Source organism: Lepidochelys olivacea (assembly GCF_965140295.1).
Source record: "Lepidochelys olivacea isolate rLepOli2 genome assembly, chromosome: 1".
Taxonomy (NCBI): domain Eukaryota; kingdom Metazoa; phylum Chordata; order Testudines; family Cheloniidae; genus Lepidochelys; species Lepidochelys olivacea.
In genome coordinates, this window is record NC_140411.1 from 263,982,912 (window position 1) to 264,085,780 (window position 102,869).

Here is a 102,869-nt window from a genome sequence, read left to right on the forward strand (position 1 = left end):
TGACTTTGTCCTCACCCATAACTGTTTCACATTTGGGGACAATGTATACCTTGAAGTCAACGGCACTGCTATGGGTACCCGCATGGCCCCACAGTATGCCAACATTTTTATGGCTGACTTAGAACAACGCTTCCTCAGCTCTCGTCCCCTAATGCGCCTACTCTGCTTGTGCTACATTGATGACATCTTCATCATCTGGACCCATGGAAAAGAAGCCCTTGTGGAATTCCACCATGATTTCAACAATTTCCATCCCACCATCAACCTCAGCCTGGACCAGTCCACACAAGAGATCCACTTCCTGGACACTACAGTGCTAATAAGCGATGGTCACATAAACACCACCCTATACTGGAAACCTGCTGACCGCTATACTGCTGAAATGAATCTGGGGGTCATAGTGGATCATAAGCTAAATATGAGTCAACAGTGTAACGCTGTTGCCAAAAAAGCAAACATCATTCAAGGATGTATTAGCAGGAGTGTTGTAAGCAAGACATGAGAAGTAATTCTTCCACTCTACTCCTCGCTCATAAGGCCTCAGCTGGAGTATTGCATCCAGTTCTAGGTGCTACATTGCAGGACAAATGTGGACAAACTGGAGAAAGTCCAGAGGAGAGCAACAAAAATGATTAAAGGGCTAGAAAACTTGATCTATGTGGAAAGATTGAAAAAATTGGGTTTGTTTAGTCTGGAGAAGAGAAGACTGAGGGGAGACATGATATAGTTTTCAAGTACATAAAAGGTTGTTACAAGGAAGAGGGAGAAAAATTGTTCTTGTTAACCTCTGAGGATAGGACAAGAAGCAATGGAGTTAAATTGCAGCACGGGAGGTTTAGGTTGGACGTTAGGAAAAACTTCCTGTCAGGATAGTTAAGCACTGGAATAAATTGCTGAGGAGGTTGTGGCATCTCCATCATTGAAGATTTAGACAAACACCTGTCAGGGATGGTCTAGATAATACTTAGTCCTGACTTGAATGTAGGGTGTAGACTAGAAGACCTCTCAAGGTCTCTTTCAGTCCTACGATTTTATGATTGTTGTCTACCAGCCTGCAGTGCCTTAAAATTTATTGCTGGGGAAGATTCCCCCACCCTGTTACATGATTTGCAATGGATCTAGAGGCTATCAGGGTTTCCTGCTGGTTAAGCATCAGTGAATAGAATAATTAGCTGCATTTAACATCTGTCACAAAGCCACCACATTGATTTTTCTGTAGCTTTAACCAAGGCTCACAGCAGCCATTCCAATCTGTTTCCAAGTTAATTAAACTGGAAAGGAAAATAAAAATGCCTCTTACAAATGGAATGTTTTATGTAACTGCCTTTAATGACAGCATTTATGACCCATTATGTGGTCTGTTTTTGCAACATGGTGACCCTACCCTTATTCCTGTCACGGTTTGAGGACCTTATTCCCATCACTATCATGGTGGGCTCCTTAAAATGGAATCTTTCCTTTTTTTCATATAAAACAAGTGGCCTACAGCCTATCAAATCATGCCAGACATTACATTGGTGGAAGTGGAAGTGATACAGGTGGAAGTTCTTGTTTGAAGACTTGGCCATGCTGGAGGAACACCTTTGTCTCTGCTGCAGTGAGATGATAAAAGGTAACTGAAGTTCCTGAGCTCCAGCAGAGAGGCCTAGTGATTTCCCCAGAGTTAGGCGCCTACTCCTTAGAAGCTGGGGAGAATTCAGAATCTCTTCTGGAGTAAGAAAAACCAAACCAAACCACTTACAAATATAAGGGTTATCCAGCCACCTTCATTTCAGGATCTAACATCAAAGGTCAGTACATAGGCCATTGGGCCAGTCTGCTTTAACATGGTTCATCTTCATCTGACCATGAAATGCTGATTTGGCAGTCAGTCAATCACACATCCACCCACCGCTGCAGTGAAATAAATTTGCCATCTCAATTGCCAGCCTCATCATAATGAGGCAACAAAGCCAAGCAAGAAATTAGACTGAAAATCCAAATATAAGCTTTAATCAAGGTACAGACATCATAGTGTTCAATGAAATATCTTGTCACAAGGTACAAAAATACTTTGTAAGTTAAGTAATTTTTCCTTCACAAATAATGTACAGATATTATGTACTGTAAGCCCTACAATTAATTTCTATATCATATCCATTGTGCATTTTCTTAGAATTTCATCTCCTTTAGGATTAAGTGGTCTATTCTGAAAAGGATTCTCCCCAGTTCCCTTTCCAGACCACCTTGAAACACAGCAGAGTATTTGCTGGGCAAAACTGTCAAGCAAACACATGATACATTGCTGTCTAAGGTAGTGACTGGCGAAGGGTCTGATCCTGTAAAAATACATGAATAACTTTATTGATGCGAGAGGTAAACTGGTGGGACAACGCACATGAGCAAATTTACTAACATGCACAAATATTTGCAGGATCAGGTTCTATAGCAAGAAAGAGCTCAGCCAATGAGAACCTCATGCTTTGAAAAGCAATCCCCCATATCTTGTAACTATCTTCCTTGAAAATAAGTAAGCAATTCTGGGGCCCTGCATTCGTGGTTGATTAGCTTCATGTTCAGAATTAATCTGACTTTGGCCAAGGGACAGCAAATCCTTTTGGACAAAAAGGAAAGAGATAAAGAGGTTATAAATTGATCAGCAGGATCCATCTCAAAATGGATGTTGCTCAGGATGTGGTGTGTTCCACCCTGAAGTAGGCCAGGAATATTAAAAACATGTTAACTGTTAATGGTAAGTTAATCACTAAGATAACACAATCCTTCTTCCATTTGCCATCACCACTCTTGTGCTGAAGCAGATTTGCTGAGTTACTTTAAAGATGATTCTTCTTTGGAGGCCAGAAGAACTATTTTAAAATATAAACCTCTCAAATTGCCACAGTACATCTTATGCAGTACTGTGGGAGCTGGTGCAAAGGAGTCTGGAGTGCCTGTGAGGGGCAGTTTGAGTTGCTGAACATTGGAATCAAAGTATGAAAAAGGTTGAGAACCCTTGAACTAGACACTGGGATTGATGTAGAACAGAAAAAATGCCACTCGGATCTGGGTGGGAAGAGCATGGAATTCAAATCCCTTCTGTCCAAAAGAAATCCTTCATATCAAAGTCATGGAAATTTTGTGCAGTCCAACTGCAGTACTCTTTTTGCTCCATTTGAGAGTTTGGCAGTCACTTTAATGTTTGATGATAGGCCAGCTACAAACGAAGACTACAAGGAAGGGGGGGGAGGGAGGGAGGGTGAATGAAGGGGAGGGGCTAGGTTCCATGCCCTCCAGCTATGCACAAAAAGATGGCATCTGACCTGGTTTTCTTGGTGGTACTGTCTTAGACAGCCACTCTGTTTTCTTTGGCCCACTTCTTCATGATGCGGATGATATACTCTACCTGAGGGTTACCAGTGCTCCTTAGGAGATGTAACACTTCCCGCAGTGTCTCTCTGAGAAGACAGAAGACAAAGGTTTAAAGCAGGGTGACGATCACTTGGCTAGAAACAGCTGAAATTTTGGTGCATCTTTACATTTGAAGGATTGCAAAGCACAGACTCTAGGTATGCAATCTACTTCACCTACAACTGAGGAGGAAGGTGACAGCTAATAAACACCACAGTAAACCTACACAATTGTATGAGTCAAGAAATAAAGAATACTGTATCTAGTTGCAACTAGAAGGGAAATTCCAAATCAGCAAAAAATTATTATTCATATTGTAGCTTGCCAGGATATAAAAATTAACATTCCTACTCTTGCAAAAAATGCCACAAGACATTTAACGGCAAATTGTTAGAGCTTCAGTTTTTCAGGCCATCTGACAGACAACTTCAACAGCACAGCAACCCCTATTTCAACACTGGCGCACCACTCAGCACTAATTAGTCAATGCGTTTTGACCACATGAAGCATTATGTATTTTTGATTACTAAGAAAGAAGAGTGCTTCCTTCAGAACATCACTCCCTGAAATACCCTATGTTTTCCTTGGAGGGTTCCCATTCAACTACTAACCAGATCAAATCTTGTTTAGCTAGAGATATCTGATGAATTAATTCATAGATTGAGGTGGTTTGCATTTAGGGGGAACAAGACCTGACATAATAAGTATATCAGTTTGTTTCTCAGATGTCTGCCATCTCCATGCAGAATTCAGATTTTGTGGAAGGATTAACTCAATTCCAGTTCAGAGATTGAGATGGACTAGTGTATCTGCACTACCTTAGTAAGGGGCACTGTTAGAAAATGGAAGGCATACAAGGGAGACAGTAACAGATGTGAGGGCTATGGGTGCTCCTGTTTTCTTGAAAGGTATGCATTTAAGAAAGCAACTGCAACTCCTCTTCTGTGTGGCCCCAAATGGGGGGAAAAATAAGAATTCTAGAGATTATATGAATCTTAACCGAAACGTAGAGGAACTCTGCCAGAGGGAAAATTGGACGGTGCATTAGTTAATGCCACTGCTTGCAGAGCTTGGTCACCCAGCAGCACAGTAGACTTTTTACTGCAGAACAGGAACAGAAGGCATCCCCTCTATCCTCCCCCATTCCCCTATCCAGTGAGGTAGACCAAAAGCAAAACAATCTATCAAATCAATGGGAAGGACCATTTCCTATTTTCTCTTGGAGGTTTAATCAAACCAATATCCAAGCTAAGCTTGGACTGAACAAAATTTGCAGAAATAGAGATTGGGCCTTCACTAAAAACATTCATTTATCATTCAGAAATATGTTCTTCGTCCTTTCTGGAGTTGTGAGTAACCATCCACCTATTTTAATTCTGCCATCCTTGAAATTCCAAGACCAAGGAGGAGTGGATAGACTTCCATCCACAAGCCATCAGTACCTCTCCCATATCAGTGAAATGAGGTCCTCCCTCCCTGCCTTTAGGGAATAAGCATGCTGCGTCTGTAGTTTAGCTACTACAAGAACAATGACCAGCAACCTATTTGGGATCCCTGCATTGCAGAGCACTAGCTGATGGACTATCCTCCATAACATATCCTGTCCCTGCTGGGCTGGAGGATAGAGACCAAAAATGGTTATTGAGTGTGCAACTAGTGGGGCAGCACAGGTCTCTTTCAAAAGACAAAAAAAAAAAAATGGAGGGTTAGGGGACGTCTGTTCCTGATGTCATGCATCTCTTCACAAAAGCAGCTGTCACTGTGGTTCTAGCTACAGCTAGCTGGGAACAGAAGACTAACGAGAGAAGTTCATACACAGCAACGGTACGTACTTGGGTTCTCGGCCAGCTAAGATCATTTGGAAGATGCCCACACAGGCACCCCTCTTGCCTTCCCAGTATTCAGGATTAGGGTCCAGTCTCTCCAGAACATCAAAGGCTTTGGCTGAATAGTAAAACTGGCCCATCTGTGTAGGAAGAAAAAAAAAAACATTACACATTTCAGGTCACAAGACTGCCCATACAGAATGAGATCCAAAGTTACGGGCTGGTTCTGATGCTGTTTGTCTGGTGTGAACAAGTCATAGGAATAGCATGCATTTTCCTGTTCTTCCCAGGTAGTCTGTAACTAGAACAGGTACATTCCAATTCCACATAGGCTATGTACAGACTAGGAAAATAGATGATGTTTTATCTAGCGTGATTTTAAACAGGACTTTGAATCTAGTATAGACAGGCCAAGTTGTGGCCTTTATTAACTGGTCATGATCAACTCTAGACTCCCCACTAGGTAAACCACATTCAACTAACATGAGTTAATAGAGCTAGTCAAAAATGGCATCCCTTTATTTTTGTATGTAATGTTGTAGCCATGTTGATTCCAGGATATTAGAGAGATAAGGGGGATGAAGTAATATATTTTATTGGACCAACTTCTGTTGGTGAGAGAGAAACTTTAAGGCTTACACAGTGTCGTCGACCTGAAGAAGAGTTCTGTGTAAATTCAAAAGTTTGTCTCTCTCACCAACAGAAGTTGGTCCAATGAAAGACATTACCTCACCCACCTTGTCTCTAATCCCCTTATTTTTGTCAATTTCAATTTTTTTTTCCAATTAGCCCTAGTCTTTATGCATGACCTTCCCTGTATACCCTAGGTGCAAACTCCTGTTTAAAAGCATGTTAGTTAAAATAAGTTTATCCAAGTTTTAAAACATGATGGATTTTCCTAGTCTAGATATGGTCATAAAGACAGATCTGAAGGCTGCTGGGATATTAATTCAGAACTAATTTTTACCCCTCTCTATAAAAGTAGAAGAAAAATCAAATGCAGTAGAGTTGCAATTCTGAGCTTTCCTGAACCTACGGGAATATCATGTGTACACCCAACTAGTCCACCTTAGTTATCTACTTGCAGGATAGGTCATGGGGCACCTGGATAAGTACAGATGGGGAACACTCATTTCTTCTCTTGGGCCTTTTCTTAGGTGGGGTTTAAAAGGTGTAATGTGCTAACATGTTTTAAAAGTCTACGGTACATAAGGCAGTGTATATTTTAATATATGCTAGTTGGTCAAGTTAAAGCCTAGGGCAGTTTAGCACACATTCAAGTATATGCTCCCTTGTCTACACTAGACTTCTAAAACATATTAGTTAGCCTGTGTTAGCAAACACATGCTAACAACCTACCTTTAAATCCTGGTCTAGACACGGCCTTGATTTTAGTGGGGAGGACCCGTGGGAAATTAATCAGGAAACATAGCCTCAATTCCCTCAAAGGGTATCTAATCACAGAAGCATTTAGCTTCATATTTGTTCTCATAAGAGTGAAAAAAGTTTAAACACATGTGCACACAGTCCTGGGAGAAAGACAATTTCCAGCAATGCATTGCTACATTATCACAGGACAATTATCAATGTGCTTTTGAAATCTTTCATGGCCTGTTTCTCAATCTAAAGGAGTGGGCAAGAATCCCAGTGCTAGAGGCTGAAGACATTGATCTCATCTCTTAGTTTATTGTACCTACTTTTGAAGGTGGAAAAATAAACACCAGAGCATCTGTGCTAAGACTGACAAGGTAGGTAAGGTAAAACCTTTTACTGAACCAACTTCTGTTGATGGAAGGGACAAGCTTTTGAACTTCACAGAGCTCTTCTTTGTCTGTGGAAAGTAAGTGAACCATATGAACTCAATACAAGTTGGGACAGACTGTTAAGCATTAAGGGGTTTACACATGCTGTAGGAGACCTCTTAGAAGGAAGTGGACAATTAAGGGTTAGCAGGCAGTAGGGTGCATAGGAAATCATAATGAGCCATAAAACCACTGTCTCAGTTTAGCCCATGATTTGTAGTGTCTAGCAGAGTTATTTAATTTAAATTCCCAAGCTCCTCTTTTGAAGCTGTTGTGAAGGTTTCCTTTGAGGATGAGGATTGTGACATCAGATATGGAGTGATCATTGCGTGAAAAGTGTTTGCCAGGGGTGATGATGTTTTTGTCTTATATCATTTTCCTGTGAGAGCTCACTTAAAAGTGCAGTGATTGTCTGGTTTCACCCACATAGTTGTTAGTGCGGCATATGATGCCCTAGATGAGGTACACATGTGCTAGGCATCTGTAGGACCCATGGATCTTGAAAGGTTTGTTGTGTGGGGGTACTGATCAATGTAGCAAGGGAGGTATGTCTGCAGGTTTTGCATCTGTTGTTCTGGCAGAACCTGGTGCCACTTTAAATTGGTGGGGTCCTGGTCTTTGGGAAGCTTCCTTCTGATGATGAGCTTAGTGAGGCTGGGGGGTTATTTGAAAGCCAGAATAGGGGGTTCAGGAAAGATTTCTTTCAGAATGTGGTCCCCATCATGTATGGGTTATAATTGTTTTATGACACCCCGTATGTGGGTTTTCCCACCCTCTGTTGAAGCAGGTTCTCCTGGGATATCTAAATGGCCCATTCCACACTGTGATCTATTTCTCTGGTGGAGGGTCCTTGTTTAGTGAATGCAGTTTTGAGTGTGATTAAATGCCTGGCTGTTGATAACAAATTTCTTCGTGTGTCTGGGGTGGTTGCAAGAGCTGAGGAGGTAAGTGTAGTGATCTGTGGATTTCTTGCGTACAGTCATTTGTAGGATCTCATTGCTGAAGCTGACTGTGGTATCCAGGAAGTTGATACTGGTGTGACTGTTTTCTAGGGAGTATGATGGATGGGCAGTTGTAGTTGAAGTTGTGGTGGAAATCTGAAGGAACTGAGGTCATCTGTCCAGAGGAAGAAAACATCACTGATGTACCTCATGTATGTCATTGGTTTTGTGGTGCATTTTTCCAAAAATTTTCCTCGAGGTGGCCCATGAAGAGGTTGGCATACTGGGGGGGCCATCTCAATACTCATGGCTGTTCCCAATATTTGGAGAAAGTGTTTGTTAAATGTGAAGTTGCTATGTGTGAGGATGAATTTGATGAGTTTGGTGATGCGTTCAGGTGGATTTTTGAGTGTTATATATTATCTTGTAAGTATTTGAGACAGGCAGCAATGCTGCCATGGTGAGAAATGTTGGTGTATAGGGAACGTGACATCCATGGTGGCAAGGATGGTGTTCTCAGGGAGGATGTTGATGATGGAGTTTCTGGAGGAAGTCAGTAACATCTTGGAGGAAGGTGGGCCTTTGTGCGGTGAGTGGTTTGAGGATGGTTTCTGAGAGACCTAATATTCCTTCAGTAAAAGTCTTGTGATCAGATATGATGGATCTGCTTGAGTTCCTTTGTTTGTGTATCTTGGGAAGCTTGTAGCAGGTCTCTGCAGTGGGTTTGTGGGGGATGAGGTTGTAAGATTCACAGTCTGGGCTGGAAGGGCAGAATCTGCTGTCCCAGAAAGAACTCCAATGTATAGCCTCTTGTTGTGTCTATATTAGATTTTTCTCTTAAAATTTCCCATTGCTCCCACCATTGAAACCCTACTAGAGATAAAAATTGTGATTAGCCCTACTGTAGCCCAGTCACCAGTCTAACTAGAAGACATGCTGGTTTAAACGTTGACAGATCTCTATCAGCCTCTATACATTATGGAGCTTCACTAAAAGTAGCAATGGTGAGGAATTTTAAGAAGAGGAGCCTGCTGTAGACAAGGCATCTGAGTGTAGGCAAGGCCACAGAATTAACAAACTAGATACCAGGCCTCAAAGTGAAGACTCACCTTGTAGCAGTCATTTGCAATGAGTTGCAAGAGACTGAAGGACTCCCCTGAGGTTTCCATCTTCAAGTAGAGCTCCCAGGCCAGTCGAGGCTTCTTATTCATGATATCTACAATGAGAATAGAAAGTTGGAGAAGGTGAAGAAATGCCATAGTGACAACAGGACTAAAATGTTCGTAATCTTATCACCCCCTTCATCAAAGTGCCTGCTCCCTACTGAAAGACATGGGGTTTGAATGAAAGCTAACCATCCCCTCAGCCACATCAATGATGGTGGTAAAGTGCTACAGTTTGTAAACATAAGAAAGAAGAGTTATGAAATCTACACCACGTCAGATTTATATTTCACAGATACAGCACTTACTATGCTGGAACTCAATGGTCTATCTAGTGGCATCCTGCCTGGTGACACATTAGATCAGTCCATTGCTCTAGCTAGTCTGGTATTCTGCCCCTGACTACAGACAATACCAAATGCTTAACAGGATGAGGGAAAGGGGGATGGAAATAAAACCCAAGAGAAATCCCATAACATGTAGCTAGTTATACAATGCTATACATGAAAGAAACAATTCCTGATCCCCATTTTATGCTTTAAAGCTGAAGTTTATATTGCTCTCATTATCTTAGTTTGCACACACTAACTACAAAAGTAAAGAAGTCCTAGCCACCTAAGTCAGCAGAGTTTTAGACCCAAAAGGTTATCTACAGCTCAACACATGAACCTCTTTAGTTTCAGATACTACCAATAGCTCTAAGTTCCATTTCATTGCTCCAAAGAAAGATAAAAATATCCACAAGATCCTTGCCATTGTGCACCCTATGAGGTGCACATATTCCATAGATCCATAGATTCCATATTCCATAGATCTTGTGGTCATTTTAACAGTGCATATGTGAGCAAGAACTGCCACCAGCCATTAACCTGAAACATCTCTGGTATAACACAACTAGTCACAAGTGCCAGAATAGACTTTTTCATGAATCCCCATAACAGAGTTTCATCCAATACTTTTAGAGACAGAAAATTCCACAAACAGACCCTCTGAAGATAAGAAAGTATTTAACCTAAAGTTTGGCTTGTTAATTCCAGGCATATCCCAATGTTTTCTTATTATGAAGAGAAAAAAATCCCCTTGGATCAGGTGTCTATGTCCTCTCAGAGTTCCACCAGACATTCATTCTGTGCACTGGTCATTAATATGGGGAAAAATTCTTGTGCTCTTCAAGGTGAGGGAATGCTTGGCATTATGTATACAGAAGTCAAGTGGAATAACAATCATTTCTGACATTTATCAGAGATACCAATATAAATCCCTCACACTGCACTAGAAACGTACTCTGCACAACCAACCTCTCTCTATCTGATTCTAAGAAAAACTATAATCTAGGGATAACTACATTAAAAATTACAATAACTTCTCATATGTCCGGGCACAAACTGTCCACCGACTGGAGTCAGGAAGAAATCCACCCTTCCTTCGCAACCTACATGGTATAGTATTGTACAAGTAGGTGCATTATGGGGAAGTTACATCCTGTTCTGAAATATCCTGAAATGGCCACCATTGGAGATAGTACATAAGAACAGGTAATTATTGGACTCTCCTGGTATGGCAGAAACTGAGACACCAGACTAGATTTTTCTTTCTTCAGCTTCGGTAGTAGCACACTCAGCAGAGAGGACACAGGTCTTAGTCGCACATATGATGACCAGATGTCTGAGCACTGAAAACCTCACAAACCATGATTCCTTATGGGGAAAAAATGTCGTTATAATTTAGTAACAACTAGCAATTTGTGCATTGTGACAAAGCTCTGTCCTTGCCTCCGTGGGTCCCACATTTCCTAGCAGATTTCGCTAGCCTCAGAGGCTCACTGTGACCCTCCACATAACCCTTCTCTCTCTAGAGACAAGGGTCATAGTCTACTGAGCCATTTTCATCAGAAGCCAGCGAGGGAGGTGAGGAGAAGTTATCCTTCCTTGTACAGTCTCTGTTGCCTCCCAGTCTCAGTGATTAATCGGGGGCAAAGGGCGGGGGGAGAGGAGCCCGGGCCCACCCTCTACTCCGGGCTCCAGCCCAGGGACCCTAATAGTATCAGCTATGGTAGCTGACCTTTTAGAAACATGACATGTACAATTCCCTGGGCTACTTCCCCCACAGCAGCCCTCACTTCCTCAAGCTCAACTTCACCCTTACCTCAGGGCCTCCTTCCTTGTGCCTGATATGGTGTGTACTACTCAGTCTCTCCAACAGTGCAACTTCCTCCCACAGCTCCTGACATGCACACCCACCTGACTAACTGGGAGGCTTTTAACTAGTTTCAGCCAGCCCCTGATTGGCTTCAGGTGTCCCAATCAACCTAGCGTTCTCCCTGCCTTCTGGAAAGTTCTTAATTGGCCCCCGGTGTCTTAATTGACCTGGAGCAGCTGCCATTTCACTTATCCTGGTACCAGGGATTTGTTTAGCCTGGAGCTAATATATCTATCTCCCACTACTTTTCTATAGCCATCTGGCCTTGCCCCGTCACAGCATATAGAGAAACAGTGTGCCATGCTGGGAAGCGAAACAGTAATGGCTTTTCATCTCCTCTTTGAGATAAGGTCTAAATAATTGGTACAATAGCTTGAGACCACACATATTACATACAGTCCTGAATTAGTTGCATTTCCAGCATCTCTAGCCTCCTGCAAATATTTGAGGACAGAAATATCCAAGGGGTGATCTGAAGGCCAAAAATATAACTTGGTTAAAAAAATAATTAGATAAATTCATGGAGGACAGGTCCATCAGTGGCTATTGGCCAAGATGGCTAAGCCTCTGACTGCCAGATTCTGGGACTGGAGGACAGGGATGGATTACTCGATAATTGCCCCATTCTGTTCATCCCCACAGAAGCATCTGGCATTGGCAGAAGACAGGATATTGGGCTAGATGGATCACTGATCTGAGCCAGTGTGGCCATTCTTATGTTCCTACAATATCTGCTCATACTCAGAAATTAATATGCCAGAATATTTTATATTTCTATAGCATCTTTCATCCAGCAGGATCCCAAAGTAATATATATACTTTACACATGAAGGGATAATTTCATCCACCACTGAAAGCAGCTGCCCATGTAATAAGTTGTGGTAACTGTTTAGAAGCACACCTCAACATTTTAAGAGATATGGAAGAATACAGCAACTCTAATGAAACTTCAGTGGAAACTTAGCATGAAGAAAATGATTTCTAATGCTACAATTACCTAATGTACCCAAGAATAATTAACTTTTCTTATGAAAGTTCCATGGGATCTTTTAATGACCACAAGGATCTTATAGCATCCCTAGCACTGTAGTAGGGAATTGCTTTAGTACAGAATTAAATGGAAGCGCATCACCTACTGAATCAGCACCACCATTTAATTCTGCATCTTGGGTTCTCCCATCAGGTAAAACTTTATTCATGGGTGTGACACATGGCCAGAAAGGGTTAAGCATCCTGCAGGATAAATGACCCTAATTCAATCTTTAGGGACATACTGGTAGATAATGTTTGTGGTTTTGTGTGTTTACATATATACTTTAGAGGTTAACAATGTAACCAAATAGTTCTTGTCTTTGCTGTATTCTATTAATTGAGATCAAAAGGAGATCTTAACATTTAAATGAACTGTAAATATAGTGATATCACTGTTTTGATCTCTCTTTGAAATGTATAGCAAATCACCTGCGAATAGTGGAAAACAGGTAATTGCCTTATGTTAATCCCTGTAGCTAATTACCAATGATTCTTAGGAAATAAGTCTACTTCAAAGTCTCGATGATTGCCTATTGTTCGCCTAAGAACTCCGAGCTGTCAAGAGAAGACATAGAACTGCATAAAAAACCCTTGGGTCCTGATCCTTTTTATCTCAGATCTGCTTGATGCTTTACACAGGGGAAGCTTCAATTTTAAGACTGAGATCTCCAGTCCCACCTGGATCACCCTGAATATGAATGTTGGACTATAACCTATGGACTAATTCTGAAAGAACTCTTTGCAACTACAAAGCTTACCATCTCTACTATAAAACTGATCTCAGAACTGTACTCAAGACTGTATGTATTCTGATCTTTTAACTAATACTCTCTCTCTTTTCTTTTTAAATAAATTTTAATTTAGTCAATCAGAATTGGCTGTAAGTGTGTATTTTGGTAAGATCTGAGATATTCCTTAACCTGGGAGGTAATGTGTCCGATCCTTTGGGATTGGTAGAACTTTCTTCTATGATGAATAAGATTTTCAGTAATTCTCATATCTGACTTGGGTGTCTGGCTGGAAGCCCAAGGCTGGGTTGCTTTAAGGGAACTGTGTTTTGGCTTCTTGGTAACCAGTAAGGTATTTTAGAAGCTGTTTTGTGTTGGCTTGGTATTGGAATATCCACCAGCTTTGGGGACTGTCTGCCCCATTCTTTACAGTTTGCCCTAATTGAGTAACTTCAGTGTGGCTCCCCTGGGACCCTGGTCACAATGGGTAAATGTCAAAACATAAAATTCACAATAAACCAAATATTCTAGAGTTATGGATTCATGAAGTAAGAAACTGTGAGGTCCCCAAGCAGAATCAGGGATGTTTGGTCAATGTTTGTGGTGTAGAAGTCTACAGTTACCTGTCTAGGAAAGGCATAGCATAGATGGTGACCCTATCTCCAACACAGTATAATGAAGCTACTGTTGCTGCTCTGAAAGTCATTGGGGTGGGAAAAGGGCAGTCTAATGAACACTCTTACTGTTGTGCTGAGGCTACAAGGAAAGAGTTGCCTCAGGAAAAGTCTCCATATTTGAGCTGCACAGGCCTGTAGCAAAGGCCACCTCTGTGGTACTCTGCTCTGAAACAGTGGTACTGCCCATGTGCTCTCAAATTGACAAAATGCCACCTAAAGTAAGTGACATTGGCGAGCAATAATCATAGTAACAGCCACCATGTTCTTTATTTATCTAGATATTCTATGGTCTTCTTCACCAAAGTAGTTGAGCATTGCATAATCACTAATGGCTTTCATCTTCACAGCATCCCTTTGAGTTAGGGAACTACTGTCCCCATTTTATAGATGGGGAACTGAGGCACAAGTGTAAGTGACTTATGCAAGATCACAGAGTAAGTCTGTAGAATTGAACCCAGGGCCCTGACTGCTAGCTTGGTACCCTATCCACTAGACTATCTTTCCCTTCCACTCACCTCTTCCTATTCCTCTAAGGTTTTATATTGTACATCATTTGTATATTAGCACCTTTTCATGAGAGGGATTTTGTAAAAACTGGAGCGAACCAATATTAATGTAATAGCAATTAATGTAATCTATTATAATTGGCAGTCTCTGCTCAGACAATGTCCTGGACTTGGAAGAATGAGGTCCTGCAGGTCAGGAAGGAGGTGCATTGGCAGAGCTTTGTTGGGCCAGAACTGAAATAGGAGTGGTTATGCAGCCAAAGATATACTGCTTGCACAATACTTGCTCGCACTACAGCTGGCTAGAGCCAGTGCTATTTGCACTTCACTTTCATAAGTACTAAATCCACACACAACAATAAAAACTATTATGGAAGGTGGATTGGCAACACTAATGCAAAACAGGAGGATCCACATCCTGCAATCTTGCAAGTAAAGTGACTCACAGCAACGAGCCAGCCAGCTAAGGTAAACATAATCATTCTTTATCTTCTCACTCTGGATCAAGAGAAACACCTGCAGGAAAGAAGGAAAAGAAAATTATGTGCATCTGCTCTCCCATATACATAGTAGACATGTCCTTGTTGCAATATGTAGCCAAGTCCCAGGCCAGAGAATACTCAACAACAGCTTGATGAGAAGAATTAGGGTGTGAAATTGTAATCCACAGGGGCATCTCTGTATATCTGGTAAAGTGGGGAATTCAAACAATACAACATTTATCATGGGATTAGCTGGAGCTCTAAAATGCCAAACTATGGCGTGGCCTCACTTGAACAGCTGCCAGCGGGTGTTGGTACATAGCAAGCCAGCCATAAAGGAAGACAGGGGCTGAGAGAAGAGACTAGTTTGCATAGGCAGCAATTGAGAATGCATTAATTTAGAATGCAGTGCAAAGAATGAAATCAGTGTCTTTCTGAAATACCAGAAGTCTCACTGTAATGATGATCCCTTCCCACCCCTCTGCCTCATATTGTATGTAACAGAGCATTCCTGGACTAGCAATAACAGTCCTTAACCATTAGTTTTATCAAGGCTGTCAAAATACTAGATTTTTACAACATATAGTGGAGTTACAGTCATTCCACATCTAAGGAGGGCTGGGGGTGATCTTGTTGAGTTCCTGAGGTCTACGCTAGAACGTTAGGTTGACCTAAGTTGACTTGTTTTGCATCTATCCACACCACACCTGACGCAGGTACCCACGAACACCATTGCAATAACAACCCCCCAACAACCCAAAGCTAAAGTCTATGTTCCTCCATCAACATAGTGCTAGAATAGACAGTGCATTACCTGCGTCAACTCTAGCAGTCTTTCAGGAAAAAGCTGTCACCATATTGCTCCTGGGACTCAAATTTAAAACTCAAAATAAAACCATTTCGGTTTTTTTTGGTCTTCAAAAATCACACAATTTGCTTAAAATAAAATCACATGGGTTTTGGGGGGTTTTTTGGTCTGTCCTCTGGTTTTTTTTAACCCTTGTGGGAAATCTCTCTTCCTTCTTCCCAGCAGCCAATTGCTTTTGTGCATTTCAGAGATAATTCAACATCAGATGCACACACAAAAAAAAGCTATGTGTGGGGAGAAATGAACCTCCTTAAGCACTACTGGATGATATTGAATAGGATGGGGAGCATTTCCTCTTTCTTTCCTCGTCCCAGGGGAAGAAAGTTTGTTTCTCACGCACCTCCAAGGGGGACACCTAAAGCTCTCATCTATCTGGTCTCTGTTGCTCAGTGATCCATACTCCACCTGAACAAGCCCTAAGTATGCCTGTGATCTCAGGCAGAGTACACAGAACACTGATCAAGAGAGCATTCCTTGATCAGTTAGAGATAGATTGGAGTTCTGCACTCAAAGCATGATCCCCACATACCCAACCATATGAGGTTAGCAGGACTCTGACTCCTCTGAATAAGCAAGATATATATCTTCACTGAAAGCAAGATATATATCTCAATTCCTGCAGGAAGCAGCAGATCCATTTCCACACAATATGCAGAATCAGAAAGGTGTGGGGATGAAAGTGTGTGTGTGTGTGTGTGTGTGTGTGCTGGGGGTGGGGGACGGGACGTAGGAAAGAATTCCATTGTTGTTGTTTTTTAAGAAAGCATGTACATACCTCCTCACCCTCGCTGGTATTGCCAGTGGCAGCTTTGGCTTGGGCGTAGTTAAAGTTAAAAGTGTCATCATTGTAGAAATAACTCTGGAAAATAAGCCAGACCGACAGAAAATCATGGTGTACAACATTAAAAATAAAGACCAAAAATCTAAGTCAGCCTATTGCAGACAATTTGAAAAAACCTAAATGATACACTGTAAACATTAGGCATTTACAAACAGTGGCTAAAGAATTATGGAGGGGCTTTCCATCCTGAGTCTGTGATTACAATAAAAACTGAAACATTCCTGGGTATTAATCATGGTTGGTTTGGAGAATGTTCCAAGCCAAAAATTACAGTGCGGCAGCTTTTGTTGGGTTTGGCTTTCATTCTGCACATGCTAAGACCCGCTATGAGGCTGTGGCCACTTCCTCCATGACCCCTCATATATCCGCTACACGTTAAAATCCGGGCTGGTGAACAGGTAGCCCCGACTCTCCAGTGGTTTAAAAGAGTGAGCAGTGGGGCTCTCTTGCTTTGTGAGGCTATTTAGGTGACATTCAGAATCATAATACTGTGCTGAATATTCTCCCTCAACAATGGTTTTGTCAGGGTTAGAAAAAAGTACCAGGGTTAGCGAAACTTGGTAAGCAAGAAGCTAGCTTCTCTGCATCACCACTTCCTTTTGTACAGATACAGCCAGCCTTCTCGCTCAAAGTTCACTTCTAAGTCCTTCAGCACTGGATGCCAGAGAATTTCAATGCTACCCTTCCTGTGACTTTACACCTCAGAATTCTTTATGCTGTGGGAATCAGCACAAATAAGGCCACGTCCATTCTACAACTTTTAAGAGAGTCTGTTATCAGCTATTGACTTGGTCAGCTATAAACATGATTAAAAACTCTGACAGCAACTACGGTCAGCTAACACCATTTCACCCCAGTTAGGGTGTATCTGCACTACAGAAGTGAACATAAGTTGGGGGGAAACAGACCTTGTGTAAGTACTAATGCTTCTGTGAATTCACAGTAGCCATGCCCTTCTGGTTGCAGAACAGGCACATTTTCTACCCTGCACTAGACTCACTATTGTTATCTTGGGTCTTGTAGAACTGGATCTTAAGTCCCTTGATCTTTTCATAACACTGCTTGCTGTTCTGAGTAATGTATATCTCAGCTAGCTTCTCAGACACTCAGTTGTACATTAACGTGTTCCTTATGCCCAGGACTCATTTTGGCCTGGATTATCTCATCTCCCCAGATGGTCATCAGTGCCAGTATGTTGCCCTCAGACCAGCTGGCACACTCATAGCAAGGCGTCCTTTGAGACATGCAGTTTTAACTCAATCACCGATAAAGGGGATTACTGAGGAAATATAATGCAAATGAGTTCCATAGTGTGCTCAGCTCTACTTGTAAAGCTAAGTGGCTTCCAGCAAAATTGGCCCTGTGCTACAAAGCACAAACCATACTGGGCAGGCCATCTAAGACCTGACTGGTAGGAACTATTTGTAGTGGGAGAATTATTTGTACCATTAGGGCTATAGGAATATAGGAGTTGCCAGCCTGGCTTAGACCTGTGGTCCATCTAGCCTACATCCTGGTTCAGAGAGTGGCCAGTACCAGCTGCTTCAGAGGAAGGTGCAAAAAAACATGAAGTAGGCAGTATGGGATAGCCTACTCCCAGAGAACAGTTCATTTCAATCCCTACTCTTTAGAAGTCACCATATGATCTCAAATATAAGGATGTGTATCCCTTCAAAAAGATTTTTTAAATACTTATTGTTATAACTCTGGATAGTCTAGTTGGATATATAAAATGTCCAATCTTTTTGAATCCTGCTAAGATGTTGGCCTCAATATAATCTTGTGGCAATAAATTCCACAGGTTAACTGTGGCTTATCTGAAAAATATATTTCCTTCAAATGATCCATTTTGAATTTGCCACAATTCCACTGACTCTCCTTGTTCTTTGTCCTAGGAAAGAGCGAATAGAAGTTTGCGATCTATCTTCTTTGTATCATTATTTTGTACACTTTTCTCCTGTCTCCTTTTATTCTTTTCTTCTCTAAAGCCTACAGTCTCAAACTTTTTCAATCTCTCTTCATATGAGAATTTTTTCATGTCCCTAATCATTTTAATTACTTTTCTCTGAACCCTCTCTAATTCTGATGTCCCCCTGGAGTGACTAGAACTGAACAGTATTTCAACTGAGGGCGCACCACCAATGTATATATTGGCACCATCTTTTCTGTATTAATCTGTATCCCATTTCTTATGCATCCTAATTTTATTTGCTCTTGATGAGCACATTGGCACTGCACTAGAGGAAACTGACAGAGGTGGACCACATGTTGGTTAATTTTGCTTGAAGCATGTCTAATCAAAACAGCATTATGATCACTTGCATGCCACTGGAAACGTACATTTGCAGACATGTGATGTGTTCCATGCATTCTTGGGGGACAGTGAGAAGGTGAGAGGGGCAAGTGGTTATTAGCATACCACATTTTTCTGGAGTCGACCAAGTCTCAGAGTTCTAGGCTGGCAAATGGTTGGCCTCCTTTATCCAGTTCAGCACTTCTTTGTACAGAGTGAAGTGGATGCTCTAGTTATATTCATATAACCAGTTTAACCTGCCCTCCTCCCTCCAGGCTCTCTGATAGGACATCCCAGAGTGCATTGTTCCACATGCTGCTGAAGCTGCTTTGTTTGCATGCCCTCAGCCCAGTCTATTACCTGCGTAGGCACTACAGGGTAGTTGCCCAGATTTTCCCGGAATGCACTGATAACCATGGTTAGACAGCATAGTAAGTGCAGATGTACAAACAAGGCTCTTTGGGCAAAAAAACTGCCCTGTTATATGTATCCAGTTAAACTGCTCTGGCCTCTAAGTGTTTACAAAATCATGGATAAAAGCTGTAGGGCTGAGATGGCCTAAAAGATCATTGGCTGCTTTGTTTGGGAGCATCAAAGTACTATTCCCTTACCCACCCTTGTTAATGTTTAGCCATGTGTAGGGACCCATCTTTCATCTGTAGGTATGGACATATTAGACTCTTTTGTGAGCTCTTTATGATTGAAAGCACTGGCAATGCTTTCCCTGGTATACAAGGGGTTAACATAAACACCCCTGATCTGGAAAGTATGGAGGGGCCTGGTGCCAACTGGCACCAGGCCTTAGTCAGCAGGGAATGTTCAAGCACTCATAGGCTGGGTTATCAGACTTCTGGAACTGCCTTTGTACAGCACCCTATTTCTCTGGCACTCCTTAGCTGCCCTTTAATCCAACAGTCATTGTTTATCAGCTTCATGTCCTAGTGCTTTATTTTAGTCATCTCATCTGCATGTTTAATTTCTAATCTGCTTTCCTTCTCATCTACTACCCATTTCCACAGTTACTTCGAACTCTGCTATATTATACTGAGATAATATAAATAATATCAAATAAACTACAGGAACTGTTTGTACATATTCCAAGTGAATTGAACAAAGGAACAAGGGAGGGTGTGTGTGCACGCCTGCATACACTAGTGTCCTCTAGTGGGTGGCTCAGGAAAGATCTGCTCTAGTGCAAATCAGAATCTCTTCACCAGCTGAGCTCAGGAAGCTGCTCCTTCAGGCATGCAAATGACAAACAAGTGTATATTGCACTGTGCTGGATGGGATAAACTGATATTCACCCTTGACCCCTGATTTGCTCTTGGAAGGTTTACGTTTAAAATCAAATTATAGCCTATACGTTAGGGAAAGTTAAAATGTGTAAAGATGTTGATGATAAAAATAATTAAAGCTGTAATGCAATTAGGGAAAACAAATGTAAAAATATGTGTTATAAGCTCTGCAAAAGTAGGAGGCCTAGATAGTTAGCCTGAAGTGCTTGACCTACGGTTATAAGATTTAGTAATATGCATCTTGTGTAAACAAATAAACCACAAAAGAGGAGTTTAATCTTGAAACAACAGATATTTAGGGGATTTTTGGTACATGTAACCATCAGGTTAATCACGTTAATGTGTTGGAAATATTGGGAAATGTATTGACACAAATAGCTTATGTCAGCAATCAGAACCCCAATTATGGTTTCCCCGAAAGCCACACATGGACAGGAGCTGATAGGCAATCTAAATATGGTTACATCAGTGGGCACATCATCATGACAGGATGTGGAAGTTTCGATTGACACACCTCACTTCTGATGTTCTCCACTTACTTTTCCTTCCATCCTCTGATACTTCTGATTGTCCCCATATGGTTGTGAGAATGCATAATGCAGGGGATTGTTCTGCTATACTTATTTTGCTTTTCTATTATTGCTATTATATCTGTATGTATTTAAATACTAAATAAAGTCCTCGTGTCTCTGTGTGTGACTCACCAATCTCATCTCCTATAATAAATTTGTGTAGCCACTTGAGCAAAATAACCTGTTATTAGTGACTTGTGCAATTTGCATGCTAAATTAATCAAAGGCTACAAGGTCAGGCTTTCCCATGAATATATTAGTTCCCTCTGTTGGTTGAGTTTGGAAGGCAGGCAGCTCCTGTCACTCAGCAAGTAGAGAACGCTGGTTTGCAGCTGAAGATAAACCTCTTGATGTTATGTATATCAATATTATATACAAGAATGCGTCATTGTTTTCACTTCTCCAACAAGAAAAAGATAGAAAAGATAGAAAAAAAGATCAGGCACCCAATGAAAGTTTCCCATCCCACATAAGTAAGATCTCTTCTTCTCTCAATGGGAATTATGCACACACAGGCCTGAGAGAAAAAGCTCTTACCAGAAAAAGCTGGTAAACACAACAGTAGTTAAGGTGCTCTACTGACCTTGACTGAGTTGAGGTAAATCAGGACATCATCAAATTGTCTGAGCAGAAAGAAGCAGGAGGCCATGCACTGTCTCCCTGGGATTGTATCTAAGGCAAGAGAGGAAAAGGCAGATATTTAAAATTGGGTGGTGGTGGTGGAAAATTAACTTGGATATCTTCCTCCCAAATTGCCAACGAAGTCCTAGAAAATAGTATAACCTGCCTCTTTCAGACAAGGGGCTACACTACAGATGGAGAAGAGCTATTAGTTCATCTGGTCATCCTTCCCTATCCTGCTCCACAGATAATGCAAGATTGTCTCCTAAAATAACTTTTCTAAACCTAAAAAATTCACATATATTAAGTCCTTTATATTGGACTCCATACCAGGCCTTGCCATGTCCCACTGGAAAACTGTTAATCTCTCTTTGCAATGGTCTAACAATACAATACTCTTATATGGCACTTTTCATCAGTAGATCTCAAAGCACTTTACAAAGGAAGGTCAGTATCATTATTCCCATTTTACAGATGGGGAATAATTAGGCAAAGAGAGGTGAGGTGATTTGCTCAAGGTCACTAAGACAGTCAGTGGCAGAGCCACAAATAGAACCCATATCTCTTGAGTCCCGGTCCAGTACTCTATCCACCATGCAACACTACTTAGTATATGGGTATACAGCTTCCATTTCTTGTCCTGCAGGGTCAAGCAATAACAGGATTGGAAACTGTGGCATTTTTGTGACAGATGTGAGACCCTGGAAGTGTGGAAACCTCAAAATCTCAAGTATTGAGATGAGCCAAAGGTTATGGACCGAGGGGATATTCATTGACTATTGTATCAATAAGCGTTATGTGTATCTCTGTGTTCCTGGCTCACTGGATGGGATTCCTGTGTAATCTGGAATCACTTAGAGGAGGGATGTTAATAATTAATGCAAGTTCTCAATGCTGGTTATGCAGATATTCACACCGGTGAAGCTACACCCCCCAGGAGAAGTAGCATTGACTTAATTTATCTGATTCAGGAGGTCTGAAAGACAAAGGTCCCAAACTGTACAGAGTCAGTCTGATTTTACTCAGGACAGACCCATTCTGCAACAAAGAACTGACAAATTTGTATATGGACCTACCAGGATTTCATGCGGATGATGGAAATAGCTGGTAAGTTTAGCATGTATGTAGGCTGTTTATTGTTTTATGATGTGTTTTCTCTGTAATGCTTTTGTCATAAATAATTGTACTATGTTTTGTGAAAGCTGACTGGTCCCTGATTAACTGTTATTGTCCCTGAGAAACAGCAGAACTGCCGGTGCTGAAATAAAGTCAGACTGGCTGGGATAATAATCATAGTGAATTGTAAGGAGACTGCAGCTCTAAAATTCGGATCTGGAGAGAGAGGAACACCGGTTCCTGCTCTGAAAAAAGGTACAGCTAGAGCAGAGGTGGACAAACTATGGCCCGCGGGCCACATCCGGCCAGCAGGACCCTCTTGCCCGGCCCCTGAGCTCCTGCCCTGGCAGGCTAGTCCCTGGCACCTCCCCTGCTGTTCCCCCTCCCCTGCAGCCTCAGCGTGCCGCACCATCGGAGCAACGCTCTGGGCGGCCGAGCAGCGCAGTTGCAGAGCCCCAGCCTGACCCGGTGCACCACCAGCCACCGGTGTTCCAGGCAGCACAGTAAGGGGACGGGGGGTTGCATAGAGGGCAGCAGAGCTGGGGGGCTGTGGTCAGGGGTGTGGATAGAGGTCGGGGCAGTCAGAGGGCGGGGAACAGGGGGGTTGGATGGGACAGTCAGGAATTGGGGGGGGGTGGATGGGGCGGCAGGGGGCAGTCAGGAGTGGGGGTGCAGGGGTGGTCAGGGGAGAGGGAGCAGGGGGTGGTGGATGGGGCAGGAGTTCCGGGGGGCCCTCAGGGGACAGGGTTTGGATGGGGCAGGAGTGCCAGGGGAGACATCAGGGGGCGAGAAGCGGGGGGTGGGGGGGTCGGTCGGATATGAGGCAGGGGCCTGGCCATGCCTGGCTGTTTGTGGAGACACAGCCTCCCCTAACCAGCCCTCCATACAATTTTGGAAACCTGATGTGGCCCTCAGGCCAAAAAATTTGTCCGCCCCTGAGCTAGAGGCTTGAGACCTAAGGGTATGCCCTTGAGGAAGTCATGAAGGGGGCAGATGTATAGTTAACCCCAATATTATGACAGTTTTCAAACACAGAAAATCCATCCCTATCTGAAGGTTTTATCTGGGCCTTAGGCAGGAGTTATGGAACGGAAAATTCCCCATTTAAGAGAAAAAAGTTTTGTTTTTGCTTTTTTAATGAAGCAGCAGTTTGAAGTTGTTCGGGGGCCCTGAAAAATTAGAATAAATCCCCCTGGGATGTGGATTAGTGGACAGAGGATTAGGAGGCAATCAAAAGTGTTATCACATGACTCTGCAATTTAACACCTTAATATCACCTCTAGGTGTGATGTCTTTGTATAAAACACACACACACTTTGGTTGAATGTAAAAACAAAACGAAACAACAACTTGAGTGTTTACATAGAGTCCATTTATGGGGAATGTAAGAAACCAATTGAAAATAGGTATGGCTTTGCTCCCTTCTCTATCCACAGCCAGACTCCAATCTTCTTATCCTGCCTTGTAGGATTGCTCTAGTGTGGTTTTGCTACATCAGTGGTGCCCAAACTTTTCCTGTCGCACCCCCTCTCACCAGTAATGGAATCTGTCCCTGCTACCCACTCCCTCCCCCCAGTTACTGCACAGCCATGGCTTCCGTAGCAGAGGAACTTGGGCTGAAGGCAGAGCTGGGGACAGAACTGGGGTTGGGGGAGGAGCTAGGGCTAGAGACGGGGCTAGCCTGGGGGCAGAGAGGGAAAGAGGGCAGAACTGGGCAGGAAGTGGAGTTGCAGCTGGGGCCAGAACTGGGATGGGAGCAGAGGAGGGACCGGAACCAGAGCTGGAGTGGCAGGTAGAGTGGAGCTGTGGTTGGGGCTGGAGCTAGGCTGGGGACAGAGCAGGGGGCAGAGTGCAGCTGCCACTGGAGGCAGAGCTGGTCTGGGGGCGGAGTGGAGCTGTGGGACTGAGCTCAGAGCTAGGTGGTGCTCCCTCCCCACCCCTTGTGGGGGCTGGCCAGCCCCTCCCCCCGCATGTTCCTCTGGGTCCCCCTGGGGGAGATTACACCCCACAGTCTGGGGACCACTGCTCTATACTCTGGCTTCCCAGGTCACTTCACTATGCATTATAGTCTAGTACCTACTTGAGAACTGAAACTGGCTTATGTGTTTAATTTTCCCCTTGCTTACGTGTATGCCCATCACGATGTGCATCTTCATGTGTCAGGGCAATAAGTTATATATACCTCAGTGTTCTTTCATGCCTCCTCAAGGCAATGGAGGGCTCAAAGAGACCCCAAAAGAGACCCCCACACACATCTACCAAGATATTTAAGTTCATAAATCCATAGCAATTTATATTATACAAGATCCAAACAAAATATAAATAAATATTTAAGGAGAGTAAAAGTTAAGAATATATTTTCTTTATAAATTAATCAAGGTAATGGAAAATTAATTTATAAAAATCAGAATGTTCAAAGGTCAAGAAATTCTTGAGATTTATTTTTTCCCCCCACATTCCCACTCATCTTCTACTTTCTAGTTGGAGATCACCTTATCCCAGCACATTCCCCTCCACATAGTTATTTTTAAAAAATTGCATTTTATTAAAGTAATATCCATACATCTCATACAACTCAGGCTAATACTACACATTTCCAAGACACAGTCAACTGGGGCATTAATCTTAGAGTTCTAGTTTTTCCTCTTCATAATACCTGTATTCCCATATTTGTAAAATACAGCCTCCCAATGAACTTTCAGAATATAGCCACAGACACCCCTTTTTCCCTTCCTGCAAACTATCCCCTAGAAAATTCTATACACTGTTTTATGAACTCCAAACACACAACACAAAATGGCTGGAGACCTGGACTATTTTCCCATTAATGGCTAGAAACCATAACATCCTATATGTTATTTCCATATGTATGTGCCAGAGATACCATCATGTCCCCATCCATCATTATGTGATGGGCTGAATACTCCACTAGACTTAGTTCACTTTCCCCATAAAGATTACAGACCTGACTAACTCATATTATTTTAGGCAATTAATACTTCACCCATCACTATAGGATCTGAGCGCCTTACAAATTCTAAAGAAGAATCTGTTTCTCTCCCTCACACAGTTTTTGTTATTGTGGAAAAGCTAAGTGGAAGAAGTAAGTTTTGCATTCCGCACTGATGATGGCAAGGTTTACAGTCATTCTGATCTCCTGCAGCAAGTTCCACAGTCATGGCCAGCTGCCAAGAAAGTTTTGTCATTCCTGTTCATTATCCTCATTGTTCTTTGGTAGCAGTTGAAGTAGGAAAAAGAGTCCAAAACTGAACTGAGATTTTCATCATTATTAAGAGGCACAAATTCCATAACAAGTAGGAAGACTTCAGGTTATGGTCTGATCACATCTAAGAAAAGTAATTGGTCCTGATCAGTACTTGGGGAAACACCCAGAGGAAAACCTACAGGAAGCAGTGTCTATAATTCAGTATAACATACTCTTTTCTGGAGTCAGTAATAAACTAAAGCCCCAGCACTGTTTTGAGGATATTGTGCTGCTAGATAAACGCTATCTTGGGAAAAAGACAAGCTGGGTCCCTGACTACGTGTGGTCATACAAAAATTCAATGGCACACTTTGAAAGTCTGTTTGCTCCAGTGTTCTGCCCAAATTCCCCGTCAGAGGATAATTTTATGTAGGCAAAATGCAATTATCCATGATTTCACTTTAACAAAATATTATTCTTCACTCCTTGTTCTTAGGTATAAATAGCATTATTGTGCTTTGTTAAATATCTGACCAGTATTGTGCTGGTACAGTACCAGTGCTGGATGAAATATTTTCTGAATAACTATTGTTCATAGAATGCTTTGGGATGATGACTATATAAAATATGATATTAAAAAGATAATAAAAAGAACACAAAACAGTCATGGATTGGTGCCACTATCACCAACCCTGGTTTACCATGGATACTACTTGTTATGGCAGGAGGTGAATAGGTGACTTTGCCTTAGCTCTGTTCCATTCTGAACAATGAAATGGAAGTAAAATAGGAAAGTTGGGATTTTATAGACCTAATCCATCTCATGTGAGTCACACAGAAAGAGGAAAAAAAGCTCATTTTGAAAAGCTCTATACTTTGTGTAACTTAAAGTGACTCAAAAGGAAGGTAATATGAAGTCCAGAAAAGAGTTTTCCCTCCCAGTGATCTGATGTTTTTCCTTCACCAAATGCCAGATTTGGTCTTAAAACTACTAAAGATGAAGAGGGGGTGCTTACTTCCCATTATTTTGGCATAGTGTGCAATCCTTGTGTTCTAGGCGGTAGAGCTACCAGCTATAGGTGTGCCAGCAGCAGCCACCTGAGTAAGCTACAGGGTCCATTCATATTGTGAATTAAGTTTGTCTAATGAGAACTGGATACTTACGAAGAGTTATGCTCAGCCACAGAAATGATACACCATTTATTAAGTGAAAGTGTTCAAAAATGTGACAATTCACTGCGTTTCCCACCTTCAGTTCTTCTTTTACTCTCTCCAAGGAATCTGATCCTTATTTCATTTTCCACCATGAGGCTAAAAAAAGGTGAGCTATTGAGAAAGATCACTCAGAGTACTGGCATTAACTGCCAGGAGTCTAGGGAACAATTAAAAAAAACAAACAAAAAGCAACCTCTAGTGCCCTCATCTGCAATGTCAATTCCCGTTTATAAGCCACTGGTGACCAATAGTTTAAGCTATCTTTTTTCCTAGCTGAAATGCAGTGTACAGCTGTTGATTTTGGGCAGGTTTTATTGTGGAAGAAAGGTAGATAATGGTTGCTACAGAATGGATGCTTCTTCGTTTTTTGTGAAACCACACAATAATTAAAAGTCTAGACTTACATAGCTCCTGAATGGAAGGACTCATACACTAGCTCTGCTCATTGTATGTTTTTTAATTTTCTAAGTCAGTAACCTAACCAGAAACAACAGAGATCTAACCACTGACCCCTGTAAGACTTTGCTGAATGTGTGACATCGTTCTCATAAACTACCCTGTTCTCAACAGTTTTTTAAACATTTACCGTCACCATGTCTGGTCCTGGGATCTCTGTAGAGAGTGAGAGATGTAGAAAGACCAGAATCAGAGCAGAGAAAGTGCTCTGCTTTTTCTGTTTGTCCATTGATCTTTGAAAATTCCCAGTAAGTTAACAGGCTTGTGAAGGTGCTATCAATCACTTCTCTGGCCCCCTTCCAAAAACAAAAACAAAACAACAAAAAACACAAACCCCAAAACACTAAAGCAGGATTCTCCTCACTTTAAGAAACACAAACCATCTTTCCTTTCTAGTTTTGTGAAACAGTTAGATATGTTGATGCAGGGCACTGTATGAGACTTTAAACAGAAAGACAATCTGGTAGTACTAGCTCTTTACTCCTGGGGGACCACCAAGAACTGGCAATAGAAGGAAGTGCTAGATTTTGACTTCTAGGCCAACTATGTTAGCAAGGGCTCTCATACAAAGGCAGCAAAACTATAATCCCCATCCAAATCTAGGGAAGCAAATGCAAAGTCCAAGGTCAGCAGAATGACCTTAAGCAGGCAATAGAATGGCTGGTGTATTATAATATATATAAGTACAGTACATTTTGGAACACTTCACTGAGAGTTCTTATTATTCCTCTTTATTAAATGCCATTAGCATGTGCTGCCCTGAACAAAAAACATATAAAATATTGTCTCTGCCTCAAGGAGCTTACAGTCTAATTTAGACAAAAATATCCTACACGAAGATAATACAGTAAAAGCAGTTTTATCTGGCATGTTGGGGGAATGGGGGTTGCTGGTAAGTGAAAAATGCTAGTTAACTAAGAAGGAGGGAGTTTGGGCGTGGGAGGGGGCGCAGGATGGGGTGCACGGTGCCAGATCCAGGGGGCACTCACCTCGGGCGGCTCCCCGCAAGCAGCGACCTGTCCCAGCTGCTCCTAGGAGGAGGCTCAGCAAGCGGCTCCGCCCTGCCCCGAGAGCTAGCTCCGCAGCTCCCATGGGCTGGGATCCATGGCCAGTGGGAGCTGCGCGGGCAGTGCCTATGGGCGGAGGCATCACACAGAGCCGCCTGCCGTGCCTCTGCATTGGAGCCGTTGGGACAGGTTGCCACTTGCAGGGAGCTGCCTGAGGTGAGCGCCCCCCGGATCTGGCACCCCGCACCTCCCTCCGTGCCCCAACCTGCTGCCCTGAGCCCTCTCCCACACCGAAACTCCCTCCAGATCCCGCGCTCCACACTCCCTCCGGCGCCCCAACCCCCTGCCAGCCCCGTGGCAACCAGACTATAAACTGGAATTTCAATACAGATCAGAAATGCCAGTTTATAGAGCTTTCTGGTTGGGGAAATGCCGGACAATACAGCTTTTACTGTATTGTGTATTTGGTAAATCACTGGGCCCATCTCCAGCCCAAATGCTGCTATTAATGTGACTGTTTATGATAGAAGTACTGTCATAAATATAAAGGGAAGGGTAAACCCCTTTGAAATCCCTCCTGGCCAGGGGAAAGCTCCTCTCACCTGTAAAGGGTTAAGAAGCTAAAGGTAACCTCGCTGGCACCTGACCAAAATGACCAATGAGGAGACAAGATACTTTCAAAAGCTGGGAGGAGGGAGAGAAACAAAGGGTTTGGGTGTCTGTCTGTAGTCGTCTTGGCCGGGGACAGAACAGGAATGGAGTCTTAGAACTTTTAGTAAGTAATCTAGCTAGGTATGTGTTAGATTATGATTTCTTTAAATGGCTGAGAAAAGAATTGTGCTGAATAGAATAACTATTTCTGTCTGTGTATCTTTTTTGTAACTTAAGGTTTTGCCTAGAGGGGTTCTCTATGTTTTTTTAATCTAATTACCCTGTAAGATATATACCATCCTGATTTTACAGGGGGGATTTCTTTATTTCTATTTACTTCTATTTTTTATTAAAAGTCTTCTTGTAAAACACTGAATGCTTTTTCATTGTTCTCAGATCCAAGGGTTTGGGTTTGTGGTCACCTATGCAAATTGGTGAGGCTTTTTATCCAACATTTCCCAGGAAAGGGGGGGTGCAAGTGTTGGGAGGATTGTTCATTGTTCTTAAGATCCAAGGGTCTGGGTCTGTGGTCACCTATGCAAATTGGTGAGGCTTTTTACCAAACCTTGTCCAGGAAGTGGGGTGCAAGGTTTTGTGAAGTATTTTGGGGGGAAGGACGCGTCCAAACAGCTCTTCCCCAGTAACCAGTATTAGTTTGGTGGTGGTAGCGGCCATTCCAAGGATAACGGGGGTAATATTTGTTACCTTGGGGAAGTTTTGACCTAAGCTGGTAAAGATAAGCTTAGGAGGTTTTTCATGCAGGTCCCCACATCTGTACCCTAGAGTTCAGAGTGGGGGAGGAACCGTGACATGGTGGCACAGTGGTGGGATTAACCTGAAATCATTTTGAGATCCAGTTGAGATTTTTTGAACTAGAAATACAGATTTTAAAAAGGAATTTTTAGGAAGTCCAGAAGGCAGCTTTGAAACTGAAAGCAGCTTGGTTTCTCTCTGCTTTGTGGCCAAGCAGAGACAAAAGGGGATTATCTTGTGAATTGCAGGTTTTCTTTGCCTAGAGGCAGGGTACTTAACTCCTGCAGGGAAATTCACAGTCTTCCAACCCAGAGGTTTTTTTTTTCTTTTCTTCCTAAAAGTAAATAGGGGGTGTGTGCTCTACCCATTTGCCTGGAGACAAAAGTGGCAGGGTTTTTTTAGGATTTTGATTTTTTTTTTGTTTTACAAGGAGCACAGGTTTGAAAAGAAATTTTTTTTTTTTCTTTGGGCTGGGTAAGCAGTTTTCCAAGTAGTTGGAGGTTTTTTGCTTTAATTTGGGCCCAGAGCAGAGACAAGGGAATTGTCTTTTTCTGTAGGCTGACAATCACTATCAGAGAATAGGTACTCTATTCCAGCACAGCAAAAGTTTACAGCCAAGTTTTGTTTGTTTATTTCTAAACCTCGGGTGTAAAGTTAGTTAAAAACAGAGAGGTTAGAATGGCCAAATCCTCAGCTCGACTACAGCTGGAATTAGCCAAATTTCAGGCTGAGGAAAAACAAAGGGAACATGAAAGACAGATAGAACTCATGCGGCTGAAGGAGGAGGAGAAGGAAAAAGAGAGGAAGCATGTGGAGGAGATGGAGAGGATAAAGGCCCAGCAGAATATACCAACAAACCCTAGCAATCCTTCTCCAGGTACCACTTCCCATCCCAGAAAGTTCCCCACCTACAAGGCAGGTGATGATACTGAGGCCTTCTTAGAAAACTTCGAAAGGGCCTGCCTTGGGTACAACATCTCTACTGACCAATACATGGTAGAGCTGAGGCCGCAGCTCAGTGGACCCTTAGCTGAGGTGGCAGCTGAAATGCCTAAAGAACACATGAACAAGTATGAACTGTTTAAATCCAAGGCGAGAGTCAGAATGGGGATAACACCCGAGCAGTCTCGTCGGAGGTTCAGAGCCCTAAGGTGGAAACCAGACATGTCATTTACCCGACATGCCTACCACATTGTAAAACATTGGGATGCCTGGATATCAGGAGCAAGTGTTGAATCTCCAGTAAATTTGCCCTTCCTAATGCAAATGGAACAATTCTTAGAGGGTGTTCCTGAGGAAATAGAAAGATACATCCTAGATGGGAAACCCAAAACTGTAATTGAGGCAGGAGAGATTGGAGCCAGATGGGTGGAGGTGGCAGAGAAGAAGAAAACTGGTCGCAGTTGGAGCGGAGACCAGAAGGGACCACCCCAGACCACACCCTATTACCGGGGGCCGCCCAAAGCCCCACCTACCTCCCAAAGAACCCTCCAGACCCCTTATCGTCCCACCACCCCGTTCTCCAGCAACCCTCCTCGCCCCAGTGACCCGTCAGCTGGACGATGTTTTAAGTGTAACGAGCTGGGGCATGTAAAGGCCAACTGCCCCAAGAACCCCAACAGATTACAGTTCATTGCACCGGAATCACACCAGAGGTCCACAGGCCCAGATACCTCCCAGATACCCTTGGAGCGGAGGGAAACTGTGAGTGTGGGTGGGAAGAAGGTCACCGCGTGGAGGGACACCGGAGCACAAGTGTCAGCTATCCATGCTTCCTTAGTGGACCCCAATTTAATCAACCCAGAGATCCAAGTGACGATTCAACCCTTCAAGTCCAACTCTTTCAATTTGCCTACAGCCAAGTTGCCTGTCCAGTACAAGGGCTGGTCAGGAATGTGGACTTTTGCAGTCTATGATGATTATCCCATCCCCATGCTGTTGGGGGAAGACTTGGCCAATCATGTGAAGCAGGCCAAGAGGGTGGGAATGGTCACCCGCAACCAGGCTAAACAAGCCGTGAGGCCTAGCTCTGTTCCGGAAACTTCTATCAGGACCCAGTCAGAGGTGATGGACCTGGACCCCAGGCCAATGTCTGCAACAGCAGTAGTGGATCCAGTCCCAGAGACCCAGACGGAACCAGTCCCAGAACCGGAACCAGCCGAACAACCAACACCAGACCCCGTGTCAGCCCTGAATCCAGTACTTGCAACCTCAACACCAGAGGGCCCCACCGAACCTGAACTGGCAGCAGCCGATAACCCTACACAAGAGGCTCAGCCGGAGCCTGAATCCCAACATAGTGCACCAGCGGAGAGCGGTTCACAGTCAACAGAAACAGCTCCATCCCCTATATCGCTTCCAGAGGGACCAAGCCTAGGTCCACAATCCCATGAGGAACTGATGTCTCCAGCATCAAGGGAACAGTTCCAGACCGAACAGGAAGCAGATGAAAGCCTCCAGAGAGCTTGGACGGCGGCACGGAGCAACCCACCGCCTCTCAGCTCTTCTAATCGATCCAGGTTTGTTGTAGAAAGAGGACTTTTATACAAGGAAACTCTTTCTGGGGGACACCAGGAAGACTGGCATCCTCAGAGACAGTTGGTAGTTCCAACTAAATACCGGGCCAAGCTCTTGAGCTTAGCCCATGATCACCCTAGTGGCCATGCTGGGGTGAACAGGACCAAAGACCGTTTGGGGGGGTCATTCCACTGGGAGGGAATGGGCAAGGATGTTTCTACCTATGTCCAGTCTTGTGAGGTGTGCCAAAGAGTGGGAAAACCCCAAGACCAGGTCAAAGCTCCTCTCCAGCCACTCCCCATCATTGAAGTTCCATTTCAGCGAGTAGCTGTGGATATTCTGGGTCCTTTTCCGAAAAAGACACCCAGAGGAAAGCAGTACATACTGACTTTCATGGATTTTGCCACCCAATGGCCGGAAGCAGTAGCTCTAAGCAACACCAGGGCTAAAAGTGTGTGCCAGGCACTAGCAGACATTTTTGCCAGGGTAGGTTGGCCCTCCGACATCCTCACAGATGCAGGGACTAATTTCCTGGCAGGAACTATGAAAAACCTTTGGGAAGCTCATGGGGTAAATCACTTGGTTGCCACTCCTTACCATCATCAAACAAATGGCATGGTGGAGAAGTTTAATGGAACTTTGGGGGCCATGATACGTAAATTCGTAAATGAGCACTCCAATGATTGGGACCTAGTATTGCAGCAGTTGCTCTTTGCCTACAGAGCTGTACCACATCCCAGTTTAGGGTTTTCCCCATTTGAACTTGTATATGGCCGTGAGGTTAAGGGGCCATTGCAGTTGGTGAAGCAGCAATGGGAGGGATTTACACCTTCTCCAGGAACTAACATTCTGGACTTTGTAACCAACCTACAAAACACCCTCCGAACCTCTTTAGCCCTTGCTAGAGAAAACTTACAGGATGCTCAAAAAGAGCAAAAAGCCTGGTATGATAAACATGCCAGGGAGCGTTCCTTCAAAGTAGGAGACCAGGTCATGGTCTTAAAGGCGCTCCAGGCCCATAAAATGGAAGCATCGTGGGAAGGGCCATTCGTGGTCCAGGAGCGCCTGGGAGCTGTTAATTATCTCATAGCATTCCCCACCTCCAACCGAAAGCCTAAGGTGTATCATATTAATTCTCTAAAGCCCTTTTATTCCAGAGAATTAAAGGTTTGTCAGTTTACAGCCCAGGGAGGAGACGACGCTGAGTGGCCTGAAGGTGTCTACTACGAAGGGAAATGTGCTGGTGGTGTGGAAGAGGTGAACCTCTCCATGACCCTTGGGCGTATGCAGCGACAGCAGATCCAGGAGCTGTGCACTAGCTACGCGCCAACGTTCTCAGCCACCCCAGGACTGACTGAACGGGCATACCACTCCATTGACACAGGTAATGCTCACCCAATTAGGGTCCAACCTTACCGGGTGTCTCCTCAAGCTAAAACTGCTATAGAACGGGAGATCCAGGATATGTTACAGATGGGTGTAATCCGCCCCTCTGAAAGTGCATGGGCATCTCCAGTGGTTCTAGTTCCCAAACCAGATGGGGAAATACGTTTTTGCGTGGACTACCGTAAGCTAAATGCTGTAACTCGCCCAGACAACTATCCCATGCCACGCACAGATGAACTATTAGAGAAACTGGGAAGGGCCCAGTTCATCTCTACCTTGGACTTAACCAAGGGGTACTGGCAGGTACCGCTAGATGAATCTGCCAAGGAAAGGTCAGCCTTCATCACACATCTCGGGCTGTATGAATTTAATGTACTCCCTTTCGGGCTGCGAAATGCACCCGCCACTTTCCAAAGACTTGTAGATGGTCTCCTAGCGGGATTAGGAGAATATGCAGTCGCCTACCTTGACGATGTGGCCATATTTTCGGATTCCTGGGCAGACCACCTGGAACATCTACAAAAAGTCCTTGAGCGCATAAGGGAGGCAGGACTAACTGTTAAGGCTAAGAAGTGTCAAATAGGCCTAAACAGAGTGACTTACCTTGGACACCAGGTGGGTCAAGGAACTATCAGCCCCCTACAGGCCAAAGTGGATGCTATCCAAAAGTGGCCTGTCCCAAAGTCAAAGAAACAGGTTCAATCCTTCTTAGGCTTGGCCGGTTATTACAGACGATTTGTACCGCACTACAGCCAAATCGCTGCCCCACTGACAGACCTAACCAAAAAGAAACAGCCAAATGCTGTTCAGTGGACCGGAAAGTGTCAGAAGGCCTTTAACAAGCTTAAAGCGACACTCATGTCTGACCCTGTACTAAGGGCCCCAGACTTTGACAAACCGTTCCTAGTAACCACAGATGCATCCGAGCGTGGTGTGGGAGCAGTTTTAATGCAGAAAGGACCTGATCAAGAATTCCACCCTGTAGTGTTTCTCAGCAAAAAACTGTCTGAGAGGGAAAGCAACTGGTCAGTCACTGAAAAAGAATGTTATGCCATTGTCTACGCTCTGGAAAAGCTACGCCCATATGTTTGGGGACGGCGTTTCCACCTGCAAACCGACCATGCTGCACTAAAGTGGCTTCACACCGTCAAAGAAACTAACAGAAAACTTCTTCGGTGGAGTTTAGCTCTCCAAGATTTTGATTTCGACATCCAACACATCTCAGGAGCTTCTAACAAAGTGGCTGATGCACTCTCCCGTGAAAGTTTCCCAGAATCAACTGGTTAAAATCGTCCTTGAGATGTGGAAAATATTGTTAGTCTTTATGTACTTGGTAGTATATTTAGAGATGCATGTGTCTTATTAACTCTGTTTTCCTAGAGCTCCAGGAAGAAATCCCAGCCAGTGTTTCACCCTAGCTGAGATTTGGGGGGCGTGTCATAAATATAAAGGGAAGGGTAAACCCCTTTGAAATCCCTCCTGGCCAGGGGAAAGCTCCTCTCACCTGTAAAGGGTTAAGAAGCTAAAGGTAACCTCGCTGGCACCTGACCAAAATGACCAATGAGGAGACAAGATACTTTCAAAAGCTGGGAGGAGGGAGAGAAACAAAGGGTTTGGGTGTCTGTCTGTAGTCGTCTTGGCCGGGGACAGAACAGGAATGGAGTCTTAGAACTTTTAGTAAGTAATCTAGCTAGGTATGTGTTAGATTATGATTTCTTTAAATGGCTGAGAAAAGAATTGTGCTGAATAGAATAACTATTTCTGTCTGTGTATCTTTTTTGTAACTTAAGGTTTTGCCTAGAGGGGTTCTCTATGTTTTTTTAATCTAATTACCCTGTAAGATATATACCATCCTGATTTTACAGGGGGGATTTCTTTATTTCTATTTACTTCTATTTTTTATTAAAAGTCTTCTTGTAAAACACTGAATGCTTTTTCATTGTTCTCAGATCCAAGGGTTTGGGTTTGTGGTCACCTATGCAAATTGGTGAGGCTTTTTATCCAACATTTCCCAGGAAAGGGGGGGTGCAAGTGTTGGGAGGATTGTTCATTGTTCTTAAGATCCAAGGGTCTGGGTCTGTGGTCACCTATGCAAATTGGTGAGGCTTTTTACCAAACCTTGTCCAGGAAGTGGGGTGCAAGGTTTTGTGAAGTATTTTGGGGGGAAGGACGCGTCCAAACAGCTCTTCCCCAGTAACCAGTATTAGTTTGGTGGTGGTAGCGGCCATTCCAAGGATAACGGGGGTAATATTTGTTACCTTGGGGAAGTTTTGACCTAAGCTGGTAAAGATAAGCTTAGGAGGTTTTTCATGCAGGTCCCCACATCTGTACCCTAGAGTTCAGAGTGGGGGAGGAACCTTGACAAGTACCATTTTACATTGATAGAGATGCTGTTTTATTACAAACCTATTTCTCTAACTGGAACCATGTAGGTGTCTATAACGTTCAAAATTGTGTGCACATGTGTGTCAGAGCATATCCTCAGTTTCGTATGACAGCAGATGCACTGTGTGGAAACATTATGCTGTTACCAGCATAACTACAGCAACATGCCTGACACTAGACATGCTGAGAGTCAGCAATTGCATAAGCACTATTATAAGACAGTATATACCAGCAGTTCCCAACCAGGGTCCAAGGCCCCCTGCAGATCAAATCAAGCAGATTTCAGGGGGTCCGCCAAGCATTAGACTTACTGGGGCCCAGGGCAGAAAGCCAAAGCCCCACCGGCCCAGCCCTGGCAACCGGGCCTCAAGGTGAAGCCTGAGCAGCTTAGCTTCGTGGGGGCCCCTGTGTCTTGTGGTCCTGTGCAGTTGCCCTGCTCGCTACCCCCTAAAAAGCCTGGCTTTTCCATGCAGAAAAACAGTTGTGGCACATGTGGGCCGTGGAGTTTTTATAACGTGTTTAGGTGGGCTGCAGAAAGAAAAAGGTTGAGAACCCCTGGTATATACTGTAGTATCAGTAGAAGAACATATACATAATGGAGAAAGAAAAATTCAAACGTACCACATTCACTGGCTGATCCTCCCACCAGCTGGAAGAACTGTTGAGCAATTTTCAGATGATCCCTCTTGGAGAGAAACAAATGACATGAGATCCAGAGCATGGAGTGGTGCCATGGGACCGAATGAACTCATGCTCCAAGGGGGGTGAGTAGGGTGAAGTAAAGCAAAGTGAATACACATATTGTGGGGTGAGGGGAAAGATGGGGACAGAGGTACAATAAACAAGGAAGGAAGGAATCTTATTGCATGGACCTATATACACAGAATCATTGCAAAAAGAAGCAAGGCTTTTGTAAGCAGAATAGAGAGGCTCAGTTCAGTTTGTATGAGTCTCAGGGCTAGTAACAGAAACTCACAATTCACTCACTCTGGACTGTGAATTATGGAGAGAGAATAAATGAAGGAACTCAGAAAGCATGGGATCTGAGTGTGAAACTACCACCTCTTTCCCATTAGCTGCATTCCAGATACCACATTTCTTTCTCCCCTAGTACTGATGTAAATGCTGGAGCAGCAGAGGGGTTTTACTCACTGAGCTCATTTCCTGTCCAAGGGCTGCATTCACCACTCCCTTGAGTATGTACTCCTGCAACAAACAAGAGGATCAGAGAAGACAAGTTAAAGAATTCAGAAAACATAAAAAAAAACCTGCAGGCAACTTAGAAATTATTTTGTTCCTGCCCATGCCAACTCTATTCAAACTTCATTTTATTAGTAGTCTGCACTCCAGGAGTGTGTAATAAATAATAATAACAAAAAAAAAATCAATCCTGCATATGAGCCAGTTGTTTATGTGAATTGAGCTAGGGTTCTGAATCAAGGTCCTGTGTAGAGACAGCAACATTATAAAAACACCATCAAAATTGCCAGGAATTGTCCTGCTGTTGTCAGTCACAGCAGAGGGGCCCGAGTAGACTGAACTCCCCTTTCAGGCCTCTGGTCACTCCAGGGAGGAGGATATGTGTGTCTGCCTCAGGGTATGGAAGTTTGCATTGACTCTGCCAGTATTACATCTATCCTGTGAGTAAAGAGAACTTGAGTCTCCAGGGTTGTCAAACAGACTGATATCTTTCAACCAGCATGAAAAAGTAAATCCGGTGCCGGTAAAAAGGTATTAGATTGACAGTGCTGGAGAACGAAGTCCTCTGCCCATAAGTCAGGTACAGCAAGGGCAGAAGCATTGCAAGTTTTCCCACATATGTATATTTAGTTCCTCCACCCTGCCCTGGAGAGAGGCACCTCTGAAGCCTCTGCAGTTCTTGAACCCCTCTGTTGAGATGGCAAAGAGGGGGACAATTAATGCCAATTGTGATTATGGTTTTTGGTGCAACTTGTTCATTAGCACAACAATGGAATGTTACCAGTAGTAAATAAGAGGAGCTGGACTGAGAAACTCACTGCATTTTACACAGGTCACTGAACGATTCAGCCAGATAAGTTCATGCAGGATAGGCCAGGGGTTCTCAACCTTTTTCTTTCTGAGCACCAGCCAACATGCTGTAAAAACCTGCATGTCCCACCTCCGCAACAACTGATTTTCTGCATATCCAGTAGATTAAAAGCCAGGGCTGGCATTAGGGGTACCAAGCAGGGCAACTGCCTGTGGCCCCACACCACAGAGGGCCTCGCAAAGCTAAGGCTTTGGCTTCACCGCCATGCAGCTTGGGCTTCGGCTTTCTGATCTGAGTCCCAGTGAGTCTAACATGGGTCCTGCTCTCTGGTTTATTTTGTCAGACCATCTGAAACCTGCTTGTGGCCCCCCAGGAGGCCCCGGACCTCTGGTTGAGAACCGCTGGGATTGGTTATTAGCCAAGATGGCCAGGGACACAACCCCATGCTCTGAGTGTTTTAAACCTCTTACTGCAAGAAGCTGGGATTGGACAACAGGGGATGGATCACTCAGTTGCCCGGTTCTGTTCATTCCCTCTGAAGCATCTGGTACCAGCCACTCTTGGAAGACAGGTTTCAGAGTAGCGGCTGTGTTAGTCTGTATTCGCAAAAAGAAAAGGCGTACTTGTGGCACCTTAGAGACTAACAAATTTATTTGAGCACAAGCTTTCGTGAGCTACAGCTCACTTCATCGGATGCATTCAGTGGAAAATACAGAACACCACACTGCATTTTCCACTGAATGCATCCGATGAAGTGAGCTGTAGCTCACAAAAGCTTGTGCTCAAATAAATTTGTTAGTCTCTAAGGTGCCACAAGTACTCCTTTTCTTCTTGGAAGACAGTACACTGGGCTACATGAACCATTGGTATGATCCAATCTGACGCTTCTTATGCATATTAACATACTGTCTATTATCAGTCTTGTGGCGAGTACCAACATGTATGTGAGGAAAAGTATTTCTAAATCAGACACACACATAGAAGTCCTTCATGTGGAGATGGATCTATCATTCTTAACCCAAGGAGCTCCAGTCACCTTTTCAAAAAAGCCTACCAGAGAAATGTTTCCTCTTTTTTCTGAAATATGAATTTCCTGACAAACACTGAGGAGCAGGACTTGATAACATTCAATCTAGAATCAGTGACAGATTTACAAATGTAGAAGGTCTCTGCAAGGCTAAATAAAGGAATTTATACCATTGCTATAGAAAGATTTCCATTTTGCCAGTGGGAACCAGCATTTGATTTGAGCTGTGGAAGATCCTAAAATGTCAGATGTTAAATATTACATTATTTTTGAAAAAGCTCTTTTAGGTAATATTAAATCTTTCTAACATTTATTCAATATAATTTCTCCCTTTTAAAAAGCCGGCACAGTGGGACTCGTGATAACTATGGGAGCCTGGCTTTGCAGGTAGAGAGAGATCATAAAACAGTACCAATAAACAGTGTAAAACTTTTTTTCTGTAACATATATGGCATATGCACAATTCACAATGGCTGTTGTGTGGTATAAAATATTTATTGGTACACATCTAGGATGATCTGCATAATTTGCCTGTAGTTTTGCCATTCTCCATATTCATGTAACATTTACAGCACACGGCAATTACCAATAGGTAGATACAGAACATGAACACAAACAGCTAACACATGAAGGAGTGGAGTGGACAAAAGGTTTTATCAGCATGAGTTTGGGATGACTTGCATAATTCGAGTGGCAAAGCCATCAGTAGCTGCTCCAATGCGGCCAAAACTAGGACTCGTAATTCACTGCTGGTGCCACTCCACCATCAGCAACAGTGGAAGTTCTAGGGTACACAGATCTCAGGCATTTTGGTCACTGTATCATATAATCTTCCAGAGTACGCCTTCCTCAGTGTCTCTTTCAGACATTTTTTCTTGTTCAGATCCACTGTATTTATACAGTGCATGTGTATATATATATATATATATATATATATATATATATATATATATATATATATATATATGTGGGCTTTGAGAAAGAAAATGCAGGGAGGAGCAAGAGAATGAAGCTGGCCCAGCAGCTGCAAAAAGCAGTTCAAATACATAGTGTTGAACTGGGATGAGGAGATAAAATGAGGCCTAGCTGGGACCACCTCTTCCCCCTAGCACCTCCCAGACCCAGACCTATACAGAGTACAACCCCATCCCCTCACAAGGATTCATAAAGTCTTCCCTCTCCTTCCCAGCCATGTGACCTTTGAGAAAAAAACTGCAGGGAAGAGTCAGCATGAGACAGAAGTCAGCCAGGAGCTGCAGAGAGCAGTTCAAGCAGGAGCCAAGGACACAGCAGTTTTCACTCTGAACATTCCTTGCCCTTTGCTGATTGGCTGTTCCTCCAACACCTCCAACGGTCACTCTTCCCATCTAGCTAATATGCTTAAAATAAGCCAACTGAAAGGATTTAAATAACAAAATCGCAAAACTAACATTACATTTACCACTGCTGCATTGTTCACTCTGTTTGTGCATTCTATCCTTTTCCCCTACCCTGTGTCTGTCTTGTCTATTTAGACTGTAAGCTCTTCAGGTTAGGGATTGTCTCTTATTCTACAATTGTACAGTGCATTTACATTTGCACAGTGGGGCCCTGTTTTCCACTGGCCCCTACACACTGCCATAATAAACATGATAAATAAAATAATACATGTATGGATATATGTATATATTTCACACATACAAAGCTTCAGCACTGGTGAAAGGCAGTGGAAGGATGAATGCAGGGTGTTAAAGGGGATGAATCCTCAGGGTACTGGCTTGAACATGGCAGATTCTACCCCAACTTACGAACTCTCTCTTTAAGTAACCATGCCATAAATCTCAAATTACCTGTGGAGTTGTAGGTTCCAGGTCCTTAATCAGGTTATAAGCCTCCTGCACATCATCTGAAATACCAGAAGTTACATGCATGACAAACCACAGTGAACCGTATTCAGACAGACCACTCATCCTCTACAAGATTCCTTTACCCAGCCATAGATAGATAAAGCATTTGAAGGGGAGGAGTAAGGGGACTATAAATCTGTGTAAATTTATACCTTGCTAGTGGTGGCTTTCTTGAACCTGTATAACAGACATGGTTTGAGAAATAGCTTCTTTATTACTACATTTTCCCTAGTACAGAGATCACTTGGCCCCTTGTTCATAGTCCAGTGGATGACTTCTCAATAGCACAAGGTCATCCCTTGTATCCCTCATACTTCTGTCTCCCCGACACGTTTATTTCTCCCTCAGGGCAAGACTGGGTTAGATGCTTCTGAATACAGACTTTACAGTTTCATTATTACTACCTCAACATTTGGCAAATTAGTGTATCTGATCCTAATTCTCCCATGTAAAAAGCACTGTTAGTGCAGAAGTTAATTAAAGAATTTAACTCACACAAAAAAGTTCTAAAAAAGTACATTCTAAAAAAAAGGATCCAGTCTTAGAATATCTTAACTCCATCCCCTTCACTTGTATATATTAGCCCAGGGTTCTTCTCTGTCACAAAATTACCCAGCAAAGTTAATTCACACTAATAACCAGGAAATCCATCGCAAATTACCAGGTGTTGATAATTATTAAGCTAATAAATTTGTTTTGTTTTTTTAAACTAAGGTACTATAGAAGAACATATTTTGTTCATGTATTTTGACAAGTACAGTTTAACTTAAATTATACTTCATTGTATAATATTTATACATCATTTTACATCTTCAAAACACTATAAAATAAATCAAACCTCACATGCTCATGAGGTACTTAGGTACATATGAGGCCAATAATTTTTTTAAATACTTTGCTCTTAAATACCAAGTATTATTGGTTCACTAGTACATGCATTTTAGTACAATTTGTAAAAGTAATGAAGTCTTAATATGCGAACTTACTGCAGATCTCTGGTATTAAATCTTTGATGAAAAATCAGGTGAAATTGCCATTTTTGTGAGAATTAAAGGGCTTGTGGATTAGCAAAATGATATTAATGACGTTCTTCTGTACAGTATGTACCATAAGTGAGCTATATCCATTTATGGCAATAGGAAAAGAGAGCACATCTATGTACTAAAATTTGTCACAGCTCAAGTAATGAAGCTGAGTACCAATTGGATGTGCAGATATAGAGACAGTCTAGGATGCAAATGAGTAGCAAGCAGAAAACTCATTTGAGACAAGGCCTCTGACAAAGGGATTCAATTTCAATAACCTTATTGGCATGGCATAAATATGTTGCTAAAAATCGGCACATCAAGCTTCAGAATTAATATAGTTAAGCTACAGAAGGCCCATAGAGCTTTCTCTTTTAATACTTTTATAGCCACTCAAATGCCTTGATGCACTTATTGGTATGTAAAGTTTAGGGTGTGGTTTATTTCTGCTTCTTAGGTAAGAAGTCCAAAGTTTTTCGGATTATTTTGAGTTTTGTGGGGATATCACAGTTTTATTTCTTTCATCTAAAAAGAACCAACTTGACCAAGGCTATGGCACTTGTAGCGCTTCAGTGAAGACACTTACTACAGCAACAGGATGGGTTCTCCATCCCTGTAGTTAATCCACCTCCCCAAGAGGTTGTACTAGGTTGATGGAAGAATTCTTCCATCAACTAGCACTACCTACACTAGAGTTAGGTTGGCTTAACTACATTGCTATGGGGGGAGGGGTTGATTTTTTACACCCTTGAGAGACAGCTATGCGGATATAACTTTTCATTGTAGACCAGCCCGAACTCTAGACAGCTAGATGACAAAGTAGCAAAGGTTACAAGCTGAAGCAGTCAACGTTACTGCAACCTCCTTTGAAATACAATAAAACAGAATGCGTGGGACTAAACCATAAAGACAAAGGAGATAACATCATCTGCTTTTAAGAACACTGCTCTGAATAACTAGTCATGCAGAGGTGATGAAATACCATGAATAAGGAAATCAATGAGTGGAAAAGTGATCAACATATCCCATTACACAGGTTCTTGCAGTTAACACCAAATCATCAGTCAATCCACTTCGGAATGGAGAAATACAGTGGTGATGAGCATGAGGGGAGAGGGAGGCATTGTAACCAATAAAAAATACAAAAGGAACCCAAAGCAAAGACAGAAATGACTTGGAAACACAAGAAAGTCTTGCTGCCCGGGAAATCTACCTACATTTTTCAACAGTTGGCAAATGTGTGTGGAATGGATTGTCTTGTTTGCAGACTGCAGCCTTGTTTCTGGTCCCTTTTTTTCACAGCTTCTCTGTGCCACATTTACAGAAATAATTTTCATTGCCTGGGTGGCAATCCTGTGTACATTTTTAGCATTTTAGCAAGCTTAAGGGGAAGTGTTTCACTACTGTAAAAAAAAGTCTCTGATCTTCTGCTGAAGTGGATTTGTTCAACCCTTTGCAAATGGTCTTCCTTCAGAAGTCATGAAAGCATGTAAGACGTTAGCTTATTTACCATAGGACCACAGATGAAACAGTGCAAAGAATGCTGTGGCCCATTTGAAGAAGGTAGTTGTGAGATGATGAACAGATGTCACAGAAAATAAAAAGTTTCTAATCCCTGCATCTAAGAGAGAGCCAGAGGGAGATTTCATTACCTTGCCGGAGATAGTAAATCACCAGGTTCAATCTGGCTTCAGGAATAACATCAACCAGGGGTGGCAGAACCTGCAGAGCCCCTTCCCCTCCTCGGAATACAACCTGCAGAAAAGAAAGCACCCATTTTTTTAGTCCTATAGAGTGTTCCAGTCTGTGGTCTCACAATCATCCTTGAAATTTCCACAGTAATGACATGTTATAGTCAACGGATTCAGCATCAACTGGACCCCTAGTTTATTAATAATTATAAACATCTCACATTTTATAGTGTCTTTATCCTGAGAAATCTCTAAGCACTTTACAAAAATACTTAACCCATCAGTAAATGGTAACTATTCTTGGAGCAGAACACATCAGCTATACAACAGTTCAAAGCAACAATACATAACAGTGTCGAACAAGTTAGGTAGACTATGAACTGAATTGAAACTGCAAGGGGAATATAGATGGAAAATTACAATTTGCTTTAATTATAATTATACCAAAATATTAGGGCTAATAATCCTAGACATGTGAAAAGTGTCACGTGATCTTTAAATGACCAAAAATAGTCAAGTCTTCAGTTTCACATAACAATTCCCTCCTCCAACAACATCATATGGGACATTGGTTCAGGTGTGACTTGGGAAGGAAGCTTACCACCTGCTGAATCATTGGTAAAAGGATCAAAACATAATTCCACCACTGACATCAGAAAACAGCTTTAACTCTTGAATGCATAATATGTTAGAAAAAAATTATGGACAAGCTTGTTGCGACTTGGTTTGTGGTTCAGTCAATGTGCCATTTGGATAGGGTTGCCAATTTTAGTTGGACATATTCCTGGAGATTTCATCACATGATATAATATTTAATTAAAGATTAATTTTTAATTCCTGGAGACTCCAGGACAATACTGGAGGGATCTACAACCTATCCTGAAGGATGATCCCTCACTCTCACAGATCTTGGGAGACAGGCCAGTCCTCGCTTACAGACAACCCCCCAACCTGAAGCAAATACTCACCAGCAACCACACACCACACAACAAAAACACTAACCCAGGAACCTATCCTTGCAACAAAGCCCGTTGCTAACTGTGTCCACATATCTATTCAGGGGACACCATCATAGGGCCTAATCACATCAGCCACACTATCAGAGGCTCGTTCACCTGCGCATCTACCAATGTGATATATGCCATCATGTGCCAGCAATGCCCCTCTGCCATGTACATTGGCCAAACAGGACAGTCTCTGCACAAAAGACTAAATGGACACAAATCAGACGTCAAGAATTATAACATTGAAAAACCAGTTGGAGAACACTTCAACCTCCCTAAACATTCAATTACAGACCTAAAAGTTGCAATTATTCAACAAAAAATCCTTCAAAAACAGACTCCAACAAGAAACTGCAGAACTGGTATTAATTTGCAAACTGGACAGCATTAAATTAGGTTTGAATAAAGACTGGGAGTGAAAGAGTCATTACACTAACTAAAAACTATTTCCCCATGCTAATTTCCCCCCTATTGTTACTCACACCTTCTTATCAACTGTTTGAAATGGGCCATCCTGATTATCACTACAAAAGTTTTTTTTTTCTCCTGCTGATAATAGCCCACCTTAATTGATCAGTCTCGTTACAGTTGGTATGGCAACCCCCATTTTTTCATGTTCTCTGTATATATATCTTCCTACTGTATTTTCCACTGCATGCATCTGATGAATTGGGCTTTAGCCCATGAAAGCTTATGCTCAAATAAATTTGTTAGTCTCTAAGGTGCCACAAAAGTACTCCTCATTCTTTTTACTGGAGGGTTGGTAATCCTACATTTGGATTAATTTGTAAATCACAATGCAGCTACTAAAATACCTCCTCCCACCCCATGAGCTATTACCAGCAGGAGAGTGAGTTTGTGTGTGTGGGGGGGGGGGTGAGAAAACCTGGATTTGTGCTGGAAATGGCCCACCTTGATTATCATGCACATTGTAGGGAGAGTGGTCACTTTGGATGAGCTATTACCAGCAGGAGAGTGAGTTTGTGTGTGTATGGGGATGGGGGCGGGGGGTGAGAAAACCTGGATTTGTGCTGGAAATGGCCCATCTTGATTATCATACACATTTTAAAGGGAGTGGTCACTTTGGATGGGCTATTACCAGCAGGAGAGAGAATTTGTGGTGGGGGGGGAAGGGCGGAGGGTGAGAAAACCTGGATTTGTGCTGGAAATGGCCCAACTTGATGATCACTTTAGATAAGCTATTACCAGGAGAGTAGGGTGGGAGGAGGTATTATTTCATGGTCTCTGTGTATATAATGTCTTCTGCAGTTTCCACAGTGTGCATCCGATGAAGTGAGCTGTAGCTCACGAAAGCTCATGCTCAAATAAATTGGTTAGTCTCTAAGGTGCCACAAGTACTCCTTTTCTTTTTGCGAATACAGACTAACACGGCTGTTACTCTGAAACCTGTCAGGATAAAGCAGGGGTCGGCAACCTATGGCATGCGTGCCAAAGATGGCATGCAAGCTGATTTTTAATGGCATGCTGCTGCCTGCCAGGTCCCCGCCACTGGCCCCGCTCAGCCCGCTGTCAAACCCAGGCCGGCAGTGGGCTGAGCGGGGTCGGCAGCCGGGACCCCGGCAAGCAACAGAGTGCCATTAAAAATCCTGCCCGCCCCGGCCCGCTCTTCTCCACCCCCCAACCCCTTCGTGGGGGCAGGGTGAAGAAGCTTGGTCCTGCCGGCTTCTGCTGCAGGGCAAGCAAGCTCCCTCCTCCACTGCCTCTTCCCCCAGCATGCTGGGTTCCTGCCCCTCCTCCTCTCCCTCCCTGCCACTGATCAGCTGATGGCCCTTGCACGGGAGGGGGAGAAGCAGAGCAGCAGTGCACTTGCTGCTCCAGGGAGGAGGTGGAAAAGAGGTGGGGACGGGCCTTGGGGAAGGGGGGTGGAATCAGGGCATATCCCCTCCAGCCTCCTGCCGTGAGCCGCTCTGGGGAGAGGGCTGGGAGCACCCCCAACCCCCTGCACCTCCCTCACACGCACCCCAGCCTTCTGCCCTGACCCCTGCATCCCCTCATGACCCCTGCCCTGACTCCTGCACCCCCACACATACCCAGCCCCCCCACACCCTATGCCCTGACTCTTGCACCCCCCACATTCCCATCCCCACCCTGAGCACCAAACGGGAGCTCCTGAACGCCCCCCCCCCCATTCCTAGCTGCACCCTCGTACCAAATGGGAGCTGCCCAGGTAAGCACTCCACACCTAAACCTCCTGCCCCAACCCTAAGCCCCCTCCCTCATTCTAGCTCCTGGCCAGACCCTGCACCCCAACTCCCAGTCTGCTCCTTTACCCCCAGCCGTGTGCACAGTGCACTCCCACCCTCAGCTCAGTGCAGAGAGAGGAAGAGAATGGGCTAGAACCAGGGAGAAGGTAGGTACCCACTCTACGTGGGCAGGGGCAGGATCCCAGACTGGCAGCGGGCTGAAAGGGGCCAGCAGCTGGGACCCTGGCTGCCACTCAGCTCGCTGCCAGTCTGGGGTTCTGACTGCTGGCCCCTTGCCAGCCAGGGTCCTGGCCGCAGGCCCTGCTCAGCCTGCTGCTGGCCTAGGTGAACAGAACCCCAGGCTGGCAGCGTGCTGAGCCGGCCCGCAGCATAAGATCAGCATTTTAATTGAATTTTAAATGAAGCTTCTTAAACATTTTGAAAACCTTGTTTATTTTACATATGACAATAGTTTAGTTATATAATATATAGACTTAGAGAGAGAGACCTTCTAAAAAACGTTAAAATGTATTACTGGCATGCGAAACCTTAAATTAAAGTGAATAAATGAAGACTCGGCACACCACTTCTAAAAGGTTGCCGACCCCTAGGATAAAGCATCCAAGATACATAGGAATTGCGACAACTGGCTTGTGACCTACATTACCTATACAGGGGTGAAAGGACAGCTATACGCAGCAATATATGGGCCCATGCTGATGCATTTGGACATTATACATAGGGCATATAACATATTTTCAAGCACCTCATTGGTCTTGTATGATGAGCACTTTAGAATGAGGATAATCCTGAACCCCTCCCTGTGCTGAGACAAAACTGATCAGGAACTATGGTTGGAGTGCACGGTTCAGGGGCACTTGTGAACAGAACCCCATAACAATTGTGGCTATGTACTGGAAAAGCTGGTGTGTGAAGGGAGCAATGGAGCTGGTCTCAAGACACTACACGCCTGACCAGCCGAGGTTTTCATGCTGAAACTACAATGAGACAGGGAAGCATTGTCATGCATACTGTAGGGTTTGGCACGAACATGGGCATTGTGGAGGTGGGCACATATCTTCAGGCTACCCACATTTTAAGCGCACCAGGCTAAAGGATGCTGGCAGTCTACAATCCTACATGCTGCTGCCTGAGGGGAAGCCAACACAGGGTGTGGGCTGTAAGTGCCACAGGTTTTAACCATGTCTGCTTCCTTCCCCATGCTGATCACACTAAATGATCACACAGCACACACACAGCTGAGAATATGGATTGAGGGCATGGCATTGTGCACTGGGCTTATAAGAGAGCATGTAATTTGGGCAAGAAGCTCGCAGCTGGGCCTCAGGAGGGACATGATTTTGTCTTGGCACGGCAGCCGGGGCATGACCTGGAATTAACTTGTGTCCCTCTTGGATGGGCTGGCGCACCGAAAGGACACATTGGACATCATCATTATCCATTTAGGAGAAAACTACCTTAGAACGTGCCCTGGCCTCAAAATGATTTTGAAGTCCAAATGGGATATTGGACTGCTGGCAAATATGTTCCTCGACGTGGGGACAGTATCACCACAGATATTGGACTGCAGCATACCCACAAAAGGTGGATAGGGCTTGGAGGAAGGCCAACCAGAAAATTGCAACATGGCTGGAGTCCAGGGGTGCTTCAGTTATCAGACATGGCCACATAGCCCAGAGTGCAGCTGAGCTTTACTGAGGATTGAATGTACCACTCTGATACAATTTGTTTCTGGATGATCTTGGTATTGGGTTGGCTGAACTTCTAGGTAGTGGGCTTGAGGCAGCCAAGCTAAGGTGGGCACCTCCTTGTGGCAGGCGCTGGGTAAAGGAACTTGCTGATTTAGGCTCCAGATACAAAAAGGTAACATAGTGGGTATCCTGAGGGCATCACGTCTAACCCCTAGGGGAAAATGAGAACCAGGGGTCAGGACTTTATCCTGGGGAACCACCCCACCAATGCACTTGACGGTGGTGCTGGCTATGGGGTCGAGGCCCCCTCTTGCCTCAACCCCGGAAAGGAGGAGGGATGCTAGCAGGCAATTGGAGACATGCAGAGACCCTCCTAGTATGACCCATCCCCTGCAGAGGGAGCCCCTAAAAATTGGCAAAGGGTCAATGGGGTGAAGAGACCATGCTGGGCTGTCCTCCAACGCGACCTTTGGATGTAATTTGACTAATAAAGTTTGGTATGGGTTTTAACCAGGCCACGATGTCCTTGCCTTCTTCCATCCAGTGAGCACACCAAACTGAGCAACACGCCAACATCAAATAAAAGCGAACTACTACAACCAGTCATTCAACAGAGTAGCAATAAAATCACTGGAGTAGAATGTTGCCAGATGATCAGTATATCTCCTACTTCAAACACAAATATTTTGGCTTTGCCTCAGTATCTGCCCACCATTAGTTCCTAGTCATTAACTTTGCAAATAGAGACTATTATCTTGAGACATTTCAATTCCACCGACATTGTACCATGGTTAGACAACATTGTTCGGAATCCTCATCCATTCTGATTTTTGCACTAAAGTCCTGATTTTGACAGGGCTGTTCAGGTAGTGTTGGGGATTTGACCAGTCCAAAAATAATTGGTCAGACTACATTAAAAATGGTCAAATATTTTAAAGCAATGATTTATTAGAATGATAACAAAACAAGTAAGACTTTATGGTCTCCAACAGGCTTAGCCTTAGATAGTTATTTTAACTCAAAAAACGTGAAATACAATTAAATGAAGTTCTAAAGAATGGCACCATGATGCAATCAAAAAGATAGGCTGCCCTCTATATCAGGGCATTCTTGCTGGAATATTTGACCACGATCAAATAATAGGCAGTCAATTGACTGGCTTGCCAAGCCTAATCCCAAGTATCTTGCAAGGACAGGCTCACAGAACATTTAAAGCATCCTAACATATCCCTAAGGATAAAGCAACATTTTTTCATGACATGGTAACAAGCCATGACAATATAAAAATACCAGAATGGTGTAATGCAACAACTTTGTCCCAGAAGACAAAGTATAAAGAGGGGGTAAGAATGCAGGTTCTTGTCTTGAACGTGGCACAGAGACAAGGAAAGCATCAGAAAATGAAACTGATTAAGTAAAAGTGGGAAGCGTATTGATCAGATTGCCTCCATTGCTTACATGGTGACTCTTATGGATTCATACCACCTCCTAACACCCCACCTCCTACTGCTTAATTCCCAATTTTCAATGGTGGTACATCAAGAAAAGCTCTGTAGACCACAGTTTGAGATCCACAGCTCAGATGAATCCATTACTCACCAGATTGTGCTTAATGAGCTCCTTAGCAAACTCAAAAGATGATGAGGCATTGTCCATCAGGCTCTTGAGTTCTGCCTGAAATTAAATATTATACCTATAAAAAGTTTAGCAAAAATACCCCCACAAGTGCAGATCCACACCACATCTGAAACTGATTGGAAGGCAACTCCAGCTGTGATGAGCTGGGTTGGTGGAGGAAAACAAACACCCCCCCCTTCACTGTGATGACTATTGCAAATGGATAATTCATATAAATGTAAAGCAAAACTTGCATTGGGAAAATGGAAAGGCCAACATGGAAACAGAAAACTTAAGTGCTCAACAATGTGAGGATTATGGATAGGTGATATCCTTTGGGGGAGGATACTGACATTATAAACGGTCATTTGTCAATAATTGTGATTAAGTATAAGGCAGATAACACAACAGGGAAAAGAAACTTGCATGGGACTTCAAATGAGACTGACAAGCCAGAAGGGCTTTACAATAGATACCTCAGCAGCCTTGCCATTGTAAAGTCGGAAGTGGTTACAAGCCTTGAGGTTAAGAGCTATGGTGCTGTCAGGAACTTGCTGAAGGTAAACAGCCAGCACCTCTTGTGACACATCATAGTAATCCAGTTTGTAGTAACATAAAGCCACATATACGTTGAGAGCCAGGTATTCCCTGAAGGGCAAAAGAGGAAGAGTTCACAGAAGCATTCATTTTTTACCAGAAAATTGTGCTGAAAAGGAATATTAAAATCTGTTATGACTTTCCCTCACCTCCCCATGTACCATTTAGAAATACAACAAATATTGAGTTCCTGAGAATAGCCTTATATGTGACTTTCTGGATTCAGCAGACAAGCACAAAACTATTCGGGGTTGCATCTGCAGGGATGCCAACTGCATTTGTCCCACAGGAGGAAGTAATTGTATTGTGACATTTGCATATATGAAGACATTACCTTGTCATGCACGGAAACCATAATTCAACATGTATTGAGTCAATGTTACAACACATTATCCCAGCATCATGAGGGTGAAACAAGAGCTAGTTTCTTCCAAGCACTAGTGCATACAAGAATGACCTGTGAAATTTGGGGCTTGTTATTTTAGGAAATGGTGATAACCCCATGTGAAGGAATGTAAGAGAATGCAATCATTTTATTTGGACTGATGAACTAAGGTTCATCCACATAATGTATACAAGGCAATTTGACTGTTTTCCTTTGCCAAGTATATTGCATACATACAAAACTCCAAAAAGATTTCTTTAATGTCAGTAGTTACTTTTATGTCATGTATAAGTAACCTGTGAAATTCACTACTGCACAATATCAAGCCAAAAAGGACTAGACATTTACAGGAATAAGAAAAACATTTGCAGTAACAACAATTTGTAGGATAACTGTTACAAAGGTTACTGTATGCAGTGTTGTGGTAGCCATGTCAGTTCTAGTATATCAGAGAGACAAGATGGGTAAGGTAATATCTTTTATTGGACTGACTTCTGTTCGTCTGACCTGAAGAACTCTGTGCAAACTCAAAAGCTTGTGTCTCACACCAACAAAAGTTGGTCCAATAAAAGATATTACCTCACCCACCTTGTCTCACAAAGGTTATTGATTTTTCAGGGCATAAGCTGATCATAGCCTAGGGACTGTCAGGCTGAAATTTCCCCCCAAAGCACAGAATTACACAATGATATGCATTATGGAGGTGTTTCAGCTTTCTTTGAAGCATTCAGCATTATACACTATCAGAGGCAAAAGACCATTGACCTGTTCCAGAATAGCAGTTTATACATTGCCAAGCCTTCCTTTGACTCTGGACCCTGCTTCCCAGGCCAGCAGCATCTAGAGAATATTACATAGGCAGCACACTAAAAACTGTTTGTGAAGATGTGGTTGGGGGAAAACACGTGCCTTGTGCTTCTCAACAGCAACATCTCCAAAGGTTTGGTTCTTTATCCACTTCCTGGCTGAGGTTGGTGGCTATAATGTGGAATCCTGGGACAGGGGTTATAACGGGAAAATGGGAATGGAAAGAATACTCAGAGCTCAAAAGGACACACAGGATCCTTGAATAAAAACAACAAGACTGAGGATTTCTTATGAAGACTGAGGTGGAAGAGAGTTCAGTAACTAAAAATTAGGGTCAGACAGGCAATCAGCCAAACAAAACAAAAGAGACAGGTACATGCTTTGTATTGTGGGTAAGACACACTCAGAACATTTTCTGCTCTGCTTGTAATTCTGTAGCATTTCATAAGAAACAGGAGAGGGGATCCCAGGATGGATCACAGAACAAAGTACGTTAAAAAAGGGGGATTAGGGTGGACACATTCTCCTTGTGCCTTATTGGTGTAACAGTTCTGATTCCAGTGACAAAATGGAGATGGCTGCATTGTCCCCTTCTCACAGAGAGAAAGACACAAAAGTATTGATACCACCACAAATAAGTTTCCAGAAGCCAAGCAATTACATGGAATGGAAACACAAATTCATCAGAGATACTGCAGTGAGGCTGAGAATGGAGGGGAGAGAAAGAGAGACACAAACCGGTTATCAAGCAGTATGCGTTTGTAGATATCAATAGCCTCTTGGTAGTGGGACCGCATATAGTGGATAGATGCCAGACTGAGCTGATCTTCTGTGATGTCCTGCAAATTCTGATGGAAGCTCATCAATTTCTTTTCATCACTGAACTAAAGAGAAAGAGACAGACAACCTCCAAAAGAGTTCAGCAAGGAAAACAAGAGCAATTAGTCATATTAATCAGGAAGGGCATACAACAATATTAAGTGAGATTGAACTGCAGCAGAGAAGATTCAGGTTAGACATTAGGAGTTGCTTTCTAAGTTTAAGACTTGTTTTGCCAATGGCGAAATCTGTTGAGGGAAGACGTAGAAAGCCATCATTGGAAATAACTGAGCTTGAGGCTAAACACACAACTATCAAGTCCGATTCAGGCATAATTAAATCTGATATGCCATGATGTAGGGGGTAACAGCAGAGAGATGGATTAGATACTCCATACTCAAAATAAATCTGCAATATAAAAATTTACTACTATAATTTGAGCTAAGAGAAAGATTTGTTGGGTTTGGATCCAAAGCTTAATTCTCAGAAATTGAGTTCCCATCCCTCTTCACCAAAAACAAAACAAAAAAACCCACAACTCTCACTGAGCAAAAGCCTATTGCAAAGACATTTCCCATAACGCTATTTTGTGGCACTAACTAGTTCTCTTTCTCCAGACCTCACATATCCAATTTCTGTGATTCCATACAGTGTAATGTAATAGTTTCCATTTAAAAGAATTGTTGCATTTTACATAACAAATGCGCAAATGTAAAATGGAGAGAGCATGGTTAACAAACAATTTTGCAATTGCATCAACATTATAAACTAGCCAAGAATGTCCATTAAATCGGACCACTCAAGTCACTTACAATTCTGATGCTTCCCCTTCTTATGTATGTTGCTGCTAGCAATGGTAATTGTGAACCCATTCTATTGCTGTTTTTTACATTAGGGATTTTTTTATTTGTTTTTTAAAAAATTGATAAGTCTCCCACATTTAAAATATCTAGCTGCTCATCTTTGCTTCATATCTCTTTCCTTTGTGCTTGTGCTGGTCATATAATAACACTCCAACACAGCCAACAGTGCTCAAAAACAGTAATTTTATGTCTTCATAGTAGTATCAACTTAGTATCTTTCATTCCAAAACCTCCTAAAGTACAGTGGAACCTCAGACTTATGAACACCAGAGTTACGAACTAACCGGTCAACCACACACCTTATTTGGAACCGGAAGTATGCAACCAGGCAGCAGCAGAGACAAGAAAACACAAGACAAGAAAGTACAGTACAGTGTTAAATGTAAACTACTAAAAAAATAAAGGGAAAGTTTAAAAAGGTAAGGAAACGGTTTCCTGTGCTTCTTTCATTTACATTAAGAGGATTAAAAGCAGCATTTTACTTCTGCATAATAAAGCTTCAAAGCTGTATTAAGTCAATGTTCAGTCATAAACTTTTGAAAGAACAACCATAATGTTTTGGTCAGAGTTACAAACATTTCAGATTTCAGAGTAGCAGCCGTGTTAGTCTGTATTCGCAAAAAGAAAAGGAGTACTTGTGGCACCTTAGAGACTAACCAATTTATTTGAGCATAAGCTTTTGTGAGCTACAGCTCACTTCATCAGATGCATTCAGTGGAAAATACAGTGGGGAGATTTATATACATAGAGAACATGAAACAATGGGTGTTACCATACACACTGTAACCAGAGTGATCACTTAAGGTGAGCTATTACCAGCAGGAGAGCGGGGGCGGGGGGCTAAGGGGGGGACCTTTTGTAGTGATAATCAAGGTGGGCCATTTCCAGCAGTTGACAAGAATGTCTGAGGAACAGTGCAGGGGGGGATGGTGGGATGGAAATTGTTGAAATCATGGTGGAATTCCTCAAGGGCTTCTTTTCCATGGGTCCAGATGATGAAGATGTCATCAATGTAGCGCAAGCAGAGTAGGGGCATTAGGGGACGAGAGCTGAGGAAGCGTTGTTCTAAGTCAGCCATAAAAATGTTGGCATACTGTGGGGACATGCGGGTACCCATAGCAGTGCCGCTGATTTGAAGGTATACATTGTCCCCAAATGTGAAATAGTTATGGTTGAGGACAAAGTCACAGAGTTCAGCCACCAGGTTTGCCGTGACATTATCGGGGATAGTGTTCCTGACGGCTTGTAGTCCATCTTCGTGTGCAATGTTGGTGTAGAGGGCTTCTACATCCATAGTGGTCAGGATGGTGTTTTCAGGAAGATCACTGATGGATTGTAGTTTCCTCAGGAAGTCAGTGGTGTCCCGAAGATAGCTGAGAGTGCTGGTAGCGTAGGGCCTGAGGAGGGAGTCTACATAGCCAGACAATCCTGCTGTCAGGGTGCCAATGCCTGAGATGATGGGGCATCCAGGATTTCCAGGTTTATGGATCTTGGGTAGCAGATACAATACCCCGGGTCGGGGTTCCAGGGGTGTTTTTGCAACGAAGCCTGTTGCCAACTGTGGCCACATATCTATTCAGGGGACACCATCATAGGGCCTTATCCCATCAGCCACACTATCAGAGGCTTGTTCACCTGCACATCTACCAATGTGATATATGCCATCATGTGCCAGCAATGCCCCTCTGCCATATACATTGGTCAAACTGGACAGTCTCTACGTAAAAGAATAGGACTCAAATCAGACGTCAAGAATTATAACATTCAAAAACCAGTCGGAGAACACTTCAATCTCTCAGGTCACTCGATTACAGACCTAAAAGTGGCAATACTTCAACAAAAAAACTTCAAAAACAGACTCCAACGAGAGACTGCTGAATTGGAATTAATTTGCAAACTGGATACAATTAACTTAGGCTTGAATAGAGACTGGGAGTGGATGGGTCATTACACAAAGTAAAACTATTTCCCCATGTTTATTCTCCCCCACCCACCCACCCGTTCCTCAGACGTTCCTGTCAACTGCTAGAACTGGCCCACCTTGATTATCACTACAAAAGGTCCCCCCCACCCTGCTCTCCTGCTGGTAATAGCTCACCTTAAGTGATCACTCTGGTTACAGTGTGTATGGTAACACCCATTGTTTCATGTTCTCTATGTATATAAATCTCCCCACTGTATTTTCCACTGAATGCAACGGACAAAGTGAGCTGTAGCTCACGAAAGCTTATGCTCAAATAAATTTGTTAGTCTCTAAGGTGCCACAAGTAAACAATTCAGAGTTAGGAACAACCTTCATTCCCAAGGTGTTTGTAACTCTGAGGATCTACTGTACTTTGCAGACTATATTCATAGCGATTGTTCAACCACCATTGGAGTGTAAACACCTCTGGGTGTTAGTCAATTTGTGCCAATGCCACTACACATCAGATTTGAGGCAAGGAAATGAAAGTTATGTTTTCAAATAAACCTGCAGAGAGACTTAGGTAGACAGAATGCAACTATCCAAATTAGAATTTGGCTGGGACAACAGGGTTAACAGGAGTTTTTGCAGAAAGTGCCAATATCTGGGTTTTATCTCTCACCCAAAACACAGCTTCTCTACAAATAGTGCCCTTTTGCTGCATGTTGGAGCACGGCACAAAAATGAGTCAGAGGGAATAATGCACTATCTACTGATGCCCAAACATCTAATGAGGACCCAATCCAGCAAAGCACTTAAGCAAATTCTTAACTTTAACCATATTCATATCCTTAAAGTTAAGCATATGCTTACCCGTTTTGCTAGATTTGGGGCTTGAATAACAAATACCACTCCTTGCAGCACTTGGGATTTCTGTGACCTTGCTTAGGTTATAAGGTCTTACAAAATTCACAGCAGCTTTATAATACATACATAATAAAGACTTTTGTTGGGAAGTGGAGGGCTTAGAATAGTAGCATTTTATCTGTACTTTTGTCAAGTTTAAAAGGCCACTGTGAAAGACAATCCAATTTTACCAACACATTTACTCTGAAAAAAGCACATCTTGTTGTGGTTGTCTTTTTAACCTTTGATGTTTCTAAATTGACATAGCCATTTATTCACAAGTGGTTCATGCCATGGAGATAAAAGTTCCCTTGTTAGTAATAAACTGATCTATTTATAGAAAAAAAGCAACCCAATTTGCAGGCTAGAAGTGAAGGAGCTCTCATGAGTGGGCTAGGATAAGACTGGACCAACTCCTCTAAAATCTGTTTAATTATTCTTGAACATACCAAGATGAAACAAAGTGAAGGTTGTGCCTCAATCATTGTTGAAATGAAACGAAATCTCCCTGCTATAAACAAGACTGTGTTTTGGGGGGAACTGAATAGCTCAGGAGATTTTTATATTTTTCAACAGTCTTTTTACTTAAAATTAGGTCTGTCAAGCGATTAAAAAAATTAATCGCAATTAATCACAATTAATCACGCTGTTAAAAAATAGAATAGCATTTATTTAAATATTTTTGGATGTTTTCTACATTTTCAAATATATTGATTTCAATTACAACATAGAATATGAAGTGTACAGTGCTCACTTTACATTTATTCTGGATTGCAAATATTTGCAATGTAAAAACAAAAGAAATAGTATTTTTCAATTCACCTTATACAAGTACTGTAGTGCAATCTCTTTAGCATGAAAGTTGAACTTACAAATGTAGAATTATGTAGAAAAAAATAACTGCATTCAAAAATAAAACAATTGTAAAACTTTAGAGCCCTCAAATCCACTCAGTCCTACTTCAGCCAATCACTCAGACAAACAAGTTTGCAAGAGATAATGCTGCCCACTTCTTTACGTCACCTGAAAGTGAGAACAGGCATTCACATGCTACTGTTGTAGCTGGCGTCACAAAATATTTTCATGCCAGATCCACTAAAGATTCATATGTCCCTTTATGCATCAACCACCATTCCAGAGGACACGCGTCCATGTTGATGACAGGTTCTGCTTGATAACGGTCCAAAGCAGAGCAGACCGACGGACACGTGTTCATTTTCATCATCTGAGTCAGATGCCACCAGCAGAAGGTTGATTTTCTTTTTGGTGATTTGGGTTCTGTAGTTTCTGCATCAAAGTGTTTCTCTTTTAAGACTTCTGAACACATGCTCCACACCTCGTCCCTCTGAGATTTTGGATAGCACTTCAGATTCTTAAACCTTGGGTCAAGTGCTGTAGCTATTTTTAGAAATCTCACATTGGTACCTTCTTTGCTTTTTGTCAAATGTGCTGTGAAAGTGTTCTTAAAATGAACAACTTGTGCTGGGTCATCATCTGAGACTGCTATAACATGAAATATATGGCAGAACATGGGTTAAACAGAACAGGAGACATATAATTCTCCCCCAAGGAGTTCAGTTGCAAATTTAATTAACGCATTATTTTTTTTAACAAGCATCATCAGCATGAAAACGTCCTCTGGAATGGTGGTCGAAGCATGAAGAGGCAGACAAATGTTTAGCATATCTGGCACATAAATACCGTGCAACGCAGCTACAAAAGTGCTACGCAAATGCCTGTTCTCACTTTCAGGTGACATTATAAATAAGAAGCAGGCAGCAATATCTCCCATAAATGTAAACAAACGTGTTTGTCCTAGTGATTGGCTGCACAAGAAGTAGGACTGAGTGGACTTGTAGGCTCTAAAGTTTTCCACTGTTTTGTTTCTGAGTGCAGTTATATAATGTGACAAAGTTCCTCCTTTGCCTTGGTGGGTCCTGTGCTTATTGGCAGATTTGCTTGCCTCAGAGATTCACGGCAGCCCTCAGTTTGGCCACTTTTGCTAGTGGCTCAAACCTGGTGTTCACACAGCTAACCTCATCACTGGCCAGCATGGGAAAAAGGAAGGAGAACAATCCCCGCACTCTCTGCTGATTCACCATGTGGGTCGGGGAAAAGCCCAGAGACTTTCCCCTCTGGTGGAACCCACAGTCCAGGTCAAGTCCTCCTGTGTCTGATCAGGAGCTGGGAGGTTTGGGGGGAACCTGGGCCCGCCCTCTACTCTGAGTTCCAGTCCAGGGCCCTGTGGACTGCAGCTGTCTAGAGTGCCTCCTGGAACAGCTGCGTAACAGCTGCAACTCCCTGGGCTACTTCCCCATGGCATCCTCCCAACACCTTCTTTATCCCCACCACAGGATCTTCCTCCTGGTGTCTGATAATGCTTGTACTCCTCAGTCCTCCAGCAGTCCGCCTTCTCATTCTCAGCTCCTAGTGCCTCTTGCTCCCAGCTCCTCGCATGCACGCCACAGACTGAAGTGAGGTCCTTTTTAAACTCAGGTGCCTTGATTAGCCAGCCTGCCGCCCTAATTGATTCTAGCAGCTTCTTAATTGGCTCCAGGTGTCCTAATTAGCCTGCCTGCCTGAATTTGTTCCAGCAAGTTCCTTCTTGTTCTGGAACTGCCCCTGTTACCTTACTCAGGGAAAATGGACCTGCTTAATCTGGGACTAATATATCTGCCTTCTAACACTCTCCTGTAGCCATCTGGCCTGACCCTGTCTCAGTAACAAAAAAAAAAAAAAAATCTACATTTGTAAGTTGCACTTTCACAATAGATTGCACTACAGTACCTATATGAGGTGAACTGAAAAATACTATTTGTTTTGTTTATCATTTTTACAGTGCAAATATTTGTAATAAAAAATAATAATATAAAGTGAGCACTATATACTTTGTATTCTGTGTTGTAATTGAAATCAATGTATTTGAAAATGTAGAAAAACGTCAAAAATATTTAATAAATTTCAATTGGTAATCTATTGTTTAACAGTGCAATTAATCGTGATTAAAAAAATTATTCACGGTTAAAAATATTAATTAATCGCATGAGTTAACTGCAATTAATCGACAGCCCTACTTAAAATGTTAGTTCCAAGATGCGCCCACCTAGGAAGAACTAGATGATCTTAGAAGAAAGGAAGTGGAAGTAACTGGTCCTAGGGTGGCAACAGCCAAAAAATACCATCAGATTGTTTCTATTAGGCCTATGTGAAGTGAACTGGTGGGTCTCATTCTAGTTCCTAGCAGACCGGTGTCTCCTCTGAGTTCCCCTCTTACACCTACAGATGATTCCTCTATGTCAGATTAATGCAGTTGTGTTAGTGGTTGGGAAGGTTTGTTCTGCTGCTACCCATTGATGTACCTATCCTGCGGACACATTCTGGAAGGTTGTCAATCCAGCACCAATTACAGTTCAAATTTCAGAAAGAAACATGAAGTGTGAGCAAAGAGACATACATACCTTATGTGCTAGGTGAAACAGCAGACGATTCTGGAGTCGACTTTTCGGTGCTGAAAGAAAAATCCAACAGTACGTTTCAGAGCCCTGGTACTAATACAAGGAACATTTCTAATTCAAGTTTTCCCTCACTGTTTGTAAGACACCCTCATAAACACTACTAGCTTGCCCAAGCACACCTCACTGACCCACCCACCCCACATAGCCTATAGCTGAACTTCTTTGCAATTTCTCACAATCTTGCCACCGTTTAGGTGTCTTCCTGTATTTCTCATCTTCATCAGCTCTACAGCTCTTTTTAATTCTCTGCTGAACACACATTTTTCCCATGCCTTTGCCTCTTGCCTTCCTTAACTCCATGGCTTTATTACTTCTCTCTAAAACATTTAGTACATTTGACAGAGTTTGTATGAAAGATGCTATACAAAGCACGCTGAGCACAATGCATCTCAAAAGAAATACAGGCAACCAACCCTTAATCAAGGCTTCAAGTACCATGTGCCACAATTGATGTAAATTATGTTGCAAGACCCTTAAAAATTACATGGCAATATTCCTGGAATTATGAGGCAAGGCATTGCACAGCAGAGAACCCAGGCACTACGCCACCCTCCTACAACACTATCTATTTAGGCCTGCTAACACAAATCAGCTCTAACTTATTGTATCAATTAAGATGGAATAAATGGGCCCGAAAGTGTCGAAGGTATTATAACCTAGTCACTGTCCAACATTAAAGAGTTTTAAATAAATTTCAGGATTTGGTATACAGAGACTTTTGTCTGCTGAGTACCACGGCAAATACACCATTAAAATCGTTTTAACCTTTTAATAAAGATACAGAAAAGTAAAAAACAGTTAAAGCATTTGAAATGTAAAATAGTAAATAAGGCTTTCTTTTTAACAACAGCCCTTGTTCCTTTAGCTGGAGAGAATTTTTAGACCGCCAGCCTCTTAGATGGTATTAAAGATATCTGTTGTCCTTTTGGGGAAAAATATAAGAGTCCCCTCCACTCAATACTTAGTCCTGCCTTGAGTGCAGGAGACTGGACTAAAAAATTCTTGAGGTCCCTTGCAGTTCTACCATTCTATGATTCTATAAATTAGTTAAGATGGGCTGGAGTTGTTATTGCTGCTGCTGTTAAAATTTGATCTCATTTCTAAGAAGACAAAACAAGAAAAAAAACACACAAAAGGTGTGGGTGAGGAGTGGAGGGTGGAAACAGAAAATGTAGCTTCTGTCTCTGGTGCTGACTTTCACTTGCAACTTCATTGCTGGAGAAACACATGCCCAGCACACAATCTTATCAGCCACTCTGAGATCTGGCAAACTTGTACGAGCACTGGGCTTTGTAGGGCATCCCTTTCAGTTGCTTCTTTCTGGTCACAGGCTTAGCAATGTTGCAAAATATGCAGTCTTGGGTGGGTAAGCCAGACTTTTATTATACAGAAGGAAAAAGCAGAAGGATAGAAGAGAGAAGATATAAGGCAGGGAAGGAAAAAGAACACATGGGAATGGTGCAAGAGAGAGACAAAAATCTCTCCTCCCAGGTGTGTTCAGGTTTCAGCCAAACCTGATGGAGGAAGAGATGTCATCTGGCTCCCTCTCTCTGGCATGGTTTTGTCAGGACATCTTTCAGGATCAGGACGACAAAGGCGCGAGGTCCCAGGAGATGGTGGAAGTGGCAGCCACGATGGTAAAGCTTGCTCCAGTAGCCAATTTTTCTCCCAAGTCTCTTTTTTAAGTCCCCCAAAATGGAGTGATGGATAGAACAGCCCATTTCCTCATTATTTTTTCCACCATTAGGCATAATATCCAGCACACCAACTTTGGTTCATTGATTTCTGGATTCACATTCTTCTTGTTTACCAAGCATGATCTTAACACAGCCCTTAAGTTATATCTATAGCCCTTTCTGTTTGGACTAATTCAGTCTGTCTCACTTTTGCATCTTTTCTCATCAACATTTGTTGATATAGGACAGTTATTGTGACATCTTATGAACTAATACTCTCTTTTTACAGTTGAGCTCACAGTTTAGAGTAAATTTGTAGGCCCAATTATCACAACAAATCTCTCTTCCTTCTCTGTGTAAAGATGTATGTGGCAGCAGTTGGCAGGAAGAACAGGAAGTTTTGAGAAGGAGATTGCATACAGGGAGCTGTTCATATTCAAATCAAGAGGAGGGGAGTTTACAGAAAGCACCTCCTCTGTGGAGCTCCTAAACTTCACTGCAGCCAACCCTGTTCTGCCAAGATTGGGAACTCCATAGGGCACACATCCCCAGCTGTGGAGCTCTTAAGACGTACACCTTAAGAGCTCCACAACTGAAGTTGCTTATCCTACAGAGCTACTAAGCTCTGCTGGGAAAGTCCTTCTTCCAAAATGCATTGATGACTCTTTTATGAATGAATCTTTTACAGATTTCATTATTAAACAGTCTATTATATAACACCAGAAATAAACCTTTAATTAAAACAATAATAAAACAAAATTCAAAGTGACACAATGCAGTGAAGGGCAGAACACAAGGGGAGGGGCGTAAGCCACAAGCGAGTATATGCCTGGCCTCTGCCACTTCTTGTTCTTGGGCCTTCCAGTGTTAAGTAGTGAGGCTCGAAGTTATCAGGAGTTCTAGGTAGCTCAAAAGAGCTCGGCTCCCGGGAGCAACTGATCTCACTTTTCTGAGCGTGGGTCTGTGAAGGGAAAGGCCTCTGCAGGGAGCAGATGCTGATGCAGGGAGCAGATGCTGATGTTCCCAGTACCCTATGTTGCCCAGGGGCTACAGGACATGGCTGGGTCCTGGTTTAGAGCACTGCATTGCCTGCTGCCCCAACAGCAGCACATGCTGCAGCAAAGCATTCTGGCTTTGTATTGTCTCTGCATCTCTACCTTTCTCCACAGTGTCTTTTGCCATGGTAACACTGTCCCTGGTGACTGTGATGCTGTCTTTGGCCAATCCAACTACTTCTCTGGAGAGCTCCATTTCTTTTTCCCTCTCCGACCTCAAGTACAACAGCCACCTCTTCATTGATCTGGGGGGTCTTGGGGAGTCTGCAATAAGGTCTGTGAACATTTAATCCTGAGTTCTCTGTCTCCCCTACCCCAGTTGGCAAGCTGCTCAGCTGTTGATAAAGGTCCTGACCTTGAGGGTCTGGCTGCTGCAGGTGCCACGGTTGTGGGAGTAAAAAAACTACAAAAAAACCACAAGCAGTTATTGTTCAAATTCCAGATAGGCTATTCTAGCATTATTTTTATATATAGTTCTGCTTTCCCTCCCTGACAGTCTTCCTAGTCTTGGGGTAATCTCAGAGATATTAAGTGGTGTGTGCATGAGGGGAACTGTATTGGGATTTTTGTATATGATGTTTAAATTTGTGTTGTGCCTTGGAGGCTGGGTGTGTTAGTTGGAAATTATGATCCTGGTTAGGGTTTGCAGTTTTGCTGTGCCTTGGAGGCATTTATATGTTGTCAGAGAGGTTAATGGGCGACATCTGGGGGTGAACTGGACAGTAATCCCCACTGCATCCCCTTTAGGCTGTCCTGACTCTTGATTACACTGAGACAGGTGACCAGGAGGCAAAGAATTGCCTTATTCAAGAAAGAAAAGGACAGGCCAGCGATTTACACTGTGAAGTTATTCACCAAGAAGTATTACAGGAGAAGAAGGGAATTGCAAACTATACCGTGCAGCTATTCTGCATAACATCTGGACCAAAATAAAGCAATTTCTCAGTCTTAGCCTCTGGAAACAAAAACAGTGTTCTGCACTGCCTGCCTGAAGCATTCATATTCCCAGTCCTTCTATGAAACCCTGTGTAAAGCAGTTAAAGAGCTTTGCAATGCCTAAGGTAAAGCTCTTTTCCTGTAAGAATGCATGTTACAGGGCACTTATACCTCAGCAGGGAGCTGTGGTCTTTGTACCTTTATGGGCATGCAATGTTCATAATTACCTCATGTAAAGTGAGAATACTAACTAAACTTTTTTTTCTGTAAGCACTGTCTCAATGAGCTGTTGAATTTCTGACAACTGAATGTTTTCAGTATTCAGATCTGCTGAGGGACAGGAGGTGGTGTACAGACTATGGCTGTGCCATGATGCCAGATGCCATTTTGAGCTGGCAAACAGAGTTGGGGGAGGGTGACATTTGCCAGGTAGGAAAGATGTGGGGAGGGGAAGGAAAATAGATAGATAGGCACATGCTGTCCAGGGTGTTCACTTCAAAATGGTTGAAAGTTGGGGCTTTATCATGAGACAGAGGCCTACTGCTCAGCTGAAGCAGCCACCATTTTGAAAATGTGTACAGGTGGGCCAAATGGACAGCGTGGGCCAAAGGAAGAGAGGGAGGCAGGGGCTGGAGACTCATAAAGGCTCTCCTCTGCCTAAAATGTTCACATCTGCCTAAAATGGCTGCAGCTGTTAGGCACTCAGAACAGAAGCTAGCACAGTATTAGAGCATAATTAATAAAATAATAATAGTAAATTGTAAAGATAGACTCTTACATGACAAGATTTCCTCAATAGGATCTCAGATCCAGGCTGGGTTTCTGGCTGGGAGTTGGGTGCACTTCCTACCTGGCCAGCATCAGGGTCTTGAGTCCCAAAGAGATCCTGGCTTTCTGGTAACAGCTCATCTCTGGCTTCCTTGTGTTTACCCTTGGATGACTCTTGCTTCTTGTCCTCAGGGATTTGGGGGGGTGGGAGGTTCAGTAGTGTAATTGTAATTGATCAAAATCCTGTCCAGCTCCTCAAAAGATCAACAGGTCACATTTCCACTGCCAGAGCTTTTCCTGGTATCCTCGGTTTAATGTACATTCTCCTGAACTGTTTGCATCAGTAGGCATCTCAGTTATTATGCCCCTTTGCAGACATGTGCTTAGCAATGTCCACAAAACCATCTTTATTCCAGTGGTTGTTCACAAGAGCTTCCTGCATTGATGCTTCTCCCCAGATGGCAATGAGATCTAGGGTCCCAGCATGGCTTTAAGTGGCTATTAAAGGCATGTGGTAAGGCTTCTGGATTAATATTGCAGCAAGGCTGATACACTCATATCCATGAGCAAACGGGCAAATTCTAACCCTGCGCTAGTTTTTAAACAGGGGAGGAGACATCTGGTCAACTTGACCCCAGAGCAGTGCACACAAGTAAACAGACAGGTCATTTTAACAGTTGCCCACAAAGCAGTGTAGGATAGCAGTTGGACTGCCAAAGCAGTGCACAGCAACTGCGTGCACACAAAACTGAACTAACTCAATTTGCATCAAACTTAGTTCACTTTGAAAGAGGATTCCAAAGTTCATGATAAATGAGGAGTTAGTGTGCTATAATGAACTGTACTATCTGTACACAAGCATATTCAAACTGGATTAACTCAGTTTAGTGAATCAGGTTTGATCATTTTTAGAAAATGCTGTGAAACCTTCCTCTTTGAGAAAGCCTTTCTACCAAAGCAAGAATGACACTTGCAACACTGACAGCTCACAACTACATGAACAATCCCACCCTCCCCACTCAACCCCTCCTTCCCAAAACAAATCAACGAACCTAAACAATAAACCAAGAGACAAAACACCCAACTCCAAGCAGGGCTTTTATCCTGAAAAGGGAGAAGAGTCAGAGACTCCATGAAGTCCACTAGGCACTTCACTACCAATATTGATTTTAAATGGAATTTGATTTTATTCAAATACTACACTGAGATAAGACAGAAAATGATGGGTAACTTCTCAAAGTAAGACTTCAGTGAGAATTTTAGACAGGCAGAATGGGATTGGAATTGGGTTCTCACCCCTCCTCTTTCAGACAGTGCCATGGGAACTTTAGGACCCTTTCTTGCAACAGCCAAGTCCTCCTGCAAGATATTGAGCATCCCCAACTCCAACAGAAGTTTTCAATAGGTAAGTGAACTCAGCACCTTGCACATATTAGCCCCCAAATGTCTAAACTGATTTGGTTCAGCACTGACTCATAAACCAGCACATCATCTATTGAATCACTCCAAGTCTATATAGGGCCCTACCCATGTCAGGGAGAACAACTGTACTGTTGCCTACATTTCTGTCAGTTGTGCTGCTCTAGTTAGCTTCAGTAGCACTGGCTCACAGATATGGAAAAAATCAACAGAACAGTAACTCCCTGTCGCTACAACTACATCACAAACTGAGTTTTAGATCTTTAAATAACAAAAATGTAAGGCTGGAAAGGACACTGAGCGTTAATATAGTCCATCCCACCACACTTGAGGCAGGACCATCCCTGAAAGGTGTTTGTTCAACTTACTCTTAAAAACCTTCAATGATGGGGATTCTACAACCTCCCTTAGTAACCTATTCCAGTTCTCAACTACCCTTATGGGTTAGGAAGTTTTCCTAATATCTAACAATCTCCCTTGCTGCAGATTAAGCTATTACTTCTTGTCCTAACTTCAGTGGACATGGAGAACAACTGATCATTTATAACAGCCCTTAACATATTTGAAGGCTGTTATCAGGTTCTCCCCCCACCACTCCCACCCCCAAGTCTTCTTTTCTCAAGATTAAACATGACCAGTTTTTTTTAACCTTTCCTCATAAGTCAGGATTTCTAAACCTTTTATCAGTTCTGTTGCTCTCCTCTAGTCCCTCTCCAGTTTGTCCATATTTTTCTTACAGTGTGGCACACAAAAACTGGAAACAATACTCAAGCTGAAGTTTCTACCAGTGCCAAGTAGAGCAGGACAATCACCTCCTGTGCCTCCATACAGTATTCCTGTTAATACACACCAGAATATTTGCCTTTTTCGCAACTGTATCATATTGTTGGCTCATGTTCAATTTATAATCCACCATAATTCCTAGATCCTTTTCTGCAGTACTACTATGTAGCCAGTTATTCCCAATTTTGTATTTATGCATTTGATTTTTCCTTGTTAAGTGTAGTACTTTGTGCCCGTCTTTATTGAATTTCATCTTGTTGATCTCAGACCAGTTCCCCAATTTATCAAGGTCATTTTGTATTCTAATTCTGTAACTAAAGTGCTTGCAACTCCTCCATCTCAGTGTCATCTGCAAATTTTATAAGCATACTCTCCACTCCATTATCCAAGTCACTACATAATCAGGAGAAATTTATTTCTAATAGACCATTTCAATTCCAGATGTTCCACCTGACCAAGACTTTCTTGTGTTCTTGTTTCAGAGCTTACTTTCCAAAAGCATAAAATACTTTCTGTAGGATGCATTGTAAGGGTTTTTAAGTCACCAAAACTCCCACCACAGTCAATCCAAGAGACACACCTCACCTTTCAAGCCTGCCTGTTCAGCTTGTGTATACATCCCCAAGAGAAAGTAAGTGCATGCTAGGTTCACCCAGACATCAGGGTTGCAACCTGGTTGCTTGGTCAAAGCCTCATACTCCTGAAAGACAGAAGGTTTGAGAGACACTTTCTCTGTGATGACCCAGACATTTGACAGCAAGACAAGCATTATGTAGACCAGAGGTTTCCCAACTTTTCTTATTGCATACCCCCTTCCAAATCTACCAGCTGCCCACATACCCCACCCCATCCCATCCCTTCTCAGCACTGATACCTTATGTGTTCTTCTTAACACTACCTGTCTTTAGCCATCTGTCCATATTTCACTGTTGCATACAGATATAGTTACAGTGCAATGTATACAACTGAAAAAACCTAAGTTCTGAGCTCAGTTAGACTGAACACTTGCTAGGCAACTGAACCCACACTGTACAGTGATTGGAAGTGAGGGCTCTATTCAACAGTGTTTCTGTATCTGTGTTCTCATTTGTACATCTTGAAGTAAATTAACTACCGTATTTTATATAACAAATTCCCACAGAGTTTTAAAGCTTTGTCTGAGTAGCCTATTACAAAAATGCAATAAATAAAATAATAAATAAAATCCACCATTACACAATTTCTCCCATGTATCCCCCAGAGATGTGTCGCGTACCACCAGGGGTACGCGTACCACAGTTTGGGAACCGCTGATGTAGACAATATTACTCTCCCTTTCTGATACCAGACAAAGTGTTACCAGATGATACAGATCAGCCAATTTGTTCCAAAATACAAAAAGGTAAGTGAGTGGTATGAACTACTTTTGGGACAGGAATTTGAAGGAAATGCAGGAAAGGAGAAAGGAGGTGGTATCGACAATTCAAGATTTGCAGACACTTGCCAAACAAAAAGGACCTGGATGGTGGACTGACAGAAGAGGAGGATGATCCATGGAAGAATGTGACCACAAGGACAAGGCAGAGGAAGAGATTGGCTAGTGGTGGTGAAATTGAGTTAACAGGTTTGCAGCACTGGGGAACAAAGAGGAGAAAACAGGCAGAAGCAAGGGTGGCAAGGAAGAAAAGAAAGGAAGCCAGTCCCTGCAGAAGAGAGGAAGAGATGATGCAGATGCAGACCCAGGAAAAATGAGGATAATTTAGAGCGGACTGTGAGAGAGAACATAAGACAGATTCATACCAACACCAGGAAGAGACAGATCTATGTGATCAGGGACTTTGAATGGATCAACGATGACTATGCTAGGCTGGGTAAGTCACTTAAAGAAGCTCAGGTGCTCTTCAGTGGAATACCTGTCTCTAGAGAAGCATGTAGGAGTGACAAGACAAAGAAGATCAGCAGATAGCTCAAGGATTGGTGGAATGAGGAAGGTTTTGGGATGATCGACCATTGGGAGACATTTACAGAAAGGAGACTTTTCTTGACTGATGAACTTCACTTGAGCAGCTGGGGTATTAACCTTCTGAAATCAAGGCTGCCACAATTGATAAGACAGGCTTAAAATTAGGAGAAGTTGGGAGAAAGTTGAGAAAGACTTGTGAAATTTCCATGCCTGCCTTCACTACGCAGGAGGAGGAAAATCAGTTAAATGAAGATACAGTAAGGGATAAAAATACACCAGAAGGTAAGAGTATGGACAGCAAGAAGAAAAGTACAAATATTGATTGTAGTATGTTAGTGAAAGGACTGTACCTAATCTGGCTAGAAAAATGTGGGAGGGCTGAGAGAAATAACTGACATGGTTGTACAAGAATAGAAGGAATCTGGGCAATAAAATAGAAGAACTGGAACTACTGGTAGATGAGGTCAAACCAGATATTATCGGGATTACAGAAACATGGTGGAATAGTAATCATGATTTGAATACAGGTATAAAAGAGTATGTGCTGTTTAGGAAAGACAGACATAAAGGTAAAGGTGGTGGAGTAGCACTGTACATCAGTGATGCAGTAAACTCTACAGAATTAGGATGTGATAGCATGAACAAAACAGAGTCTGTCTGGGTCAAAATCACTTTGGGGAAGGATTGTCAAAGAGGTTCTATTGGGATAGTGTTCGTGGTCTGCTTATAGACCCCCAGGATTGGACTGAGATATGGTAGAGATCTCTAATATTATTAGGAAAGATAAATACTACAAGGAACAGTATCATAATGGGAGATTAATTTCCTGGATATAAAATGGAGAATAAATACTACTAATATTGGCAGAGCCCAGATATTCCTGGATGTGATAGATGACAGTTTTCTTCATCTTGTAGTAACTGAACTAACAAGAGGTGATGCAATTTTAGACTTGGTTTTGGTAAGTGATGAGGACATTCTAAAAGAGCTGGTCATAGGAAGTAACCTTGGATCGGGTGATCACAGTTGTTTTATGGAAAGATAATCAAAATCAAGTTGTCAACTATGGATTTTTATTTCAAAAAGGGAAGTCTAGGGAATTAGTTAAATAAGTCACTGAACTTTACTGATACTCAGTTGAATTACGTGAAGATGCTCATCTGTCAGGCGATTGTGGTGTTGGTTTTTTATTACATTCATGGTAGAAAACCCAGATTTGCAGAGGTACATTAATCCGAACATTGTTAAAAGATAGATGGCTAGATTCTGGCTATTCTGAAACTGGTCAGCATACTGACTCCAGAATTCACTAAGTCCCACTTCTCTGAATTTTGCCTTCAGGACATCTGAGCTCTGGAGCCTTACAATTTCTAATTTAAAGGCACCTTCATCAATGAATCAAGAATGTTCTTTGCTTCAAAAGGGCAAGGTCCATGGACAGAGGTAACAAATGGATCATGAATAAATAAAAGCAAATCCTTTGCAATTTAAAGTTATAAAACTGCATTTTAAAACTTTTAATCAGATAGTTTAGGAATTCTTTCATCGTTTTCATCAAAGTTTACTCCTGGGGGAATGTTGCACCACTGCATATGTGCAGAATTCATATCCCCCGCAGATTTCTTTGCTTCCCCGCAGAAAAATTACTTTCTGACAGGGAAGTTGCAACAACAGTCATGCACTACTCCCTAGCAGCACAGGTACATCGTTTCAGGCACCCAGAGCAGCCGGTGGAGAGATAAATCACGATGGGGCTAGGGACACCCCAGCCAGTGGCTCCTATCCTGAGCCGGGATCAGCTGCTAGTCCTGGCTGGGCTAGAGGCAGGAGAGGATAGGACTTCCTCTTCCCCTGCAAGGAGTGGCTGGATCTGGGTCAGACCCACCCTCAGAAACCTCCACCAGCTGCAGGAAACTCAGCATCCTCCCCTGCTTCCTGCCCCCATTGCTCCTCAGCTGTGGGGGGAGGGATCACTGTATGGGGAGCTGCTCTCCCATCCACTCAACCCCCATGCATCCAGACCTCCCATACCCAGACACCTCTGCCAAGTCTCACCTGGTACATCCCCCTAGCCCTCCATACCCGAACCCCACCACACTGAACCTCAATCCCTGCATCTGGAGCCCCCCTGTACCCAGACCCCACCCCTGCATCCCCACTGAGCTCCCTGCACTCAAACTCCCATCCTGATGCCCCATCCTCTGCACCACCCTGAGCCCCCATGCCACTGAGCCCCCAACTAGCTTGACCCAGACCCCCACCCCACCAAGCCCCACGCCTCCAGCACCCAGACACACACCCCTGCTGAGACCCCCACACCGGACCTCCCGCCACTGAGCCACATCCACCTTCACCCAGAAGCCCCTGCAAAGTCCCATTGCCCCTGCACCTGGAACACTCCTGACAAGCCTTTCTGCATCCAGATCCCCCCACACCTAGACTCCCCCACTGAGCTGCCTGCAACCAAAGTGTCCCACACAGAATCCTCCCACTCCACACCTGGATCCCCCCACACTGAGCCCCTCCACACTTGGATCCTGCTTGGTTGAGCCTGCCAGCCCCACACCTGGTGCGCCTGGCACAGAGTCCCAGGGTGTTTCTGGGGCAGGCCCAGACCTGGTGCTGTGTCAGGGTCGGGGGAAGCCGCACCGCTGAGTCCATGTCCTGGGGGTGGGGTGGCTGCAGGGTGATCTCCCATCTTCGTGCAACCGGTGGCCTGTGCTCCCCACTGCCATGCTGGAACCTCTGCATTTATTTATGACAAATAAAACTTGCAGAATTTTAATTTTTTGGCGCAGAATGTCCTCAGGAGTAAAAGTTTCATCTGTAGCAAGAACACGCAAAGTGGGAAAGGTCAATATCTTTCCTGTTAAGTCTGTCAGAAAGATTTCAAGATTCCTCTGAAAGGCACACATAGGACAGTCTGGTGAATGATGCAGTGAAGTGTATTTAATTAAGGGTGTATCGCTTCCAAATGTCAAGCAAAACCCTTCTCTTTCTCTGTCATAGAGGGACCTCCATCTATAACAAGCAAGTTTACTTTCTGCAGATTCAAACAATTTTTTTTTTCAAAAAAAGCCTTTTATCTTTTCAAAAATGGTCTCTCTTGTGGTGTAGATTTCTATTGGTATTAAGGATAAAAACTCTTCCTTGAAAATTTCACTATCATAAAAATTTAACTAACAGTGATAGCTGGGCAGTATCACTTAAAATGCTTGATTCATCCCCCGCAAGAGACATGTTTTTTAAATCGGAAAGCAGTCCTGACAGACAATCCTTATAAATTACCTCCAATCTTTACGCTACTGTGGAATCAGAGAGAGAAACTTGCTTCACATGGTTCACAATGTCTTCTTTGTTTTTATCTCTGGCAAAAAGCTCCTCCACCATTTCTGTGTACTTCTTCACAAACTTGGCAGCTAGGAAAGACTTTCTTTTCAGGTGGTACCAACATCTATGAAGAGAAGCAGCCGTTGATTTTTTTCCTGTTCAGTCACTGATGTTGTGAGAATGACATTTGAAGTGTGATATGAAGACTTCAGATTTTCAATTTTGTCACATCTTGCAACACTGCCAGGAGGATAGGACATGTTGAAATTACTGTGTTTTGATTCAAAATGGTGCCTCACATCAGTGACCTTACAGACAGATACAGTAGTTTGGCATATTAAACACAAATGTTTTGCATTTAAATGAGGTGGCATAACAGAAAGAAAATCCGCTGTCCAATTTAGGTTAAAAGTTCAGTTTCCACTGTTGACTGTGACATTTACTCCTACTCACATTTATTTCTGGCTACATTTCCAACACTAATGAAAAAATGAGTGGCGTCCTAGTTCAATCACAGCCGATGCTATCACATGAAAAAAAGAGTTACTCACCTTCTTGCAACTGTTGTTCTTCAAGATGGGTTGTTCATGTCCATTCCAATCAGGTTTGTGCGCACCGTGTGCATGCCAACCAGAAGATTTTCCCCTTAGCAGCATCCATAGGGTCGACCTGGGCCCCCCCTGGAATCGTGCCTTCATGGCACCCAATATAGCGCCCTGCCGACCCCCCTCCACGTTAGTTCCTTCTTGTTGGCTGCTCTGATCGAGGGGTAGGAAGGTGGGTATTGGAATGGACATGAATAACACATCTCGAAGAACAACAGTTACAAGAAGGTGAGTAACCATTTTTTCTTCTTCGAGTGCTTGTTCATGTCCATTCGAATCAGGTGACTCACAAGTCAAAGTTCAGGAGGTGGGGTCGGAGTCAAGCACTGATTGGGGCACGGCTCGCCCAAAGGCTGCATCGTCTCTGGCCTGTTGTGTGATCACACAGTGCATTGTGAAAGTGTGTATCGAGGACCACGTTGCTGCTCTGCAGATTTCCTGTGTGGGGACCTGTGCCAGGAATGCTGCTGAGGAGGCCTGAGCCCTGGTAGAGCGTGCAGTGATCGGCAAAGCGGGCACCTTCGCCAGGTCGTAACACTCCCGAATGCATGACGTGATCCATGACGAGATGCGTTGGGTTGAGACTGAGAGGCCTTTCGTCCTGTCTGCCACCACTACGAATAAATGGACAGACTTTCGGAATGGCTTAATTCTCTCTATATAGAAGGCCAGCGCTCTGCGGACAACCATTGAGTGAAGCCTTTGTTCCCTACCGCAGGAATGCGGCTTAGGATAGAACACTGGGAGGAAGATGTCATGGTTGGTGTGAAACTGGGAGACAACCTTAAGGAGAAAAGCAGGGTGAGGCCTGAGCTGAACCTTGTCCTTATGAAATACCATGTAAGGGGGCTCAGATGTAAGGGCCCTGACCTCCGACACTCTCCTAGCTGAGGTTATTGCCACCAGCAAGGCCTCCTTGTATGAGAGATAAAGCAGGGAGCACGTCACCAGTAACTCAAATGGTGGACCCGTACGTCCGGAAAGGACCAGATTAAGGTTCCAAGCTGGGATAGGCTGTTGCGTGTGCGGGTAGAGCTTGAGGAGACCTTTAAGGAAATGACTAACCATAGGGTTTGCGAAGACTGAGTGACCATCTGCGCCTGGATGGAAGGTGGAGATGGTGCCCAAGTGGACCCTTATTGACAACATAAACAGAGCCTGTTGCATAAAATGGAGAGGTAGTCCAGTATAAATGGCACCGAGGCAAGCGTTGGTGACTGATGGTGTTGCTCCAACCAGAGAGAAAACCTCTTCCACTTGGCAAGGTACGTTGTCCTTGTGGAGGGCTTTCTACTGCCAAGGAGAACTTGTCTGACTTGATCAGAACAGGACAGCTTCACCGTGTTTAGCCATGGAGCATCCATGCTGTGAAGTGGAGCGACTTAAGGTTCGGGTGTCGGAGGAGGCCGTGATCCTGCATGATTAGGTCCGGGACAAGTGGTAGGGTGACCGGAGTTGCCACGGACATTTCCAGGAGCGATGTGAACCAGTGCTGGCATGGCCAGGCCGGAGCTATCAATATCACTAGGGCTCAGTCCCTGTGGATCTTGAGGAGCACCTTGTGGACCAACAGAACCAGCAGGAAGGCGTAAAGGAGATGGCCCACCATGGAAGAAGGAAGGCATCCGCAATGGAACCCGGGCTGTGATTCATGAAGGAGCAAAATAGCTGACACTTCCTGTTGCTGCACGAGATGAACAGGTCTATTTGGGGAAAGCCCCAGAGATGGAAAATTGAGCTCACTATGTCCAGCCAAAGGGACCACTCATGGCCATGAAAAAATTGGCTGAGACTGTCCACCAGCTTGTTCTGTATCCCAGGGAGGTATGATGCTTGCAGATATATTGAGTGCTCTACACAGAAGTCCCACAGCATGAGGGCTTCCTGGCACAGGGGAGAGGAGCGTGCACCCACTCCCCCGTTTGTTGATATAAAACATCGCTGTGGTGTTGTCCGTAAGGACTGATACACATCTGCCTGATATGAGGGCTCTGAAAACCTGGCACACCAGCTGCACCGCTCTCAGTTCTCTGACATTGATATGCTGAGCTAGGTCTGCCTGAGACCAGAGACCTTGTGTGCTGAGGTCTCCCAAATGTGCTCCCCATCCCAGATCCGAGGCATCTGTCACTAACAAGAGGAATGGCGAAGGGCACTCCTGCACAAACTACCTGAGGGTTGAGCCACCACAGGAGGGAGTCTAACATTGGACAAGCAGGGTTACAACGCTGTCCAAAGCATCTCGAGCTGGTCGATGAACTGACACTAGCCATGCCTGGAGCAGGCGAAGTCTGAGTCTGGCATGCTGTACTACGTAGGTACAAGCAGCCATATGCCCCAGCAGTTTCAGGCAGCTCCTTACCGTGATTGTAGGTAACTGTCTGAGACCCCGTATGACGTCACCCAGACACCAAAATCTGGCTTCTGGGAGGTATGCCCTTGCTTGAGTTGAGTCTAGCACTGCGCCTATAAAGTCTGTCCTCTGCACCAGGGACAGTGTGGATTTGGCCTCGTTGAGAAGGAGACCTAGTTCAAGGAAGGTCATTCTTATGAACCTGACCTGCTCCTCCACTTGAGATCTGGAGTGGCCTTTGATCAGCCAGTTGTCAAGAGACAGGAAAACCTGTATCTACTTGCTTGCGACAACTGCCATGCACTTCGTGAAATCTCGAGATGCTGCTGACAGGCCAAAAGGTCGGACAGTAAACTGATAGTGGCTGTTGTTCACCACAAACTTGAGGTATCGTCTGTGACATGGAACTATCACTATGTGAAAATATGCATCCTTCAAGTCGAGGGTGGTGTACCAGTCTCCTGGATCCAATGAGGGGATAATGGAGGTCAGGGAGACCATGCAGAACCTGTTTCTTGACAAACTTGTTGAGTTCCTGCAATTCCAGGATGGGTCTGAGGCCACCCTTGGCTTTCGGTATTAGGAAATATCAGGAGTAGAAGCCTTTGCCCCTGAAGAACCTCGTCTATTGCTTCCTGTATTAGAAGTTGCTCGTGAGAGGGATCCCTGAAGAGGGATGGGGAAAGGGGGTGGAAGGGCGGGAGAGCACAGAATTGGATGGAATATCCCCTCTACACCATGCAGAGCACCCAGCGGTTTGAGGTGATAAGGGACCAAGCACGGTAGAAAGGGGATAGACGGGACGAGAAGGTAAGAAGGGATGGATCCAGTCGTGGTACTGATGTGCTGTCCTCAACCGCACCTACAAAAGGGGGGTCTGGGGCCCGGCAGAGGCTTGGGCTGGTTGGAGCTCTGCCCCGAGGATTGCTGCCTCCTTCTACCACTCCTATTCCTCCTATGAGGAGCACCCTTGCAGTTCTGGGGTTGGTAGAACTTGGAGGGAGGCTGTGGCTGGAGATGCCTTCACTGAGGGGCTGGTGTATGGAGCCCCGAAGATCTCAGTGTGGCCCTTGAGTCCTTCAGACTATAGAGTCACTTATCTGTTTTGTCGCAAAAGAGGGCCGAACCCTCGAAGGGGAATCCAGGTTTGCTGGACCTCGTGGGGCAGACCAGAGACCTGCAACCAGGAGCCCCTTCTCATTACAATCCCCATAGCCATTGTATGTGAGGCCACAGGTTCTGGGCAGCACAGTGTAAGAGCTGTTGGAGTGCCCTGTTATCCTCCAGGGCCAGGGCCATCAATGTCTCCGCGACCGCTTCATTTGGGGAGGATGAGGAGGAGAGACCTGGCAGCGGACCTTGCTCACTGCCTTCAATGCTCCGTGGGTCTTGTGGCACTCGGTATCCCACGGTTTGTGGTGCCGGGGAGTTGGAGCCGAAGCCGCCGGCAGTGCTGCTGATGGGAGGGTGTAACAGCGGTGCTGGTGTTTCCGTCAGTGGTGCCACTGCTAGCAGTGCCAGCGTTGCCTGTGGGGGAGCGAAGGACGCCGAGGACACCAACGCCGACCTGGACCTTGGGCCCTGGACCTGTCCCTGGTGATAGGCCCAGGGTGTCCAAAAGGGCCACTGTGACAAAGGCTGCGATGGCAGAGGCCACAGTGCCGGGTAGGGATGATGGCTACGACGGGATCTGGACCTCCTGCTCCTGGTCCTATCAGAACGACAAGAGTCCACCTCCGCGTCTGAGGTCTCCGAGTAGGAGAACCAGGGAGAAGAGGTGCCCTGGCATGCTGGAGAGCGGTACTGAGAGGCCGGAGATCGGTGCAGCTCCCCTGCATGGGTGGGCCGTGCCGAGGAGAGGTGCACCAGGAATGTGGATTGGCGCACCATCAGTGCTGGTTTGCCCCTTGACTGAAAGTGGGGCTGTGCAGTCACCGGCAACTTGTCCCTTCTCTGCAGGGAGGACGGCACTATGAGGCACATAAGGTCCTTAGCCACTTCCAGCTCCCATCCACACCGGAGGCATTTGAAGTGGTCACCTTGATGTTCCGGGGACCGTGAGGGGTTCGGACTCAACTGAACCCCAGACAGGGCAGGAGTCTGCGAAACCCTAGAGGGCTGGAGGGACAAGGCAGTCTGGTTCGAGGTGCTCATCGATGCCACAGGTCTCTTGGATTTTAGAGGGGGAGACTGACCCCACTCTGGCCTTTTCTTCTTTAGTGGCACTGGGGACTGAAAGTGGTGCCGCACTGAAGACTGCTTTTTATTGGCGGAGCCGTGGTGGTGCTGAGGGGCCTTAGGGTCCTTGTTCGGTGCCGGAGCACTGCAGACCAACGATCAAGTACTCGGCGTGGTTCTGTGGACCCAGGGTTGGAATGTGGCCAGAGTGCTGCTTCCATCAGCAGGATCTTAAGTCTCTGCTCCCCGTCTTTAAGGGTCCTAGGTCGAAAACCCTTGCAGATCTTCCATTTGTCCTTTTGGTGGCTCTCCTCAAGGCACCGCAGACAAGAAGTGTGTGGGTCCCTCTTGGGCAAAAACTTGCCACAGTCCTCACAGAGTTTGAACCTTGGGGAACCGCGCATATCCCAGAGGTGGGGAAGATGTTGTTGGGGGGAGGGGGGAAGGAACCTCCCAAACAAAACTCAATTACAACTATTTCTAACTAACTATTTACACTATTGTACAATTAACTAAAGAGGACACTGCCAAAGCACTTGCAAGCAAGAGCGAGCTATGTTTCAGCTAGCCGTCACTAGCGGTAAGAAGGAACTCAGGGGATGGGGGGTCGGCAGGGTGCTATATGGGGCACCATGAAGGCATGACCCGAGGGGGCGCACAGGCCGACCCTACAGACACAGCTAAGGGAAAAATCTTCCGGCTGGCGAACACGTGGTGCGCACACACCTGATTGGAATGGACATGAACAAGCACTCAAAGAAGAACTTAAGATCCAGTAAGCAGTGCTTAATTTGTGCCAGGACTTGCTAGGGCTGAGCCACAGCACCTCTAGGCTTGGCAGTTGATAGCCCGGGCACCTCTGGCCTCTGGCCAGCAACCGCTGTTCTCTGGCCTCCCAGCTCTGAAGGCAGAGCCACCGCTATTGCCACTCTTACTTCTGCTCTGCCGCTGGCAGTCGCACTGCCTTCAGAGCTAGCTGCCCGGCCAACACCTGCCACTCTCTGGCCACCCAGCTCTGAAGGCAGCACTGCTGACAGCGGCAGTGCAGAAGCAAGGGTAACAATACAACACACCATGCCACCCTTACTTTGTGCTGCTGCTTGCACCAGTTCTGCCTTCAGAGCTTGGCACCCAGCCAGCAGCTGCTGCTCTCCAGCTGCCCAGCCAACGCTTAGTTTGTGCTGGGGCTTGCCAGGGCTGTGCCCTGGTACCTCTTTCATTACGAATTAAGTACTGCTGGTAAGTTACTCACTAAGGCAGTCATAGGCAAATGACTGGCAGAGCATCACAGTTCATGAATTTAATAATAAACATTTTTTTCAAGTGAGCTGGTGGGTCACATTTGGCCCACAGGCTGCCTACTGAGTATCACTGACTTAAACGTGTAGGAGGCTTTGAGTTTTTGTATAGCTGTTCTAATGAAATTATCAGCAATTTGCATCCCAAGCTAGGGGAATAGGGATGGGGAGAAAAAAACCTTGTGGGGAAAGGCTCCAGACCCAGTTGGATGAATAATCACCTCTAAAAGGTTTTTAGGAGTAAGCAGAGAGCCTATAGGTAATTCAAAAAGGGACTGATCAGCAAAGAAGACTACATCTTGGAGGTTAGAAAATGTAGTAATAAAGTGAGAATTGCTAAAAGTCAACATGGATTAGCTCTTCCCAAGGAAATTAAAATAAATCAGAGGTTTTTTAGTTATATAATTAAAAAGAGGATGAGGTTGGGCTGCTATGCAATGTGAATGGAGACAAGATTAAAGATAATCCAGGAATGGCCCAAAGATTAAAACAAATGCTTTGCCTACATTTTCAATATGGATGATAAAATGGAACATAGGCAGGACAGCTGATGGAAGTGAGTGTACAGAAATACGGATTACCACAGGTAGAAGAAAAACTTAAACAGCTTAATACGCTCAAATGGAAGAGACTGGATAATTTCCAACTCTGAATACTGAAAGAACTGACATATGAGATAAGTAATCCGGTATCAAGGATTTTTAATAAATCTATTTGGGGTAGTTTTGTATGACTGGAGAATAGCTAATGACGTACCTATATTGAAAAAGTTAAAAACATGATTCAGGCTACTACAGACCTGTTAGTCTAAGTTCAAGGCTTTAGAACAAACTGTGAAGGCAAGAATAATTAAATTCATGGAGGTAAACGGAAGAGGGAAGCTGTCATTTAACATGGGTTTACCAAAGGCCGATGATGCCAGATTAACCGACTTTTCCTTCTTTGAGAAGAAAACTGATTTTTTAGATAAGGGAAATGGAGTAGATCCAATATACTTGGACTCCAGTAAAGCTCTGACATGATACCACACAGGAAATTATTAGTTAAATTACAGAAGATGGGGATTAGTACAAGAAATGTAAAATGGATAAGGAACTGGCTAAAGGGGAGAAGGCAACAAGTTGTGCTGAAATTATCAGACTGGAGTGCAGTTACTAGTGGAGTTCCTCAAGGACTGCTCTTTGGATCAATCTTATCCAATGCTGGGGCCATGGCACAAAAAGTAGGAGTGAGTTAATGAAATTTGCTGATGATACAAAGTTGGGAGGCATCGTCAATGCAGAGGTGGAACAGCATGTTATACAGGAAGATCTAGATGACCTTGAAGACTGGCGTAATAGAAGTGGTATGAAATTCAATAGTACAAAATACAAGGTCATGCACTTAGGGTTTAAGTATTTCTGCCACAAGCTGTGGCCTCATCAGTTGGAACTGAGGTGGGAGACCTGGGTGTGCTGGCAGATCATAGGATGACTCTGAGCCACCAATGTGATGCAACTGCGAAAAAGAAAAATACTAGGATACATCAGATGATGACAGTGGCCAGGATGTGGGCAGTTGAAGCAGGAGTCCCACCTAGTGGTCAGAGCAGGAATCAATATCCAGGAATCGGAAGCCAGGTGCCCAAGCCCAAGGTCACAGCTGGAGTCAGGAGCCATGAGTACAAGTCCAGGGTCAGAACCAGGTTATCTGGAGTGAGGCAAGGCAGGAGCAGGGCTGGAACAAGTCAGGAGCTATCACAGCCATGGGCAAATGCTTTGAGCAGCCGCTGAATTGCGGCTACTGCTGGGCCTAAAATCCAGCCTTCTGACCCTTCCAATCCATCAGGCAGTGTAGCCACTCAGGCAGTCTACTACAGGCCAGCTGCGCTCATCAGATTGCCCAGAGACTGGTTCTGTGGCAGGCACTGCTTCCAGACTAGCTCTGTTGCAGACCCTGATTCCCAACAAGCACAGGATTTCCAGTAGAGAAAGAGAAGTATTAATGCCACTATACAAGGCACTGAGAATACCTCTTTCAGAATATTGTATACAATTCTGGTCACCCCTGCTCAAGAAAGATGAATTCAAACTGGAACAGGTGTGTAGAGAACAGTTACCAGGATAATCAGGGGAATGGAGGGCCTACCTTATGAGACTGGAAGAATTTGGCTTGTTTAGACTAGCAAAAAGAAGGCTGAGAGAGGATATGATTGCTCTCTATAAATATATCAGGGGGGTGAACACTAGGGAGGATGAAGAGCTGTTTAAGTTGGATGACAATGATGGCACAGGCACAAATGGGTATAAACTGGCCGTGAGCAAATTCAGGCTGGAAATTAGAAGTCGGTTTCTAATAATCAGAGAAGTGGGGGTCTGGAACAACATCCCAATAGAACTTGGGGAAGGGGGAAACAACCCATAAATAGTTTTGAGAGACAGCTGGAAAAATTTGTGTGGGATTGTATGATGGTGATGGTAGGGGGCAAGGCTTGGCAGCCCTGGGAGTTCCTTCCAATTTATGTTTCCAAAAGCTCATGTTTCAGAGCTTCAGCCAGTCCCCTGGAGGGGTCAGGAAAGGATTTTTCTCATCCCCCAATCTATTCTGAGTTTATATTTGTTTGTCTGCTTTTGTGCCCTTCCTCTGAAGGATCAGAGATGACCACAGATGGAGAGGAACGCTGGACAGAGTGAGCCAGTGTTCTAAGGCAGGACTGAGCATTCTCTCCCTCACTAGCATAGCTGGCAGGTTCTTGCTCACATGCTCAGTCTAACTGATTATATGCAGGTTTGGGAAGGGATTTTTCCCCAGGTCAGATTGGCAGGAACCTTAGGAATTTTTCTGCAACAAGAGATACAGGTCCCTTACCAGGACTGTCTAGCTAGATCTCACTTAATCATAGAATCACAGAATATCAGGGTTGGAAGGGACCTCAGGAGGGCATCTAGTCCAAGCCCCTGCTCAAAGCAGGACCAATCCCCAACTAAATCATCCTAGCCAGGGCTTTGTCAAGCCTGACCTTAAAAACTTCTAAGGAAGGAGATTCCACCACCTCCCTAGGTAACGCATTCCAGTGTTTCACCACCCTGTCACTCATACACTGCAGTTCCTCCTGTTCTCTGCCTGTGCCACATAATAGTTGGGTCTCTTTTGTGCTGTAATACTTTGGTCTAGTGTCAGTGGTTGGGTTTAGTGTTGGGACAGGTGCTGTTGGTGGCCTGTCACATACAGGAGGTCAGACTAGATTATCTGCTGGTCCCTTCTGGCCTCAAACTCTATTACCTTTATTTCATATTAGATTCTGACATATGATGTGTGCTACTGGTTCCTCCCTGTCCACATTATAGAATAAGTCAATAGAATGGACAATGGGGGACTAGTAACAGTATAAAAGTTAACTGTGGGGCTATATAATATATTCTGTGTCCCAGATAACAAACAACTTTTTTCTAATCTTTTCTGATGCTTTGAAGTTCCCTATTCCATGTCACACCCTAGTATGCACTGTTCTGGTGACATCATATCCGCCAGGAAACCCCACTCGATAATGGAACTCATCTATTGTGGATTCCGGTATATACCTGTTTAAATAACTGTAAGTCATGGTTTAGCACAGACTAAAATATGGACATAAAAAGACTGTATCAGGAATTCCATAATAGCGACAATAAATAAAATAAAATCCACATTAAGTATTACAACACCACTGTTGGACACGGGGTCCCAATTTAAGATTTTAAAATAATCAGCCACAGTTATGCAAAGGTACTGAATATGTAATACCTCACCTCTAACTTCCTTCTACATTTATGTTCATTCCATATGCTTGAATGTTGCCATATACGCCATTTAATTTCATCAGTCATTTGTGTAGAACGAAGCACATTATGCTCAGCGTCTTTAACAGATTAAATTTTTTATTCTATTTTTTTTTTTAAATATCAAGCAACTTTGTGCCTTGTGAAAGACAGCTGTGAGGATAAAAATCACTGAAATCGTCTTTAGTTACATCCAGAAACTATCTGTTTGTGGGGATGGAGAGATACTTAGTTAAAAAAATTGAGACCTCTCTACAAGTGCATAAAAAAATTCCAAGCCACTTTCCATTTTAAGTTAAAAGCTGGTCCGTGTATATATGTATGTGTCACACAGACCAGCTCCTAATGCCTCTGTTAGCAGACAGCAGAAGAGATGAATACAAATACTTGCACTTTTTAAAAGCCTGGATCAATATCACCACCTGGTGGTGAAACAGATTTAGACGGACTGCATTATTTTATTGACTGATGTGTCAGGTCCTCTTTTACTCTTACATCCAAGAGAGTGTTCGAAATTTAAAATCCATCCTGGATTTCCTTCTAGTAATGTAAGCCCTTACGAAGTATTCAAAGCAACAGGATAAACTTAACAATTTTTTTTTTTACAGAATGTCTCTCCATCTCTACAAGCAGATATTACCAAATGCAACTAAAGAAAGTTTCAGTACTGCCAACTCATGCCCTTTAGCCTACCCAGTTCTAACATTTAAGGTGATGGAAAAGGTTAAGGTCTACCAATTCCAAGCATCCCTGGCAATTGTAGAGAAGACAATTAATCAAGTGAGATATTTCCAGCTGCTCCTAACCTATATCCCTGCTCATTGTTCCAGAATAAGGATAAAATGAAATATTCTCAAAAATCTTGCAGACATATTCAGGGCTGGCTGGGAAGGGATATTCCATCTCCAACCCAAGTCTGGAAACCCATTTAACCCTGTACGTTTGAGCAGAAATCTCCACCTAATTCTATAAGGGAAAAAGTCATCATAGTTCCCCAGCATAATTCTCTAAAACTATAGAGGAATGTTTTTTCCCCTGGGATCCCTAGTTCTATGAATTCACATTAATATTTTTCCCAGGGCTAAAGGGAGGTGTGAAAATGGGAAAGCATAGAAACAAATTAATAGGCTGTGAAGGCTCGTTTCAGAATGGCACAAGGCAAGATAGTCAATAGAAACAGACTTAGGTTTTGCTAGATGTCAAGAGAGAGTGATGTGTTGGGCACACCTGAGAACAGAGTATGGGCTCAGTGACCCAAGACTGGCAGCAAATTCTATTTCACAGCGGGAGAGGCAGAAGGGTCATGGGAACGATAGTGGGGAGAAGGCAGAATCCTACAGGGGCACCTTCTTACCCAAAAGGAGTACAATAGGCACTATATGATGCAAGCAACTTGATAATCTATAGATTATTTGAATAAACATATTTTCTAAAAACCTTGAAAACTCTTTGGGGTAAAAGGGAGGTTTTATGCAGACATCAGAAAATTCATAGAAGAGCAACAAAATCAATTAAGGGGCTAGAGGGACTGAGAAAAAAAGATTAAAAATAATTAAATTTGTAATACTATTGCTTGGCTAAATAGTGAAGGTGGGGATATGATTGTGTTGTCCCTTTTTGACCTGAATGGGTATTCAAAGTTCAGGGCCCTTCGGATATTCCTGCTGGAAGTATTGAAGATAGAATCTCATATTTCCTTTGTACATTCCTTGTAAATAAACGAGATTGCATCAAAGTCCTCCTTTTCCAAATACAGGATTAGCCAAAGGCAAAAGGAGGAGTTTCTTAGCTTACAGGTCCAAGCTTCTTTTCAGCCAGCATCCCAGAACCAGAACCTCTCTCTAAGTTTCTTTCGGAATCTCACTTTGGTTATAGGCTTCTGCTTGGATTTTTCCAGGTAGTCTCTGTTTCTCTCTGGTCCTGTGCATTTATGCACACACGGGTTCTGCGCCCACCCCACCAAAAATAATACTTAGTGGGTGCACACACACACCTCATGCCCATACAGTCCAAACCTCTTCGGTGGGTTCACATAACCCTTTACTTTTAGATGGAGGGCTGTGGTTAATTTATCCTTACAGTTATGCCAACTGAAGAGTGTATTCACACCCATCTATTACAACAAGGTTTTAACTCAACCCATAACAAGGTTCCACCCAGCTCAAAGAATAACTTTCCACAAATTGAAAAGGAGTACTTGTGGCACCTTAGAGATGAACCAATTTATTTGAGCATAAGCTTTCGTGAGCTACAGCTCACTTCATCAGATGTAATCCGATGCCATCCGATGAAGTGAGCTGTAGCTCATGAAAGTTTATGCTCAAATAAATTGGTTCGTCTCTAAGGTGCCACAAATACTCCTTTTCTTTTTGTGAATACAGACTAACACGGCTGTTACTCTGAAACCTTTCCACAAATTAGTTTCTGAAGGTGTACACACCAAATAGGAAAAAGAATGTTAGAACAACTGTCATGAAATTAAGAAGGGGACAATTTAGGCTTTGGGACAAAGATTAACCAGAATGCTGGACCAACAGACTGTTTCAGTGTAGAAACTCCTATTTCCCTAATCCAAACTGCCTTTCTGTATTAGTTTGCTCTATTGCTGCTGGATTTATAGACAAATGGCCTGGCCCATTTCTTCCGCACCACCAAAAACCATCTCTCATGCCTGCTGCCATCACTTTAGGACAACATCCTGATTCTCTCCAGCAGGAAGCAGAATTTCTTCATCTCACCTCCAATGCTCTCTTGTAGTCCCCCAGGTGAAAGGCACAGTATCCAATCCAGAGGTCAGTGTCCTCATCTTGTTCCCCTGCATGCCGTTTAAACTTCAAAGAAAAAGGAATGCAAAAATGACACCAGCTGTCAAGGTTTGTGAGATTGTCTCATGTGAAACAAATCCATTTATAAAATTAATATTAGGATGATTTCTGCTGGCTTTACAACCCTGGACACTGAAGTCAAGCTGTATCAATATCACATTTTCAAGGAGAGGCATTCTATCCAGTCACACAGTCTCTGTACAAATATTTAAAAGCTGTAAACGTAAAGGAGGGCAAGCGGTTATTCAGGCTGGTGCAAGGGGCATAACTAAGGTGTGAGAAAGAACAGAAAAGACAAATTAGTTGGAATAGCTGGAACTTTTCCCAAACAGGAAGCTCTGCTGCAATTGGGAACAGTCTGCTAAAAGGAGCCTCATCACCCCAGTCATTGGAAGAAGGGTCTGGGCAAGGCCCCGGGGCTGTGCTCTGGGCATCAACCTTGCACTGGCGGGGGATGGGGGGAGTGGACCCGGTGACCTGCGGCCCCTCCCGTTCGCATCCCCGTTGTCTGGGAGACTGGCGGAGTTAGCTCGTTAGCTGCGGAAGCGCAGAGCCCCGTAGGCCGAGCCCTGCAGTGACCCCGGGGCAGCCCCCGCCCCCGTTACCTCCAGCAGGGCTATGGCGCCGGTGAAGTCCCTCTGGGCCAGCAGCTCTTCTAGCTGCAGGACTTTCTTGCCTTTCTTCTTCCGTTTGTCACCCTGGGGCGGGGCGCCCCCCACGGCCGGCTTGGCCCGAGAGAGCATCTGGAGGGGGCAGAAAGAAGACGGGAGACGGGCTCAGAGCGGGGAGGTGCTGGGGGGCGCCAGACCTCCCCGCTCCTGGATCCCCCAAGCGGCGACTCGCCAGAGGCGGCGGCGGCGGCGACCTCCCCGCCCTGTCCCTCACCATCTTGCTCCTCGCCTCTCCAACGACTCCGTTACCCCGGTAACCCCGCGGGGGGGGGGAGGGAAGAATGACTAAGTGAGACACCGAATAGGCCCCGGCTGGAACTCACGTCCCCGCTCACAGTTCCGACCCCGCGGCTAACGCAGAAGAGGAGCCGCTCGATTCTTCCGGGAAGAGTTTGAGAAGGGGCCATTTCCGCTGTGGCGCGTGGTTATCACCATAGCAACCCAAGGAGCTAATTTTGTCGCCGCAGCGTCACAATATTTGGGGTTTTTTGGGTTAATGTCCCAGCTCATGGGGACAAGCGGTTGAGATGAAACCGTGAGTTTTCATTTATAATACAAAACCCAGCCTTCAGGGGTACGGAGACAAGCTTGAAAACAGGACCCAGGTACGCTTGAATCATAGACTATCAGGGTTGGAAGGGACCTCAGGAGGTCACGGAGTCCAACCCCCTGCTCAAAGCAGGGCCAATCCCCCATTTTTGTCCCAGCTCCCTAAACGGCCCCCTCAAGGATTGAACTCACAACCCTGGGTATAGCAGGCCAATGCTCAAACCACTGAGCTATCCCTGCCCCCCAAAGGGCTCATAGAATCATAGAGTTGGAAGGGACCTCAGAGGTCATCTAGTCCAACCCCCTGCTCAAAGCAGGGCCAATCCCCAATTTTTGCCCCATCCCTAAATGGCCCCCTCAAGGATTGAACTCACAACCCTGGGTTTAGCAGGCCAATGCTCAAACCACTGAGGGATAGCTCAAACCACTGAGCTATCCCTCCCCCCAATCATCAATCAAGAAAGCAAAGGGAACAGATTTTTGGTGTCCAACTTATGCTTTTTCAGTGCCTTGGGTGGGGTAATAGTGTGATTGTGCAGCAGAAAACTTCGTGCTGTGGTACAACACCAGTGCTTTTGTCAGGCGAGACCATAGTACCGTCTTTTGACAACATGCTTAGGGGCTCTACATAGGATATAACACTAAATTATGAAAATCGGAACAGGGAACTACTGAATTTTGACCCAGGCAACAAATGATGCAGTGATGATGTCATGACATGTATCAGCATGTGCTATATGATGTCATCACTGTTCTCTTCAGTGCCATCAGTGTGCAGGGGCCTTTACAGACAACTCAATAGATGAGTTCCTCCCACAAATGGCCCATTAACATTCTTCAAGTCAGAGGGAAGAAAGGAAGTGGGAGAGCAGCTGAAGGGGTTTTTAGTGGGTTATAGATTGTTGTCCTCGTCCTCAAAGGAAACCTGCATAAAACTTTCAAAAGACAAGTCTGTGAGCTTAACTTCTTAACTTTGCTAGACACTAAAAATCATGGTCTGAAATGAATAGACATTGGCTTTATGGCTTATTAAAACTGTGTAAGTGAACTGTTAGTGGGCCTCTTCACCTTGAACAATCCCTTGAAATATGTGCTAACCAATCTGTTCCATCTTGTCTTTAGCTGTGACACTCTGAATACGTTTCCCAGACCTGAAGAAGAGCTCTGCATAAACTCAAAACCTTGTCTCTCTCACCAACAGAATTTGGTCCAATAAAAGATAATACCTCACCCACCTTGTACATCTAATATCTTGGGACCAATATGGCTTCTCCAACACTCTACAAAATATGGACATTTTGCAGTTGTTTGTTGCACCAAAGCAGTCAGGGTGTTAACTCATTGACAGTGAAAACCCATTGTTTCTGTCGTCTATCACATCTCATGACACAGAGCCTGCCTGGAGAGTGAAACTGAATATTCATGGAAACACTAGTGACTTTTAAATAATCCAGAAGCAGACATCTAAACTTCAACACCTCCCAGAACGGAAGTCACCTGACACAGCCCTGACTAGCCCTGAAAGTACTCTGAACAAATGGGCCAGAGACACAACTTACAAAGACCAACAGTATCGTGTGCCCCAGTGGTAGTAGTTATAAAGAAAAGTGGAAAAATATGAATCTGTGTGGAATTTAAAAGACTTAATGAAGCAATTGTTAGAGAAAAATATATTATCCCAACTCTGGATGATTTCCTTCCCAAATTGAAAGGAACTAAACTGTTCTCCCAAGCTGAATGCCTTGAGCCAACTCTGGCAAATTCCTCTAGCCAAAGCTGAACTGACTACATTTATCAAACCCTTTGGGAGATTTCACTTTCGAAGATTACCATTTGGGATTACCAGTGCACCTGAAATTTTCCAAAAAAAAGATGGCAGAACTGTTAACGAACACAAATGGAGTTGTAGTTTTCATGGACAATGTTTTGATATATGGATCTTCAATGAAGAACACAACAAAACCCTCAACAAAGCCCTAGGCCTAATCAGTCAGTCCAGATTGAAGTTAAACAAAGAAAAGTGTGTTTTCCGCCTACCCCAAATTGAGCTTTTGGGACAGGCAATAAACAAAGATGGAATCAGTCCATCTGAGAAAGTAAAAGGAATCTGAGAATGGAATGCACCAACAAATGTACCAGAACTGAGAGCGTACTGGGCATGGTAAATTACCTTGGTCAATACCTACAAGACCTTTCTACAGTGACAAAATCACTGCATGAACTGTCCAGTGCATCTTGGCGATTGGGGCTAAATCAAGACATTGCCTTCTAAAAGGCAAAATAAATTATTTCAGCGGCTCCAGTTTCAAGTACTATGATGCAAACAAACCCACAATGGTCAGTGTGGATGCAAACACCGCTATGGCCTAGGTGGTATACTGTTGCAACAACACAAATCTGTGTGGAAGCCAGTTGTGTTTTGCTCTTGCACACTCACAGAAGCAGAAAAGTTATACAGAGTGAATGAAAACAAGGTCCTGGCAAGTGTGTGGGCTTATGAAAACTTTTACAGATATCTGTGTGGATGGGATTAATTTACAATGATAAAAGACTATAAAACCCTCATCAATGGAAAAGGCTTGGATCAAGCACTGCTGAGATGTCAGTGTGTATTGATAAGGTTAGTGTGATTTAAACCAACTTCTAAATATGTTCCTGAGAAAAATCTGGTAGTAGCAAACACTGTCATGGAACCCCGCATCACACTGTGACGTTACCCAGGGTACAATTTGGACTGTTGAATAGCTGAGCCCCTTCAGTTCTCTAGCCTGGGATGCCCTTTACATTATTTTGCGGTATAAACAGCCACTCCTGGCCTGCTCACACAATCTTCAGCATGTAAATGCACTCCCAGCTAAATACATGAGCACTCTGAGCATTCACTTTACATATAGGGCAATACTCGCAAATTCTAAGTCCCAGCCTTATTCCCTGAAATGTGCATCTTGTGCTCCTCAGCACCCTCCTGTATAATACAAGTTCATAGAAAGTCCATCATTTCATCAAAGGAAAATGATAATCCGCCAGGCTTGTTATCCCACACCCTTTAATTTAAACACTGGTTAAGACAAAACAATAAGATATGCTTAATACCTACAGAAAGATAGATTTTAAGTGATTACAAGTGATGATGCATAAAAGTCAGGATTGGCTACAAAAAAAAGAGTAAAACTCAAGTTAATACCTAATTTAACAAGTGAACTTAAAAGCAAAAGATTTTGTCTCACCATAAGCTGCAGTAAGTTTCACAGCTGGATCCTCTTTTCAGCCTGGAACTTCTCCCTTGCCCCCTTCTGCCTTGGTTCAGAGTCTCTCTGGTATTCATTGATGTCATAAGCATAGAGATGGGAGGAGAGGTGATTTTGAGGTCACTGTCTCTCATTCTTATATCCCTCTCCCTTCTTTGAGGATTACCCCGAGCTGGGTGTAGGCAACAAGCAGCTTCTTTTGGACTTCCTGTGATGCAATGTAAATTTCTTATTCATACCTTTCTCCTGCTGAAGAATGGCCACTTAAGCAGCTGTTAGTTTTTTTAACACCTCGCTGGGGTCAGTGTGTCTTTGTCTCTGAAAAACTGGTTTGTGGGCTTTACCCAGTATTACAACACATTTCAGTAACAATCATACAGTAGAATATCACAACTTCACATACAGTGTTGCTACATATATATCAATGGGGTAATAATGTTCAGTAGATTATGACTTTTCAAATGATACCTCACAAGGCATACTTTGTACAAAATTTACCACAGTCTTGTAAAAGTGATGAACATGATTGTATAGAGTGTCACACTCTCAGCTACCTATGATCTCAAAGATGATGTAAAGGCATACGGCGATGCACACAGATCAGTGTCAGAAAAGAGGCTACACCAGCTACAAAAAAGCAACCTCAACAGACATGCAACTGCAATAGGTTCTAAATTACATTAGGGCTGGCTGGCTCAACTATAAAGGATACTAAGGAAGTAATAAGAAACTGCTCTGTGGTACATAGACAATTAAGTAAATCGAAAGGACTCAAGATTAAGACGACTGCATTGTAATTCCAAATGAAATGACAGAAGAAATATTAAACCTCATCGATGAAAGACATCAAGGATTAACTAAATGCCATAAATGGGCCAACCAGCCAGTGCAGTGGCTTGGCATCAGCAAGGATAAAAACAATAAAGTATCTGCATGTGAACATTGCAGAACTAATAGACCAACACAACACAAAGAACTTTTAATAACACCACATCTACCAAACAGACGTTGGAAGAGACTAGCTTCAGATTTCTGCGAATACAAAGGATATCATTGCTTGGTCGTAGTGGACTATTTTTCCATGTATAGAGAAATAATGTACTTGAAAGACATAACATGTCACAGTGCTATCAAGTAACTGAAGTGCACGTTTGCTTATTTTGGCATTCCAGAACAACAAGGGATGGACAATGGACCACAATTCACTGCAGCAGAATTTAAGTCATTCTGAACAAAATATGATTTTGATTATATCACTAGCAGCCCATGTTACCCAGAAGTGAATGGAGAGGCTGAGAGAGCTGTACAGACAGCCAAGAAGACCCTACAACAGGAAGATACATTCCTTTTTATCTGAGCTACAGGTCAATAGCAGCTACAGGATATAGTCCAACATGACTTATGATGGGAAGACAACTCAAAACTACTGCTCCAACTTTTGGAAAGAATCTATTTCCAAAGTGGCCAGACATGAAGAAAGTAACTAAATCTGATAAAAAGGTAAAATGAGCTTATAAACACTTTTACATCACACAATACTCAGAGAACTGCTGTGTCTAGAACCTGGTGACCATGTTCATGTCAAATTGGACAGAGAGAAAGGATGGACAACTTCAGCTGTCATAAAGAGAAATAACTTAGAGCCCAGATATGTGATTGAGACTAACAGTGGAGAGTTCAACTGAAACCATTGGCATCTAAAGTTTGTTCCTCAGAGAGAACAATCAGCAGAGAAAACTCTACAGACAGTGGATTCCAAACTGACCACATCCAGTTGTTGCAACTAATGGACACCCAGATGACCAAGCTGTTACGCTTTCAGGTTGTGTAATTCGAAAGCCAGTATGATTCAGAGACATTTAACAGAATAATTTATACTGAACTTCAAAGATACATGTAGGTACATTTTGTAAATGCTAGGAACGTATTAAAGGGGGAGATGTAATGGAATGCTAAACTGTATTATGCTGTTAAGCCATGAGGTGTCACAGTGTGCAACATACCTTATTTCAGCTAACCTCAGCCTTACAGGGCAGAGCATTAAAGGATCTTATGGAAGATGCATCTCTGGTGTATCTCTCTGAGAAGGAAACTAAATAAATGACATAGAAGTTTGACCTGTCAGTAGCAGCCCTGCAACCTATCATTTATGAGGTGTACATGACTTCTGCCAAATCTGCAGAGAACATGTAGCAAAGAGAGGAGCTGAAGCCATTAGAGCCAGGGAGGAAACCACCTGGCCACACTCACAACCAGAGCAGACCTGGTCCCCACTTTTCTGGAAGTGAAGGTTGGCTGGATTGCCGAGCTTTGATGCCTTACAAGCTCTCCAATATTGGCTCACCCCATTGAGTGGTGCTTGTGTGCCATGCTGGTGCCTGTGGGATTGGCTCTCCACTGGTTGGGCTCACATGCATCTGAATGTGCCACTGTCGCTCTGGCCTTTTGCTTCCACTAGTCTGCTCATGGCATCAAAGGAGAAATCGTTCACAGTAAATTGTGCAGGTCTGTGATCCCTCGTCTCTCTTCTTACTTGTTTTGAAGCAGCAAGTTAACCATGTTGACAATTAAATAATCATCATTGGTAAACTGAGCCAACACATAATTGAGATGAATGGGGCAGTTCATATCTCTCAGAATTATTGTTTTATGTTCTCTGCAGATGCAATCGATCATCCCTCAGCCAACTCCGTGGGTGCTCCGGGGCTGGAGCACCCATGGGGAAAAATTGGTGGGTGCTTTGCACCCACCGGCAGCCAAGCTCCCCCCCGCCCCACCTTACCTCCGCCTCCTCTCCTGAGCACACCGCATCCACACTTCTCCGCCTCCGTCCCAGCGCTTGCCGCTGCAAAACAGCTGTTTCACGACGTAACAAGCTCCAGGACAGAGGATCGGGAATGTGGCTCACTCAGGGGAGGAGGTTGAGAAGAGGCGGGGCCGGGGTGGGGATTTGGGGAAGGGGTTGGAATAGGGGCAGGGAGGGGGCGGAGTTGGGGCGGGGACTTTGGGGAAGGGGTTGGAATGGGGGCAGGGCAGAGGCGGAGGTGGAGCAGGGCTGGGGCCAGAGGGGGGCCGAGCACCCACCGGCGCCAGCAGAAATCGGTGCCTGTGCTTAGCCCCACCCCCTCTCTCCTTCCAGGGGGCCGGAAAATCCACAGATGGCTCTTTTTTGGTCTTGCCTTACCTTTCCTGGGCTGGAAGTGGAGAAGCAGTTCATTTCATCTTCATCCCCTCTTCTTCTTGACAAGGGTGTTGAAACTGGATGGAAACCTCCAACACTGAGAGTCATAGAGCAAGTATAGCATTTGACTCCCTCACTTATGGAAATGCTCTTTTGAAAACTCTTAGGGAGAGAAAAATATCTCTGCTGTCCCGCTCTATCAGCCAGTGCAACAATTCAGCAATAATGGATAAGCACAGTTGCTGCATATTTCTCTAAAATGATCAGTAGTGAAATGGTTAACACTGTTGAAATTTAAATGGCAATAATTAGTCTTCAGAGTTAACGCCCCATTGAAGTGAATGGGGCAGTTCACATTTCTCTTAGAACTACTGTTTCAGCCTGTCTGCCTGCAGACTCAGAAAGAGAACACCACATCAATTTTAATTTAGATGGCTAATTTTGCAAACAAAGGGGCTAGAGATTTCTTTTCATGTACATACAGTAATACAGTAACTACTTAATGTTGTTTCATTGTTACATTGCTGATCAATTAGGGAACATGCTTGTTTAAAGTTGCACAGTGCTCCCTTATAACGTTGTTTGGCAGCTGCCTGCTTTGTCCACTGCTTGCAGGAAGAGCAGCCCATTGCAGCTAGCTGGTGGGGGCTTGGAACCAGGGTGGATCGGCAGCCCCCCCATCAGCACCCCGCTCCCCTAAGTTCCTGTGCAGCGGGCTACCAATTGCCGGCAGTTCATCTGTCCCCCCACGACTGCCATGTGCTGCTCCTGCCCTCTGCCTTGGAGCTGCTCCCAAGAGTCTCCTGCTTGCTGTACAGGGGAGGGGGAAAGAGGGGTACTAATGTCAGAGTGTCCCCCTGCCCCCTACTCCTATCCCCCGCTTACCCCTTCTCCATATAGAGCATGGGGGAGACACAACAAGGCTCAGGACAGAGAGAGCGGGCCGCAGCTGCTGTCTCAACTTCCTGATCTTTTTAAAGGCAATGTACTTAGAATGTGGTGTCAGGGTACTTAAAGGGGCAATGCGCATCTCTCTCTCCCACGCACAAGTTGTGTGTCTCTGTCTTTGTCTGCCATGCTGTCTCTCCTCCCTCCATTTGTGCTGCCTTGTAGAGTGTGGGGGGGGGGAGAAAACCTGGATTTGTGCTGGAAATGGCCCACCTTGATTATCATACACATTGTAAAGAGAGTGGTCACTTTGGATGGGCTATTACCAGCAGAAGAGTGAGTTTGTGAGGGGGGGGGGCAAGAGGGTGAGAAAACCTGGATTTGTGCTGGAAATGGCCCAACTTGATTATCATACACATTGTAAGGAGAGTGATCACTTTAGATAAGCTATTACCAGCAGGAGAGTGGGGTGAGAGGAGGTATTGTTGCATGGTCTCTGTGTATATAATGTCTTCTGCAGTTTCCACAGTATGCATCCGATAAAGTGAGCTGTAGCTCACGAAAGCTTATGCTCAAATAAATTGGTTAGTCTCTAAGGTGCCACAAGTACTCCTTTTCTATTAACAACAATGTGTTAACCCTTGAGGGCTCAGCCGAATTTTAGCTCATCATTTAGCAGTAAGGCATTCTCTGGGAAATATCCCACCCTCTTCCACCCTCTAACTTCACCACCTAAACCAAGCTTTACAATCATCATTGCTGTGTACAGTATTAAATTGTTTGTTTAAAATTTATACTGTGTGTGTGTATATATATAAAATACAGTTTTTTGTCTGGTGAAAAAAATTTCCCTGGAACCTAAACCCCCCCCCCACACTTTACATTAATTCTTATGGAGAAATTGGATTAGCTTAATATCATTTCTCTTAAAGTCACATTTTTCAGGAACATAACTACAACAATAGGCGTGGAGTTACTGTAAAAAGTCTGCAATCTCTGTGCCCAAAGTAAGAAATACTCCACTTTCAAAAAGAGGATAGTTAATTATGGAAACACAGAGACCATGGGTCTGATACTGAAAGGGGATTTGTGCTCCCATGATGTTCCAGTGAAATCACTTAGATCAAGCTCTGTTTGATAACATACATGAAACCATTGATTGAGTGGATATCTCCAAGAGTAGTAGCACAAAAATCCAATGGATAAATATAAATGTACACAGATATGAGAGACTTGAACTCTTGTAAACAGTGCATTGCCATCCCTTACAAAAATAAATGAAATGTTGAACAACCTGAAAGATACTTAATTGGAATTATCATCTGCATATCAACAGATATCTGCTGAATTAGAAGAGCACTTTTATTTAAGAACTTACATATGATTTATGCACCTAAATATGAAAATTATGGTCAAAGTGACAAAGTTCATAAAGAAATAACACCTGCACCATTTACTCTAGTAGAATTACCAAAGGGCTCATGGGGAAATATAGTCTTGGACATCAGATCAGTTAATGATCAGGCAGTAACTCAGAGATATCAGGTTTCAGAGTAGCAGCCGTGTTAGTCTGTATTCGCAAAAAGAAAAGGAGTACTTGTGGCACCTTGGAGACTAACAAATTTATTTGAGCATAAGCTTTCGTGAGCTACAGCTCACTTCATCGGTTGCATTCAGTGGAAAATACAGTGGGGAGATTTATATACATAGAGAACATGAAACAATGGGTGTTACCATACACACTGTAACCAGAGTGATCACTTAAGGTGAGCTATTACCAGCAGGAGAGCGGGGCGGGGGGGGAACTTTTGTAGAGATAATCAAGGTGGGCCATTTCCAGTAGTTGACAAGAACATCTGAGGAACAGTGGGTGGGAGTGGGAAATAGTTTTACTTTGTGTAATGACCCATCCACTCCCAGTCTCTATTCAAGCCTAAGTTAATTGTATCCAGTTTGCAAATTAATTCCAATTCAGCAGTCTCTCATTGGAGTCTGTTTCTGAAGTTTTTTTGCTGAAGTATTGCCACTTTTAGGTCTGTTATTGAGTGATCAGAGAGATTGAAGTGTTCTCCAACTGGTTTCTGAATGTTATAATTCTTGACGTCTGATTTGTGTCCATTTATTCTTTTACGTAGAGACTGTCCAGTTTGACCTATGTACATGGCAGAGGGGCATTGCTGGCACATGATGGCATATATCACATTGGTAGATGTGCAGGTGAATGAGCCTCTGATATTGTGGCTGATGTGATTAGGCCCTATGATGGTGTCGCCTGAATAGATATGTGGACATAGTTGGCAACGGGCTTTGTTGCAAGGATAGGTTCCTGGGTTAGTGGTTCTGTTGTGTGGTGCGTGGTTGCTGGTGAGTATTTGCTTCAGGTTGGGGGGCTGTCTGTAAGCAAGGACTGGCCTGTCTCCCAAGATCTGTGAGAGTGATGGGTCGTCCTTCAGGATAGGTTGTAGATCCTTGATGATGCGTTGGAGAGGTTTTAGTTGGGGGCTGAAGGTGATGGCTAGTGGCGTTCTGTTATTTTCTTTGTTGGGCCTCTCCTGTAGTAGGTAACTTCTCGGTACTCTTCTGGCTCTGTCAATCTGTTTCTTCACTTCAGCAGGTGGGTATTGTAGTTGTAAGAATGTTTGATAGAGATCTTGTAGGTGTTTGTCTCTGTCTGAGGGGTTGGAGCAAATGTGGTTGTATCGTAGAGCTTGGCTGTAGACAATGGATCGTGTGGTGTGATCTGGATGAAAACTGGAGGCACGTAGGTAGGAATAGCGGTCAGTAGGTTTCCGGTATAGGGTGGTGTTTATGTGACCATCGCTTATTAGCACCGTAGTGTCCAGGAAGTGGATCTCTTGTGTGGACTGGTCCAGGCTGAGGTTGATGGTGGGATGGAAATTGTTGAAATCATGGTGGAATTCCTCAAGGGCTTCTTTTCAATGGGTCCAGATGATGAAGATGTCATCAATGTAGCGCAAGTAGAGTAGGGGCATTAGGGGAACGAGAGCTGAGGAAGCATTGTTCTAAGTCAGCCATAAAAATGTTGGCATACTGTGGGGCCATGCAGGTACCCATAGCAGTGCCGCTGATTTGAAGGTATACATTGTCCCCAAATGTGAAATAGTTATGGGTGAGGACAAAGTCACAGAATTCAGCCACCAGGTTTGCCGTGACATTATTGGGGATACTGTTCCTGATGGCTTGTAGTCCATCTTTGTGTGGAATGTTGGTGTTGAGGGCTTCTACATCCATAGTGGCCAGGATGGTGTTTTCAGGAAGATCACCGATGGATTGTAGTTTCCTCAGGAAGTCAGTGGTGTCTCGAAGATAGCTGGGAGTGCTGGTGTTACTCTTAACATGTTGTAACACAGCATATGTCCACATGGAAAGTTACTTCCAGCAGTGCACAGGCATTCACATCACCATTTAGAACAAATTTGCTTAGAGTAAAATAGGTAGTGTGTCCTTTCTTTCATTAATAATAAGCTGGTGGTTTCTCAGTTACAATTAGCAGTCAGTTGTTCAAATCAAAGAAACTGCCATCACAAATAGGGCTTATTGACATTCTTATTGCCCATCGCAGCAGAAAGGCCAAGGACTGAATGGACCATGGAGACTGAATTCCTCTCTTAACACCCTGAGATGTTCCCTTCATGTCAAGGCTGAGGGACATAAGCAGGTGGCAGATAGCTGGTAGATTGTACTACTGCAGTTGGTGGTGTAAGGGTTCCATGCATAAAGGACCGGATCCAAAACCCATTGAAGTCAATGGGCATCTTTTCATTAACTTCATTTGCCTTTGGATCAGGCCCAAATACAGGACTTCATCTTCAAAGGCATATTATTATTTAATCCAGCATGTTTTATCAGCACCAAATTCACTTTTTTAAAAATTAGGAAAACTAAATGTAGAAAATACTATGGAAAGTCAGATCAAAGGAGGTAGCTGTAGTAGTCTTGTTCCCCATATTAAATGCCAACAAACGTTTTTTAAAATGTAGTGCCAGATTGAGAAATCTGGCTTCTTTATTAATAATGATGGCATACTGCTGCAACAACAGTGTATGAATCACCTGCATTATCTCCCAGGCTGTGTACTTTTAGTGTGACTGATGATCTTGTTTATTCCCACACAGAATTGCTGGGAGACAGTGGATTTATGTGCACTGATAGCAGCAAAAGGGGAAGTCCTGCAACTGGGGGTAAACATAGAGATAAGTCTGGGAACACAATAAGAGTTTAAATTAAAAAACAAAGAGTAGTGGGTAAGGATCGAGAATAGGGAAAAAAGAGAAAGAAGGGAAAGAGAAAAGAAGAAAGGGAGAGAAAAGAAAGTCAGGAAGTGGAGTGCATCCTGACAGCTTTAAACATTGTTCACGAAGACATTGCCGGTGTCAGTCTGGCAAACATTGAAAGCTGTGCAGGAGTCAGGGTGAGAATCCTATAGGCTTTCTGAAAGATGGGCAGTTCTGGGGCCAGTATCCTATAGCCTTTGCCTGTCTGATGCCTTGCTTAGACACATGTACAAAGAAAGGAAGCCAAAGTCATATACGGAGCGAGTTGTTTTATTTACAGTATTGGGGTCCCAAACACATCTTACAGGAGGGATACGTTGTCTGAAAACTGCAGTAATTTTTTTTTTTTTAAGTAAGGGTGACTCCTTCTGGCCAAAGGAAAGATGGGTCTTGGCTGTAAGCTAGAAAGATGGAAGAGAAGAGAAATTACCAGTCTTTACATTTTTTTCATACCATTTAGATTATTCAGCTGTTTGATTCATTATGGATTTTAGGACACTGGATGAGCTTGAATTTTGTATTGATTTTTAAAAAATCTCTGACCATCACTTTGAGCTGAGAACTCTCTCCCTGTTCTCTTTTCTGTGTAACATTGGCCTGGTTACAGGTTTCAATAAGAGTTCAAAGAGCTCCATGTGGGAGAATCAGAACCTTTATTCTCAGCATGTCAGGTTCCAACAAGCGAAACATGGCTATGGACAGAAATATTGCTGTGTAATAATGACACCTGTCTCCACAAACCTTTTCCCTATAATCTATCAGCCAACTTTAATTAGAAATAAAGTTAGCTCTGAAAAGCCAGTGCAGTTTCTATTATGCCTTGCTTATCATCAGCAATGCTGTCTATCAGATCTGGATAGTAGAATCCTTATTACCACTGATGATTTAAGAGGCAGAAAAAGTTTGAATTTCAGATCCCAGATGGATTTTGGAATGTTGGCAGTTAGAAAAATCATCTTCTAACTAGCCATATTGGATCAGGACACCACTGAGAACAAATAAACTTGGACACTACATTATTGTCACAGGTTTGCTTTTTAAGACTTTTTAGTGACATTTTGATTCTGGCATCTAACAACTCTGAATAAATAAACTAAAACAGAAGCATCTGTTATTGACTTACCTGCAAATGCGACTGTTTATTTTTGAACATACTACATATGGGAAAAAGTCACTGGAGTGAAGAAGATCAAGGACGTTTGAAAAGAATCCCAACTATTGTCATGTGAGGACAGAATGCAGAAAAAAAGGTGTGTGTGAGATCTTGCTACATCGTACACCCCCTAGGCCAGTGGTTCTCAACCCGTGGTCTGCTTGCGGCTCAATCAGTACACAGCTGCGGCCTGTGTGACATCCTCAGGGTCATACAGGTAGCATATATTTTGTGTGGAAGTGGCCCACATAACATATAGAGCCCAAAATGGTAAATAGGTTGAGAACCACTGCCCTATGCCAAAGCTGGAGGGGTTAAATACCACCAAAACATGAAATTTCCTAAACAAATTCTATGTAACATAGCCATCCATAAGGAAGGAAACAGTACTGCCAATCCAAACATATACAAATCATGAGTCCAGCTTCCCAAGAATTATGATTGGCTTAAAAATAAAGAGATTTAAAAAAATAAATGTGTTATACCGATAAAATAAAAACCAGCAGGATCTTATTAAAGGGGAAAAGGCAAAATACCACATTTATTGTGAATATAGAAAGAATCATAGTAAGCAGTTAGTTATAGCTATAAGATTCCATTCAATCTCATATTTATTCATACATTCATTCATACACACACACACACACACACACAGGTTCTGCAAGGTAGTTATCATAGTTATCAGCCTTAGAGCTGCTCATGCCAAGCCACTGGCCAGCTGGCCTGGACATAAGGAGGGAGCAGGGCCTTGTCAGATGCTCATCTGATGCTCCTGGAAGTTGGTTTGCAGAATCAGACCCCAAAGTTCTCACTTTCTAGAGTCCATTTTTATAGGAGTTTCTTCTTATGCTAGTCTATGGGAATTGCTTCATCATGCTGTTGCTGAATCAATCAGCAGATAGCACATTCCTGATGGCTCCGTGCTGCTATATGTTATCTTGTTCTTTGGTTCTCCCATTCTTGAGGCTGTTGGGTGGATTCCAGTCTGCCCTCCGAGGGTCCTCTGGTTATTTCCACTTGACGCCTTCTTCAGCCGATGGACACTGGATTCTTAGGCTGGCACCTCCCTGATCATTCAGTTATTATCCACACCAAGCATCCATCCACATACATCCTCTATCTCTATTTTAATCACAGTTGTTAACAAAGCGAGATGAATACAACAAAAGGGCGGGGAGTTTCTGGGTGCTGTTTCTATTGTTACAGAGTATTGCTTTGAGTCTCTCTCTGTGTGAGTAATTGTTGTTACAAAGAATTGCTTTGAGAACAGACTCTGTCTTAGAATGTACTAACACAATTAGCAGCTTGCAAGTTTCACACATAGAGGGAGAGACAGTACCAAAAACCAAGAGACCTCTTAATTAGTAATACCCTGGAATTTAAACTATGGGGAATCAAACTCATTTGTGATTTTAATACAGAACTTCTTTAATATGATCCAACAAATGTTTGGTTCTTTTTATTTGCCTTCTGACTTTTGAGCCTTTTGGTGCACTTGCTTCACATGTTCAAGTTTTGCCTCTGCATCTAGGAGAGCAAGAAACTTACTTTTTTAAAAATGAAAGCTGCGCGATATCAGTATCTGGAGCTTTCAGGAAAAAAACCACTACAAATTCAAGACACAATAGAATCACAAAAGTTGGTAACACTGAAGAAATAAACAATTGTAAGAAACATTCAGTGAAAAAATAATTTTATAGGACACTATACCACAATGTTTCATTCACAGTATAAAATCAGATATTTGCGTAGCAGTATATGATTCTCAATATGACTGTTGTTTGAAAACATACCATTTAGCTGATTGAATATTCCTTAGTAGCTCAGACAGAATGTGGGACATTAGGCAGCAAATAAGAGATGTCCCTTAAAATACAGGATGTGAGTTCATACACCCCGCAGAACTATTAGGGCCACAGAACTGATGTCAACATCCATGTTTGTGTGATTGATTGCTGCTACATTCATCTGATATTTTCACATCATCTACTGATTCCTAGGCTATAAGTTTTCAGGAATCCTCAGTTACTTGCTTGTGGCCATTACTTCTCTGCTCTCCACCTTCCATGGATGTAGAGGTATTATTATGAGTAGCCTAAGGAGGTACAAATTGATGTAGTGGGATGCAATTAAGAAAAGGAAGATTAGGATGGATATCAGAAAAAATGTTAACAATGAGCTCTATTAAGTTGTGGAAATATGACTCTGGCCCACTTTGTTCCCTGTTCCTCCTTTAGAATGTGAGCTCTCTAGGCTAAGGGACCTTATTGCACTATGTCAGCCATATTCTAACCACTGCACAGTGTTCCTGTACTTCTAATAATGTTTATAATAAAATTAGTCTCTGAAGAGAGGTGTTGAAAGCCCCATCATTTGAGTAATTTAAAACGGGACTGGACAAAGCACTGGAGAACATATTTCAGGGAGCAATCTTGATAGGCTGAGGGAACTGACAGAACAACTCAGCAGGTATTCTGCTCTGATTTCTGTTATTCTATGTGTCTATGAATGTTCCAGAAGAATAAGAGAGGAGCACTCAGAATAGTTTTGGAACAGGAAGTTAATGCAGTATTATCTGTTTAAACTAGATTGAATGAAATCCAGTTGTTTATTATCCAGTGGAACAGCAAGCTGAGCAAACAGGTAGTGTCCTTGAGTCGGGATGAAATCCTAGCTCAACTAAAGTCAGTGTAAAACTCCCATTGATTTCAATAGAGCCAAGATTTCAAATATAACACTGAAATTCAGGAATCTCTCTCTCTTTCTCAGTGTTTTGGATATTTACAACAGTCTGTGGCCACATAACACATACCCAGATATTATACTTGTTGGCAAGAGACCAAGTTTACCCCCTAAACAAAGTGTAGCTTTCATTGATTTGAATGTGAGTTGTTCATATATATCTGAAGGCAGAATATGGCCTAAAGCATCAGGGACGAGTACTCATGACATAGTACTCATGACTAGGTGATCTAAAGGAAGATCTTCATTAGCCGTTAGTAATACTAGGGCTTGTACCTGCTTTCAAGGCCTCTAGCCACTTGAGGACAATGCAATCAAACTGATAAACACTTGACATGACCAGATGACACATTCCATGCAGAAGAGGACAGCAACAGATATAAAAAACCAGGATTTCTGTTTTTGCTTGGTGAGGCCTTGAGGGATGGGAGCTACTGATTTATAATAGGGTGCTGCCTGGGAATTCAGTTTTGTGGCAAAGAGGGAAGAAATGTCCTGCTGTTTTGATACTTTAGTTATTTTTGCATCGTGTTTTTAGAGGGCAGTTTTAAGCTGCAATTAAATCCAAATAAATAGTAGATACAGCCCAGTACATTACACAATTCCCATAGTTATAATGACATGCAAATGTAACATACTTAATTCCAGTAACTTTACTAGTATTTGCTGATTGCTTCCAGTAGGCAGACTAAGAAGAGCATTTAGGCTCAAAGCCTGCTCCCATTGACAAGATTCCCATTGACTTAAGTGGGAGAAAGCTCAGGCCCTCCATGAGTAATTACCCCAGAACAGCCAGAGATAAGCCAATAAACTAGACATGAAGGGCTCCATCATCCATTCCCAATCTGATGGTCCATCCATCCACTCCTATGCTCATACCTCTATACCAGCTTGTTATTTTAGAGTTCCTACATTACAGTTTATAAGAACAGGTTTGAATGTGCTGGTCTGCAATTCTAGGCTCACTTTTAAGTGCTCGATAGAATAATGTGGTTTGCTCATAAACCTGGCAGCTGACATTGAGTTATCTCCCCCTCCCTCCAAAGATAAAGAACAGTGAAGTATTTATTTGGTAGTAGGGGTAAGCTCATATACAATATTACATGGACTTTGTAAACATGTATAAAATATATAGTGCTCCTTTAAATACAGACTTTTATAATGAGATAAACCAAGAAAATTCTGGTTTCAGTTCAGTTGGTCTGTGCCACAAACACTGTATTTGCACAGTTGGTGTTTAATTTCCTTGTTTTGTTTTAAAATAATCTCTGGAAAGTTATA

General features: G+C 43.5%; 1 protein-coding gene across 5 annotated transcripts; it reads right to left on the minus strand.

Moving 5' to 3' along the window:
- Positions 1 to 1,970: 1,970 nt before the first annotated feature.
- Positions 1,971 to 91,409, minus strand: IFT56 (intraflagellar transport 56). Of its 5 annotated transcripts, none has more exons than XM_084617790.1 (18): positions 89,309 to 91,409; positions 85,467 to 85,604; positions 84,775 to 84,867; positions 67,119 to 67,233; positions 59,840 to 59,889; positions 52,629 to 52,774; positions 50,578 to 50,749; positions 50,084 to 50,158; positions 43,526 to 43,628; positions 40,792 to 40,847; positions 37,077 to 37,130; positions 36,546 to 36,609; positions 21,196 to 21,284; positions 16,387 to 16,470; positions 14,708 to 14,777; positions 9,066 to 9,172; positions 5,220 to 5,353; positions 1,971 to 3,434 (listed from the first exon to the last, which is right to left on the minus strand). In XM_084617790.1, the coding sequence occupies exons 1-18, from the start codon at positions 89,309 to 89,311 to the stop codon at positions 3,323 to 3,325; spliced, it is 1,665 nt and encodes a 554-aa protein (XP_084473916.1). In that variant the 5' UTR covers positions 89,312 to 91,409; the 3' UTR covers positions 1,971 to 3,322. The 5 variants fall into 5 exon arrangements, with proteins under 5 accessions (XP_084473916.1, XP_084473915.1, XP_084473919.1 ...); XM_084617789.1 differs by lacking the exon at positions 89,309 to 91,409 and adding an exon at positions 85,747 to 85,800; XM_084617793.1 differs by lacking the exons at positions 67,119 to 67,233; positions 85,467 to 85,604; positions 89,309 to 91,409 and having other exon boundaries at positions 84,775 to 84,852.
- Between the last annotated feature and the right edge of the window lie 11,460 nt (positions 91,410 to 102,869).

Bases quoted from the DNA above. Each gene is read 5' to 3' on its own strand.
- IFT56 (XM_084617790.1), bottom strand. The intron at 59,890-67,118 runs GTGAGGTGTGTC...TTTTTCTTTCAG, and splicing joins TGAACAGGCAGGCTTGAAAG to CACCGAAAAGTCGACTCCAG. The intron at 36,610-37,076 runs GTGAGTAAAACC...TTTCTCTCCAAG, and splicing joins TTGGACAGGAAATGAGCTCA to AGGGATCATCTGAAAATTGC.